The sequence below is a fragment of the Onychomys torridus genome, chromosome 7, assembly GCF_903995425.1.
Source record: "Onychomys torridus chromosome 7, mOncTor1.1, whole genome shotgun sequence".
In the NCBI taxonomy this organism is placed as follows: Eukaryota; Metazoa; Chordata; class Mammalia; order Rodentia; family Cricetidae; genus Onychomys; species Onychomys torridus.
In genome coordinates, this window is record NC_050449.1 from 29,742,999 (window position 1) to 29,885,318 (window position 142,320).

At 44.4% G+C, this 142,320-nt stretch overlaps 5 protein-coding genes across 9 annotated transcripts; 2 read left to right on the top strand and 3 right to left on the bottom strand.

Annotated features, from left to right (window-relative positions):
- Positions 1 to 8,213: 8,213 nt before the first annotated feature.
- On the bottom strand, positions 8,214 to 22,175 carry LOC118586588 (TIR domain containing adaptor protein). Of its 3 annotated transcripts, XM_036191643.1 has the most exons (6): positions 22,105 to 22,175; positions 21,485 to 21,588; positions 12,724 to 12,785; positions 12,435 to 12,581; positions 10,306 to 10,956; positions 8,214 to 9,754 (listed from the first exon to the last, which is right to left on the bottom strand). In XM_036191643.1, the coding sequence occupies exons 4-6, from the start codon at positions 12,499 to 12,501 to the stop codon at positions 9,735 to 9,737; spliced, it is 738 nt and encodes a 245-aa protein (XP_036047536.1). In that variant the 5' UTR covers positions 12,502 to 12,581; positions 12,724 to 12,785; positions 21,485 to 21,588; positions 22,105 to 22,175; the 3' UTR covers positions 8,214 to 9,734. The 3 variants fall into 3 exon arrangements, with proteins under 3 accessions (XP_036047536.1, XP_036047537.1, XP_036047538.1); XM_036191644.1 differs by lacking the exon at positions 21,485 to 21,588; XM_036191645.1 differs by lacking the exons at positions 12,435 to 12,581; positions 12,724 to 12,785; positions 21,485 to 21,588; positions 22,105 to 22,175 and adding an exon at positions 12,618 to 12,704.
- A 4,709-nt stretch (positions 22,176 to 26,884) lies between these two features.
- On the bottom strand, positions 26,885 to 34,405 carry Foxred1 (FAD dependent oxidoreductase domain containing 1). 2 transcript variants are annotated; one of them, XM_036194267.1, is made up of 11 exons: positions 34,249 to 34,405; positions 33,348 to 33,568; positions 32,445 to 32,558; positions 32,073 to 32,191; positions 30,916 to 31,010; positions 30,518 to 30,619; positions 29,339 to 29,415; positions 28,369 to 28,529; positions 28,088 to 28,217; positions 27,801 to 27,905; positions 26,885 to 27,567 (listed from the first exon to the last, which is right to left on the bottom strand). In XM_036194267.1, exons 1-11 carry the CDS (start codon positions 34,331 to 34,333, stop codon positions 27,313 to 27,315), a joined length of 1,464 nt encoding a protein of 487 aa, XP_036050160.1. In that variant the 5' UTR covers positions 34,334 to 34,405; the 3' UTR covers positions 26,885 to 27,312. The 2 variants fall into 2 exon arrangements, with proteins under 2 accessions (XP_036050160.1, XP_036050161.1); XM_036194268.1 differs by lacking the exon at positions 32,445 to 32,558.
- A 190-nt stretch (positions 34,406 to 34,595) lies between these two features.
- Srpra (SRP receptor subunit alpha) lies at positions 34,596 to 40,505 on the top strand. The gene is made up of 14 exons (XM_036192442.1): positions 34,596 to 34,844; positions 35,420 to 35,503; positions 35,773 to 35,936; positions 36,149 to 36,309; positions 36,552 to 36,708; positions 36,834 to 36,987; positions 37,184 to 37,272; positions 37,378 to 37,496; positions 37,624 to 37,710; positions 37,990 to 38,162; positions 38,256 to 38,469; positions 38,947 to 39,110; positions 39,194 to 39,292; positions 39,418 to 40,505. The coding sequence occupies exons 1-14, from the start codon at positions 34,728 to 34,730 to the stop codon at positions 39,544 to 39,546; spliced, it is 1,911 nt and encodes a 636-aa protein (XP_036048335.1). The 5' UTR covers positions 34,596 to 34,727; the 3' UTR covers positions 39,547 to 40,505.
- A 231-nt stretch (positions 40,506 to 40,736) lies between these two features.
- Fam118b (family with sequence similarity 118 member B) lies at positions 40,737 to 91,663 on the bottom strand. Of its 2 annotated transcripts, none has more exons than XM_036192444.1 (8): positions 91,595 to 91,663; positions 67,632 to 67,724; positions 61,368 to 61,620; positions 48,914 to 49,141; positions 47,017 to 47,145; positions 45,010 to 45,286; positions 41,452 to 41,508; positions 40,737 to 41,244 (listed from the first exon to the last, which is right to left on the bottom strand). In XM_036192444.1, the coding sequence occupies exons 2-8, from the start codon at positions 67,715 to 67,717 to the stop codon at positions 41,231 to 41,233; spliced, it is 1,044 nt and encodes a 347-aa protein (XP_036048337.1). In that variant the 5' UTR covers positions 67,718 to 67,724; positions 91,595 to 91,663; the 3' UTR covers positions 40,737 to 41,230. The 2 variants fall into 2 exon arrangements, with proteins under 2 accessions (XP_036048337.1, XP_036048336.1); XM_036192443.1 differs by having other exon boundaries at positions 41,452 to 41,511.
- Positions 91,664 to 91,745: 82 nt separating this feature from the next.
- Positions 91,746 to 100,538, top strand: Rpusd4 (RNA pseudouridine synthase D4). Its single transcript, XM_036192999.1, has 7 exons — positions 91,746 to 91,969; positions 92,351 to 92,516; positions 93,713 to 93,914; positions 96,283 to 96,376; positions 96,452 to 96,596; positions 97,831 to 97,928; positions 99,676 to 100,538. Exons 1-7 carry the CDS (start codon positions 91,781 to 91,783, stop codon positions 99,913 to 99,915), a joined length of 1,134 nt encoding a protein of 377 aa, XP_036048892.1. The 5' UTR covers positions 91,746 to 91,780; the 3' UTR covers positions 99,916 to 100,538.
- The last annotated feature ends 41,782 nt before the right edge of the window (positions 100,539 to 142,320 follow it).

Genomic DNA, 142,320 nt, shown 5'->3' on the forward strand with positions numbered 1-142,320 from the left:
AGAAAAAGTAAGCTAACAAGGTGGATCGTACGGGTCTTTCCATCACTTCTTTCTACCCTAAAGGCTTCGTCTCTCTAAATCCAGTTGGCCTGTAATTCTGCCCTGCTACCCTGGGGTGTGATTTGTATTATTCTTTTATTGCAGCTGGAGGAGTGGTAATAAAACTTGTATTTTCTGGGTTTTGTAGGTGTCTTGTGTGGTCATTCGTTCTGGTTAGCCCATTTTTCCTTCTCTTTAATTTGGCAACTCCAAATATTGTCAAGAACTGATAGTCTGCCAAACGTTATTTTTGTCAATATTTCTGAGTTTTTAGACAAATGTAATGGATGTGGCAAACTTTTTTCAGTTTTTAATATTAACAAGATGTAATTTTCAGTCTGCTTTTGAGTTAGTAACAAAGTGTACCATGTTTTAATAATAGATTGAGCTTTGAATAGTATCCCATAGGAACATGAGTTGGATATGACTGTTTTAGAAGTAGAGGGACTTATCAGGGGACCTGAAATTATTATTATTATTATTATTATTATTATTATTATTAGCAAGTTGTTGCTCATCCATAGGCTTCCTCACCTTTTACGAATCTACAATCTGAGGTTATTAGTTATATGGAAGACCAGAAAGAAATGTCCCACAAGGCCAATGGCAGTAAAAAAAAATCTACTCAGTTCTAGGACATTATTTTTATGAAAAATCTGAACATTTTTTCAACTCAGAAAAATGAGGGGTTGGGGATTTAGCTCTGTGGGTTTGGTCCTCAGCTCTGGAAAAAAAAGAAAGAAAGAAAGAAAGAAAGAAAGAAAGAAAGAAAGAAAGAAAGAAAGGAAGAAGGAAGGAAGGAAGGAAGGAAGGAAGGAAGAAAGAAAGCAAGGAAGGAAGGAAGGAAGGAAGGAAGGAAGGAAGGAAGGAAGGAAGGAAGAAAGAAAGAAAGAAAGAAAGAAAGAAAGAAAATGGCGGAGCATGATGTGTTTAATACCAGTGTTGTACCCAGAGTCCCCCAAAGACCACCAAGAGACCGGATCTGATACAAAAGCAAAGAGTCTTTGTATTGCTACAAGTTAACTCTGGACTCTGTTCATCTGATGCAGCAGCAAGCAGGAGAGACCCAGAGTAGCAATGGGGCAGGGTTTTTAAAACAAGGTGGGTTGGGGGGGTCTATAGACTGCATAGGAACAGACTCAGGACTGATTTATTTGAGTGGCAATCACGTTAGTAACTTTTAATTGGCTAGTGTTAGTTGGGGGTTACAGTTACCATTTTTTGGGCAGGCCTGGAAAAGTCCCAGGCTTTGTCCTTGAGCTGCCATGGAAGCTGGCTGGCCTACCACATACTGATTGTGGGTCTGTTCTTGGCTCATACACGTAGTTCTAAGTTGGTGAGGGGTCCCAGACAATAAACAACTGGCTGAACCTTGAGCAGTCAGAGTATGCGCAGAAAGGGAGCTACTGCAAGGACTGTCTTTTGTTCATGGCCTTTTGTTCATGGCCCTCCCAGAAACGGCTTGCTCAAGCCTCAGGAAACTGAAATTGAGGCCTGATCTCTGAGACAAGAGTGAGCATCCTGTTATGGCGTCTGCTGGGTCCTTTCACCAGCACGTCACAAGCAGAGACAGGTGGACTGCTGAGGTCTATCCAGAGCTGCACAGTGAAACCCTGATCCTGAAACCTTAGCTTGGATATTTGTAGCCAAATGAGGGAAGAAACTAAATTCAGAATCGAATGCAGATTGTAGATACATATGTCAAAAACAATGAGTTAGCACTTTAGTAACAGATACAGTGCTCTCTCTCTCTGACTGTGGCCTGGAATTTGCTATGTATACTAGACTGCCTTGAACTCACAGAGATTTGCCTGCCTCTGCCTCCCCAGTGTTTAAGATTAAAGGTGTGTGCCACCATACCACATCCACATATTGTAAAATAAGTTTGTTATTTTTCAAATTAAACTTGGAATGGTAGTTTGCATAAATTCAAGAATAGTGATTAGTTATATAGACTCCTTTTCTCTTTCTAAATCTACTTTGCTGGACTCTCTGATGAGGGACTTTCTGTTACATGTGTGTGCACACATGCCTTAAAGGGGATTGGACCTTGAGCAGTTAAGCATGTGCTCTGCCACAGAAATACACCCTCAGTCAAGTGCTCAGCAAACTTCATTAGTCCTGCCTGTGTGAATTCCTATCTTGCTGCCCCTGGGCCTGGCAGAAAGCAACATTCTCTACTCACCACATCCTAGGTTTTACCCATGCACTGGCCAGAGTAGGAGTCCTAAGTAGAGGGTTTTTTAAGAGCTGGTTTGGGGCAACTGTTGTGTCCTAATGTTTGACAGCAGCAGGCTGTGACAGTGCCCTCTAGTGAATTTAGCTTTTTTTAGTTTGCTTCTCCTAAACTAACATGGAGTGATAGACTCAGGAAACAAAAAACAAAAAAACAAAACAACTTGCTGTTTCTTAAATTATTTCAGAGACAATTCTAAATCTGGAACAATGTGGGGATTTTGTTTTATTTGTGTCTTGGTTCTTTGAGACAGGCTGGCTTCGAACTGAACCCAATATGATGAGAACAGGCGTGCACTAAAATAATTTGTATTTGAGGTATTTATTCATTCATTTATTGTATGTGTGCAGGGGTGCAAAAATAATGATAAAACATTCTTTTACAACTCTTAATGGGTGCAAAAGGTATGTGGAGAAAAATGGTTTTATACATGTGATGAAACACTATAAATTCAAAACTTACAGATAAAAATTAGCTCTACCAACCCATCTCTTTAACTTTTGTTTTTATTAATTTCTAGTAAAAACCAACAAGCTATCTCTCTTGAAATTTTATTTATATAGATTCAAGCCAAAAAGAAAAGAGAGCTATGCTATCCAGTAAGGGGGTATAACCCACATTATTGGCCACATTCATAAGGGTCGTAGCCCATCGGTTGGCCACCTGCACACTAGACAGAAAACTGAAAGAACACACTGGGTAAGACAATACGGAGAAGTGAAAGCTGCCCAGCCAGTTCCTGGAAGTCAAGCGGGGTTATTAATAATTCAAACAAGCCGGGCAGTGGTGGCGCACGCCTTTAGTCCCAGCACTTGGAAGGCAGAGGCAGGCAAATCTCTGTGAGTTCGAGGCCAGCCTGGTCTACAGAGTGAGTTCCAGGAAAGGTGCAAAGCTACACAGAGAAACCCTGTCTTGAAAACAAACAAACAAACAAAACAAAAAATCAGCAAGTCGAAGTTCTGGGCACAGTGGTATATGCCTGTAATTCCAGCACATGGGAGGCAGAGGCAGGGGAATCACGAGTTGACCATCAGCCTGGGATACATAGAGTGGTCCTGTCTCAGACAAAAAACAAAACAAAACAAAAAGCCAAAAGACAGAAAACATACAAACACCAAAAGGTGGAGCTGACTTGTCTTAGGGTTTCTATTGCTGTGATGAGGCGCCATGACCAAAAGCAGTTTGGAGAAGAAAAGGTTTGTTTCATCTTACACTTCCAGGTAAATCCATCACCCACTGAGAGAAGTCAGGGTAGGAACTCAAGCAGGGTAGGAACCTAAAGACAGGAGCTGATGCAGAGGCCATGGAGGAGTGCTACTTACTGTCTTGGTCCCCATGGCTTTCTCAGCCTGCTTTCTTGTAGAACTCAGAACCACCAGCCCGGGGTTGGCACCACCCATAATGGGCTAGCCCTCTCACATCATGCTGCGGGCCGCAGGAATATATCATAAGAACTCAGCTGGTTATGGCAAAGTCACTACCTGGAGGAATCCCAAGGAGTTTTTGGTGTTACTTGGCTTGTTATATATCAGCTGTATTCTGTTATGAAAATCATGTGTGCCCTCAGAGTTTTCCCAATTGACTTTTCCCCTAGAAGGGCTAACAGTGTGGACTGATCACTCTATGGACATACACTTTGCAGGAATTTGGAGCACAGCCTCAGGAAAGGCTTTCTCTGGAATCAGATCTCTCCCTTAGCCACTCTCAAGGACTACAGGAAACAGTACTCAGGTGGGCGCCCAACTTCCGAGGACTAACAATGATAACAGCCCACATGCAAGTCTCCTGACTTAATATAAATTCCACAAGGAGACACGCCAGGTGGGCGCCCAACTTTCAAAGACTAACAGTGATAGCAGCCCATATACAAGTCTCCTGACTTAAGGTAAATTGCACAAGGGGACACCACCTAGGTCAGGTGGACATTAAGTAATAGCTTTACACAATTTAGCTCGGACCCTCCCTTCTTATACCGGGACTTCCAGGGTATGGGATGGAGAAGGGAAAAGAGAATGGAAGAACTAGATGGGTAAGAACTTGAGAGGAACAAACTGAGATGGGGAAGAACTAGAGGAATGAGATGGAAGATGAGGAAGAGCCAGATGGGGAAGTCCTAGCTGGGTAAGAACAAGCTGAAAAGGCCCTATATATACATTGACATTATACATCTCAGGGGCTCAGGAGAGAGAACTACTAACGACGAGGACTATTTTCGGGAAATAGAATCTCAGCACACCAAGTTCCATAGTCCACTTGCTTTAATTCCTCTGGCATAAAATCCTATATACACAGCTTCAGTTCTGTTCTCATGTCTAGTTCCTTTCTTGCCTGATTTCTCTCTATACTTATCTACTGCTCCCTCTAAGTTCTATCTTAATTCTCTTGTCTTAATTCTGCCTTACCTAGGGCCTTTTTAGACCTCTCTGGTTTAAATGATAAATATATATAAATGTATATATATATATATATATATATATATATATATATATATACATACATATATAAAATGTATATATTAATGTATTTTCTGGCATTTAAATACTTGACTCCTGGTTGATGGAGCTGTTTGGGAAGGATTAGGAGGTGTAGCCTTGCTTGAGGAAGGCCTCCAGGGGCAGGCTTTGAGAGCTTAAGACCTCAACCTACTCCCAGTTGCTCTCTGCTACCTGCCTGTGGTTCAAGGTGTGAGCCTTCAGCATCCTGCCCCCTGCCTCCTGGTTGCCACCAGCTTCCCTGCTGTGATGACCCCTCTGCAGCAGTATGCCCAAATAAACCCTTCCTTCTATAAGTTGCTTTGGTCATGGTGTTTTATCACAGCAATAGGAAGTGACTAATATAATCTCACAAACACTTCAAAGGTCTATAGAATATGGCATTTAAAATATTTTTAAAATTTAGACTTTCTGGACAGTGAGACATGTCTGCTCCTGGAAGTACCAATTCACTTCAGAGAGGAGGATGGGCATTAAAGACACTTCATATGGAGTTTATCTTCACCTTGGCAAAAATAGCCATTTGGGTAAGAAACTGTTCTTGCCTGGACTGCTTGATCGACCGGACATGCAGGACCCATAGAAAGGTGACCACTAAACTTTGCTTGACAAAATGGTCCTTCAGGTTCCTGCTTCGCAGAGGAAACTGCCAGAAATTCTACAGGACACTGAGAGAAGTGACTGAGAGACTCTAGCCCTGTGGGCTGAAGACAAATGCCCCAACTTTACAAAGGAACATTAGGTGACTGTCCAGGCTGCCAGCTGTCTCTGTCTACCCTGCAAGACTCCCAAAAGTTGCTTGCATCCTTCTCCCGGTTCTCAGATAATATTATATCCTTCTGAGTTCTTTGATGTGGTTGAAGACTAGATAGTTATAATTTCCTCAGTTATGATACAAGATAAGGTAGATATAAAACTTTGGACTCACAAATATAAGATAGATAGGACATCTTTAATATTGTAACTATAATTCTTGCTTGATAATTGTTTTGTTATTTGTAATTTTACTATGTAAAAGTTAACCCTCCTTTTTTTAACAAAAAAGAAAGGGGGAAGTGCCGTGGATATCACTCTGTATAAATAAAGTGCTGATTGGCTAGTAGCCAGGCAGGAAGGATAGGGTAGGCGGGACAAGGAAGAGGAGAAGGTGGGGAACAGGAAGGCTGGGAGGAGACACTGCCAGCCGCTGCCATGAGAAGCAACATGTAAAGACACCGGTAAGCCACAAGCCATGTGGCAAAGTATAGACTAACAGAAATGGGCTAAATATAAGAGTAAGAGCTAGACAATGGTAGGCCTGAGCTAATGGCCAAGCAGTTTAAATAATGTAAGTGTCTGTATGATTATTTTATACATGGGTTGTGCGACCACGGGGGCTTGGTGGAACCTGGAGAGAAGCTCTCCAACTACACATAATTGGGAATATATCTGTAAGAAATAACAGATTAAACCTATAATCCCAGCCTTTGGAAGTTGAGGTAGGAGGATCACCATGTGTTTGAGTCCAGAAAGTCTCTGAACTCTCCATCTCATGGAGTGGGACTTAAGTCCAATCAGGTAGTGGTTGGTTACTCCCACAAGCTTTGCGCTACTATTGCAGTAGCAGAGCTGGTCCCCTTTAAACCTCACCTTGGGTAACTTTGGCATTACCAGCATCAAAGTCCGTGAGAATTTTCTCTTGTGCAGTTTCGATTCACCAGAATAGTCCTCTAGTCTTCTGCTTAGCAGACAGAAGCACCTAAGTGCCACTCAAATATAGAACAGTTCTGTTAGGGCCAGGAGGGCAGTTGCAGCACTTGAGCCTGCCCTAAGAAGAGAAAGTGGAGAAACTGATGGCCCCACAGACACTCATTCAACCTGTCCCTCATGACTTTAATTGTAGACACTTGGAACTGGAAGGGTCCTTGTCCACTGACATGATTTGGCTACCACTTGATTTTGAAAGCAATAGTTACTCAACAAAAGGGTAGTACAATTTTTTTATTTTTATTATTTATTTATTTATTTATAGTTTCTTGAGAGAGGGTCTCTCTGTGTAACCCCCATGGATGTCCTGGAACTCGCTTTGTAGACCAGGCTGGTCTCAAACTCATGGAGATCCACCTGCCTCTGCCACAAAGCTGGGATTAAAGGCATGTGCCACCGCCGCCACCACCTCCCAGTTCAATCTACTTTGTAATGCTTTTAGTAACAAAGAACTCACAGCCCAGATTGTCCTAATTTTTGTTAAATAGCCTGTAGAATCTTTAGAATAAATAAAACATAAAATTTTAAAAAATAAATAAGTTTTATTTATTTCATTTGAGCTATGGAGTGAGACCTTGTTTCAGAAAACAAAAAGCAGGGCTGGACACATGGCTTGGAGGTTGAGAGTGCTTTCTGCTCTTCCAGAAGACCCATCTTCAGTTCCATCACTCAAGTGGCAAGTCCAGCTCCAGGGGACCTGGGGAGTCTCTTCTGGATTCCAAGGCCACTTGCACTCATGTCATACTGCCCGCCCCTCATGTGGAAACCCATAGCAGGCACAGTTGGGTGGCGAAATGATTGACCCATTCCCTTTAAGCAGTATGACATCAGTGCCTGAATGGCTGCTCTTGTTAATTCCTTCAAACTGCACGGGAGGTGCACAGAAACCAAAGAAAACCTATAGTCATTTAAAATCAATGTAGTGTGGTACTTAATGTTAAACTAACATATCTATGCTATTGATAGTCATATGTATGTATAATTTTAAGTCACTCTTTATAGTAGCAGCAGAAAATGAAGTGAGAAAGAATAAACCTAATAAAACATGAGATTATTAATATGAAAAATATTATACAACTTTATTGAAACACATTTAAAGACATAAGTGGAGATTCTCCTTTATGGATAGTACCTGCTTTTCCTAGCCAAATTCATAAACTCATTGTAACTCCAATAAAAATATAGACTTTTCCCGGGCACCTGACAGTATGAATACACAATGCAGAGAAGTAGGAATTAAGAAATGATAGAGTGATTTAGAAGGACAGGAAGAGTGGGAAGAACTGACCCACAGGGTACTAAGGCTTTTTCAGAGACGCTGTGGCACTAGCACAGGGTCTACTTGAAGGAGACTAGAGAACCAGCCTGGGTCTGATGGCGCACACCTTTAATCCCAGCACTGCACTGGGGAGGCAGAGGTAAACGGATCTCTATGAGTTCGAGGCCAGCCTGGTCTACAGAGTGAATTCTTAGCCAGCCAGGGCCACATAGAGACAGACAGACAGACAGAAACCAACAAATAGCTATCAGAGGGGATAGGATGGACTACCGAGTAACTGATAGAAACTGAGAGAAAAGAATTGGATTTCTGACTTGAAAACCAAGAACAAGCCAGGCATAGTAACTTATCATGCCTGAAATCCTGACATTTGGGAGGCTGAGCTAGGGGGATCTCAAGTTGGTGGTCAGTCTGGGCTACAGACCATTTCAAAAAGCCCAAAACAAACAACAGACAAACAAAAACAACCCCAAGTGGAGTAAAGATCTAAATATGAATAGAAATACTGTGAAAGAAAATATAACCAACTTTTTTTTTTTTTTACAAGATTGAATGTAGAAAGTAGGAATAACCACACAGGAAGAATTTTGTAAGACAAAAAAGGCACCGACTACAGCTTCATAGACAGCGTTTTACATTAAGGTGAAAATGTGACTTTATCATGCTTTAAAAAAAAAAGCCCTCACGATTTAGAGGTATGGAATTCAATGTTTAGGGGGAAAGCACCTGGAATTTGTTTTAAAGTGATCTTAGAGCCGAGGTTCTCAACCTTCCTAATGTTGCAACCCTTTAATACAGTTCCTCATGTTGTGGCGACGGCTAACCATAACATTGTTCTCATTGCCACTTCATAACTGTCATTTTTCTACTGTTATGAATCATCAATATGTGACATGCAGAATATCTGACATGTGACCCCAGTGAAAGGACTGTTTGACCCACAGGGTGAGAACGCTGACCTAAAACAAGAGGAAACTCATGAGAGACACAACTATGTGGACATAGCTCACAAACATGTCACACAAGGGAACGTACATCGTCATGCAATTGCATAAAAGACAAAGTCATAAAAATAAATAACGTTTTGCTGGGATGCATAAATCTACAGAAATTTCATACAGAAAAGCTCAAGACAACTTCAAAATTCAGAATATTGGTTATTTTTGTTAGGAAACATGAGGGGCCTGGAATTCAGAACATAAAGAAAACAAGCATGTTAGGAATAAGGTTTTCTTATTGTATTTTATATATTAAGGTGGTAGGTGCATGAGTATGGTATCATATCCTTTAGAATATTTTTTATGTAACCCCAAAAATCATAATTTAAAATGACATTTGTTCAGTTGTTCAGTAAGTAAAATCCAGTGTGGGGCTAGATGTGCCTCTCTTCCAGCTTTTTGAAGTGGGCTGACAACTCTGGGAAGGAGTGTGAGTGTGTGTGAAGGACCTGATACCTGCCACCTCTTCCCGGCTTCCCTAGGCAACTGGGAAGAACATTGATTTCTAGCTCATCAATCAGGCTCTTCCCTCTTGAAGAATAGTACCTATTTACCCCAGTGCTTGATTCTGGGGGGAAGAAGGCAGCTAGCTATGTGTCAGCTTCCTGTCCAGTTAAGCAGCAGACAAGATACTGCTGACCCTGCTGATATCACAATCTCTTGACAACCCATTGACTTCCTCGTTGCCTTCCTAGGGGGGAGTCCCTGGCTTTCTCCTGCCCTTCTTGGGGAGTCCCCATCTTCCTCCTGGTCTCCTTGGGGGAGGTCCCCATCTTCTGCCTGGCCTTCTTTTGGAGCCCACAGTAATGGAAGCTGGTGGCAATCTGATCCTGTGTCTTGTACAGAGTGCAGCTGGCTCTGGCTCCTGATACCTCCTGCCATAGCTACTGGAACCCAGCATCTGGTGTGAGCTATTTCCGGCTTTTCTCGTGACAACTTGAGTGTCAACTTAGTGTTTCCAGATCTGAAAGAGACCAAAGAGCATCACAAGGCTTGTCGCTCTCCCCAAACCCAGCATCTGTTTCTCCCCATCGGGTCCCCCCATCTTGTTTCCATCATGGTTTTGCCCCACCCCTGCAGCATGTCCCTCCTCCGATACACTACGGGCTGCAATTGGGTTCTTTTACCGTTTTGCAGTGCTGAACTGATGTCTCTCCTGGCATCTGCCCAGCTGCTGGCACACAACTCTAATCCAGTTTCAGAGAGAAACCTATCACTAATACCATTTGCTAGTTAATATGAATTGTGGACTCCGTTTGTCTAGGTCCTGTTATGAATACTTGACATGTGCTCATCCTACAGTTAGGAAGTCCTAATGAACAATGAAAAATTCAAGGTTCAGAGGGGCTAAGTAACATGCCCAAGTAACTCAAGTGCTAATGGGTGACAGTGCCAGGATACAAATCCAGTCTTCTCCAGCTCTTTCAATTCCTGGAGCTACAGAGACTATCTCCTAAGGTCCTTCTATAGACACTGGATGACTCTTCACCCCCTCCAGGCCCTCCTATATCTTACAGCGTATGACAGCCTCCTTGACTTGGTAAAAGCCACCATCCTGGCCTCTGCCATCCACATAGTACATGAATCGAAGTTCCGGCGGGTAGGCGGCTCTGGTCAGGCCGGATAGCAGGGGGATGGTGCAACCCTCCGCCCCCGGGGCCTCTGTCAGGGCCTGCAGCATCTGGTACTTGCACCAGGGGTCCCGAAGGAAGCCTGGGGTGATGAGTAGCACGCGGCAGTGACTACTACTCAGTGCCTGGCATAGCTCAGAAACAATGGCGCCGCCTGGAGTTGCATCCCGAAGCTGCAGGAAGCAGCGCAGGCTGGCCTTGCTACTCTCCAAGTAGGAGACCAGCTCCTGGGCGGCCTCTAGGTCCTCCTCACTGTGGCACACGCAGACATCATAATCTTTGCTCCAGCGGCCACTGCTGCTGCCGCTGCCGCTGCTGGGGTCCATGTGTGTTGGTTGCAGGGCAAGCGACAGTCCTGAGCTTCGGCTCGGGGGTGAGCTGCAGCTAGGGGGTGAGCAGCTGCAGCTAGGGGGTGAGCTGCGGCTTGCGGGCGGGAGACAGTCCTGTGTGGCTGTCTGTGAACCATCACTGAGGTGGCCTTCCTGGGAGACCGGCATCTTCTTGGGCTTCTTCAACAGAGTCTGCCTGAGCCAGTCTACAGGGAGGAAACACAGAGCTGAGACTTGCTGCCAGCAAGCTGAAGCCCTTCCCTCAAAGAAAATGGGTGGGACTCTGCCAGCCACACTTCTGTCCTACTACCCTGCTGTTAGGCACAGCCCTCAGGTCTTGCCTAAGAGTTCCTGCTATCTTTAAAGGTTCCCCAATAATGGGGGAACCCGAATCCTGTCCAAGTGTTTTACCAGCCCAATTAAGAAACGTGGCCTTAATGGGGTCACCGTGGTGAAGTAGTGTTTGTTGTGGTCTAGCTACCCAGGAGGGGGTAGTTCAAGGCCAGGCTGAAAAAAAAAAAAAGTGAGATTTTTAAAAAATAAAGTAAAATTTGCTGTTCATGGTGGCCCATGCCTTTAATCCCAGCACCTGGGAGGCAGAGTTCGAGGCCAGCCTGGTCTACATAGTTGAGTTTCAGGCCAGCCAGAACTACATAGTGAGACCCTCTCTGAAAAATAAAGTAAAAATTTAAATTAGAATAAAACAATTTATTTAATTATAAATTGATAATTCAATTATAAAATGAAATATAGATAGCCTTGTTCTGTTGTAGATCATGTGATATCCACTACCCAGAGCCCACTTTGATCAGAAGGCTCTGCTACCAGAGTAGTCAACTGCCTGTGTGAGTGGGCATCTACAGATAAGGATTAATCAGGCCCAAGGCCTAGCTGCAGCCCTGAGAGGACATGAATTTAGATAAGGTAAGAATGGAAAGGGCCAGGGAAGATGGGTACAGTGATATATGCCTGTAATCCCATAACTTGGGACATAGGTTCAGAGGATCAGAGGTTTAGGGTCAACCTCAACTACAATGGCAAGTTCAAGGCAGCCTGGGTTAATACAAATGAGTAACCAAAAAAGAAGAAAACGGGCCAGGGCACTGGAATCTGTCCTGTTGTTCAGAGGCCAAGGGCTATTAGAGCTCCCAGGCAAAACAGAGCTTGGTACTTCAGAAGCCCCATGTGCCAGGCCCAGATTTGACTGTTGGCCTGCCATACTGCTTGCTCTATGACCTTATGCAAATTGGCCTAGGTCTCCATTGCCTCATCTATAAAATGAGTTTGTTTAGTTCCTGAAGATATATTGTAAGTACTCCATAATATTAAAATACAGATGTACTGGGGATTGTTTCATTTTTTCCCTTCCTGTTTCCTTTCTTTGAACAGTTCTGGGAAAGGATTCAGATGACAAGATACACTATGTTTAGCATTTAGCACAATGTTTTTCAGGCCAAGCAGGCCAGAAAACATGGGGAACAAAGGCCTGCCGAGTCCATCACCATCCCTTATTCCCCTCTCCATGACGCTCTGGGTCATCTCACCAGCAGCTCTGTCCCTAACACCAGCCTTTCTGCATCTCTTCTCTGTGTGTGTTGGACAAGTCAGTCTTCTCACCTCACCAGCAGACTGGGGATTATTCTCTCCGGAACCAGAGCATAATTAGGAGACAGGCTCCACTCACCAGCTATCTTGTCTCGAGGCTTCTTAGACTGAGCGGGAGAGGCTGGGACAGAGGATGATGAGGCCATAGCTCAGGCCTCCAAACTAACCCTGGGAGAGCAGGCATCGGGGGAGCGGCAGGAGGGGACAGAGCCATGGAACGGCCATCCTGCAAGGGACAGAGAATCACAAAAATCATGCTTACCTACTTGGAGGTTCTGCTTTTCTCCTAGTCCCCAGTGCCGCAGTTTCTACATAGGTTCATGGGACCAGGGAAATGACCCAGATCTGTGGTGAGTGACCAGACTTACAAGGTCCCAACTTGGTAGAGTGACTGTTCTCTGCTTCACTTGGCCAGGCGTGCATCTGGGATCTGGGAAAACAGAGAGAAGACAGGCAGCTCTTTAGAAGGACTTCCTGTGTCCGTGCTGAAATGGGAGAAGCACTGGCCATTTGGATGGGTGGCTGAGTGCTAAGCAGTAGGAGTACTTGAAGCAAGTCTTACATTTTCTGCCTGTCTTCCCCTAACCCCATCCACCCACTCACCTAGCCCTTACCCGTCAGCTAGGGAAACAATGTCATCAAATGGTGATGACTGCTGGCTACACACAGATTTCATGGATTTGCACCTCATGTTGACCATGGCCTTCCACAGTCTTTCCAGGCTTTGGTGTCTCCATCTGTGATGCTGGAAACTGCAACTCAGCATTACCATGTGATTAACATGAAGGAATTTATGTAATGTACTAACAGTACCTCGTGAATAAAAAATTGTTAAGAAAGTATTGTGGATTAGTATGTTCTTATCCAGATGTGGTAGCATACACCTGTGGTCTCAGGTACACAGGAGGCTGAGGCAGGTGGATTACTTTTATCTATGAGTTTAGATCAGCTTCAGAAATCTATTGAGGCCCTAATCTTTTTGTTTGTTTGGTTGGTTGGTTCATTGGTTTTTATAATTTGTTTTTTGGGTTTAGCTTTGGTGCATGTCCTGGAACTTGATCTGTAGATCAGGTTGGCCTCGAACTCACAGAGATCCACCTGCCTCTTCCTTCCGAGTGCTGGGATTACAGGTGTGCACCAGCAGCGGTTTTGAGATCCTATCTTAAAAGGAAACAAACAGAAGAGTATGGTAGTACAATACATGTGTAATCCCAGCACTCACAGGAGGACTGCTTGCTGCAAATTTCAGGCCAGCTTGGGCTAGCTACACAGTGAGTTCCAGGCTACCTATAGATATATAGTGAGGCCTTGTCTTAAATAATCTAGCTATGGGAGGGAATTTGGTCCTTAGTACTTTTATTTTTTAACTTATTTTTATTTAGTTTTTGTTTTTTTGTTGTTGTTTTTTTTTTGAGACAAGGTTTCTCTGTGTAGTCCTGGCTATCCCTGGGACTCACTCTGTAGACCAGACTAGCCTAGAACTCACAGAGATCTGCCTGCCTCTGCCTCCTAAGTGCTGGGATTAAGGGTGGCACTGCCTGGCGGTCCTTAGTACTTTTAAAACCCAATCCTTTTACGAGTTTATCCCTTAGTCCTAAATTCTTTTAAAGTGTGTGTGTGTGTGTGTGTGTGTGTGTGTGTGTGTGTGTGTGTGATATGTGCAGGTTTTGGAAGCTGGTTCCCTCCTTCCACCACAGCAAGCACAGTTATTGATGGACCCATTGCTCTAGGCATGGGAGGGATATATTTTGTTTATAAGACTCAATAGTACAATATTAATCTTCCCAGAACTGGTCTTTAGTTCAGTGCTATCTCTGATTCCAGAAGGTTATTTTTTTTAAACTTTGGAGTAGGCTATGAAATTGCTTCAGAATTTGTATGAACACCTGAAGGACCAAGGATGCCCTGCTATGCTCTCTTCACACTACAAGGACAGAGTGGTTCTGATGCTGGAGGCTCTTTGAGCTTTGGTTTTAGGGAGAAGACTCTGTGGGGGCAGTGCCTGTTCCAATGCAGGGGAGCCCTGCTTTCTAGAGGAAATTCTCCAGCTGAAGGACTGGTCAAGAGCTGGGTTTGGGAGCTGGAGTAATGACCACAGGGTTGCTTTCTGGCTTTTTGCTGGATCTGTAGAAGTCATAACGAAAGTTCCCTCCAGGAATTCATAGAGAAGCAAATCTGGTAATTAGACACACTGTCAGGGGCTTCAAAATTTTAAAAATGTAAGTTGGGTGGTGGCGGCGGCAGAGGCGGAGGCACACGCCTTTAATTCCAGCACTTGGGAGGCAGAGGCAGGGGGATCTCTGAGTTCAAGACCAGCTCTGGTCTACAAAGCAAGCTACATAGAGAAATCCTGTCATAAAAAAAACAAAACAAAATAAATACATTTAAAAAAATGTTTAAGTCGCCGGGTGGTGGTGGCGCAGGCCTTTAATCCCAGCACTTGGGAGGCAGAGCCAGGCGGATCTTTGTGAGTTCGAGGCCAGCCTGGTCTACAGAGCGAGATCCAGAAAAGGTGTAAAGCTACACAGAGAAACCCTGTTTTGAAAAAACAAAAAACAAACAAACAAAAAAAGTTTAAGTCTGTGTTGGACATTAATGAACAAGTACCAGAGTTTAAGAAACGCACACTGCTACAGCAATGGAGGCAATGTGGTGACTGATCTTAACTGCTGGCCTAGTTAGAATGAGAAATGCCTAGAGACTAGGAAGGCATGCCCATGGGGGTATTTGTGAGGGGGTTCCCCGACATGATCACAACACAGAGCGCTAGTGTAATGAATTCGTCAATCCCTTGATGGGTTCATAATTTGATGACATGGCTGGGAGGTGGACAGGCGGAAGTGTAGCAAGGTTGGGAAAAGCAGGTCACTGGAGGTGTGTATTGTGGGTTAGATCTTGCCCTGTCTCCTTCCTGCTTTCTCTTTGCTTCAGAGCTACCATGACCCAAACTGTTTTGCTCTACCACACCCTTCGGCTACAATGAGTTAGTTCAATGCTCTGAGGCCATGAGTGGAATGTACTAACTCCTCCTGTAAGTCACTCTTGAAGGTAAGTAACTCTGACTAACACAGACCAAAAAGGAGAGGAATGAGTTCTGCAGTCGGAGTGCTGAAAGAGAGAAGCAGTCAGACCACAGAGGAGGACACTCAGTGGGCTGTCCCTCAGTGGACTGTTTGTGTTGATGGGATCCTTTCCTTCCTAATGTGCTCTGGGTTTCTGACAAGCTAAGAGAGGTGGTGGTTCTGCAGTGCCTCAGACCATTGGCAGGTTTTGAAAGCCTGCTCCTGGTCAGGGGCTGCCATCTCTCTACACCTTCAGGAAACCACTCAAGATATCTTCCAGGGGCTGGAGAGATGGCTCAGTGCTTAAGAGAGCTTGCTGCTCCTTCAAGACAAACCCTGTTTGGTTCCCAGCTGCCTTGTGGGTCACAACTGCCTGTCATGCCAGCTGTCCTCCAAGGGCACCTCCCCATACATAGCATACACTTACACAGACATGTGCACACAAATAAAACCAAAATAAATATGAAAAATAATAAATAAAAAGATGTCTCTCTCTGGCAGTACACAGAAGATGACTCAACTCTGATGCTCTCTAAAGATTTTCTCAATTTTTGTTTTAATAGAAAATGTATTGTTTGCCTTTGATACAAACTGGAGAATCACTTATTTTTTTAAAAATAATATTCTGAAGTTTAAAACAACATAAAAAATAATATGGGAACACAGAAAACCACATAAGATGATATTCAACTTGAATATATAGATGTAAAAGTTTTGTGAAGCTGGACTGGGGGTGTAGCTAAGGGATAGACCATTCACTTAACATATACAGCGCCCGGCATCAATCCTTAGTACTGAAAGGGAAAAGAAGAAGGGGAAGGAGAGTGAAGAGGAGAGTAGGAGGTGAGCCGGGCGGTGGTGGCGCACGCCTGTAACCCCAGCACTCGGGAGGCAGAGGCAGGTGGATATCTGTGAGTTCAAGGCCAGCCTGGACTACAGAGCTAGTTTAGGACAGGCTCCAAAGCTACAGAGAAACCCTGTCTCGAAAAACAAAACAAAACAAAACAAAACATAACAACAACAACAACAACAACAACAAAAAAAAAACAAAACAAAACAAAAGAAGAAGAGGAGTAGGAGGAAGGAAGGGAGTTTTTTGAAATAACCTACCCTTTCACATCCTGATTTTGGGCAACTGCCTTTTTTACTGTTTCTGAAAAAACAAACTAGGGCTGGAGATGTAGCACTGAGGTAGAGTGCTTGCTCAGCATGCACAGATGAGGCCAGCACTGTGGAGGTAAGGGGAGGAAGGGTGGGAGAGAGGAAGAGGAGGAGAAGAAGGAGCAGGAGGAGCATCAAGTCAATTGTTTAATAGCATACCTACTGGAAGCAGGGGTGGGTGGGTGTGGGTACAATACGCCCTTTAACTGCCATTATGGAAAAGTGTAAGCACAGGAAATATCAGCATCTCTGAGGATAATTGTGCAAGAAGGCAGATACGTTCCAGTAATCATGCACTTCCTGGATAAAATCTCACGTACCTTCCTTTTTCACTGTGAGTTCTTTTGCAGCTAAGGCTGGGGCGCAATCAGACATGACTTAACTTTTCCAAGACGCAGAGTGACAGTCACCACATAGCAAGCCACACACGTCAGGCAGATAAGATAGTGAACCCAAACTTACAGCGGGAAAGTCTACTCACCAGCTTTGTCTAATCTCGGATTCACTGGGACTCAGAAGAAGTCACGTTTTCTTTTAAAAACACACATCAAGCAGAATGACATGTACATCAAAGACTCACTTTATAGAGAATGACATAGATTACATAGAAAATTAGCAAGGAACTCCCTCAAAAAAGAACCAGCATGAGAAATGGGCCTGGTGGCACATGCCCATAATGCTATTAGGGATTTAGGAAGCTCAGGCAGGAGGATTATTTCTAGTTCAAGGTCAGCCTGGGCTACATAGTGAACCTCAGGCTTGCTTGGGCTAGAAATTGAAACTCCTCCTCAACAAAACAAAACAGATATTATTTATTATTATTTATACACATGAAACAATCTCCTTAGGGAAAAGCAAAGCAAAATACAAAGACACTCCTGGAGATTCTTATTGGGTAGTTTAGAAAGCCTAAGTTTTATGAGTTTTTCTAGAAAATTCTGATACATGAAAGCATTAGTCTAGACGGTGAACTATACATACATACCTACATACATATATATACACACACACACATATATATATACTTGATGTGATTTTTATGTGTATATGCATATATAATATGCATATATAAACACACAAAATACACACGTATATGTATATATATATACATATATGTATATACACATAAATATTTAAGACAGGTTCTTGCTATGTAGTCTATGCTGGTTTTAAATTTGCAATCATGGAACTAGAGAGAGAGCTCCAGGGTTAACAGCACTGGCTGTTTTTTCCAGAAAACCCTGGTTTGATTTCTAGCACCCACATAGTAACTCACAACCATCTATAACTCCAGTTCCAGGGGATCCAAAACCCTCCTCTAGACTCTTCCAATACATATGTGGTATACAGACATACATGTAGGCAAAACACCCAATGCACAAAAATAAAAAATAAACTTTAAAAACCATAAAAATAAAGTTGTGATCCTGCCTCAGTTTCCCAGGTGCTAGAGTTATTGGTGTGTGACACCACAGCAGGTCGTATTTATATGAGCAGTGAAAGGCTGGAAGTGAAACTCAGTGAGTGATACAGTGCTTCCCTGGCATGCATGAAGCTCGAGGTTCAATCCCAAGTGCAAAAAACAACAAAAAACTCAAAAGCCAATAACAGTGGTGTATGCTTATAATCCCAGCACTAGGAAAACTGAGGCAGGGAGATCATGAGTTTGAGGCTAGCCTGGGCTACACAGAGATTTTGAGGCAAGTCTGGATATACACTGAGATCCTATCTAAAAAAAAAGTGTGTGTGTGGGGTTGTCAGCAAGATGGCTCAGGTGATAAAGCTTTCTGCACAAACCTGGTGACCTGAGTTCTATCCTCGGAATCCACATTAAAGAGAACTGATTCCACAAAGTTGTCCTCTGGTCTCTATACATACACTGTGGCATGTGCACACACCCTCATCCCTCCCTCCCTCCTCTCTCTCTCTCTCTCTCTCTCTCTCTCTCTCTCTCTCTCTCTCACTCACACACACACACACACACACACACACACACTACTACCATACACACACTGTGGCATGTGCACACATCTCTCCCTCTCTCTCTCATACACACACACACACACACACACACACACACACACACACACTACTAATACATTTTCTAATTTAAAAGCAAACAAATTGCTGATATTTATAATCAGTGAAATTATTTACTTCTTTATTTTTATTTTGTAGGAGGAGTTAAGGTGGGGTCTCTTATAGCGCAGGTTGGCCTCCAACTCACTCTGTAGCCCGGAGTGACTTTGAACTCCAGATCTCCCTGCCTTCACACCCCATGTGCTGGTATTACATGAATGTGCCTCCTTTTCCTGGCTGGCAGTGAATAAATTAAAAGTACCCATCAAATTTCATGATTGTTTCTGAGAAATAAACTCGAACTACTTTCCATACTACAATTTGTAAGTTCTGAAGAATAAAAATGTCAAAAGTATGTGTCCATATGAATAAAAGCAGCCACTATTTTTTATCTTAGTTATAAGTTTAAAGGTTTTTCTGAGTACTGTGACACACGCCTGTAATCTCAGCATTTGGAAGACTAAGGAAGGAGGATTGTGACTTCCTCAAAGGCAGGAAAATATAAACGCTTAGCTATATTTAGTCATATAGAAACATACCCTACCAGCCAAGCAGGAGTCACAGCATACTTAATATTTCCATATTTTTCAAACTGACCCTTGGCATGCTTTAGTTTCTGAGTTCAAAAATACTGCCTTTGTTCTGCAAATATGTATGATATATATATATATATATAAATGGTGTGTTTGTCTTGTTTTTATTTTGCTGTGGATTTTGTATAAATATGCAGGCACTCAACATAGATTGTGTCAGTAGCATTCAGGAGGCAGAGGCAGAGGCAGAGGCAGAGGCAGAGGCAGAGGCAGGAAGATCTCTGTGTGTGTTTGTGTGTTAAGGCCAGTGTGGTCTACATAGTGAGTTCCAGACTGCAGAATGGAAAACCTGTCTTAAAACACCAAACCAGCTGGGAGGTGGTGGTACACACCCTTGATCCCAGCACTTAGGAGGCAGAGGCAGGCAGATCTCTGAGTTCAAGGCCAGCCTGGTCTACAAAGCGAGTTCCAGGACAGCCAAGACTACACAGAGAAACCCTGTCTCTAAAAACAAAACAAAATGAATAAACAAACAAAACAAAACATGTCTTCAGACATTAGTTACCCCTTGAACTTAAAAATGGTTCTCCCCTCTGCCCCTCTTTTTTAAGTAGTGCTGGAGATATGGAATCCAGCACATGCTAAGCACTCTACCACTAAGCTACATCTCAAATCCCCAAATGAGCACTTTGAATACACGTTTAAAAAGACTTTGTGGGTAAAGGTTATGAAAAGTACCTAAGATTTTAAAGACAACTGCTGACTTGTGTACTACCAGAGTTGTCAGGGTTTCCTGTAAAGCAACAGCAGCTAAGGCAGACTGACTGTCGGGGAAAGGAAAAATATAAATATATATAAAACCAGAGTATCACTGAACAGACTTGCATCTCAACAGTCTCCAACTTACAACCACAGTGACACTGAGGTTCCGTAGAGAAAGATGATGGCCTTCTCTCCTCTTCCTCCTTATTTGGAGACAAGGTTTGTTTGACCCCCAGGCTGGCCTCAACTTGTTATGTGGCTGAGGATGGATGACATTGAGCTTCTGAGCCTCTGGCCTCCACTTCTGAAGTGCTGGTTATTGGCAAGGGCTACCAAGCCCAGTTTTATGCCATGCTGGAGGTCCAACCCAAGGACCATGGGTTGTGCATGCCAGGGAAGAATTCTACCAACTGAGCTACACCACCAGCCCCAGAAAGGTGTTCTTTAAAATCCATGGTATTAGGTCTACTTAGTATTAATTAATGTGGGGAATATTAATCTCAATCTACATCTCAAGACACACAAACTAAATTCTAAATGGGTATTCGAGATAGCTGTGACTAGCAAGGCAATAAAGATCTTATAGGAAAACATAACATGATTTCTGACTTTGGAGAAGACAAAGCAAAAAAAAAATTTTTTTTTTTCCCAGACATGGTCTCACTCTGTAGAGGTTGGCCTAGAACTCAGAACGTAGGCCAGGTTGGTCTCAAACTCACAGCAATCCTCCTGAGTGTTGAGAGTACAGGTGAGAACCATTATGTCTGGATTTAAAAAAAAAATCAAATTGATACAGTCTGTATACAGGGAAAATGACAAATTGGAAAGCATTAAGACTTTTGCTCCAAAGATATCATTAGGAAAGTGAGGAGGGCAGTCCACTGAGACGGAGGAAATGTTTAAAAATACGTCTCTAACCAGTGCCTTAAATCCCAACTATTTCAAGAACTCACATAAACTGCTGAAACACACACGGGGAGAGGACTTGAACGGTCATTTTACAGGAAGGACATTCAAATGACCAGCAGACAGAAAGATGCTCGGTTTACCAGTCCTCACAGAAATGCAAATTGAAACCTCTGGCATCAAAGCTGTGCGGTCAGCAGAACAGGGAGGGCACTGCCTGATAAGGCCAGAAGAGAGAGCACACACCCTCTGCTGGGAGTGTGGGGCTAACCCGGCCGGCCTTAACTTACCTCCTCCCTTCTCCATCACGGAGTGCTGAGATTACAGGTGTCTGCAGTGGTACCCGGGAAGCACAACTAAAAAAAGATGGAGCCAGGGTCCTCTGGAAGAGCACCCAAGTGCTCTTAATCACTGAGCCTTTGCTCTAGCCCCAAGCACAATTATTTTGGAAAGCTGCTGCACACTACATAATCAAACCGAGCAAACACACAAAAGTCTCACTACTCAAAATAGGCCAAAGATGAAAACAAGCATGTCCATCAGGCTGTGTTCAGTAAACCGGATAAACAACACACAGTCCATCTTTTTGCAGAATATTATACATCAACGAGCATACATAGACTTACTGCTCTGAATGCAGGTTACACAAGCAAGCCCGTGAGAAGCGCTTTGGCGGGACTCCGGATCTGTGCACTTTTCCATAGGTCTGTTATGTATTGTTTCTTAAAGTCTGAAAACAAAGCAGCCAAGGTTTCCTCGGAGTCATTCCGGAGTAGGTCTGTCAGCTGGAGTACTCCCTACTTCCCTCTCTAGTTGGCACTTCCCCGGGTGTCTAGATTACCTGCCACCCAGTGGACCTACTCCCCGCGTCCCTTTGGCTCTTGGCACGGTAGTCGTCCCTGGTAGACGCCCATTAAGTGACCGTGGTAGCAACGCCCAGTAGGTTCTTAACCCTAAATAAGGTGACATTCTTACAGAACCCTGCCACGGAGTCAAACCCAAGAGCGGGGGTCAAGTTGGGACCAGAGCAGAGATTGCCAGCAGCCCGAGAGAGCCACCTGACGCGGCCAGGCTGCTGAAGCCCTGCCGTACCAACAGCCCCGCGCCCGCTCGGGTGCCACAGGAAGGTGGCGGCTTTCCGGGGAGTGAGGGACCGCGGGTTGGGAGGCGCGGGGCAGGGAAGCGGTGTCCGGGGAAAGGGCCTGACCCCCGGGGCCGGCCGCCCACCGCCCCGCCGCCCGCTCACCTGCGCGACCCCGCGCTGCGGGCTGCAGGCTCGCCCGGGAAGTGCCCGCTCCCCGGCTTCCGGAAGCTGCTAGGTCGCCGCCCTCCTGCCCGCGCCCGCCCGCCCTCCTGCCCGCGCCCGCCCGCTCTCCTGCACGACCCTAGGGGGCGCTCGCCCGCCCGCCCGCCCGCGACGCTCAGCTGCCCGGCTGCCTCCACGCTTCGGCCAAAGCTTCTCACTGTGAAGCCCTGAGCCCCTGTTTGTCCCGTCTGAGGGCAAGGGAACCAGAAAACTCCTCCAGCAAGGGAGGAGCAGGAAAATGAGGCATTTTCCCGAAGGTCTCTCAAGGTAGGTTAAGTGGTACAAATGATTCAGGCCAGCCCCCGGGAGGGGGGTTCTCATTAATGTTGACGCCCATAGGCTGGAATCGGTCTTGCCAAAAGTGTTTGCCCTCAAAGCAGGGATTCCCGGATGGGCATTCAACTGCTGTTCCGAGGGTACCAAAATAACTGCAAAAAGGGTGTTTAGGCAAGATGTTGACAAGTCCTGATGAAATACTTAAGTAAGTCCTTTGTCCCCCACTTCCTAGAGTTCTTGCTGCGAGCTTTGTGAAGCTCCAAGGGAAAGTGTTACTAAAATGCAAAATGCCAACCTGAGGCCAGGCAATGGGGGCATACAGCTTTAGTCCCAGCACTGGAGAGGCAGAGACAGGAGGATCTCTTGACTTCCTGGACAGCCAGGGCTGTTACACAAAGAAACCTTGTCTCGAAAAACAAAAACAAACAAAGAAACAAAGCCATCCTGAAAGCACATGAAATCTGGCAGGTGGGAGGAGTTTAATGGACTGGTGTAAGGTCTTGTCTCTGCTCTGGTCTGATTACTTTTTCTCTCCAGCCAGCCTAACAGATAACAGAGGGAGGCAGTTTATGCCGTGTGTGTGTGTGGGGGGGGGGGGGGGTGGGGGGTGTTGGGTTGGTTCATGCATGATCTTTCTAGGTTTACTCAGCAAGATTACATCCTCAGGCTGCTGGTGTTGTAAGAGATGACTATTCGTAAGGAGAGGACTGTCAACAAGAATTCCTGGAAAGAAGCTGTGTCTGCAAAGATCGATTGATGAGGAGAGGTTGGCATGTTGCCTGTCCAGAGGCTAACCATCTTATCTCGGCTCACTTTAGCCCCCTGAATAGCCATTCCTTGAGCAGACCTCTAGCTCCCCACCCCCAAAGCTAAGGTTGTCATCAGATAACATCTGAGGCACACTTCCCCCTTGCTGTAACCACCTCTCTGATGTACCCACCAATATATTTTAAACTTGGCTTGGTTTATGAATTTGTTGTGCAAGTTTAAAACTTTGTGAAGCACTGGGTGGTGGTGCATGACTTTAATTCCAGCACTCGGGAGGCAGAGCCAGGCAGATCTCTGTAAGTTTGAGACCAGCCTGGTCTACAGAGCAAAATCCAGGACAGGCACCAAAACTACACAAAAACATCAAAAACCAAAAACCAAAAACACAAAAACAAAAAACAAAAACCCCAACTTTGTGAAGCAATTTCCACATTGGAATATATAATTTGGGGTAACCTAAATCTGTGTTTCTGGGCCATGGTCACTCAAATATGGCTCAAGAATAGACCATCTCTTATTCTCTTTACGGAAAGAGCTGTCCTGTGTCATCATTGTCTATGTGTCCCAGAAGTTGCCCACACTTGGTGAATGCTTTTGCTCCTTGGTGAGGACATCTCTACTCTCCCTTCTATCCCTGCCCAGCCATGCTTGTAAAAAAAAAAAAAAAAGCTTCTAGCCAGGTTCACTTCTGCATCATGTTAGGAAAGCCTTTCTTCCTCCTCTTTTGTTTGTTTTTGAAGATAGGGTTTCCCATACCTAGGCTAACCTCCCACTTGCTACGCAATTTAAAGGACTTTGAACTTTTCTGATCTTCTGCCTTTACCCCCAAGTTCTGGGATTACAGGCTTGGGCCACTCTGCCCGGCCAGGAAAGCCTTTTAATAAATTGAGACTGAAGAGTGGTTAAGAGCATTGTCTGCTCTTCCAGAGGACCTGAGTTGAGTCCCAGCATCTATATCAGGTGGCTCACAATTACCTGTAACTCCAGCTTTCCAACTCCCTCTTCTGGCCTACACTCCCCTGCCTCCACAGCATAAATGCACAGACAAAATAAAAATCTTAAACATTATTACTATTGCATATGTATAGGTGAGAGGACAGCTTTTGGGAGTTGGTTCTCTGCCACCTTGTTGAGGCAGGATCTCTCATTTCCACCATGCTATATACTTATAGCTGGGCAGGCTCTTTAGCTCCCAGGTAATTCTCTCTCTCTTTTTGTTTTAGATTTATTTATTATGTATACCTACAGACCAGAAGAGGGTGCCAGATCTCACTACAGATGATTATGAGCCACCATGTGGTTGCTGGGATTGAACTCAGGACCTCTGGAAGAATAGTCAGTGCTCTTAACCACTGAGTCATCTCTCCAGCCCCATTCCTAGGCAATTCTTGTGTTCACTTCCCTTCTCGACAGATTGACTCCTGGGATTACTGACATGCAACCATACCATCCTTTTTTTACTTGGGTCCTTGGGATTGAAATTAAGTTGTCAGGCCTGAACGGCATTTGGAGCCCATGGAAAGCTTTTTGAATTCTGCCCTCCCCAGTCCTTCCCAGAAATCCCTTTGCCTTGCCCCTGCCTCTCATTGCAGTATAGACTCCCTGGGGTCAGGGAAGGACCTTTGGGGTCCAGCAGAAATGCTTAGATGGGCACTCAGAGTACAGGACAAGCTCTGGGATGGCTGGGTTTGGGGACAAAGATAAGGGCTTGGTCCAGCTCCTCACATCATTTAAAGGGCAAGACAGATGTAATCCCATGCCCATAAAGGCTTTCCCATGGGATCAAATGAAAGTCCTGCAGGAGCAGAGGATTCCTTAGGCATTAATGACTATAGCACCTATTTCTTTGGACCCTTAGACTGTGATGACTGTACTGAAATCACTATGGGGTACCTAAAGAGCCACCATCCGGGGCTACCCAATTGTCTGGCTTGACTGGTCCCATTAGAGCTAAAGCCTGTCCACCATGTTCCTGACAAGCCCCTTCTAATACTTCAGCACTGCCTGCCGATGGCTTTTACACTTTATACTCCCAGCAGGCCCGTCTCTCCTGTGCCCGCCCTATGTGATGTCTACCTCTACTTTTCACTCTCTCCAGAGGACTGTGGATGGAGCCTTTTCCCAGGAAGCTCTACGCTAGCTCACTCTTCTGCAACCATCTGCCCCTTAAACTGCATCCCTGGTCACCACTGGCCTGGTGGGTGCCGAGCCCAGCTGGCATGTGGCATTTCACTCTGGTGCCTACTTCTTGGTTTTCATGATTCTACACTCCTGGATTTCCTCCTGCCTCACAGGTCACTTCAGTGTTCATCCACTGTTCTCTAAATGCCAGTGGAGTTCTCCAGCTTTTGTGTGTTGTCCCAGACTCTCCACTCTCCTTTGATGATGCTGGTCATCATCTGTCTGCAGCCCAGACTGCCCACCCCGATAGTCCAGTCACCCATTGCATCTCTCACAGGCACTTTCCTTTTGGCATGTCCCTCACCAGTGTCATCATTTCTGTAAGAAACATGGAACCCATCTGGCTGTTTAGGCAGCAACTTGGGAAATATTGACTCCATTTCATGTTGTCAATGTCACTACATTGCTCTATGTGTTGCCCATCATGCTGTTATCTGCTATACAGACTGAAACCGCCTTCATCTAGAACCTGTTCTCTACAAGTGTCCAACAGTGACTTCCCCCACATCCCTTCTTGCATTGGTGCTGAGGATCAAACCCAGGGCCATCCACATGCTAAGTACTCTACCACCAGGCTGCACCGTTTAGCCAGAGGGAGGTTTTTTTTGTTGTTGTTGTTGTTTTTTTCAGTTTTTCGAGACAGGGTTTCTCTGTGAAGTTTTGCGTGTTTCCTGGAACTCACTTTGTAGACCAGGCTGGCCTCGAACTCAGAGATTCTCCTGGCTCTTCCTCCCAAGTGCTGGGATTAAAGATTAAAGGCGTGCACCACCACCGCCCGGCGAGGTTTTTTTTTTTTTTTTGAGACAGGGTTTCTCTGTGTAGCCCTGGCTGTCCTCAAAGTCACATATATCCTCCTGCCTCTGTCTCCTGAATGTCGGGATCAAAGGCATATGCCACCACCACCCTTAGCCAGGAGGCAATTCCCCTCCACCCCCAGACTGGGTTTCTCTGTGTAGCTTTGCACTTTTCCTGGAACTCACTCTGTAGCCCAGGCGGGCCTCGAAATCACAGAGATCTGCTTGCCTCTGCCTCCTGAGTGCTGGGATTAAAGGCATGTGCCACTACTGCCCGGCAGCCTGAGGGTGATTTTTAAAAGGAAAAAAATTTGATCATGTTTCTTCCCTATTTAAAACTCTTCTGTTGAGCTTCTGCTGAGATGAAATCCAAGCTTCTTAGCATGACTTTTCAGACCCTGGCTCCTCTTCTCTCCCTCCATGATCCAGTCAGAATGCCACTTTGAATCCTGCAATAGACTGAATGTTGGGAGCCAGAAGCTGGGGATTTATAAGTTGACAAGATGAATGATCCCATTTCTCCCATCTAGAACCATTTTTTCCTGTAGAACTCAGGAACAGGGGATACTAGCTTGAAAACAAGATGCCTCCTACAGGGGATCTAAGAAATACTCCCAAGAGGACAAGGCTGCCTTTGTAATGGCAGTCCTTCAAAAGCTTCTACCTTGAGAAGAGAAGCAGAAAGAACACAGAGCAGAGGGAAAGGGCTAATCACATATATTGATCGGAGACTAGGTTAACAGATGAGTCGATAAATTTGGTCCAGGCAGTCCTAGAATGCTGTGTGCCTGAGCTCTGGCCAGAGGGTCAGAGACCAATTTCCTGTATCAGGAAGGAGGCCAGTCCTGGGCCCCATACCCAGGATGCCAGCCAAACACTTTTGGATGGTAGCATCAGCCTGGGCTGCTGCCGGTCCTAGGGTCCCATTCATCAATCTCCATTGGCCTGGGTCTCTGTGCCTGTGCGTGTTCCATGTCCAGAGACACTGGGGCAGGGTGGCCCGGCTTAGAGGATGGTGAGGGAAGGGATGGAGCCCTGGCACCATCCTGGGGAGACTCGGGCAGTGACCACAGCCAGTGTGAGGCAAGGACAACGCCTGGGCTGGTGAGGCCCAGAGAAGTTTTCATGCTCAGAGGATACTGTACTCCTGTAACTTCTCTCCTACGTAAAAGCGGGTGAAGAGGAAGGGGCTCATGTCGATGGTCTTGAACTGGCCCTCCAGTACCACTTCGGCCACAGCTCGACCGATGCCAGGTGCATGCTGCAGTCCACGACCACTGAAGCCCGTAGCAAAGTACATGTTGACAACTAGTGGGTGGGGGCCCACCACGCCATTCTGGTCAAAAGTGTTATAGTCATAATAGCCAGCCCAGGCACTCTGTACCTGCAGATGCAAAAGATGCTGAGGTTTTTGGCAAAGCCAGAGCCATGCTCAACCCACAGCCTTGCTCAGAGATCAGCTGCTAAAGGGGTCATGGGATGGGACCCACACACTCCTTAGTGATTGTTAGGTGGAGGGAACACGAGAGGGAGAGGTCAAAGGAACTAAGATGCCCTAGTATCATCCAACCTGCTTGATTCCCAAACCCACAGGAGCAATTATTCTCTGTTAGTTACCTCCAGAGTCTTAAAAGATGGCACCCTCTGGACCAAATGGGGCCATACTTTGTTCTGGAAGAAATCATGGTCCACTTCCAGATTTGTTGGGTCTGGTTCTTCCTCCTAAGTGAGAGGTAGAGGCAAGGCTTATATACTGCTTGTAATATGAGGGAAAACTCAGATCTGATTCCTATAATCAGTTTCCTCAGTGGATCCCAATTCTAACCTCAATGACAACATAGGGCCCCCAAAAGGCTTCCCTCTTTAATGGCATCTTATCTATGTCTCCTTGCAACTTAATTTACCTCAGTGGGGCTACAGCCACCTAGGTATTTGCTGCCCAATCCTTCCCGTCGAAAATAGACTCCATTGATGTCAGCAACCAACGGTGTCTCCAGACCTGGTCCCTGGGGGCAGTGCCATAAGTGCACATACCTGCCATGATCAGGGGAGTTAAGACATTGCAGAGCTAACACCAACCCTCTGTCCAGACTACACACATACCACACACATATACAAATGAACACACCCTAAACTTTTCTATCATTTCTTTCTCATCCTCCTTAGTTGCCCTGAGGGTAGCTACCTTTTCCTTGGTTCCACAGGTAGCTTGGTGCCCTGCAGGGTACCAGGCAGTCCCTTCCCAATACCAGCCAGCTCTGCAATTTTCCCAGACCAGGCTCCTGCGGCATTGATCACAACAGCACATTCCACTGGCTGATACTCCAGGCTCATGTCCATTTTTACCTATAGGCAACAGAGGGTAAGAGGAAGGAGGCTGGGGTGCGTGTGCGTGCGTGCGTGCGTGTGTGTGGTGGGGGCATGACAGGTGACACAACCTAATGGACTCTTGAGATGTTTATTTCCTCCTAAGCCTAACTTTATCAGTACTGGTGTGGTGATATATTGTGTACCCTAATAAAATTTGCCTGAAGATCAGAGAACAGAACATAGATGCCAGGCAGTGGTAGCACACACCTTCAATCCTAGCACTCAGGAGGCAGAGATCCATCTGGATCTGTGTGAGTTCAAAGCCACCCTGGACTATGTGAGATTGACTCAATCTAGGAGAGGAAAAAGAGCAAGGCAGTGGTGGCACACACCCTTAATCTCAGTATTTGGGAGTCACCCACCTTTAATCTCAGCATCTCATGCCTTTGCTACCAGTATTTGGGAAGCACACACACCTTTAATCCCAGCACTAGGAAGGAAGTGATGGCTGGGCAGAGAAAGGTATATAAGGCGTGAGGAGAAAGGAACTCAAGCTTTTCAGCTGAGGAGCCTTTTTGGCTGAAGCCCTTTTTCTGCTGGAAGCCTTCCGGCTAAGGACTCAGAGGATTCGTGGAGTTGGTGAGGTGAGACGTGGCAGTGGTTTGTTCCTTTGTCTCTCTGATCTTTCAGCATTTATCCCAATATTTGGCTCCAGGTTTTTACTGTAAGACCATTTAGGATTCATGTTGTAACTAGGAAGCAGATAGAAGACCTACATCTGGGCAGATTATCACCCTTCTTGCCCCTCTACTATAGTAAGGAGCACAATGGAGCTTGGGACTCACATGGACTTTGTGAATTCTTCTCATGACTACCTGTTCCCCACTTGAGGTCTCTGCTTGGTTAGATGAAGTGATAAAACCTGCAGGAAAGAAAATAAAAATAATCCTTCCAGGAAAGGTTAGCTCAGCGGTAGAGCATATTTAGCATGCATAAGACCCTGGATTCTATCCCCAGTGCTCCCATCAACACACACACACACACACACACACACACACACACACACACACACACACACAGTGGGGGTTTGATGAGAATGGTCCCCATAGGCTATATATTTACATAATTAGTCCTCAGTTGATGAACAGTTTGGGAAGGATTAGGAGGTGTGACTTTGTTGGAGGAGGTGTGTCACCAGGGATAGGCATCGAAGTTTCAAAAGTCCACAGTCGGCCCAGTGTCTATCTATCTGTTTCTTTGTCTCTGTCTCTGTCTCTGTCTCTGTCTCTCTGCATCAGGATATAGCTCTCAGCTACTTCTCCAGCACCATGCCTGCCTGCCTGTTACCATATTCCCCACCATATTGATAATGAAGCTATAAGCAAGCCCTTAATTAAATTCTTTCTTTTATAAAAGTTGCCTTGGTCATGGTGTTTCTTCAAAGCAATAGAACAGTAAATAAAGACACATGCACACACACACACAAAGCCCTTGAAGGAAATGGGGGGGGGTCACACTGGTTTCTTTTTGAGAAAGGGTCTCAGTATCACAGACTGGCCTCAGACTTGCTATGTAGTGGAGGATGACACTAAACTTCTGATTCTCCTGCCTGTACCTCCAGAGTTCTGAGATTACAGGAATGTATGACTATGCCTGGTTTCTATGATGCTGGGGACAGAACATAGGGAGATGGATTATAGTGCTTCATGCATGCTAGGCAAGCATCCCACTAACAGCTACATTCTGAGCTCCATGACGAACACTGGTTTCTCAAGGAAAGAAGATGAGAAGGATAAGTGCTTTCCCATAGACACTCAAGTGAACAGACATCAAGAAACCAGAATGAACTTGGCCACACAGGAACAGGGCAGTGTAGTGAGGAGAAAGCAGTTTAGCAGTATCCCTCTCACGGAAGACAGCCTCTTACACCAACCCAGTGAGCCTGTGAGCAAACAGGCAGGGCCTGGTCTAGGCCTTGTCTTGGCTGCAAGACATAAGCTGAAGGAATGAGACTTTGGACTCACGTGTCACCTCTCCCTGGCAGAGTGAGACTCCCATTGATTGGACCTTTCGACGAAGACCCTGGAGCAGAGACCGGGCATCAAACCAACCTTCATCCTCCATCCCTGTCAAAAGGACAAAGAAAATTCATGCAGCACTGGAACCCTCCTTTGCTTACTGTATACCCGACACACTTTTTTAGGGCTTTAGAAGCAGGGAAAGTCATCTTGACCAACTCTACTGGAGTCTTAGTCATGCTGAAGGCCAGAGAAGTAGCATGGTCTGGGGCAGGCTATGTCACTCAGGGGTAAAGTGGTCCTCCTTCAGTGTGGAGAAGGCACACTGAAACTTCCAACCCCAGGAGCTCTTCAATCCCCATCTTCGTGGAAAGAAAGCCATGTGCTTGGCAGGCGAACCTCACCATAAGAGGCCACAGCCACTCCTTCTATGTTTATCCAGGGAAACTTGTTCTGTAGCTGCTCAGGAGACATCAGACAAACTTTGGCTCCTTCCTGCCTAAGAGAAGTATGTGCATCTCAGTTAATGTGTTAGGGAGACTATTCATAGGGGAGGAACATGGCCCCCACTCCATGAGATGGAAGTCCAGCTCACTGATAGCCCTCTCTACCCCAAATGGCCCCATTTCTCCTAACTGCTGAATGCAACAGCTTATCTTTCCTTCTCTACACTCCTGTCTCCCTGCAGAAGTCTCAACTTCTTCTTGCCCCAACCTACTCCATCTCCTTTCACAACATGGTGAGGAACCATGTTCCATCCGCTCCTGTAAACACTTTCTTCTCTACTGCTTAGTACAATGCTGTCCCTCAGAATGAATGTCTCCTCTGGAACACTTACTGGCTGGGGAATGAAAATACACTCCTATAAGCCAGTGTCTAGTTTAAACTGAATCACAGTGCCAGCTTTACTAGGTCTTCTTGCCTCAGTTTCCCCACATGTAAAACGAGATGTTCTGATTAAATGAGTTAGCATCTGCAAACATTTATCTTTTGTCACTAGTGAGATTTATAGCAGCATATCAAAAGAGAGCCTGTATATAACGTATCACAAAGATGCCCAATCCTTAACTGATGTGAGGCTCACATGCTAAAGCCAACCTGCTGCACACTTTTATATATGGACCACATTCAATTATTTGTATTTTTTTTGTCTGTGGCTGCTTTTGTGCTATAATGGCAGAGCAGACAGGCTGTAACATAGACAAAATGATAAGCAAAACCTGACCTTTATAAAAAGAATTTTGCTGACCCCTAAATTAGGATTCTTGTTAGAAGCCCAGTCCCCAGGCCACTCCTTAGAGATTCTGGTTTGTTAGGTTTGGGATGTATCTTACATAGGTGTTATGATCTGGTAAATGTAGGAACCACATTCAGTCCATAACTGGGTCCTAGCACTCCTCATGGGCCTTGAAGGTCTGAACAGGTCCATCTTTACTGATAATATGAGCTAGTAGAGAGGAGGTTCCTGTGACATAACCTTTAGCTTCCCCATTTCTAGCTTGGCACAGCTCATTAAGTATGCAAAGTCAAGCAGCTCAGGGCAGTGCTATTATGTACCTACCTTTGCATTTTCACATTGTTTTCCAAGGTGGCAGCATCTTTTTCTGAAGCTAGCAAGAGACAGCCTGAGGGGTTGAACTGGAGGTCCACAAGAGGGGCATCCACTACAGCCAGGTATTCCTGTGTACAAAGAAAAGCTGCTCTCCAAAGAGGCTGGCATAAAGGGGAGTCTCCTGGCCTTCTCACTATAGCTTCCAGGGTCAATGCGCCAGATCAGGATCTCTAGGCACCAACACTGGAAGACCATCAAGGATCACAATGTCTTGCTGCTTCTAACACTATTTCTCCTTGGTTCCCTTTGCCAGCTAGGCTTCTGTTCTTTATGCTAAAGAAGGGCTCCCTACCACAACCCCTCAAATCTCATGGTACATACATTTATGTTCCGTAGAAAGTTGATTGAAAAGAGGGAGAGTTGGACATTCTCAGGCACAGAAAACTGCTGCCAAATCCCACCCACAGAAGGCCCTGTGGAGGAAGCCCGTGAATACTGTGAAAAGAAAAACTGAGGTAGACTGTCATGATGTCATATGTAGTGTAATCCTGCAATGGAAGCTCTCAGTTACATACCTAAGCTTAAAGGAGAATCCTTTCTCAAGGAGCAAGGAAGTGTAAACCTGTATGCCAGTCAACCAACCCACAGCTCAAAGATAAATCATCTAAATCATCAATGACAGATGAACTGAGCAGAAGTCAATTGTCTTACAGTGCTGGACATAACAGAACAAATAGTAATGGCTTGGAAGTCCAAGGGTAGGAGGTTAACCTTGCAACACGTTTACAAAACTGGAAGGATATAATGAAGACAGACATGAGATTTGCAGCTAACGGCCAATCGCAAACAAGAACAACAAGACTTCAGAAATAATGGAGCCTAAAAGAAGGCAGAGGAAGTTGTTTGCACTAATAAGTAGCCCAAATACAAGCTATCTTGGACAGACCTTCACATACTAAAGTACAATCACTGTAGAATCTGCTTTTACAAGCAAAAGTCTAGGCAAAGGTGCTGGAGTGCACTTGTAATCCCAGCACTTGGGAGACTGAGACAGGAAGATGTTGAGTTCAAGGCTGGCCTAGGCTATATATTGAGACCCTGTCTCCAAAGAGATTAAACAACCGTGACAACGCCTCCTCCCCTCCCCCAACAAAACAATCTTATTGCTAAGGGTCTTCTTGGAGGAAGAACCTGGGACTATTTCTCAAGATCCAAAGCACAATCCCTGCCCTTTGAATTTCGACAGGTTGTGTCCTCGATGACTACCCTACTCCCTGACCTCACCGTGTGGTCTTGTTCCACCACCAGTACCCGAATGGCACCTCGTCTACTTTCCAGCTTCTTCAGCCAAAAGGCCACAGACAGTCCAAGGATCCCACCTCCTACGATGACCACATCCGACTGTTTTGGGGGCAGGTAGCTGGTGTCGTACAGCAATTCGCTTTGCTTTCCAGGCAGGATGCACTCAATCTTCTTCTTAAACTCAGACACCTTTGCATCCCAGTCTGCAGGACATAGTTACTGTTAGAGGGACTTAGGTTTCCTTCCCACGTGCTGTGGGGTTGGAGGATGGGCACAGGAAAGGGTGGCCTGAATAGACATGTGGGTTGGCACGTCTCCAATGTCATCCTTCCTCACAAGATCAATTCACACGCAGCAGTACTGTAACAACTTTGCCCCATCAGTCCTCACTATTATGCACCTCCTCTAGCACTGAAAGATTCGACTTCCTAAAATTACACTTTCTACTTCCCTGGACATGCTAGGTGACTCACATATTTAGCTCCTGCAGACCTCTCTCCCTCCAGAACTCATTCTCAGATAATCAACTGCAGTCAGCCCACTCAGGTATCCCAGGCGCAGGGAACATGAGTTCCTAGTATACTCCATTACCGCACAGCCTTCTAAAGCTGGTCAACTTTATATGGTCTCTTATCCTTAATATCCATTACCACCAGCAAGCTTCCATTTATATGGAACTGTCCTCTGGAAAGTGCCTCCTTGAGATCCATATACTTGCCTTGGGTCTTTAATCTCTAGCAGGCAAGCCTACCCCATTCCCCAGCTAACTCGCTGTTCCGCCAGCATGAGGCAGGGTGTCAAACCTTGAAGGTCACATATGTGGAGGTTATGGGTACCCCAGAACCACTCTGTATAATATACTCTCTGCTGCCCTCAGCTTTACCCAGAGTAAAGCCTCCTCTGCGTGTGCGTAGCCCCCGCTTTGGGAGGCCCGGGCCTAAGCCAAGACGCAATAATCTGCGAAACATGGCTTTACAGAGCCCGGCTTCTTCCAGCTTGAAGTGCCGCTCAGCCCCTCTCCCGTCCCTCTAGTCATCGCTCCGCGCCACCGGGCATTGACGCGAATGTGCCGATTAGCCAGCAGTGCCTTTCAGGCCCCACCCCTCCAACGCTATAGGGAGCCAGCTTCCCGGGTGCCCCGCCCACACCTACTATTGGTCAGCCTTGCTTCTACGTCAGTCCCGCGCGCCCTGGGCGGGGAGGGGGCGGGACCCCGGCGGCTCGTAGCGGAAGTGCGGCTGAGCCGGTTTCCGGGGACTGCTGGTGTGACGTGTCCCGCGCTTGGCGCAGCAGGAAGCGGCGGCGGACGCGGCCCGAGTTCCCGGCGCCGTCTTCGGCCCCAAGTCTTCTCCCGCTTCCGTCATGCTCGACTTCTTCACCATCTTCTCGAAGGGCGGGCTTGTGCTCTGGTGTTTCCAGGGCGTGAGCGACTCGTGCACTGGGCCCGTGAACGCGTTGATTCGTTCCGTACTGCTGCAGGTACCACCCCCGCTGGGCAAAACTCTGGGCTGTCCCTCAGATCCAATCTTTAGTTCCCCCTTCCAGTAATCGTCCTGCGCCTTCCGCCCTGCCCTCCTTAAACTGACCACTTACTGGCCACCTAGACTCGACTTCCTTGCCTGGCATCACAGTATCCCGAAACTTTACGACGCCCCCCCACACCTCCCATATCTGGGGCTGTATCCGTATTCCGGCTTCTGATGGGACTTTATTACTCTCTCCATCCAACTGGGGCAGCTTGGTTTTCTGTTGTTTTGAGGCTGGGTGAGACTGGATGAGAGAACACCTTTTAGGAACATTAAATGGCTCACAGCTGCTAGAATATCGATCTGCTTGTTTGTGTATGATTGTTTATCTTCTGGCTCCCACGTGTCTTCTCTCCCAGTTTTACCCTTTTCCTCAACTTGGTGTCTCTCTCCGTGGTGGGAGGCTAGAGAGAAATTGTCTCAGTACTCCCTTGCTGAGGCCAGGATTATTCCTGGTTATTGCCCAAACGTCGTTCAAAGCCTGGTTTTGTTATGGATAGCCTGAACACTGAAACACTCTTTTTCCAGGAACGGGGAGGTAACAACTCTTTCACTCATGAGGCCCTCACACTCAAGTATAAACTGGACAACCAGTTTGAGCTGGTGTTTGTGGTAAGTGGAGGGTGTGCTAGAAAGACAAATTATGTTCTCAACAGAATCCCCATTGAACCCAATTAACTGTATTGTGTATGTGATAAATAGATTAAAAGAAAATTTGGAATGTGGAGGGGAGAAAGAAAGCAACTTCTGGGCAAGGTGGGAAGCTTGGCTACCTCTCAGGATAGGAAACCTATCTCTGGAGGCCTGGGTTGAGTTGGCCTCCTTCCATTCTGGGCTGACATGTAAGGAGATCTGTTGGCCCTCTTTCCTTCCATAAACAGGTTGGCTTTCAGAAGATCCTCACACTGACCTATGTAGACAAATTGATAGACGATGTACATCGGCTGTTTCGGGATAAATACCGCACAGAGATCCAACAACAAAGTGCTTTAAGTCTATTGAATGGCACTTTTGATTTCCAGAATGACTTCCTGCGGCTTCTTCGGTGAGAGGCTTCCCAACTTTCAGTGTTCGTGGTTTGTTAAGTGCCCTGCCTGCAGGTGGCTCAACAATATTAACTTACGGGTTCACAGTAGTCACATTTTGTAGCTCATCTCTGATTGTCCCTTTAGTATATGAGACCTTTTTCTGGAGTCAGTTTTTTTTTTCCTCCCCCTTATGTGGGTAGAAAGACCAACCATTCTCTTTTCTCTTTAGTGAAGCAGAGGAGAGCAGTAAGATCCGTGCTCCCACCACCATGAAGAAATTTGAAGATTCTGAAAAAGCTAAGAAACCTGTGAGGTCTATGATTGAAACACGGGGGGAAAAGACCAAGGAAAAAGCAAAAAACAACAAAAAAAAGGGGGCCAAAAAGGAAGGTGTGTTTGAGCATGAACATGCTAGGCCATGGAGGTTAGGGTGGTGCTCAAGGGCTGCAGTGTTCCTTTTGTAACTGTCTGCCTCCCTCAGTGTAAATGCTCACCACTCTGTCATCCCCTTGTGGCCTTGTGGTCACCAAGGTGTTTGGTCCAAGTTTGCTCTTAAGGATCTAGAAGGATTGTCAGTATCTGGGTGTTTGGGGCTTTGGTTTTTTTCTCTCCAGTGAGGTTTCTCTTAACAGGTTCTGATGGCCCTTTGGCTACCAGCAAAACAGCCCCTGCAGAAAAGTCAGGTCTCCCAGTGGGACCTGAGAATGGAGAACTTTCCAAAGAGGAGCTGATACGCAGGAAGAGAGAGGAGTTCATTCAGAAGCATGGGAAGGGTCTGGACAAATCCAGGTGAGCAGTCGGTTAGTCAGTCTCTCTGGTGACTTACCCAGCTGTGTCAGAGGTGAGGGAACTGCCTTGTCTTATGTTCTTTTCTGCTTTTCTACCATAACTCTTTCTCACATGGTCCTTTGCAGCAAGTCTACAAAGTCAGATATTCCAAAGGAGAAGGGCAAGAAAGCACCTCGGGTTTGGGAACTAGGTGGCTGTGCTAACAAGGAAGTCTTGGATTACAGTGCTCCCACCACCAATGGAACCCCAGAGGCTGCCCTGTCTGAAGATATCAACTTGGTAAGAAGCATAATGATCAGAGCAAAGGACACTGTTAACCAGAAAGAAAGAGTTGGAAGGTATACCTGGATTTGAGAGGAATGAACTGTATTTGGAGTTTCTTCAAGGTCTCAGGCAGTGTTGACAGGGTATGGGATTTTTCCCTCAGCTGTTAGTGTTCCTGATCCCATCTCCTTCCTTTGCCCATGTCCTCCAGATTCGAGGAACTGGGCCTGGGGGGCAGCTTCAAGATCTGGATTGCAGCAGCTCAGATGATGAAGGGGCCACTCAAAACACCAAACCTAGGTAGAAGGATTTCACGTGGGAGGTGGGCTGGATGGCTGCAGTATTGATGAGCCATACTTCCTGTCTGCTGGCCTTATGCACGTTTCTGACCTTCTGTGTTTGTAGTGCTACCAAGGGAACTCTGGGTGGCATGTTTGGGATGCTGAAGGGCCTTGTGGGTTCCAAGAGCTTAAGTCGTGAAGACATGGAGTCTGTGCTAGACAAGATGCGTGATCATCTCATTGGTGAGTTTGGAGGACTGGGCTGACTTATGTGGCATAGAGTTGATTATGGGTAGAACCATTTTCTAAGCTGTACTCTGAGAGTTGATGATTGCTAACACACAACTCATAGTTGTCCCTCTTTTCTCAGCTAAGAACGTGGCTGCAGATATTGCTGTCCAGCTCTGTGAATCTGTCGCCAACAAGCTGGAAGGGAAAGTAATGGGGACATTCAGCAGTAAGTATCTACACACGTCATAAAGTGCACATGCATTTCAGAGGTGATAGTCAGACCTCTTGGGTATGTACCTTTTGGCAAACACATTCATTTCTAAATCGCCGTAACAGCCTTTAGAACTTAATAGGTCAGTTAAATGAACTAATACAGTACTTAGAACAGTATGATCTGAATTTGTGGAAAAAACTACATGGTCTTAAATCTATTAGATCAGAAAGATGTTGGATATCAAGTATGATACTTGGTTTTCTGACTGAATCCCTTCATCTCCCTTTTAAGCCGTGACTTCCACAGTCAAGCAAGCTCTACAGGAGTCTCTGGTACAGATTCTGCAGCCGCAGCGTCGAGTAGACATGCTTCGGGATATCATGGATGCCCAACGTCGCCAGCGCCCTTATGTTGTCACCTTCTGTGGTGTTAATGGAGTGGGGAAGTCTACTAATCTTGCCAAGGTCAGTTCAGCTCCCCAGCCTGCTGCTTTTACTTTTTCACCCTGTGCTTTAGAGCCTTGGCTCTATGTGACAGTATTCTTAACTATTTTGCAGATTTCCTTCTGGCTCTTAGAGAATGGCTTCAGTGTCCTCATTGCTGCCTGTGATACATTTCGGGCTGGGGCTGTTGAGCAGCTTCGTACACACACCCGGCGTCTGACTGCCCTGCATCCCCCTGAGAAGCATGGTGGTCGTACGATGGTGCAGTTGTTTGAAAAAGGCTATGGCAAGGATGCTGCTGGCATTGCCATGGAAGCCATTGCTTTTGGTACAGTGTGGGGGGACCAGGGAGTCTTATAGTGTCTTTTTTGTATTCCCTGAGAATTTGCAGACTTAGGCTACTATAAACTTTTACCACAAGGTTACCAGAGAAGTCAGGGTAAGTTACTTGTGTGGGTGATGTTTTTGGGTGGTAATGTGTATAATTGAAGGGAAAAAAAGCTAGTGTATCTTAACTACAGACCTGAATGTGGTCACCTTTATCCTACTTATATCCTTTCCCTGAACGGTTTTGGTGGTGGCCAAGAATAGGACAGGTTTTTTATTACATTACTTTGTAACTAAATCCAGAGTCTGAGTAAGTAAACAGGATAGGATTTTCAAATAGCTAGATTGGGACATCTCAAGAAGCTGGCAGTGACAGTTGAGTGGCTTTTCACATAGCCAGAATAGGAAATCTTTACAAGTTGGCTGTGAGTATGAGTGACAGTTGTGTGCTTGGAGTTGATTGTTTTTCTCTCTCTAGCACGTAACCAAGGATTTGATGTGGTGCTGGTGGATACAGCTGGCCGCATGCAAGACAATGCCCCCCTGATGACTGCCTTGGCCAAACTCATTACTGTCAATACACCTGACTTGGTGCTGTTTGTGGGGGAGGCCTTAGTAGGCAATGAAGCCGTGGATCAGCTGGTGAGGGGCTTGGGCCTAGTTCCCTTCATAACTTAAACTTTGGCAAATTAGATGGGTTCTTATGTTACTTTTCCTCTTTTCAGGTCAAGTTCAACAGAGCTTTGGCTGACCATTCTATGGCTCAAACACCTCGGCTCATTGATGGTATTGTTCTTACCAAATTTGACACCATTGATGACAAGGTAAAGGTGGTTGACACTGGATGAGACTGGAAGGAGAAATGGGCTTCTTTACAAAAAAAAAAAAGATGAGGCATTTAGTGTAAACAGGGCTTGAGTTGATTGGCCATCCTCTTTTTCTTCTTCAGGTGGGAGCTGCTATTTCTATGACATACATTACAAGCAAACCCATCGTCTTTGTGGGCACTGGCCAGACCTACTGTGACCTACGCAGTCTCAACGCCAAGGCTGTGGTGGCTGCCCTCATGAAGGCTTAATGTGGCTCTTGCCTAATACCAAATCGCCGCTTACCCCAAGTCCCCATTCCTCTATCAAGAATGTGCTTTAGAGTATGTGAGCACCTTGTTTTCAGTGTAGTACAAAGGCAGAGTGAGGGGAGCTTTGGAGACTTGCAGCTCTAACCCTACTCCATGTTCAGCCCTACCTCCTGCAAGGAGGGCCTAATCATGTTACAATCACTGCCCGATGACCCTTATCACCACAAGCCTCCCTCTTGCTACTCAGGCATCTCCTTCACTCTGCCTACAGATTCAGTATCATAGCTTTGACCAATGGTTGGAAAACCCAACACCTGGAGTATTGCTAACTAGTGTGATCACAGAGCCATCTGAGATAAGGAGCAGTTTGAAGTCCCAGCTCTATTGGGTTACTTCCAGAGCCAGCTCTGGGTCTTAATGGCACCTCTCTCTAGAATATAGCTTTTGGGTCCCTGGTGCCAGGGTAACAGCCACTTCACTGTGGCAGTGATGGTGGTCCATTCTTAATTGCTGCTAATTCTAAATCTGATGATGAACTCTATACCTGATTGTTGTCCCAAAGCATCAGTTAGGCCTTGTTACAAATGAGTGAAAGGTGAGTGCCCACTTCTCAGAAACAAAGGGAGCCGAGTTGCCTTCCAACTTGTCCCTGCTCCCAGAATCCTGATGTAAGCTTTGCATGTTTACCTTCCTGGGAGAAAAGCAGTTGTCAGAAGGGTTATCGTTGTCCTATACCCCACCCTACTCAACCCTTGGCCTACTGAACAGGTCCTGGCTTTTCCTCATCCTCTTCTACAGTGCCTGGTAGACAAGTGCTACGTTGAAGAACACAAACCTCTTGTTAAGACTTGTCCTGTAGTTTGGTATTACAGATGTGCTACTAGTGCAATAAGGTGAAGGCTGTCTGCCCAGAGAAATACATAATTTATATAAGAAAATAAATTTCATAAAGAAATTGCCTCTTAGGTCTATATTATTTTATATAGGATTTAAAACTAAAGTGCTAACTCATACTAGCTATAGTTCTTGGGCTTCTTTTTGGCAAGAAGGGCATGATAGGAACGGACAGTACTCTGAAGAATTGGACAAGTGCTTGCCCTAAGAAAGACCTCTTTGCCTAAGATGAAAATAGATTGCATGTTTCAAGTTTGACAGTTAACTCTTTGAAGTAGAGCCAGGGCCCTGGCAAGTAAATGAACAGGCTTTTAATACAGCTCAGTTATGTAAAATACTGTACACTGTAAAAGATCTAGAAAACTAGAGCTTCAAGTCATGTTTTAAAAAAGCCATAAGCTCAATTGAAAAAACCAAGTAGAGTACAAAACTGCAACAAGAGCCCACTGACTCCATGACTTCTTGCTCCCCAAGTCCTGCAGAGCTGCAGCCATAGTTGGGAGCCAGCACATTGGTCTGCTGTGTAGACAAGCATGTCCAGCCTTGGGGTAGGTAGGGGCTACATTGGGTCCTGATGTCATTGGGTATTAAATTGGACCAGGCAGCAGAGTATCAAGAAACAGCCAGCATGAAGGGAAGGTGCAACACTGCCGCCCCTATTCTGCCCGAGCTTCAACTTCTGGGTATTGGTACTTCCTGGGAGCGGTGCTGAGTTCTTGTATGTTTGCATGTTTAACACATCCACAGGAAGGCCCCACAGTGTGGTCTAATGGTGATTTCTCCAGCTTGCTCATGTACTACAGCCTATAGGGAAACAAAAAGAAGAGAATGAAGTCCTACAAAGCAAGTCTATACATCTAAAGCTACAGATGCTTGCTTAAATCAGTCTTCAGTTTTCAGAAAGCAGATTCAGAGAATCTCAAACAGGTAGGAAAGGCAAATTTTGATTCTCCACAATCTAAAAGTTCTAGGAAATTTTTCTGCTGACAGATTGAATAGGAAGTAGTATACCTCTCATTTCACCGTGTGCTGCAGATGAGCCATTAAGCTGGCCTTCTCTTGCCATCCCTGCTAAAAACAGAAGAACATTGGTAGAGGCATTAGGTGAAGAAGCAGAAACTTTTTTTACATTTTTATTTTGTGTGTTGTGTGCTCTTTGTGTGTTTGTTCTCTTCACTGTGTGGATTTCAAGAAACTCAGGTTGTCAAACTTGGCAGCAAATGCCATTACCCACAGCCATCTTGGCTGTTTCTGGGAAAACTAAAACTATTAATGGCAAAAATGAAAACTAAGGGGAGCTAAGGGCACAGGTATAACTAAAGATGACATTTAGGAATGACATAAGATAAGGAAGAGTAACCTTCAGACTATCAATACAGAAGCAGTGGGTTCCTTACTGCACTAAGATTGGTTTTTGTCTGAATGGATCTCCTGTTACCACATTAGGATTACAGCTCCAGATTTTCTAAGCTCTGGCCTCCCTGGTAGTTAGAATTCTAGCTGTGCATTACTTTGAAAGACTTTGCAACACTGCTTGTAAACAATTATTTTTATTTTAATTTTTTAGATTACATATTTTCCCTGCATATATGTTTCTGCACCACGTGCATAGATGGTGCCTGAGGAGGTCAGAAGAAGGTGTCAGAACCCTTAGAACTGGAGTTACAGATGGTTGTGAACCATCATATGGGTGCTGGGAGTTGAACCCAGGTCCTCTGGAGTAGTCAAAGCTCTTACCCAATTGAGCTGTGTCTCCAGCCCACAGAACATTTTACATAGACAAAATATGGCTGCTTACTCTATTCCCAGCAAGTACACACATGCAGCTAATTTGAATTAAAAATTTTGTACCTCAGTCTCACTATATTTCATGTGTCAGTATGTATGTACTAATAAATACAAAGGGCATGGTGATGTAGACTTTAGGAGGGTGAGGGATCATTAGTTCAAGGCCAGCCTGGACTGCACAGCTACTTTCAGGCAAATACAGAGCATAAAGTGAAACCTCTGATTTTATTTATTTTTATTTTTAAGGTGTCCAAGACTAAGCTTTGTTTAAAACTATGAAGAAATGTATTGGTTAAATCAGAATTCAGTTTGGTTAAATTGGTTACTGGTTAAATCAGTTACCAGTTAAGTAGCTGAATAACACTGTACTAAAATATTTGCTGGTATAGTAATGCTTTACACTCTGCTGTTCCCCTTGATGACTTCTCAGCAGCATGTACCTACTGAGACTTAAAGCACAGTAGATGGAAGACAGGCTTGATTCCATACAAAGTGAAGAAAAACTGCTCTGGGAGACTGGAAGTTACCTGACAGACAATTTCAGTGGTGAGCCCCATGATCATATGGAAAACCCTTGATTTAAAAATAAACAGACCAGGCGGTGGTGGTGCATGCCTTTAATCCCAGCACTTGGAAGAAAGAGGCAGGCCCATCTCTGAGTTTGAGGACAGCTAGGGCTACAAAGAGAAATCCTGTCTTCAAAAAACAAAACAAATTAAAAACAAACAGAATGGCTTCTTGACTGGTAAATGGAAAGGTACTCTAGAGAGCCTGGCAGCTAGTATCTATCTGTTCCACTCTACAATATTCAGGATGTTAACATAAAATTGAGTGCAACAGAAGGGACGGTTGTTCAGATTGTAGTTTTACACACCACTTTTTCCTGGTAGAGGATCCAGTATAGACCAAATTAACTGTGTAGAGCTTGAGTGTGTGTCTCCAGTTTATATAACCAGAGCACAAGAAAGAGAAAAATTCAACCCGATGTTGCAAACAGCCTAAAGGTTTGTCACACTGAGGGATACCAGAAAAACTGTCCTCAAGAAAAAGATGCAGCGCATTTCACAAAAGAGACGAGTTCAAAGCTTTGCCTTTCTAAGTGTTTTCTAAGCCAATGGAGAGAGAGGGGAAGAGTACATGAAGCCTTTGGTGTTCAGTTATAGTAACAGCGTTTTAAATAAAAGACAAGTCTCCTACTTTAGCCCAGAACTCTCAACAGACCTGCTTCAGCCTACCAAGCACTGCCATGACAGAACTCAAATTAGAATTCTACCTGCAATTAGATTTGGGACATATACTAGATTACCTGTATTTTAACATGTTATCTAAGATACATTCAAATTAGTATCAGAAATACTCATTAAAAAGTTACAACTATCTGTAACTCCAGTTCCAGAGCTTGATACCCTCACACAGACACACATGCAGGCAAAAACAAGTGAACATAAAGTAAAAAACAAAACAAAACCAAACATACACACACACAAATATTTGAAGCAGGGTAGGCATAGTGGGTGTGTGTATAGTTGTGAAGTTGAGACAGGAGGATTCAGAGTTTGAGGCCAACCTGGACTACATAGTGACTTCAAGGCAAGCATTGAGGGGACAGAGGCAGGTAGGTCTCTGAGTTTGATGTCAGTCTAGTCTACATAGCAAGTTCTTGTCTCAAACAAAACTAAAAACAAGACAAAAACACCCAAAATTTAAAAAAAAAAAAAAAATCAACTAACCAATAAACCCAGGTTCTTTAACAACAATCTGTAACAAACAGCAAGAGAATTCCTTCAGAATTGGGTGGGTGAGTGAATGACCATATCCTGGCCTTATTCCTCCCCCAAGTCCCACAGGTTTCCCCACCTCAAGCTGGGCTCTTGCTATGTTACCCAGGCTGGCCTTGACCTTTTGATCCTCCAGCCTTTTGAGTGCAGAGATGATAGGTGGGTGCCACCATGGTTCCTCACACTTTCATCTTTAATTCGACAGTGTGTGCAATCACATTTCTTTAGGGAAACTTTCTTACAGGATAAATAATATCAGTAGAATTTATGAAAAAAAAAAAAAAGGGTCCTGAAATTTTTGATATATACATAAAAGAAATTTCCTCATAAACTTAGCCAAGTTTCAACAGTGAGTTATCTCCATTATGAAACCTGAATTTCAATTGCATCTCACTTGAACTAAGCATCTTCAAAAATGGTTTTTTCTTTAGGATTTTGTGTGTGTGCCCATGGAGACTAGGAGAGGGGGTTAGATCTCCTAGAACTGGAGTTACAGGAAGTTGTGAGCTTCCTAACATGGTTTTGCTGGCATTGACTGAACTTGGGTCCTCTGGAACAAGAGCAAGTGCTCTTAAGCTATCTCTCCAGCTCCTCAAAGATTTTGTATTATATGTATGTGTGATACTTGTGTATGGCATGCATGTGCCACAGTACATATGTGGAGGTCAAAGGACCATTTTCAGGAGTAGGTTCCTTTCCACAGTAAGTTAAGAGACTGAGTCAGGTAGTCAGGCTTGAGTGGCTAGTGCTTTTTCCTGTTGAGGAAAGCTGGCCTGAAGCTAAGAATCTTTACATGTTTTTCTTACTCTATGTATATGATGACTTGCAAGGGTATATATTTCGATTATTTCCCCATTATGAAAATGGCACTTTGATGTGACCTGAAGACACTTTCTCCTCTTCCCAAACTGGTCAGACACTACACATTCCCTATCTTGGTAGCGATTTTATTCATCTCACACACAAAAAGCCAAAGGGTTGCTGCTCTTTGACCTTCCCTTACCTCTTGTGGAGATCTCACATGTCAGTCGCTTGAAATATTCCGGAAGATCAGCATAGTCATTTCCATAGGAGATGACCTTAATCCCCTTATCCAGCATGTTTTCTCGAAGCTTCTTGAACTCATCTACATCTCCTCTTCGAACCAGCATGAAATGTTCTAGGTCAGATTTGTGCTTGACAGCCTCTAGGAACAGGGCCTGGAAAGTGGTGTCATCCACCGTCCAGCCACAACCCAAGAAAAGAAATGACTTGTTTTCATAGAGTTTCTGAATCTCTCTCTTCAAGGAAAAGAAAACAACATATTAGTGACACAGAAGACAGACATAAGACATAATACAGCTGAAGCAAAAAAGTCAATAGACCATAACTTCTACAGTTAGTGAACTGCAATGACCCACTGAGGAAGATTTAAGAGGGAAAGACATTACAAGATCTGATTTCCTAGTTATTATTATAATGTGATGCTTAATCTAAAATTGTACTTCTTAACTGACATTCTTCTGAAGGTTCTCATTTCTTTAAAAAAATATATATTATTTTGTGGATATGATGTATGTACATGAGTGTGCATGCCATAGAATGCATGTGGAAATCAGAGGACAACCATCAAGTCATCTTTCTCTGTCCCATCTTTAGATGGGTTTCAGGGATTGAAGTCAGACTGCAAGGCTTGTACAGCAAGGGTTTAACCCACTGAGCTGTTTCATTAGTCCTTCTGTTTTGTTTTGAAAGTTTCACGCATTGGCACTAGTCTACTTGTCATGCAGGATTAACTTTTTAGAGTTATGTTCTTGGTTAAGTATACAACCCATGGGGCTTTGATGTATCTTACCCCTTTCTACTTTCTGGAAAAATCTGACAATTTTAAATTTTTATTTATTTTTTGAATGAGTATGTGTACATGCATGTTACATGTAATATGTAGAGGCTAGAAGCTGATGTTGGGCTTCTGTTGCTCTCCATTTTATATATTGAGGCAGGTCTCTTCTTTGAACCCTAACTTGTAGATTCAGCTAGTCTTAACTAGACAGCTGACCCAGAGGGTCTCCTCCCGCCTCCACCTTTCAAATGTTGGGATTACAGACACATGGCACTGTCCTTGGCATTTATGTCAGTGCTAGCACTAGAACTAAGGTCCTCACGTTGTGGAGCAAGTGCTTTTTACCTACTGGGCCATCTTGTCAGCCCTCAAATGATTTTTGCCTTACAAACTCATCATCATAAAACATAATTCTATCATTAGATATGGTCAAAGAAACCTGACTACTTAAGACATTGCTGTGTGTGTCCATATAATTTGTGTCTGTGCATATAGCACACACACACAAATTAGAAATGATTTTGCTTCAGTATCAATGATGGATATACTTATAGTAAATATCAGGGAAGGATAAGGCCCGTACACTTGAGAAAGCATTACATTTCCTGGTCTTTCTCTGGCCCTGTCCTGTAAAGATTCCATGTGACCCTGTCCTGAAAACTTCTAGCACTGAGCTAGACCCAAGAAGCATTTCCAGTTTAAACATGTATATGTGAACAAGTCCAAAACTTGATCAATAGACCCAAAGAAGAAAACCTTCATTTTGTCATTCTAATCAATTTGTTTTTCAATTTTTCCAAGTAAACAGTCAAGTGTGAATAAATGGACAGTCTTTTAATAATTGATGCCCCAATGTAACTGTTTCTTAAAAAGCTGACTAAGAAACCAAATGATGAAGGAGGAGATGAATATATTCTTGGTATGTGAAGGTGATGCCAACAAGGTAGTGCCTCTGCTGGCTGTTCACCAAGCACAGGTAAATACCTGCCCTATGACCTTACACCTGAAGGAAAATTTCTGCACTTCCCAGGATGGCATGCACACCCAGGGCTAAGAGACAAGGGAGTCAGGTCTGACTTTCTAGTTGTCTTGATTAATGAGAAGTAAATGCTCCCCTGTTAATAATACTTAGAATATGCTTAGAAACATCTTCAGGAGCGAGAGACCAGCTAGATCAGCACCACTTACCATAACTTCAGTGTTCCTGAGCACGTTCTGATATCCAGCTGGGTGGAGGACAATGCCACTAGGATTGGTATAGACCCCATGGATGTGTAACACACTTAGCTTCCGCTTCTCCTGAGCCCACTCCAGGACCTGCACAATACATACACAGCTCGACCAGGATGGCAAGGCGAGCGAGCACCTGCTTCAAAGTCACAAGGTGTAAGAGGCTGCCCGAGGATTAGACTTCTGATATACCTGTCCAGCTTCACGGTATCATAAGGACAAGAATTCGAAAACCTGATGTGCCCAAGTTCGTATGTTATGACTGTCAGGAATGATGGCAGCAAATCTAGTGACTTCTCTTTGAAAGTCACTATCAGCAATTAGAATTTGTCACCATTTGCAGAACACTAAGGACAGTTTCCTCTGGTGATGGCTCTGGTATCATCCTCCCATCCATCCTTCCTCCCTCCCTCCCTCCCTCTGCCATGGGATCACTCTGTGAAGCCCTTGCTGTCCTGAAACTCTATGTAGATGAGGCTGGCCTCAAAACTCAGAGATTGACCTGCTTCTGCCTCCTGAGTGCTGGTATTAAAGGTATGTACCACTATACCCAGCTTATTTTATTTTCACTCTCTTTTGCTCATTATTTAGCCCAGGCTGGCCTTCAACTTAAAATCCTCTCACCTCAGCATTCTAAGTACTGGGATTACAGGAATACACCACCACACCTGGCTCAATTCCCAATCTGAGTCCCAGGTCAGCAAAACCAAAGTAGTATTCCAGCTACTACCCTAGCAGAGGCAGGCCTGCGGCACTGGGGGAGTCATTTATCTCTTTAGACTATTCAGCTGGGCCCTAACTAACCTGGACACAAAGGCAGGTTCCAAGGAGGAAAAAAAAACATGAAAATGACAAACTCACAGAGCAGGGCAAATGACCTTAAAGGAATCATCTCTTCATCAACATCTTTCAAATTTATTTATTTATGTGGCGTGTGTGTGTTTGGGGTGGGGTGGGGGTGGGCAGTGTACCATGGTGCACATGTAGAGGTCAGAGGACAACTTGCAAAAGTCAGTTCTCTCCTTCCACCATGTAGGTCCTGGCAATTGAACTGAGGTCATTGGGCTTGATGGTCAAGTGCCCACTGAACCACGTCACAGCTCACTCCCATGTTTCTTTTTAAAAATTTGAGTTGGGATTTCTCTCTTTTTTGCCTTACTGGCTGGAAAGTCCCAAAGTGTGGTTGGATAACCAACCTGCTGAATCACTGCTCCAGTCTTCAAATGACTAATCTCACCCTTATGATTGGGCAAAACTGCCAATACTCATAACTTTAAAGCCTTTGTATTTTATTGGACACTGATTTTACCTAAAAAAAAAAAAAAAAAAAAAAAAAAAAAAAAAAAAAAAAACAACCAACCCCCAAAATACAATCAGGGAAAGCAGCTTTCTTTCTCATTGTTACAGTCTGAGCTGGAGATACCCATCACAGTCTCATACCATCACAGTGCTGGTCCCCAATTCATGATGCTATTTTGGGAGGTGGGACCTTGCCAGTAAAACAGACCACTTGGGGAGAGATTTATGAAGATTATAACCTGGTCCTGATTCTGGTCCACTCTCTTGCTCTTTGTTATGCTATGATGTAAACAGTCTCTACCACATGCTCTCACCACCACAAAAAGCCCCTCCCCTGTGCTCTTCTTACCGTGAGGCCTAAAGCTCCTGAAATAGTGAGCAACACGCCCTTCCTCTTTAGCTTGTTTCTGATGGATATTTTGGTCACAACAACATGAAAAGTAACTAATACACTTCTGCTACAGAAATAAATACTAACGTGCTGGCCAGAAGGCAGCTTTTCTGAGGAAGACAAAACCCACCTACCCTAAGAGAAGACTACTGGTTAACATTTTACCTTTTTCTCATCAGTAAGATCAAGGGATTCAAGCTGTTTTCCCTGGTCGGCTGCATATAGTTCTAGGAGATTATCAAAATTTGTAGTTAATACTAGGGCTCCATTTTCCATCAGATGGAGAACAGACTGAAGGAGCTGTTTCCCAGAATCTTCCATCTTTGACTCCAGGTCATCAAATACTTCATATAAACAGTCTTTGAAAAATGTGGATCGAACATTACTGGTGCGCTGCATGTGTGGGAGATTTGAAAGACAAAAAAAAATTTCGTAAGTGCTTTGCTAACTTGTTTCATGCACAGAAATTTCAAATTTTGAGTACTTTGTAAACGTCATCACTCTCACTATAATAAGGCAACTAGGATGGTCCATGCCAAACACAATGCCTAGTGAGCGGCCAATACTACACTCAGATACAAATGAGCACAGTAAGCCTTTTAAATAGACATTTTAAAACTGAGGAAATGGTCATGCTGTGGATTGCTGGCCTCACATCCTCAATGATCTTCCTGTCTCTGCCTCCCAAGTGTTGGGATAACATGTGTCATCATGCCCACCTTTTTTTAATTTACTTATTTGTATTTTATGTACATTGGTGTTTTATATACATGTATGTCTGTGTGAGGGTATCAGATCCCCTAGATCAGGAGTTACAGACAGCTGTGAGCTGCGATGTGGGTGCTGGGAATTGAACCTGGGTCCTCTAGAAGAGTAGCCAGTGCTCTTAACTGCTGAGCCATCTCTCCAGCCCCCATGCCCGCCTTCTAAATTGTTATTTTATAAAAGGAAGAAAATGGATAATAAGACTAAGAGATCAGGACTAAAGGATGAGGGTAGACAGCGAAGTGCCAACTACCCTCAAATTAGGCCTCTGATAAGAAGGCAACACTCAGACCCAAGATGGTGTAGTATTATCTCCCCACTGCCCTTCTTTTATTCTTTTAAAAGTCTGCTTTTTTTGGCAACTTGACAAGAGCTACTTATTTGGGAATAGGGACAACTGAATAAAAAGCCTTCATCAGAATGCCCACAGGCAAGTCTGTAGGGCACTTTTTTTTTTTTTTTAAAGGTTTTTCGAGACAAGGTTTCTCTGTGTAACAGTCCTGGCTGTCCTGGAACTCACTTTGTAGACCAGGCTGGCCTCGAACTCACAGAGATCCACCAGCCTCTGCCTCCAGAGTGCTGGGACTAAAGGTATGTGCCACCACTGCACGGCGGCACTTTCTTGTTTAATGATTGATATGGGAGGGCCCAGCCCACAATGTGTGTGGTGGGTGGTGATGACATCCTGGGGCAGGTGGTCTTGAGTGGTATAAGAAAGCAGGCTAGGGCATAGTGGTGCATGCCTTTAATCTCAGCACTCAGGAGGACCTCTGAATTCAAGGCCAGCCTGGTTTTCTACACAGAGATTTCCAGGACAGCCAAGACTATATTGAGAGACTATCTCAAAAACAAAAAAACAAAACAAAACAAAAAAACCCACCAGGAAAAAAAAAAGGCACCAAACCAACTAAAACCAGCAAGCAAGTGAGCAGGCTGATAAAGCCACGAGGAATAATCCAGTAAGCAGCACTCCTCCATTTCTCTGCTGCAGTTCCTGCCCTGTTTGAGTTTTTGCCGACTTAACCTTGACAGTGGACTACAAGCTGTAAGCTGAAATAAACCTTTTCTTCCCAAGTTACTTTTGGTCATGGTGTAAGGGTTCTGTCCTTAATTACATCATCAGCCTAGGACGCGGCCCAGCCTAAAAAGGCAGGTGGGCCCTCTGTGTCCCCACCTTTTCTCTTTCCACTCTCTTTCCTCTGCGCAGTCTCTCTGTCTCTCTTTCCCTTTCTCCCTCTCCCCCACTTCTCTCTCAATAAAGCTCTAAAATCTAACTATGTTGTACTGACTCTTCTGTCCAGCACTCTCCGCCAGCCACAAGCACCGGCCAGCCATCAGTGCTTTAACCAACTTATGGCTCGTGACTCCAGTACTCTTGCTCTGTCGGCATGGCCGCATGACCAGCCATGAGCAGCGCCGATTTAACCAACACATGGTGCTTTAATTATAGCAAGAGAAACCCCAACTAAGACAGGGAAAACGGAACATGGGAACAACATGCAGCCCATGCTAGCTTTGAACTCGTTAGTAGTTGACCGACACTGGTCTCCAACTCATGATCCTTCTAGCCTCAGCCTCCCAAGTGCTAGGTTACACGTATGTACTGCCACATCCAATTTAGCATCTCTTTTTCTAATTACAGGAACTTGGCTGCTTATGGAGTTATGAAAACCATTTATTACTTTCTTGCATTGTTTTGCCCTGACCTAATTCAGTGATCTGTTTATAGGATTGCTATGAAGAGTATCTATTATAAGACAAAATTACAAAGAGATTTAAAATAAGTTTCATGATTAAAAACTTGCGTTTTGCAATTATTTGTTTTTACAGTGCTAGGGATGAAACCTAGAGCTTTGGACGTGTACAACTGTACTATATCCACAGCTATCAATTATTGCAAATACTAAACTCAGGAACTGAAGAGATGCCTCCAAAGTTAAGCTTGTGCACAACTCATGCAGAGGACCCAAGTTTGGTTCCTAGTACCCAGGCCAGGTGGCTCACAGCTACCTGGAGCTCTAGCTCCATAGGATTTGGCACCTTCTCCTGGACTCCACAGGCATTTGCATCCACCTATACACACACCCACATAAACACAATCAAAAATAAAGTTTACCGGGCTAGAGAGATAGTGAAATGGTTCAGGGTTCAGTTCCCAGCAGCCCATCAGGTAGATGACAACTACCTGTAACTCTATCTCGGGGTCCAATCCCCTCTTCTGGCCTTTGCTGACGCCAGAAACATATGTGGTGCATATACATTTAAGCAAGCAAAACACACATATAAAAACAAAAACAAATAAAACTTGAAAAAAAAAAAGAAAAAGAAAAAGAACCAGGTGTGGTGACACATACTTTTAATCCCACTACTCAAGAATCAGAAGCAGGTAGTTAAACCATATGTTAAGTAGCTTATTTCAAATTGATTAGTGGTTAGTAATTATTATTATTGTCCTTTTTTTTTTTTTTTTTTTTTTTTGAGATAGGGCCTAGAACTCACTATGTAGTAACCCCCTAGCTTCATTTGGGATACATGTGTAAATAAATTTTGTGCTGCGTAACAATGGCACATTTACAGCTGGTCCTGTACAACTGTATCATCTAAGTAATGTCATAGTAATCTTGATTTGTAGAAGTACACTCTATAAGTTTGCACAGCAGTAAACAGCCTAATAATATGTTTTTCAGAATATATCCACTGTTAAGCAATGAATGAATAATATCTGCGAGGACTGAGGAAATACAATGCCAACTTCAGATGAGAAGTTGGTTTTATAACCAAGGGCACAACGACCCCCCGGCACAAAAGAAATTTGAAATGAGAAAGTAAACAGGTGAAGTATTTTAACAAACACCTGACCACTAACCGGTCTATCCTTGATGTTATTCCTCTAATAAGCTCCAAGGAAGAACGGCTACATTTGTCAAGCTGCCCTTGAACTTCTATACTCCAATGATCCTCCTCCCTCAGCATCCGGAGAGGCTAGGGCTATCGTGCAAGTCAGCAAGTCTGGCTCCCTCCCATTCAAGCTATGAGTTACTGCATCTAGCTACCAGGGCATAAGTTTCAAGCTCCTTGGAATACAGAGATCCCTTTAGGTTCCCTCAAAACAGCCCCCTATACCTCCCAGGTTTCCTTCTCTCAGGAGTGAAATACTTAGGTTTCCATGGAACCTCTTAAGCAGATACACACAATACATTTCAGTGTTCCTTTCCTAACGTGACACAGTGTTTTATAAAATAACCAATTTTTTGGCCATACTTACCAAATAAGTGCTATTTCCTCAGTGCAAACATTAGAACACAGTTAAAACTGTCGCTCAGCCTGCTGGATACAAGCCATGGTTTATCTGGGCTCTGTCCATCATGGTTCTATGCTGCACTACAGCACAGCACAGAGTTCTTACTGCCCCCTGCTGTCGGCAGCTGCAAAGATTCTTTCCTGGTGTGTAAATAGATCTGTAACTCATTTGGCTAAGAATGCAAGTCCTAGTCTTCGAAGTTTATCTAGTTTCATTACACAATCACATAATTATATCACACTAATGGCACACAGGCAGTCAACAGGAGACTCTTGTGCTACTTAATTAGATGCATAACCCAATCAAAAATGGTGGAAGGGGCTGCAGAGATGGCTCAATTATTAAAAGCACTTGCTGTTCTTTCAGAGGATGCAGGTTAGGTTTCCAGCATCCAAATGGCTGACAGTCATCTCTAACTCCAGGTCCAAGGGATCTGATCCCTCTTCTGGCCTCCACAGGCCCCAGGCACATACAAAGTATATATACACACATGCAAGCAAAACTCATATAAAATTAAAAATAAAAATCTACTCCCTACCAAAACAGTGATGAGTATTAATTCTAGTTACTGAGTCCATGACACACAGCAGTCAACTACTACTATAAATGCTAGTACCAGATTTACTATTAAAGAAACATGATGCTCCCTTACTTTATCAAACTCACAAGTCTATTCAGCCAACCCAACACGCCACAATTATTCCATTTCTAGGATGGAATCCTGCAGATATAACTGCAATTGGATAAAATGAAATATACAAGGCTATCACTGCTTTGTTATCTCCAATAGTAATAGATTACATACCCATATATGAAAGACTGGTATGGCCCAGGACCATATCTTATCATTTGGATCTTGAATGTACCTCCAATGTATTAAAGGTGTGAGAACATTATGGTGATATTTTATTTGTGCTGAAATGTGATTTTATTTGTATGCTAATGAAGTTGCCTGGGGGTCAGAGCTAATGGCAAGCCTTTTGGCAGAAGTCTGGCAGTGGTAGCACATGCCCTTAATCCCAATCACATGACAGGCAGAATCTGTGTTCAAGGACACAGCCAGCATGGAGACACATACCTTTAATCTCAATACCAACCATAGAGACCTAGAGGTCTGTATAGACAGGAAGTGATGAGGAAGTCATGTGGTTGGGTTTACAACCAATGAGGAGGCAGAACAGAAAGTCAATAAAAAGACACACAGGAAGTAGGTCTCTTTTGGAGGGGAAGGACAGCAGCGGCTGGTAAGCTAAAAGCTATTTGCTAGTGCTCTGACCATCTTGGGCTTTTAACTTTGCATTTGGCTCTGTGTTTCTTATTTAATAAGACTGTTCAGAATTACATCTACAGAACATGGTCTGTGCCATTAAGAAACTGTAGAACCAAGTGAAAAGTCTTTGAGTCATCGGGGGGCATATTCTAGAAGGTGGCTCTGGGGCCCTGGCCCTTTCCTTTAGCTTTTTAATCTCTGTCTTGTAAAGTGTACCCCCCCCCCCAGCTGAGGGCCTTGCGTTACCACTGAGCTAAATCCCCAACCCCATAAAGTATTTTTGTTATATGACATGTTCCTGTCATGATGCATTGCCTCACCACAAGAACAAAGCAATTGGAATAACTGACCAGAGTGGAACTTCCTCCCACCCCCTCTTCTTTTTATAAGCCAATTAGGTTATTTTGTTATAGACAACACTGACTTACATTCTATACAGGAGAACAATACACTGCTGGGTGAGACAAACTAGAGGATATTAGTTTTGATTTTGGAGATGGCCACAGTGAGGGAAGGATAGATATATTTCTGCTTACATTTGCAAAGCTGGAAGGCTGCATAAAAAATATGTGAAGGTGACTTAGGGCAGAGAGGCGATAAGACAAATACACCAAGAGGAGCAAGATATCTCAGTAGATATAAATAGCTATGTACTTTTGATTTTTGCAATGTATGCACCAATACTTTTTCAAAATAGCAGAATTAGCCGGGCAGTGGTGGCACATGCCTTTAATTCTAGCACTCAGGAGGCAGAGGCAGGTGGATCTCTGAGTTCAAGGCCAGCCTTGTCTACATAGTGAGTTTCAGGACAGTCAGGGCTACACAGGGAAAGCCTGTCTCCAAAAGGAAAAAAAAAAAAAGGCAGAACTAAGTTTCAGATTTAATAAACATAGTGACTTCTTATAAAGAAGTTCTTTGTTGCTTTTGTAACTCCAACTGTACTTAGCTCATTGGTATTTACAATCCTACACGCTGTATTCCTATACCAGCCTGCTTACTATGAGCACAAGTAGAAGGGCCTAGGTAGACCATGTTAGTAGTCATGGATGAAGAACATGAGGGTTTTGTTTTTGGTTTGTTTTTTTCTATGAAAAGACTAAAACTTGGTAATTCCTTGAGTCACTTGTTTTAGCTAAATATCTTTTAGTTCCAGTTCTGTGATTTACCAAATTTTCTATAGCAATATTAAAAATTGAGGATTTCTGCTTGTTGGTTCTGTTTTGAGATGTGGCCTCACTACCTAGCCCAGGCTAGCATTGGGCCTGTGATCCACTAGCTTCTCAATGCTGGGATTACAGGTGTCAGCCAGCACTCTGGGCTTGGAAAGATGCTTTTGTCACTGTTGATTTCCTTAGATTTGAAATCAAAGTTTTTGTCTTAGAACTAAATTTCCCACCAGTAGCCTCTCTGAGACAAAGGAATGAAAACATAAACAGGGAGTTCAGAAGTCGAAAGGAAATGCCAAACTCCCACACAACCTCTAAGAATTTTCCTCCTCCACTTCAAACAGTGCCGCAAATCCCATGCTACTTCATTTATTTTATGCTGCAACTCATCTCTCTAGTCCCACATCAAATCAAGCACTCCTGATCTCGTCCCTCCAAGGTCATTAACATTCCTGCTGCATTTACTTTGAGCACTCGCTGCACTCTTTCAAGGGAAATGGATGTCTGATGGAGAAGGTGGCTAGTGCCATTCAGTCCTCACAAAACCCCATGAAGTAATACAACAGGCTCTTTCTTACTTTCTCTTCGGTGCTGGGGATCCAACCACCCAATCAAGCTCTAGACAGTGCGATGACCCCAGGCGCCCTGGTCCCAGGTCTACTGTGCAAAAGCAAATGGTGGGAAGTCAGTTGATTTGCCCAGGATTCCAGGGCACTGAAATGGCATGGTTTTGTTGATTTGGGCAGCTAAGCTCTCTGCCTTGAATTTACAATGTTACTTCTCTATTATATGAAACTGGATCAATAATTGGGACCAATTAACTATGTTGTGTTACTATTGAATAATCTAACAATTTTATTTTCCCAAACATACAAAAGTAAAAACAGAGCACCTGCCTAGATTGTGAAAAGTTCAATCCACAGCACTGCAATAAAAGGCAAATACATAAATAAATGAACACCCCATACCAATCACCCAATCTTAATAATCATGACACATGGCCAATATTGTTTAACCTAAACTCCCAGGCATCATGACTTTTTCTTAACTTCACTGAGCTGTTGAGTGCTGATATCAAAGTATTACATAATTTCACTCATAGATACTTCATTATGTTTCCTAAAAGATAAAGACCCTTGGGCTGGAAAGATAGCTCAGTGGTTGAGAGCACATGTTGCTTTTCCAGAGGACCCAGGTTTGATGGTTTACAAGCATCTGTAACTCCAGTTCCAGGGGAATCAATGCCCTCTTCTGGCCTCTGCAGGCACTAGGCACACATACACGGTACACAGATATACATGCAGGCAACACATTCATGTACATAAAAATAATAATTTTTTTTAAAAAAGATACAGACCCCTTTGATATATAAACCTGACTTCTTACTGGCTGGCTATAGACATTCTTTGTACATTATACTGACATTCACATGTTAAATCAATTTTGCATTCCTAGGAAAGTTCACCCTTGCTCATGTAAATTCTTTTTTATATGCTGCATTAAGTTTAGCTATATATTTTTGAAGATCCTTGCATCAATGTTCATAAGAGATGATGGCAAGTAATGTACAATACTGGTAAATTGTCATGTGTTGTTGGAACTCAACTGAGCAGCTCGTTCTGGGAGGTGGGGTCTCCCCTATTTCAGACCCAAGCATGCTTGTTTCCAACTGTCCTTCAAGATCTGAGCTAGGCAGGCTAACTTCCATAACTCTGTGACAGGGAAGAGAACAGTAAAAGAGCCCTTGAGATTAGCTAGGCCATAAGCCACTTCTAACAGAAGTTTTTACTGTTTATCCCATGATAGAAGAGCATCTGCAGTGGGAAAGAGAAGCTGGAAGTCCAGCCAATGGAAGCTCAACCATGGAAGGAATGCTCCCTCAACTTCCTCAGTCAGTGTCTTCAGGATGTCATGAGCTGATGTCTTCAGGATGTGCCTGACCTGATGATGCTCTTTCTATCTACTGCCACATGTCCTTTTATTTGGAAGCCGCATCTGAGGAGATACTCTGCTCTGCCCAGGACTCCCTCTGTTGGAAACTCCAGCTGGCTGCATTAAAAGGGGTTTCCCTCACCCAGTTTTTGCTGGATGTTCTAAGGACTTGATTTGACATTTTGCCCTCCACTTCCCTCCCTGTCTCTTGTCTATCTGTCTTCCTATTCTCTCTCTAGCATGCCCCCCCCCCCCACATATACTCTGGTTATCTGGATAATATTTGTCTTACAAATTAAATTGGAAGGATTCCCTAATTTTTGGGGGGGGGGTGTGTTGAGACAGGGTTTCTGTCTATAACAGCTCTGGCTGTTCTGCTTGCCTCTGCCTCCTGAGTGCTGAGATTAAAGGCATGCACCACCACTGCCCAGCTCTCTCCTAATTTATTAAAGATTTATTTTTGTTTATTTGTGGTACATGCATCTATGTATGTATGTATGTATGCATGTATGTGAGGGCCTGAGAAATCAAGAAGAGGGCATAGATCCCTTGGAACTGGAGTTGCAGGCTGTCTAACAAGTGTTCTAGAAACTGAACTGTGGTTTTTGCAAGAGCAGCAAGCATTTTTAACTACTGAACCATCTCTCCAGCCTCCTTTCTATTTTTTGAAGTAGTGTGGAAAGCATTTAAAATTTAAGAAGTCTAAAATTTCATTATACCTTCAACTTAAATGTTTACATACATATGAATTTTTGGTTATAATTTACCATAAAATTCACTTTCAAAGTGTACATCTCACTAGTTTTCAGTATATCCATATATAAGGTACCACCATTATTACCTAATTCTAGGACAGTTCATCACCCCAAAAGGAGACATTCTGCACATCACATTTGCAACACATTTTTTCCAAGCCCTGGAATCCACTAATCTATTTCCTATCTCTGTGGATTTGCTTATTCTGAACACTTTTTATGAATTAATCATATAATGTCCTTTGTGTATGGCTCCTTTCACTTAGAGCTGTTTTCAATGTTCACCGATGTGTAGCATTGCTAGGACTCTTTCTGGCTAAATAACAGTATATGAATACAGCGTATTGATCTAGCCATGAGTTGACAGATTTGAGATGTTTCCACTTTTAGGATATTATGAATAACACTGCTGTCAGCACCTATGAGCAGGAGTACACAACATGCTTTTAAGAAGCTTTCATTATTGTGTGCATGATTTGTGTAGGTGGGCACGTATGCTACAGTGCTCGTGTAGAGGTCAGAGGGCAACTTTGTGGGTTTTGTTCCCTCCTTCCACTGTTAACATGTTTTCCGGGAATCAAACCCAGGTTGCTAGGCTTGCACAATAAGTACCTTTACCCACCTAACCATCTTGTCCACACCATGCTTTCAGGTCTCTTGAATATATATCTAAGGTGATGAAGCTATAGATTAGTTTTGTTTGTATGTTTTAGTATCCCCTGCCCTCTGCCCCTTGGTGAAAAAGTCTTACTATATAACCTTGTCTAACCTATGTAGACCATACTGGCCTAGAACTCACAGAAATCTGCATGCCTCTGCTTCACAATGCATGCCAAGAAGTGATAAAGCTATTATCTAAAGTGGCTGAGCCACTTTAAATTGCCTCAAACAATGAGAATTCCAATTTCTCTACAGCCTCATCAATACCTGTTATTGTTTTCTTGATACTAGCCATGTCTATGGGTATAAAGTGGTTATGGTTTTGGTAGCCAGAGATGGCCTTGAACTCACAGTACACTTGCCTCACTCTCCATAATGCTGGAATTATAGGCATATACCATCATATTTGGATCCCTTAAAAAAAATGAACGTAGGTAGTATTTTTCTTGAGATTTTAATTTAATTTTATGTGCATGGGTGTTTTGTCTGCATATATGTCTGTGTACCATGTGAATGCAGTATAGTGTCCTTAGAAGAGGGCATCATAACCCCTAGAGCTGGAGTTACAAATGGTATGGGTGCTGGGAACTGAACCTGGATCCTCTGAAACAGCAGCCAATGCTTTTAACTGCTGAGCTAGCTTTCCACCCCCCATACCTGGATTCTTATTAGCCCTTTGTATCTTTCTATTATTTCTTGGGAGAAATGTCTATTGAAGTCTATTATCCTCTAAAAAGCAGATTATTCAGTTTATGACTAATCACTGCCAAACTCTGTTCTGTTTTCTTCTAAGAATCTTAAAATTGTAGCTCTGATAACTAGGTTTGGAGTTCATTTTGAATTAATTTTACCTACTGAACAAAAATCTCATGGGCTGGAGAGATGGTCCAATGGTTAAAAACACTGGCTATTCTTCCTGAGGACCTGGGTTCAATCCCCAGCAACCAGATAGTGGCTCACAACCATCTATAACTCCAGTCCCAGGGGATCCAACTCCCTCTTCTGACCTCTGAGGACACTGAACATACACGGTACACATATACATATGTAGACAAAACACTCCCCCCCACAAAATAATAAAGGTGCCATGAACTCTTTTTTGTTTGTGGTCCTTTGTTTTGGTTTTTTTGAGACAGGGTTTCTCTGTGTAGCCGTGGCTGTCCTGGAACTCACTTCATGGATCAGGCTGGCCTCAAACTCACAGAGATCCATCTGCCTCCCAAGTGCTGGGATTAAAGGCATGGGCCACCACCACCTGGCATGTGTGTTTTTTTGTTTGTTTGTTTTTGTTTTTTAAGTTGGGGCCTCACTATGTAGTCCAAGCTGGTCTCAAACTCTCCATTACTCCAAGCTGGCCTCTCAAACATGTAGTAATTCTCCTGCCTCAGTCTCCTAGTGTGGGAAGTATGGCAGGCACTACTTATATCTAGTTTCTTATGATTTCTTTAAAACTCCTTAAGGGCAGGAATTGAAAGGAAGAGTAAGAAACCTTAAGATCTATGATAAGTTTTAGGAACATTTCTTTCTATAGTCTTGGGAGAAGGGATACAAATTACTGATAGCTAATTTTTAAGGAGTAAGTGCCCTATTTCTTTTTCACAGTGCATTTAAATTATTAAAATGTGGAACATGTGGGCATGGGTACAGGCTTGTGGTTCCATCCAAAGCAACACATAGCCTGTAAGCCTAACATTTGAGAAGTGGCGACTGTAGGATCAGGCATTCTAAGCCATCCTTGGCTTCACAGGTGAGCTTTAGGCTGACCTTAGCTACATGAGACTGTTTCAAATAATAAACCAAATCAGGATTTATTGAAGATGTATTTGGAAGTAATACAGTAGCCAAAACATGTTCTAAGCTTTCAGTGGGATGATGCTGGGGATCAACCTAGGGCCCTTGACATATACCCCTTAGGTAAGTGTCTAGCAACTGAGCCACATCCACTGCCTGTGTTTTGGGGGGTTTTGTTGTTGCTGTTGTTGGTTGGTTGGGGTGTGTGTGTGTGTGTGTGTGTGTGTGTGTGTGTGTGTGTGATAGAATTGTTATTCATTACAGGCTGTCCTGGAAATCACAATTCCCCTGCTTTCATTGATGTAATATTTTACACATGTACCACTAATCCTAGCATAACTGAATCCTAAATTTTTTTCTTTTTTTTTTTTTTGGTGCTGAGGATTGAACCCCAGGCCTTGTACTTACTAGGCAAGCGCTCTACCACTGAGCTAAATCCCCAACCCTGAATCCTAAATTTTCAAATAATTTTTCAGGTGAAGCAAGAAAGACAATTAGGTTCTTTATCCAACTTAATTTGATAAAATTCCTTGTGAATATTTAAAGAATTATCTCCAGTTAGGCAAGGGGAACATGCCTATACTCTTAGCATTCAGGAAGCTGAGGCAGGAGGACTTCAAGTTTGTGGCCAGTATGATATGCACAAGATGCTTTCTCAAAACACAAAAACAAAATCCCAACTTAAATCTTTCTAATATTTCCTTAAAGTCATGGGAATCATGGCACCTTTTATAGTGAGCATAGAAAAAGTAAATTCAGAACACAGCCAAAGTATATCAGTAGCCTTGTCCTCATACACACAAAGTTCTCAGCATATCACAAACAGAATGAAATGGGGCCAGGATAACTACCCTGAAAAGGCACTAAGAGCCAAATGTTATAAACACACAAGCAATAAACAAATATTCCTGCTAGAGTCAGCACACCAATCATGTTTTCAGAAACTTTTACATGCCATGGCATACAGCAGACTACTCACAGGGGAGAGTTTCTGAATGAGGTCATGGGCAACATGGACGAGGTTCTTGTCTTCATGGAGACACTTCTGAAACTTTTTGCTTTCCTCGTCTTCTAGAAGATCAAAATCAATAGCAGCATCCAGCAAGGCCTGAATTAACCCCTTCCAGGACTTCAGGGCTGGGACCTGTGGTGCAACTGCAGCACTAATGCCTGTTCCAATCACTAGCACAAGTTCTCGAGGTTTCTTGGTTTTCAAGCTTGGAAGCAGCTTCCTGAAAAGGAAAAGGCACAAGAGGATTGGAGCATGCAGCAGACACCAGGTTCATTCAAAGACATCTGACAAACATGTAGTGGGCTCTCACTATTCAACAGCTGGGACTTGTTGTTTGCTTTGTCTTATGAGACAGGGTCCCACTGTGTAATCTTAGCTGGCCTAGAACTCACTATGTAGACCAGGCTGGCCTTGAACTCACAGAGATGTTTGCCTTGCTCCCCAGTGCTGGGATTAAAAGTGTGCACTTTATAATTTTTAGTTGTAAAAACGAGAATTCCAGTTTCTGACAGTTTTCCAAAGTAGATTAAATGAAAGACCACAATATTATTCCAGTTCTTGCAGGAAGACAAAGTAATAACTATTTCAGGCATCCTGAAAAACAATCGTAAAATCAACTTTCTCCTCCATTGTCCTCTCCAACTAAGAAAACCACTAATATTACAACAGATTCAAATGTATTACAGCTGAAGTTCTGCCAACTAAATTATTCTTTAAGCCAATGGTAATTTCAAAAGGACATGTTTGTTTTCAAAAAGAAAATATTTTCATACAAACTCATATCGTTTGTTGAGATATGAATGTAAAATAAGGAAGACAATAAAAAACTTGATTCCAGATTTTATAAGCAAAGATAAAACTCAGCATGAAAGCCAAATCCAAGGGGCAAATCTGTACATGGTTTTATTCTAGATATCATTGAGCTGCCTTCCCCCCCCCCCCCAAAAAAAAAAAAGAAGTGCTCAGCAGGCTTCTGAGAACGTGAGAGCCTGGTGTTTTTTCTCACAACAAACAGCCCTTCCTCATGGCAGAGTCCTGCTGGGAGACTGCCGAGGACAAGCATGTTTCAGCTTCCCTTCTCTCTCACTCTACGACTACATTGCAATCATTACTTGCCTTACCCTTCTTTTTCCAATAGTACAATGAATAGAAACAGAATCAACACTTAGACAAAACCCAAGACCAAGAGAACACTTTGACAACCTCTACAACTGCCTGTCCTACTCACATCTCTACATTCAGTCATTTAACAAATAAGAAAACCCTGAACTACGCAGAAACTAGAGATGGGCCCGTATATAAAATAGCTTGTCTATTGGGGAGAAAATTGTTGACAGCTATGAGAAGCATATAATTGAGTGTGTTTTAAAAAGAAGAATCATTAATAAATAAATATATTTTTAAAAAAAAGTAAAGTAAAAAAAAAAGAAGAAGAAAAATCAAGATGGTGAATGAAAATTGACTGTGAAGGCTGAAGTCCATAATCCCAGAATTTGGGAGGTAGACAGGAGGATTGGAAATTTAAGGCCAGTTACAGAAAAGCCTGTCTCCAAAAAAAAGGTAGTGAATGACATATAAACACACATGCATATATACACAACCATTGAATACTTTCACAAAAGGGCTTTCAGTAAAAAAAAAAAAAGAAAAAAATGCAATTATGATCTCTACTTAAATCACTAAATAACCTAAAAAACCCCAAACACACAGTTATTTTTTAGTGTGTCTATGTGTGGAATCAGAGGACAATTTTGGGAATTGTTTCTCTCTTCTCACCATGTTGGTCCCAGGGACTGGACTCAGGACATCAGGCTTAGCATTACCTGTGGATCCATCCTGATGGCCCTAGTAGTTATTTTTAAAGACAGTATTAAGGCAAGATAGAAAGGGAAAATGAGGGGGTCATGGGGAGGGAAAAGAGCCTTTCACTGAAGAATATGGCTGGGTGTCAGAAACCTGATCACAAGTGACAAAGCCAAGATTCTCTATAGACCCTTTTTTCTAAGAGATATGTCAAATAAGGATATTAAAAACAAATGAAACTACATACTTACTTAAGATTAGGAGGTTTGTTGTCTTGACTTTAGATAGTAATAATATGCCTCTTCCATACCCAAATCTAGACAAAACACCTCATAAACTACCTCACAAGTTCATTTATAAAAGGAAGCTCAATAGGAAGAAAAGTAAGTAAAATTAGCTCATTTGAATGTGTGTGTGTGTGTGTGTGTGTGTGTGTGTGTGTGTGCGCACGCACGCACGTGCGCACGCGCGCTCGAGGTGTATGCTCAAGAGAATGCTTTTAAGATAGTGTCTCAGATAGCCCAAGAGTCCTTAAACTCCTGATCCTCCTGCCTCCATCTCACAAGTATGAGAATTATAGGCATGCACCACCTTACTCAGCTCAAACTTTACTAATTTTTAAGTTGTATGTAATCTTTAACCCCTGTGGTAAATTATACTCTGAGAAATATAACATAAAAAGCCATAGACTCATATGAACAGCCACTGTAACGACACCTAAGTACAGTTCTCAAGGAGCTTACATTGAGTGAGTACTGTCTTTTCCCTAAAAGCAGCCCCCTCCCACAAGTCCCCATACTAAATTAAAATGGTGTACCCGAAATTCTTCTCTGCAGCTCTTCCTGTACGGAGGTCTATAAAGTGTAACTCCTCGGGCTATGGTAGCAGTGCTGAGCTGTAACATCCCGCTACAGCATGTATAAAAAGTAGGGTAGGCCGGGCGGTGGTGGTGCACGCCTTTAATCCCAGCACTCGGGAGGAAGAGGCAGGTGGATCTTTGTGAGTTCGAGGCCAGCCTGGTCTACAGAGTGAGATCCAAGAAAGGCGCAAAGCTACACAGAGAAACCCTGTCTTGAAAAACCAAAAAAAAAAAAAAAAAAAAAGTAGGGTAGGACAAGATGAATGACAGTAGCGTGCAGACAACAGACATCAGAAGGCAACATCATTTTAGAAGTTCAGGATAAAACCCAATTCCCTCTGTAGAAACTCAGGAATGTTCAGGCACATGTTCAGGTAGGCAGGCAGGTGGCACTAAAACTCAGCTATAAGTCTGCAGAAAGTCATCCAGAGGACGGTGCATTTGAGAACACTGTGCACAGTGCCAAGTGGGAGGGATTAAGGAAGAATCTCTGTATGAAATCTAAGACTTCTCCAACCAGTCTCCCTTGGGGCAAGTCTCCTAGACACTAGGCTTTAACCTTTTCCTTGCACCCAGTCTCCATGAATTCAAGAGATGGAAGGATTTCTCTGGGGAAATAGGGGCAGAAAAGACCCAGCTTTAGACAGGCTAGAGGTCCTCAACTGCTGAACAAGTTCCAGGCTTAATATTCAGAGGGAAGCTCATTAGCATAGTGTGATGATGAATATTGGTTACCAATTTGACAGAACCTGGAATCAAGTAAAAGAAAAGCTCCTGGGCAAACCTGTAAGGAATCTTCCTGATCAGATTATTCAAAGTGGGAAGATCCACCCTAAACGTTGGTGGCAGCCAGATTTAAAAAAGGAGGTCAGCATTGCCTTCCCATCCTGCTGACAAGTTCATCTACCTGTCCAGGCTTCAGTTCTTCACTGACATTATCATCTCCTTCTGCCCTCCAGTGTGGACTGAAGACTGGTGGTTTTCCAGGGATCTATCCCTTAGGCCTTCAACACCACACTGGGACTGCTCAGAAGCTACTGGCTTCTCTGCCTCTCCAATGTGGCTTGAACCACTGTTGGACAACCCAGACCACACCATGTAAGCCAACCTAATAACCCCCTTTTAAAATATGTATTCATTCTATCAGTTCTGTTCCTCTAGAACAGTGGTTCTCAACCTGTAGAACGTGACTCCTATGGCGTTGTAGGACCCTTTCACATGGGTCACATATCAGATATTCTCTATATCAGATATTCACATCATAATTCAGAACAGTAGCAAAATTACAATTATGAAGTAACAATGAAAATAACTTTATAGTGGGGGTCCCCAGAACATGAGGAACTGTAAAAAGGGTCCTAGTATTAGGAAGGTTGAGAACCACTGATCTAGAGAACTCTGACTAATATCTACACTCACATAGACTCCTGCTTTTCCATAGCTTAAATATGAATAGACAAACTATATGGTCACTTTATATTTGCAAAAGGCCCACAATAAGCAGTACATACAAACAAGCTAGCAGGTACAAAGGAATCACTCAGGAGGCTAAGGCAAGAAGATCATACTTGTAAGCCAGCCTGTCTTCAAAAAGACAAAACAGTAACAATAACAAAATTGAAGAAAATTAAAAATGTAACAGCAATTTTTAAAAATCTGTAAGAAAAACTGAGAAAACCTTTAAGAAAGTAGAACTGAAACAAATAACACATACAAAAACCCAGAGCCAGACACATAGATACATGCCTGTAATCCAAGAACTCAGGAGGCTGAAACAGGAGGACAGAGCTGGAGCTCAGGATAGGTTACATACAAAGACCTTGTCATAAAGTAGTGAGAGATAGGGTGGGGGGTGGACAGAAGGTTCGACATCTGAACAAAAGACAGAGAAATGTTTAATGAGAGTTTAATATCAGCTTAACACAGGATAATTACTTCAAAATGAAGTTATCAGGAAGTAGCTTGAAGGCATCATAGTATTTAGTTTCACAAGATACGGTAGTGTACAATTTTTTTGTGTTACTGAGAATAATGTGATTTTTGTAAGATTTTAGTGAGCAAAGACAAAAGATATCACAAAATACAAAAACTGGTGTTTTGATTTGGGTCTGGAACACCCCCTGGCATGGTTCAAGCACCAAAGGTTTGGTTCCCAAGACAGCAGTCAGTGTTTTCAGAGCTGGGGTTTTTGGAAGGTAACTGGACCAACTTATCATTGGGTTAATCCACTGATGGGTTTGTAATGTGAAGGCATTACTGAGACTGGCAGAGACTGAGTCACAGGGCCTACTTGGAGGTACTCACTAGAGATGAGACCTGAAAGAACGGTATCTTGCTTCTGGACCCTTCTTCCCTGGCTCTCTGATTCCAGCAGGCAAAAGATGGGTAACTCTGTTCTACACGTCCTTGAATGACATTCCACCTCACAATACTCTCAAGAGAAATGGAGCCAACAGACTATAAGCCAAAATCTCTGAAATTGTGACCAAATCACCATTTCCTCTTTTAAATTCATTTCTAAAACAACTGCTAATCACAACAGACTATCTTTTAGTATCTCCAACAATTATTCACTATGTATTCTTACTAAGAAAGGCATCTGAGAGTGTGCTTCAGCAAAATGGAGCACAGTAAAATAAACGCAGGAGACTAAGGAGCTGACTGTCCCAGGGTTGAGTTCAGAGGTAAGAATCCATGGAATCAATTAAACTTTAAAATTTCCAACATTTTTCAGCATATGACAGATTAATTCTCCTGTCAGTATCTGAAGAGGAAAGGAACACAGAAAATTAAAAAAACCCAAGATGCTCTTCAGTAATATGGAGGTTAAAAAAATGCACAAAAGGAAATGTAATCATAACACTTTAATACTATTCATGGTTTGTTTGGTTTTTCGAAACAGGGCCTCACTACATAGCTCTGGCTGTCCTGGAACTTGCTATGTAGACCAGGATGGCCTTGAACTCACAGAGATCTGCCTGCCTCTGCTTCTGTCTCCTGAGTGCTGGAATTAAAAGCATCATGCCCAGCTTATGAATACCATGTATAAAGACATAATAATGTAAATCTTGAGAACTGGTTGATCAAATGCAGATAAACATATGGGGAGATAAGGGTGAAACCTGTGGGGCACCAGCACAGAGGGAGGATGCAGGAAAGCAAATGGAGTCCTTATTCTCTGTTACTAGAGAGCATGCAGTAGAACACAGCATCTAAAGTATGTGCTGTCAGCTGCATGCCTGCAATCTCAGCATCTGGGAGGCTGAGGCAAGAGTTCTAGACCAGCTTGGACTATGCAGTAAGACCCTGTTTCACATCAAAAACAAAACAGATGTCAAGATTAGAAAAAACAGAAAATTAATATCTGATGAGTAGCATATGAGCTTTAAAGTAACAAATTTTAAAAGTATGTACATATATTACTTTAATAAAAAATTAAATCCAAAGTAAAAATAATTTAATCTTTTAAATGAAGGCCATATTAATCAGTGAAAACACCTATAATTTGGGGTAAGTATCTCCCACTAATGGTAATTTTCTGTTCCTCTGATTCCCTTTCTCTTGTTTACCTGGGCTTTTTGGTGGGGGGTTCGCCATCATTGAAGAATCCAAAAATCTTGTCTATATCAGAGGCCTGGCTCCCTGTAGAAGCCATCCAGTTTCTAAAATAGATTAAACATCACGTACCATGATTAGATCTGTAAAGTACACCATTTACAACAGCACATACATTAAGCACTTTCATAAGTCATAGACCCATTAAGGTATTATAGGGTGTCCTCTGCTTAACAGAAATCCATTAATTAATGAGCAACCAAGCTTAAGGAATGAAATTAGTGTAAGGCAAGTGGTCTTGAGATTACAACTCTCACTGTATCAGTGCTCCATATTGGCATACTGCTTCTGTTCCTGAGAATCCTTTGCCCCCATCTCCCACCAACACCCAGCTATGACAACTCATTTGAGTCACTGGCCATCACTCTATGGTACTTACATAAGACGACTTGGGAATCACTGAGATCATTAAACAACCCACAGATCAGTGTGCTAACAGTGTTTAATTATCCACCCACACTTGGCAATACAATGAGTAACACCACTTGTTCACTGTTAGACATTCTTTGTTGTTAATTGTCCCCACAGGCTGAAGACATGTCTCTCTCACTAAACATGGAGAGGATTTTAGTCAAGTCACTGTGGTAAGTGGTAGAGGTATTAAGCAAATGTGAAAGACAATGAATATCAGTTGCTGGGATACCCAGCACAAGAGTCACTACAGACAAAGGAACTACAATGGATTTTAATTGCTTAAAACTTTAGTATACTGGTGACATTTAAAGACTGATATTAGCAACTTTTGTTTTGTTTTTTTAAAACAGGGTTTCTCTGTGCAACATTCCTAACTGTCCTGGACTCGTAGACCAGGCTGGCCTTGAACTCACAGAGATCCACCTACCTATGCCTTCCAAGTGCTAGGATTAAAGGTGTGCGACACCACCGCTTGGCTTTTTTATTTTATTTTTATAGTTGTGTGCTTGTGTGTGTGAGTATGCATATGTTGGTGTGTCTCAGCATGTGTGTGGAGGTCAGAGGGTAGCTTTCAGGGTCTGGTCTCTTCTCTACCATCTGTGTCCCAGGATCAAACTCAGATTGTCAGATTTGGCAGCAAGTGCCTATACCTGCTGAGCATTTCACTGACAATGTAGAAGATAATAGAGTTCTGGATATGTTATTATGCCCCACTGTTATATCAGGACTTTACTATTAGAAAGCTCATTATTTATTAAAGCCATGTGTAGAATTTTCTCTTGTAAACAGAAGGCTCAGCTCCTTCTCCCATATTTCATCTCACATAATAACATTTCTTTGATATTATAGTCATCAGGGAACTAGGGGACAGAAAAACCACAAAAGTTAGGACATAGATCACCTTTCTGGTAAAATCTTTGATTCTGATCATGAGAAAGCAAGGCCCTGGGAAAACAGGTCAGCCACCAAAGCTGGAAATCTTGCCTTAACTTAATCATCTGGTATGACTGTTAAAAGGATATTGTAAATTCTTAAAAATACAGTCAGTCTTAAACAAAAGTACATATTTTCTAAGAACAGAATCTCTGGGGGCTTCTTCTAGTATTTCAAGTAGGAAACAGCTAAAGAAAGTCTAATTTAACTTTCCTAGACACTCTGTGAATGCTGGGCGCTCAGCAAATACACCACTGTAACGATATGTAAAGACACCTTTATGTGTCTGGCTTTGAGCAGAATGTTTCAGAAAGCCTTTCTTACGTTTGGGTTAATCAGTAGAGGCTGAGAAATAGTTTTCAGACTGTTTAAATCTTGAAGAACTATTGTCTTTCTGGAGACTCTGCATTGGGTGCTGCTATATGAGAGCTTTCAGCTACACCGACCTTGGTCCTAAGACACTCCTGGCAGACCTGGAGTTCTTACTTTTGATTATGTCTTGCCATAGTCAAAAGAGACTAAGATTTGTGTGGGTTGTCTGCTCTCACGGGCAGCAAGAGCAACATGACTTTGATAGCTGGAGCCTTTCCTAGACCCTATTAGCCTTGTATATGTTTGAATACAGTAACTGGAGTGAGCTAGTTGGGTGTCAGTCTTTTCTAAGAAGGCTGAAGCCTTCTGCTCCTTCGGAAGATGAAGGCTTAGCATTTGGGTGAGCTTCTCTCTCTACTGCGGCATCTATGAGCAACATCAAAGAATACACTGTCAGACTTCCTTCTCTTAAGTGTGTATTTCACTTCTTAGAGGCTAAAAAGCTTTCTATTTCCTGACAGTCAGGTCTTGACCATCACTAAAATATTTTCATCAAGTTCTAACCAGTGATAAAAAAAGTGGTTAATTCTTTCATACATACCACAATCTCTCAGTTTGGAGATACAATTTAAAGTAATACTAAGGGAAGGCAAGCATATTTATGACCCTTCACCCTCGTAAACATGGTTCTGTAAACCCATCACTTAAACAAATTAAACCCAGCCGGGCGCAGTGGCACACACCTTTAATCTCAGCACTTGGGAGGCAGATCTCTGAGACCAGGCGGCCTGGTTTTCAAAGCAAGGTCCAAGACAGCTAGGGCTACACAGATAAACCCTGTCTTGAACTCCCTCCCCAACACCCCCCTCAAAAAAAAACCAATAAAAACCAAATTAAACCTAATTATTGAACACCGAGAAACGTAAAGTAAATGGAACTTAATGTAAGTTTTGAAGCCTAGAATATTCAGAACTTAGTGCTCAATTCAAATACTAATCCAGTTTTGTTTAAAAATTAAAAAAAAAAAAAAAAAAGGCCAGGTGGTGGCGGTGCATACCTTTAATCCCAGTAGTGGAGAGGCAGAGAGGTAAGCAGAGTTCGAGGCCACCTGGTCTACAGAGTGAGTTCCAGGACAGTCAGGGCTACACAGAGAAACCTTGTCTCAAAAAACCTAAAGCAAAATTAAAAATTGTTGAGCAGTGCTGGCATAGAATTCAAGAGCCAGAGGCAGGCAGATCTCCGAGTTTGAGGCCAGCCTGGTTTACAGAAAGAGTCCCAGGGCAGTCAGAGCTGCACAGAGAAACCCTATCTTGAAAAACCAAAACAACAAAACCAGATTTAAAAAATATCACTACTAGGGTTGGGGATTTAGCTCAGTGGTAGAGCTTGCCTAGCAAGCACAAGGCCCTGGATTCGATCCTCAGCTCAGGGGAAAAAAAAAATCACTACTTATCACAGGCCATGTAAAATCTATAAATATTAGCTCACTTAATTCCTACCACCTTATTATTAGGTATTACAGATTGAATATCTTTTACCTAAAAATCCAAAATCCAAAATGTTCTAAAGTCTAAAACATTTGGACTGCTGACAAGATGCCATCAAGTACAAAATTTCACACTTGACATTATGTTATAGTAAAAATGCAGGTACACTAAGAAATTATACACAACACCATCAGGCTATATGTATATAAAGAATAAATTAATACTGTGTTTTAGACTTGTGTCTCATCTCTAAGATACCTCATTATGTGATAAAAAATAAAACAAACAAAAACCAAAAAGCTCAAACAAACTATTTCTGGTCTCAAATATTTCATTTAAAGGAGTCTTAGCCTGCATCATTAGCTACTTCATGGATGAGAAAACTGTGACACAAGGTTGGTACTTAGTCCCAGAATTCAAACCATAGCCATTCTGCCTTGCAATGCCTGCCATGCTCTCAGTAACACTACTACCAACTAAAACGTTCTCCAACTACTAGTTTCTCAGCCTTACAATATTTTTTGAAGTCCAAAACTAATTTTTTAAGTGCTAAAATCGTAGCAAGCAAATTTACTTAAAATAACTCTGTGTAGAGCTCAATGGGCATGTCCTAATTAGTCATGGTGGAGGCATGCACTCATACAGCCTGCTCAGAAGTTGGAAGAACTATTTGTTACACACCTCTCACTGCTGATGATCACCAACAGAACTCTAGACTAGTTCTGCCATTTCTCTGGGAAAATGCATCATCAGCTTTGCTGTATTCTCATCCAGACCACTGGTTAACTTCTGATGCTTTTCTTTACAGAACCTTTCTGCAAGCTCATTTCAGCTGCTAGAGTTTAAGAAAGTTAAACATGCACAACAGGATCTGACTGGAATGTTTTAGGTTCTATCACTAAATAGAAGCTAAATGAAAAGTAATTCTATATGCTCTTACCACAGCTGGTCATCCACTCATCTTGTTTTCCAATGCACTTATATTTTGTCCTCAGCCAAAGGATGTCTCATATGAGATTATCTCCCAAGTGTATATCCCAGTGCATATGTTACAAAAATCATATCTTATTCATTCTAGAGCATTGTTTTCAGGGGGGGAATCCCTTTCGTCACTTATTCTAAACAGTATGCAGTGCTGCTAAAAAGCCTCAAAGGTAAGTATGGAAATCTGGTACAGCATTCCTAACATATATCAACTAGTTAGTTCACACATGAATTTCTCTATGAGATTAGCTTCTGTTTCAGTGGAATTTGCTATGTATAAGGAGTGAAGGAAGTCCTGATTGAATGTATGTTGTTGACATGGGTACAGTCATGCCAAGGGTCTGTCAGGGACCCCAACAGGAGTAGAAAAGCCTTCCCCAGGTGAGGCTCAGTGGCAAAGCCTTCCTCTGGTCTAAGTGTCGAAGTTAATAGGATTTGCAGAAAATGTCCACTATAGCTTTCCACCTCCAGATATTTAAGGCCTGAAGACTTCTCTCCCACCACAGAGATGGCTCCTACTGAGATGAACTAACCCTGCCTCCTTGTTCAGCTGTATGAGTAACCCTTCCTCCCTGTTTAGCTATATAATAGTAAACACACTGAGCTTGGGGGTGAGGAGTTGGCTTTGGCTTCTCCATTAGAGAGCCTAGATCAGCCAACCCCAGCTTTTCTTTGTGTGTCTGTCTTTTCTTGATTTCCTTGCTGCCCTAGTCAGGTCATGGAGTCACGAAGAATACAGGAGCTATGTATAGTTGAAGTGGAAACACTTTCGTGACACAAGTAAACAGTGGCATTACCTGTGGCAGTGTCCTCAATACTCCAATGACTGCTAAGTCACTGACTCCTTCAAGGCTAACAGAGATAGCAAAGTCAGTAGATGCCCACTGAACACTGAAAAAAGGTGACAGTGATGTTATTAACAAAACTTTCAGGCCAAAATCTTCAAACGAGATAGAACACTTAGCAGTCTGGTAAACCCCGATCTTGAGTGGTAGAGACAAAGACAGAAGGATCATGAGTTCAGGCCGGCTTCAGCTACATAATGAGTTCAAGGCCAACCTGGGCCACACGAGACCTTCCCAATTAAAAATCAAAGAAAGAGCAAAAAAAAAAAAAAAAAAAAAAAAAAAGACAGAGCACTTATAATTTGCAACCTGTCATCTTGGTAGAACAGAGCTGGAGGTGGTGGATTCAAGATAACCTAAGAAAAACCCTGAAGGAAATGGGGAAAAGAGAGTAGAGAGAAACTATCAGAACCCTAGCAGCTCTTCTTTCCCAGCATCTTGGAAGCAGCATAAAGGGCAAACCCTGGCTCTTCTCTGCACTCAGCATTCAGCTGGGTCTCCTAGCTGCTTCCTCATTCTCACAGGCTCCCAGGATATGCATAGTATTCAACTGAGCCAAGCCCCATGCTACAACAGAATAATACTATGTGATAGATGGGCAGATGGAGTAAGTCAAGTGGAAGGAAAGTCCAATATTTTTTGGGGGGGATTGCCAGAAAGCAAAGGATTTACAAATAACTAGTATAAAATACTGGTCCATTCCTTGCAGCAAGCTTCTCTATCTTTGTTTATGAAAAATAAAACATTAACTTTAAAAAAGAACATGTTTACCTCTGCAGCAAAAAAGCCTAACTTTTTTTTTTTTTTTTTAAGGGAAACAATAGTCATCCTATGTCTTGAGAAAAACCCAAAACCCCTCTGATTGTGGCTATTGGACTAATCCCAACACATCTGTGTTTTAGCAGCTGTCAGGGAAGGGAGGAAGGAAAAGATGCCCAGTACAAGTAAGGCACCACAAAGGAGCATTCTACAAGCTTGTTGAATAGAACATATTCAATAAAATATTTGCCTGGATAGTTGATAAATTCAGCCCACAATGTGCAGTGCAGTTTTTCCTATCAGTGTAAAAGAGCAAGCTTGCTGTGTCTTCCTAAGACTCATACAGAGATAGAAATAACGTCCAGTGAACAGGCATTTGATTGATCTCTGTAACTCAGACTTGAAATATTTCCTCTTCCCATGGTTATCTTAGCTCCTATCATTATTCTTAAGCAGCACGCTAGAAACCTCTGACTTTTATCAGATAATCTCTGTATCAAACTCATTTCTTGAAAACTTGCCGCTGGTAACATGATAGCTTGATGTTATTCTTTTACAAACACTCACTCACATTAAATATGAAAAGAGCCTCATTAATGGCAAGGCTTCTGAAAGACCCCAAATTCCAGTAAGTCATTTCACTCAAGCCCCAAATAAATCATATTGATATTTCAGGATCATGACCTTGGATGTTCTTTTTATCAGTCATATTTTAGGTATGTAGGTGTTTTGCCTGCATGTATATACGTGCTTACTCTCAGAAGCCAGAGGGTGTCAGATCTCCTGGGACTGGAGTTACAGATAGTTGTGAGCTGCCATGTGAGTGCAGGTCCTCTATAAGAGAAAGGCAGTGCTCTTAACTAATGAGCCATCTTTCTAGCTCCTTTATCAATTATTTTTAATTATAAAGCCAAATTGATAGCTCAGTTAATAAAGTGCTTGCCTTGCAAGCACAAGGACCTTAGTTCAACCCTTCAGAACCTACTATTTTAAAAAGCAGCTACAGTGGTACACACGTGTAATCCCATTACCAGGGAGGCAGAAACAGGTGATCCTGGGCTTGCTAGTCAGCAAACCTAGCTTATTCAGCCAACTGAGGAAGGCCAATGGGAGATCCTATCTCAACAAACTAGGTGGATGGCTCCTGAGGTTGACCTCTGGCTTTCATATGTATGGGCAAATGTGCATGTGCACCTAAGCACACATGGACATGGGGGCGGGGGGAGATGCATATATACAATCAAGTCCAATTTACTCATTACAATACTACCTACATTTGAGTTCACATATATATTAAACATGATATAACAGATAAGTTAGAAACATCATAGGCTTGCTCTGTATAAAAATCAATTTCTGGGTTGGGGATTTAGCTCAGTGGTAGAGCGTTTGCTTAGCAAGCGCAAGGCCCTGGGTTCAATCCTCAGCTCAAAAAAAAAAAAAAAAAAAAAAAAAAAATCAATGTCTAGAACAAAGGGTTTTACTAATAAGCTTATTTGAGTACAATTTTTTGTTTTCATTTAGCAGCTTTAAATGTCTATTACATGCTAGGCTCTTGAATTCTCTCCTTCAAACGGAAATAGAACTGGAAGTTAAAGAGGTTGTTACATGTCCTTTTAAGGGTAGTCAGGCATGGTGGCACAGACCTGGAACCCCAGCATTCCAAAGATGGAAGCAAGAGGATCTTGAGGTGGCAGCCAGCTGGGCTTTGTAGAGAGACCCTAGCTCCAAGAAAGTCAAGTGGGAGAACTATAGAGCTGGAGGTGGTATCTGTCACAGTTCTGTCTGGGGGAGAGATAAGGTATGCTGACTTCCAAGAGTCCTTCTAATTTTTATTTAGATGAACATGTGCCACCTTCCTTGTGTGTGTGTGTGTGTGTGTGTGTGTGTGTGTGTGTGTGTGTATGTGTGTGTGCGCTATTAGCAGAAAGAATGTTTTGCTTCAGACCCACATTTCTGAACACTCTCTAGTAATTTTATTTAAGCTCCAACTCCCAGCAAACTAACCTAGAAACAATGAATGGCAATTTGAAGAATAGGATTCCAATAGAAAACAGTGATAAATGGAGAAAGCATGTAGAAGTTTTACAAAGGACAAAAGGCCACTATAATCATGACGCAAAATTCAGAACATTAAGAAAAGATGAGCTGTGCACATGATGGCTAGAGTAGCCCCAGGATCACTTTGAGCAGATTACAGGGCATGGTTCTTTATAAAGAGCATGGACATTTGAAACAAGGCACTTCAATGCACAGAACACGCTTGATACACACAGCTCTGCTGATTTTCTACTATGGCCACTGATGACAGTGTGACCAATTCAAGACTTAAGAATTAAGAAGCCAAGGCCAGCCTGGTCTCCAAAGTGAGTTCCAGGAAAGGCGCAAAGCTACACAGAGAAACCCTGTCTCGGAAAACAAAAAACAAAAACAAAACAAAACAAAACAAAATTAAGAAGCACATAGAAAATTTCACTGTATGAAAACAGAAAATATTTATCATCATATAAAAACATTTAAGAGATTTGGTACTACTGGGCTAGAAAGAACAGGGAACATGATAAAACCTGATTATGCATATTAGGTAAATGCTCTACTAATAAGGTATATGCCCAACCATCTTTAATCCCAACACCTGGGAGACAGAAACAGGCAGATCTCTAAATTCGAGGACAGCCTAATCTATAGAGTGAGTTCCAGGACAGCCAGGGCTCCACAGAGAAACCCTGTCTTGGAAACAGAAACAAACAAAAGGCAGTTTCCCCCTTCACTAAACCCAGTCTTAACTCTCTCACTGTTTGTCTTATCAACAACTGTCCTTAGCATCTTTGCCATAAAACAGACCTTAGCCTTATAACCTGGCAATCTGTAAGTGGAAATGATCATATCCACTCTTCCCTCTCTGAATTCTGAGAGAAGAAAAACAGTACCTTGGGCACACCAGGCACCTATTCTACCACTGAACTACATCCCCATTCTAGAATGGTAGAGTTTTTAGTTTTGGGGCTTTTTTGTTTTGTTCAGTTTTTAAAAATGCTGGGTCTATAAGCATGTAATCCAATTCCACTGATTTACTTACAGAGACACCTGTTTGTTCAGCTGTACGATGAAGTGAACTTAAACTGCATTACTTTGTTAAGATTTCAAGTTAAGACATGAGTGTAGGTATTTAAAGATTGCATCTGTAGAATTTGTGGACTGGAAGTTCCACCCCTAACTACTGATTTACTTTGACTTATGAATTTCTTGAAGCTCAAGAGAAACTCATTTCTAGAAAGCTGACACATCCAGTCCCTCCCTAAAGCCTCTACAAAATTCCTCAAATAGGCTTGTGCACTCTAGCCTTGAGGTCTGTCTTTACTCAGAATGTTCTTCCTCATCTATATGCATAGGCCACCCAACTTTTATTCAAATCGTACCTGATGATCTGAACTATCCTCCTGTGTCTGACTTAAAAGGGCTCTGAGGAGCTTAATACTGGTCCTCACGCTTACACAGCAAACACTTTGTGCTCTGAGTTATCACCACAGCCAAGAGAGATTTTTTTTTTAAGATTTATTTATTTATTTATTATGCATACAGTATTCTGCCTGCACGCTAGAAGAGGGCATCGGATCTCATTATAGATGGTTGTGAGCCACCATGTGTTTGCTGGTAACTGAGCTCAGGACCTCTGGAAGAGCAGCCAGTGCCCTTAACCTCTAAGCCATTTTTCTAGTGGCAAAGGTGGATTCTTAAAAGTAGAATTCTTTCTGTCAAGTGATTCAGGGGTATTAGTATTTGGGGACAAGAAATTAGAGTTTCTTTCTTTCCTTCTTTCTTTCTTTCCTTCTTTCCTTCCAAGAAACTAGAGTTTCTTTCTTTCCTTCCTTCCTTCCTTCCTTCCTTCCTTCCTTTCTTTTTGAGACAGGGTTTCTCTGTAGCTCTGGAGGCTGTCCGGGAACTCGCTTTGAAGACTAGGCTGGCCTTGAATTCACAGAGATCCGCCTACCTCTGCCTCTGCCTCCCAAGTGCTGGGGTTACAGGCGTGCGCCACCATCGCCTGGCTGAAACTAGTGTTTCTTATCTCAAAACAAACTGGGTTAAATAAAGCATTCCATGACTTCTCATTTGTGATTAATAAAATTAAATTCCTCATCATGGTTACCAAGCCCTAGCTCCACCCACTGTCAGCACTTCATTCAGCCCCTCTCCTCTTTCGGAGCCCCTCTAGTTTCAACACTACCAGTAGGCTGCCTGTGCACCCTTCTCCTCTAAGTGCCTCTGCGATACTTTGACCCCTTATTTCTATTTTTTTAATTATTTTTTTGCAATTATTGGCCTCTCCCACAAGAATAACAAGGAGAAGTTCTATCATCTGTTCCTAGGCTCATTTCTATTACACAGTGTTTTAAGCAACAGAGTAAATGTTCAAATATTTGCTGATTCAACAATTGTGTACCTACTATGACAGTCTAGAAGATAAACTGATGAAGAGAGAATAAGGTCACATAGACTTTGTTGACAGTCTACCAATGTGTTTGATAAAACAGAGCTATATGCACTCAACTCAGTCTATTTCTAGTTTGTAGCTGCCTCTGATTATATTCTGCATATCCTGTAGGATTCAAAACAATCATTTTATTAGTCATAAGTTGTTGAATTTTCATGTTCAAATATATAGTAAATGGCAAACATAGTGTTAAAATTACCATTATTGCATCCAGCTTACCTCCCCCAAACACTACATAGCATTTACACTTAGCTCAATACTATTCCTCTCTGAAGAAGATTCTGTTATCACTATGTATGACAAATACCCTAGATAATGAAACTGATTACAAAGCTTGCTAAATAAAAGTCACCTAACTATTATGCAGAGTCGACTTTGTTAAGACACAGTGCAATAATGCCTCAGCACAGTGGACATAGTACACTGACTTCAAAGTCAGCCCACATGACACAATGACATGTGATAGTATCTCAACTGATGAATAAGACATAGGCTATTTCCTTGGAAAGTCTAGCCTCTAGGGACAGAACACCGTAGCCAGACTTGTAACATGTTCATGCAGGTTGAATACACACACATTAACACTGAGGAGGAACATGTGCTCACTGAACCCTTTACAGGAAACGAAATCCAAAAGACAAAATTCACCGAGACTGTGTTGCTGTTCCTCTTCCTTTCCCTCCTGAAGCACCTAGTGCTTAATTCCATTCTCATCTTTTCCTAGCTTCCCTTCCATCCCCCAGTGAGAGAGCAGTCACCCTCACTTTAGCTTCCAAGGTACAAGGTCTGAAGGAACCCCCTCCAACTCCACACATTGCTTTCCCTCCCCACCACAGTATTCTTACGGTCTAAAGTACCAATTAACCAGGAGAGATTCCTGGACTATGTCTCTACTGTGCTTCAGGCCCATGAGATACAACTTTCAAGTTCAGTGAGACTGTACTTAGACACATGTCGTTCTCTGAGACAGACAGTATGTCAAACTAAAAGTCAAAATAGTTTAAAAATTATTCTGTGCCACAGACCTCTGAATGACAGAGATAATCTCTACATCTTAAAATTATGGGCAATTGCCTCTTTCTTTTGGTCTGAAATACCAACCTAAGTGCATACTGATTTTGTAAAAACCATTTTAACAATCCTTTAAGAACAAAAGAATGATATGACTAAAAATGCCATCTTCAACTACCATGATAATCTCTGTAGGACTTTTGTCCTAATAAGAATCAACTTTAGCTGGGTGGTGGTGGCGCAGACCTTTAATCCCAGAACTTGGGAGGCAGAGGCAGGCGGATCGCTGTTGAGTTGGAGGCCTGATCTCTGTGAGCTGGAGGCCAGTCTGTTCTACAAAGTGAGTACCAGGACACCCAGAACTGTTGAACAGAGAAATCCTAACCCCCAAAACCAAAACCAAACAAACAAAAAAATCAACTTAAAAAACAAAACAACATAGTATTTTATGTGATATGTAAATAAGCTGAGAGTCTAAAGTATTGTTTAGATTAGAAAAAAGAATCTGAAAGCGCCACACACAAATAAAGAGAGATTATCATCTCCATAGAGCCCATCAAGTTTTAGCGTGGAAGAAATAGATCCAAAGCATTGCTTTGCCCAGCAGGCAATAGCAGTCTCAAAGTGGCCTGTGAAAATAACCAAAGGGGGAAAAATTATGAGAGAAAAGCAGGCTAGGGAAACCTACAAACACACTGTATAATAAAGAGCTTAGGAGGCCAGTGAAGACAAGGGAGGGACTCCCAGGCAGTGAGCAGCCAGAGGGTAGTTGGCACCTCTCCTGTACCTCGGAGAACAGATCCTGTGTAGACATTAAAGAAAAAATATAAAATTATAATGAAGCAGTTATGTAGAAAAGGCAAGAGGGCTGGCTCACTGGCAAGAGTCCTTACTGCTCTGTAGAAGACCCAGGTTCACTTCCCAGCACTCACATGGTGCTTCATAACCATCCATAACTCCAAGTCTAGGAGGTCTGATGTCTTCTTTTGATTCTGAGGGCATCTGGCATGAACATGGTACAAACACACAGGCAAAACACTCACACACATACAATGTTTTCAAAAAGGAGTGCAAAGCACCTAATAATCTTGGCTCTATCAATTCAAAACTTCCTTCCTTAGAGTGCCTTTGCTCCAGGCTATCATATTCTTACAACCCCTTTCATACTACTTTCCTGCTTTCCTCCACTGACCTCAGTATCTTAGCAAAATTAACTTTTAAAAACATTCAGTGCTGGGCATAGTTGTGTACACCTTAACCTCAGTACTCGGGAAGCCAAGGCGGAATATCAAAAGCTGGGGTTGTGGCTAGAGAGATGGCTCAGCAGTCAAGAACACTGGCTGCTCTTCCAGAGGACCCAGATCGACTCCTAGCACACACGTGGCAGCTCACAGATGTCTGTAACTCCAGTTCCAGGAGATCTGATACCTTCTTCTGGCCTCCTCTGGCACTGCATGTATGTAGCGGACAGATGTCCACAGGTGCAAGCAAAACACTCATACAGATAAAAGTAAGTAATGGTTTGGGGTTTTTGTTGTTGTTGTTGTTGTTTTTTTTTTTTGGTGGGTGGGCGAGGTTTCAAGACAGTTTCTCAGTGTAACAGCTCTGGCAGTCTTGGAACTCGCTTTGTGGACCTGGCTGGCCTTGAACTCACAGATATCTGCCTGCCTCTGCCTCCTAAGTGCTGGGATTAAAGACATGCACCACCACTGCGCAGCTGTAAATAATGTTTTTAAGGGTGGAGGCCAGTTTTTTTTTTTTTTTTAATACAAGACCCTGGCTTAAATGAGCAAACAAATACAATTTAAACAGAGCAAGATGTGGTAGGGCCTACTTATAATCCCAGCTACAGAGGTAGAAGCAAGCAGGTTCAAGGCCAGCCTGGCAATTTAGCAAGAATCTTGTTTCCATAAGATAATGGAGGGAAAGTTTGTATGGATCAGCAATAGAGAACTCATCTAGAATGTGTAAGGTCTAGGGTTTGCTCTCCATAGCTACAGGAACAAGCCACGCAGTGTCAGGACAGGGCAGCAGTATTCTGCTCCAGCTGGCTAGGGCTGTGAGGCACCAGGATGAGCTGCCCATTGAGAAGGCAGCTCTCTAGCTCCATCCCATGGGTGAGACACACCTATGGATTCTGGAACACTATGAAGCATTTACCGGTGACTTCTAATCTCAAGCTTTTTGGGCAGTGTTAAAAAGGCTGTGCTGACTGGCCTTCTGAAAACAGTTAAGGAAATTTATGGGTAATTTGTGTTTTCCTTTGCTATGTACAGATATCATTGTGCCCACTCCCCTGACGTTAGTCCTTAAGCAATTAATGCTTTCTTTTCAAGTATTATCTTTAAAATGATAAGAATTTTGTAAACTACAAAACCAAGACTGAGACAGAGGGGAGAGAACTGCACCAGCTAAGGACTTTCAATCAATTTTTGGAGATGGGAAACAGAAACTTTAATGCAGATCTAAAGATATATATGGATTATCATAAAGTCTACTCACTGCAATTTGCTTCACCCACTGCTAAGTCAGAAAATGATTTCATTTTCTCCACTTCCCAAATCAAAGGTTTAGAGAAAAACAAAATGAAATTTGAAATAACTTGAGTCAAATACAACCAGGATCATTAGACCTGCAAAGAAATCACAAGATAAAGGAGTTCATTTGTTTCTCAAATTACTAAGTGCCTACTAAGTGCAAGGTCCTTCTCTACAATGGTAACAGAAGAGAACAAAACCAAACCCCATGTCCTGGTGAAGCCCATAGTCGTAGTGAGGGTAAGCCAGGTAAGAAATGCTCCAGGAAACAGGGAAGGAAAAGGGAGGCAGGGTCTGACATTAAACAGAGAGGGCACCTCAATCAGGTGCTCTGAGGCCAGCCTGGAGAAGGAGCATGTCATTGCCTATGAGAGGCAGGATACAATCAGGCAGAGAATTTCCAGTGAAAACCCTCCAATCACTTGTAGGAAATGGAGCTAATGCAAAGATCTAAAGAACTATAATGGACCCACCTGCAGCCTATCCCATCCATATAACAAGAGTAGACTAAAACCCTGGCATGGTAGCACACGCTTTAATTCCCAGCCCTTAGGAGGGAAAGGAGGATCAAAAGTTCAAGATCAGACTCAGTTACTTAGTGAGTTCAAGGCCAGCTTAGGCTACAGAGAGAAGGGAGTGGGTAAGGGGAGGAAAGAAAGGGAGGAAAGAGGATAGGAAAGTGGGGTAGAGAGAGAAGAAAGAGGAGAGAGGGGAGAGAGATGTGAGGGACAGGAGGATAAGGGGAGAGGGGAGGAGAAGGGAGGGAGAGAAGAGCAACAAAAGAATCAAAGAAAGGATGGGAGAAGAGTCTGCCAAATGCCTCAGAACTCAAGGATATGAATGGACCAACTATAACATGACGAGAACGCTGGGGCAGCCTCACCCATTGTACACCGCCATGAAACTATGTAATATAGGGGATAGAGGACATCCACATATGTGCTGATATTTTGTTGTACTCCAATAAAACTTGTCTCAGAGCTAGTCACAGAGTTAAACACAGAGGTCAGGCAGTGGTGGCACACACCTTTAATCCTAGCACCAGGAAGGTTGAGATAGGAAGTGAAATGGCTAGACAGGAAGTAGAGAGCTTTCAACTGAGGACTAGGGCATTCAGTCAGAGGATTAGTGGAGTTGGCGAGGTGAGACGTGGCTGTGACTTGTTCCTTTGTCTCTCTGATCTTTCAGCATTTACCCCAATATCTGGCTCTGGGTTTTCACTGTAAGGCCATTTAGGATTCATGCAACACTCATAACTTTCAAGGAAGGAGAAAGGCGAGAAACAAGATTATGTGGAAAGGATGTGAATGCCGTCTCTAGAGCAATAGCCAATTCCTGAAGACAGTACAGCAATGTCTCAACATTCTATGGGAGAATTACTTCAAACTTTCATTTCTATATGCTGCTGAACCAAATGGGCAGGCAAAATCAAGCCATCCAAATACTTCTCAGGAAATTCCTGGAGTGTATGCTTCAATAAAACAAGGAAACAAGCCAGAAAAGGACATGGTTCCTTCCACACAGGAAGAAGATGAGAGAAAAGCAGGTCCAGGACAGCAGCTGGGCAGCGTTCCTAAAAAACAGTGAAGGTAGGAGGAAGAGGCAGGGCGCCAACAGACAGGGTGATACAGCTGAGCTCACAATGTTACTGATAAGTATGTGAGAAGCATGCTGGCACACTTTGGGGGAACTAACAGCAGGCAGGTGAGAACTGAAGTGTGGGCCAACCTAAACAGTGAGGAGTACAGGTGAAAGAGATTGTATGTCTCTACAGCCAACACTGTTTGGCAGAGAGGCGAAGTAGCAATATTTAACATTGGCCATGACTTTTTTTTACTTTTTTTTTTTAGGAGCCTGACCTTCATCTGGTATATCCATAAACAAAATATTAGCTTGGAGAAGCAGAAAGAAACCATTTCCTGGACTCCAAGTCACCAAATCAGAATCTCTACAGCAGAGATCTAATGACTGATTTCTTGCTTGAAACAGTCTCACTATGTAGCTGGCCATGAACTCAAAGCAATCCTCTTGCCTCAACCTCCCATGTGCTAGAATAGCAGGCATGAGCCATTATGCTCAGTGTTCCCCGTAACTCTGACCAAGTTGGGACCAATATATTGGGATCGGTAAACTGAGTGGATCAATTTCTTTAAACTAGTTAATAGTTTAACTCCGCGAACACCAACTAGTGAGATATATAGTACATATAACAATGATATCGGGTCCAACTTACCAGTATGTGCCAGCCATTAACAACTAAAGCATACACAATGAGCCACATCTTTAATTGTTCTTACTCAAATCTCCTACTCAAATAGGAAAGTCCTGCTGAAAATACATGTTATTTTCTTAGGGTCTTAACATCTGGCTTTTATCCAACCAAGTAGTTTTAAAAATCCGTAATTTTTTTTCTGTTGATAGTCTAGAAACTATGTTTTATGTTCATTTCCCAATAAGATTACTTTGATTTTTACATAATACCTTAAAATACATAGCTCTTTACAGTTTTGAAAATACTGCAAATACTGGGCTAGGGATGTAGCTCCATGGGGGAACGCTTGCCTAGCACATGCCAGGCCCTGCATGAGAAGTGATGCATGATTATTAATCCTGAGTATCAGCTTAATTGGTTTAACAAAGGCCCAAGAAATAAGTACACTTTTGAATATGTGTATGAGGGGTTTCCAGACACAACTAGATCGTAAGTGTTCTGATCTAATCAATGAGTCCATCCCTTGATACATTTACAGTGCAACAGAATTAATGGGAGATGGAGAAAAGAAAGAAGCAAGACCTACTTAGAAGTCATCACGGTGGATGCCCTTGGGAGCTATATCTTGCTCTAGCCCCTTCCTTCTTATTTCTTGGTCAACATAATAGCTCCACCAAGCTCCCTACACCACGATGGACTCACCCCTGGAACTATGAGACAAAATAAGTCTTTTCACCTTTAAGCTACTGTATTTAGGTATTTGGTCATAGTCACAAAAGTCTAATACAATTTCAGACTAATAATTTGAGTACCTATTGCATGCTGGACACTCCATATCTTTATCTTGCTTATCAACCTTATTAGGCAGGTATTATTAATTCATTTTACAAATGAAGAATGAAGGTATGGAGCTTAAATGCTGTCAATGTCCCCAATCCCCAATCTATTTTCTTTTTTTGTGTATGAGTGGTTGATAGAATGGATATATGTGTACCACCTGAGTGCCTGGTGTTGTGCAGAGGTCAGAAGGTGGTGCTGGATACCTGTGAACTGGGGTTACGGATGATTATGAACCACCAGGTGGGTGCTAGGGACTGAACCCAGGCCCACTGCAAAAGCAACAAGTTCTCTACATCACCGAGTCCTCCCAATCTATTTTCAAATCTCCTCACTTTTCTAAATATCCATCTGTTACTTCAAGTAAGCACAGGAATTTCAGTATCATATAGTTGTTTACACTACCCTCTTCTATGGATGAGAAATTGAAGGCAGAAAACTTTGAAGTAAATAACCCCAGAGACAAAATTAGACTGAATTCTGTATTTCTTGATTCCTAGCTCATTTACAAACTATCTGACAAGTATTTATGCACCTGGTCCTATACTATGTGCTGAGACTAGCTGATAGTCTTTATATACTGGCAATGTGCTAGGCTTTACAAGAGTGCTTTAATATGCATTAATTTAAACTTCAAGTAGCCCTAAAGCAGTTAACACTTAAGAGTTTAAAACACACACTAAAGAAGGCTGCAGATCAGCTTAATGGATAGAACAGGTTTAACTTGTGTAAAGACCAAATGTTATAAAATACTCATCTAGGCATGATGGCTCAAACTTGTACTCTTGGCATTGGGGAGGCTAAGGCACTGAGTTTGAGAACAGTCTGGACTATGCAGTAAGACCTAGTCTAAAACAACAACAAAAACCAGCTGGGCATGGGTAATCCTAGCACTCAGGAAGCTAAAGCAAGGGAACTATCTCAAAACTGAGGATAGCCTGTTACATAGTGACTACGAGGCCCAGACATGGCTAACTGCAAGCCCCTGATATCAACATACAAATAAATTACCCCCAAACCAAAAAAGTGAAAGATTTAATTATATAGCCACCATGCACTCTATCATCTGCAAGACTTACAGGCCACAAGTCTCTTCTGGATCAACATTCTGTGATCTAATGAAAAGTATATTGTTTCCCTAGTTAAAAGCAGATGACTTGGGCTTGAGAAATGGCTTAGTGGTTCAGAGCACTGGCTGCTCTTCCAGGGGACATGAGTTCAATACTAGTACTCACACGGGCACCTCACAACTATCTGTAACTCCAGTTCCAGGGCATCTGACACACAGGCAAAATACCAATGCATAAAAATAAAAATAAATTATTTTTTAAAAAGCATATGACTTAAGGTGCTTGCTAACATTCATAAAGCACTGAATTTGATCCCCATCAGCAACAAAACAAGTGTTTGCAAGATATGTAGCTTCTTCTTGGATGCATCTTGGGTCTCTTCAACTGCTAAAAGGAGCAAGTTTCTTGCTTGCCAACATTAACAAATTCTTCTTTTTTAAAAAATATGATAACGAGCCGGGTGGTGGCGTACACCTTTAATCCCAGCACTCAGAAGGCAGAGGTAGAGTTCCAGGACAGGCTCCAAAGCTACAGAGAAACCCTGTCTCAAAAAAAAAAAAAAAAAGGATAATGGATTGTGGTTGTACTAAAAACAAATAGACAACAAAATTTCAGATGAAATATGTGTGGGATTTGAGCCAGAGCCATCTGGGGATGGGAGGGCAATGGTCCCATGTTGGTTAACTGTCAAACTGGTTGATCATAGATGGGAGTTTAGCGCTTTTTCCCCTGCTCCTGCCCTTTTTTTTCTGTGTAGCTAAAGATGACCTTTAACCTCTTAAACCCTCCTACCGCTGGTGTTCTGAGATGACAAACATGGCAGGCCATGTACCACACCCACTTTACTTCTATTTGCTCATTTAAATTTTCACAGTCCATAAAATACTGGAGACAAGCCATGATATTAACATGGCTTGAAAAGAGAACTATGAATGCTTCCCTGTTCTAACTTTTGTACTTTTCATGTTAAACTATTACTTTTATAACAGAAAGCATAAAATAAAATTATTTAAAGAAACATCCATTCTTTGTAGTCATCTTTGATTTTAGGTAGTCTTTACTTTTTCTAAATGGGCAGACCAAGACCACACCCACAGTCTCACAAGGTCTAACCCACTCTTCATCTCTTTATCCGTTACTGCTATGGGTACACTTTTAGAAAGCCACTGTACTAGAACAAGTACAATCTGCAAAGAGAAACTAACCAAGAGTAACTAATAGGGGCACACGCATGACAAACAAGACCAAGTTGAGAAAAACAATCCATGGCACAACTCCTCTTCAGAGTCAGACAGTTTTCAGTAAGGACCTTGAATGTGCAAAGTAGTCAGGCGTCAGGGTAGGGTGTATTTTATCTCCTCAGCATTGGTGCTACCTATCAGGTTGGTAACTGTGGACAGACAGAACGAGGCTAGTAGCCTCACATGGCCCATCTCCAGCATTCTCTTGTGACATAGCTACTATCCATGCTTCAAGAAACACCAAAGTCCAGGAAACACTAATTTAAGCTACACCTTCTGGACCACTGGTCAAAAGGTAGATAAAAGTATGAGGCAACAGAACAAGGGAATTTCCTGGAACTGCCTGTCTGAGGTTGGGTGTGGCAGCAGGTTTATAATCCTGGCATTCAGGAGAAGACTGGTTCAGGAAGACAAGAGTTGAAGGCTAGTCTGGGAGGTACAGTGATTTCTAGGATAGCATGGGTTTCATAGTGGTAAATATCCTGTCTCAAAAATTTAAAAACAGTAAGGTGGTTTGGAAAAAATAATTACTATCCATAACCTACATTATAAGGTTATAGGATTCTCTTTTCAAAAAAAAAACCAGGGTCCCACAAGGCAGCCCTGGCTAGCCTGGAGTTTACTGTGTAGACCAACTAGGCTGGCCTCAAATGCACAGAAATTCACCTGCCTCTGCCTCCTGAGTGCTGGGATTAAAGGTGTGTGTCATCACACCTGAGCCAGGAAAGCTTTTCTTTTTTTAAAAAATTTATTTATTTGGGGTGGAGGGGGCATATGTACCATAGCAAGCATATGGAGGTCAAAAGGCAACTTCATGGTGTAGGTTTTCTCCTTCTACCTTTATGGGGTTCCACATTTTTTAGGCAAACACCATTACATGCTGTGCCATCTCACCAATCCTCACTTGGGAAATCTTAAGTATCACCCCAATACCATTCAGTTAGGTAAACTCTAAGTACAAACATCAGCTCAGTAGAGTGCTATTGATGAAATTATTAAGGCCACTCCACGTAGTTAAAAGGGAGGTTTATTTTGTGGGATAGCTTACAAATGAAGGGATAGGTTGCAGGGTCTGGGAAAGGTATGGCGCAGTCCGGTGGTGTTCTCTGGAGAACTCTGCTCGGTCTACCTCCAGCGTCCAGGGTCCCAGAACCAAGAGAAACCTCTCCTCTCGATCCTGGGTCTTCAGCTTCCTCCCTCAGCACCGCCTTGTAGGCGTGACCATTACCAAAGCCTCAATGGGGGTTGGAACTTCCAGGCCAAGGCTGGAATGGCTACCCACCAGAGAGTGCACTTGGGGTGGGGCATTTGGGAGGAATCTAGATTCTTTGTGCTGGCGCTACACACATTCAAGGTAAGTCTGAAATAAGTTTCACTTGTTAAGGTCAAAAGAGAGGCTCTGAAGTACCATTTGAAAACCTTCACAGAACAGCTACTGAGAGCTGTAGAAAAAAGATCAGCGGTTAAGTGATGAAAAATCAAAACCCAAATTACCGGTTAATTTCATAGCAACTAGACTGGGACCAGTCCCCAGATCGCCTGGCTCCCCAGACCACACTTTCCAGGAAACCACCAGTGAGTTCTTGCTAATTGCTTCTCTTAATCTCCCTAAAACCATAAAATAGTGTCCAAGTACTTCCTGGTCTTCAGGCAAGCGGGATCCCTGGTTAATCTGCAACTGGCAAATCTTTGTTTCAGGAAGCACAACTTAGCCTTCTGTGAACTAGTCAATCTTCCATGTATGCTGCTTAAGATTCCTTATTAATTAGTTATCATCTATATTTATGAAATACTAAGGGAGCATTTTTGCTTTTCTATAGAATAGACATCTTTAAAAGGTTCCTTTAAAAGATTATGTACTTTTTTTTTTTTTTTTTTTTTTTTCTCGAGACAGGGTTTCTCTGGGTAGCTTTGCACCTTTCCTGGATCTTGCTCTGTAGACCAGGCTGGTCTCCAACTCACAAAGATCCGCCTGCCTCTGCTGGGATTAAAGGCGTGTGCCACGACCGCCCGGCTAAGATTATGTACTTTTAAAAATTATTATATTTGTGTGTGTGTGTGTGTGTGTGTGTGTGTGTGTGTGTGTGTCTGAATGTGCTCAAGTGCATACAAACTCAGGAGGAGAAAGGACAACCTGGGAGAAAGGACAACCTGGGAGAAGTCAGTTCTCCTTCTTCTATGTGGGACTCAGGTCGTCAGTACAAGTTGAGCCAACAATCAAGTTCTTTATGTAGTTATACAAATAAGCCATGTTTGAACAGATCTGTACTCTGTAAAAATGGTGACCCAGTAACAGAATGTCCTTCTAGTTCCTCCCTTGGACTGGGAAAATCTTTGGACAAGAGGTGTCTCTAATCAAAAGTCAGCATGAAGTTGGTGAGGAAGTAGTACAGAGAAGGCCTGAAAATAGCTCTGACTGGATAAGGAAGAGGAAGAAGATAATACAGATTTGAAGGAAAGAGGATGTATGCACATCAACTGTTTATGAACAGTAACTCTACTTGTTTTGTTGTTTGAGACAGGACTCTCTATGTAGACCAGGCTGGATTTGAATTCTGAGATCCTCCTGCCTCTGCCTCCTCAGGGCTGGGACTAACGGCATGCACCACCATGTCCAGCTGTAACTCTATTTTAAATTGTGAAATGCCAAGATTCATGGGAGAGGCATTAAGGAAATGTAACTTTTGTAACCACATGTAGAGATAAACAGAAAAACTAAATTCTTTAAATTCTTCTTAGAAATTTTCAGCAAAAAACAAAACAAAACTTAAAAGCCTCTTCTTTAATACAGTGAGTGGCAAAGCATCTTTATTTTCAGGCATTATAGACTGTGCCTTGCATTACCCTGAAAGCAAGAACACAGCTTTGTGTCACTAGCAATGACATCTATCTGAGTTGCTTCTTTGCTTTGTTTCCTGCCACAGGTCAATTCTATACAAACAAGCATTAATCTTGAACATATACAGGTTTTTCCACCCCTTCCCCCAAACCTGGAACAGGTGTGTAATTAAATTCACTTAAAGGTGTGAATTTAAGGCCTGATGCCCATGTCTTAGGAAGGGAGCCTTATATGATTAACAAGGGATGCTCAATAGTTCAGTGACATTAGAACCTGCAACTGCAGCTTATCAGAAAGGGTAATAATTCTTATAGGGTGGGGTTTCTCAACTTTTATAGGTGCTCTACTTGTGAATTTCTTGTTCAGATGGAACAGAGCCACTAACAGACGAAACAGTGTTTCCCAAACTGCTCCCAGGGAACTCTGTATCCGGACCACTTATCTTATTACAGACACACAGACAAGTCTTCTTTCCACCATTCTCTGCTTTCCTTCTTCATGTCAAAAACCGACAAATAAAAAGCTCAGAAACAGTCTTTAATCCTAGCACTGGGGAAGCAGACACAAAATTCTGTGAATTCAAGGCAAGCCTGGTCTACAATGTGAGACCCTCAAAACAAATGACAGACAAAAAAAATCCAACTCAACTCAGAAACACTGCAGCCACACAGATATTTGTGAGCTTACTGTATCAACAGGCTTGGGGATTAGAAAAAAGAAAAAAGTCCTCAAGTAACTCTCATCAACAATGGTACAACTTGACTGCATAAACTGTAATTCACATTCCAAGGACGGTACTGAGCAGAGGGAAAAAGACCATGGGATGGGACATGACCTCATTAGTGATCACCAACATTGCAATAGCCTAAATGGTTTTCCAGCTACAAACCCTTTTCTTTTCGATCTGTCCTGCACTGCATTATCAGATTCCTATCTACAATGCTACTTACAAGGAACTTCTCAAGAAGTTTCAAAGACTCTCGACTACCTAACACATAAAGTTGAAACTCTTCAGCTTTTAGTCTTCTGTAGGCTATCCACCTGTTCAACTGTTTCACACGTAATGTGGTCTCCCTCTGCTAATCCTTTTTGGAGGGAGAAGGACCCAAACCTAATTCAACTACTTAGTCTCCAACTGAAACGCAATCCCTCTCTCTCTCATCAGAGAAGAGTCACTAGTTCTCATGACATCCTTTTAGCATCAGCTTCCCCAGCAAATGGCATGCGCATCCCAAGGTGTTTTCAAAATTACCATTCCAAACAGCTGTTCAAATTCCCAGCTGCTCTTTGGTGATAGGAAAGCTGTGGTTTGCAGTTCCGACCCGGGAGCCCCTTGTAGGAAAGGGGGAGAGGGTTGGACAGTTTCGAGCTATGGAAGGAAAAACTAAAGGAGGCAAAAGGGGGAAGGTCTGTGTTCTGTTCTTTCTGCCCTTTCTTTGGGAAGAGTAGAGCAGGGACAGGAGACCCCAAGAAACGAGCTCCCGAGGAAGGTCAGGAAAAAAACGTGGTGCTCTCGAGGTAGGTCATATGGGGTAGGGGTCCTCCGTCATCCTCGGGAGAAGGGACTGGTTACAAACAACGCGAAACAAAGGGGTTGGCAGCCGCCAAGTGAGAGGCTGGAACACGAGAGATCCGGGAATCTCCGGGAGGGCGACCGGCAAGGAAATAAAAGGGGACACGACACGTCCCTCTGAGGACCCGCTGCCGAGGACCCGGTTGCTAAGAGGGACCAGACAGGTGCCGATGAAGGCGGAGGAGCCAGCGTCTCTCCGGCTTCGCTTCTAAAGGGCGCGGGGGCGGGGAAGTGTTTTGGAGTGGGGTCGCGTCCCCAAGCGAGACACGGTTCCCAGGGCAGTGCTCTCCAAGAACGGAGAGCTGGGCCACGCGGAAACCGTTGAGGCACCGGCATTTCCCAGCCCCAGCCTGGCTTTCCCACACACTCACCGCGTCTGCTCCAAACGCCACCGCTCCAGCTGCAGCTACCGGCCGGCGCAGCCGCACTGAGCGCGCACTGCCCACGTGACCTGCAGGCTGCCCGCCCACGTGACCAACAGAGCCCGCCCCTCACTCCCCCCTCCCCCCCGGGTCGCTCTTCTTCGTGCGGTGCTGTCTGGCCCCGCCCTCGGCAAGATGGCGGCGCCCAGGTTGGGTGCGCCTGGTCTCCGGGTCCTGAGTAGGAGCTCGCGTCCCGGGAGACTGTTCATTCCCAGGTCCAAGCCGTTTTGTTCCGGTGCTACTACCTCTAGGCCCCTGAATGCTCAGAGGTTGGCAGAGAAGCTCCGAGCCCAGAAACAAGAGCAAAAGACGAAGAAAATCCCGGTGAGCCTGGAAAGACCACAACTCCCAAGAGGCAATGCTCTCACGGCTTTCCCAGGTGTAGGGTGCCGTGGGCAGGTTCTGTAACTGCGAGTAAGTCAGTGTTGAGGGTATACAGTGTGATAGTCAATGCCACTGAGAGAAAAGGACAATGCTGGCACAGTGTCTTTGTGGGCACTTTTGCTACTGCCAGGCTCAGACCCAAACACCGCGTGGGTATGTAGGTGAGATAGATACCGAGGTATGGTCCCAAAGGAAGGCATGAGCCTAATCCTACAACACAGTCATCCCCCCCCACCCCCGCACGAAACCTAAATCTCACTTAAGGCCATCCCCAGCGCTTCACTTCCTCGTTAAGCTTTTGCCGCCCTTCTCTCTCCTTAGGTCCCTACAAACCCTGTTCAGCGGAGGGTGCAGGAACTAGTGCGGTTCACACAGCAGCTACAGCGGGTTCACCCCAATGTGCTTGCTAAGGAACTGAGCCGAGGCATTCTCCACCAGGACAAGGACCTCGTGGTCATTAATAAACCCTATGGTCTCCCTGTGCACGGTAAGAACCACGTGGGCAAGGGGAAGGGACCTGCTGCTGCTTCCTTCCACAACTAGGGCCACCTCTGAAGCCGTACCTGTGAGGCACTCTTGAGTTCAATTAATTTAGCCTTTGTATACTAGTCTCCCATGTATACGACTCCTGCTAACACAAACCAGTGCCAAGTCCCCACTTCCAAATACCTGACAGTGGGCTTTATGCAGCCGTCCCCGGGGATTATTGCAGAGGAATACAAAAGCTGAATTCTGACTGGGTTGTGGGCAGCCTCCCACACAGACTGTTGCAGAAGAATACAAAAAGCTGTGTGCTGACAGTCTTAATGATTATTCTCCATCAAAACAGGGGGTGGAGGGAAGAGCTGGGTGCCAGGTCTAGGAGAGGCTGAGGCAGGAGGATCAGGCGTTCAGACCAGTCTCAGGAACCGCAAAACCTCATTTCAAAATGAGAGAGGTAGGGAAACAAGAACAAAAACCCCAGGGAAGAGGAAGTTAATATGTAAGAGGGGGAGGGATGTGTCTGGAACTTAGTGTATGTCCTGGTCCTGCTAAATGTAGTGATAATGGACAGCTGAAGTGAATCAGAATTAAAAAAAAAAAGAAGAAAGAGAAGTAAAAAGGAGAATAAAAGGAATGTATTTGTCAAGACTTCAGGGGAATCTAAGTATTTTAGTTGGAGTAAATAGCTCCTTTGGTGGGTAGTACAGAGAAGTACAGTAGGCATTGTTAAATGCGTCTGATTTTTACCCCCTCTTGAGTTCTTGCCTTACTATTCTCTGATGAGGTTTTGGCTGTTGGGTTACTTTTTGTGGCTATCTATATCTTTTAGATAACAAAGCACAGTTGGAAAGATAGTGAGCTAAGGTCAAATGGAGAGTGCAAAGAGTAAAGTCTGATCTCAGAGCCCCTCTTCACTCTCTTTGTAATGCCTCAGTAGAGCTTCTCCATCCCTCAGAATCAGAAGAGAAAGCCACAATGTTTACAGACACTAGTTACTGTTAAAATATGAGTTCTGGACTGGGGACCTGCAGTTCATTTTATAGCTAATGAGAGCTCTGGATCTATTAATATTAGTAATCTCTGCCATGTGTTCATAGCACAACTATAGGAAATGGGGATAACCTATGCAATAAGGATTGTTCTCTCAAGAAGAGTTCCTCAGTGAAAACTCCTGCCTGCTCCTGGCTCTTTCTGTCATAGGTGGCCCTGGAGTCCAGCTCTGTATCACTGATGTACTGCCCATTCTGGCAAAGATGCTTCGTGGCCACAAGGCAGAGCCTTTGCATCTGTGCCACCGTCTGGACAAAGAAACCACGGGTGTAATGGTGTTGGCCTGGGAGAAGGATGTGGCACATCAAGTCCAGGAGTTATTTAGAACCCGTCAGGTGGAAAAGAAGTACTGGTAGGAAGCCTGTTAATGGGATAAATGAAGACATCTCTTTTATCTGTCCATTGTACTACAGGAACTGTTAATAGAAGGCATTGTACTAGGACTCAAGAGGATATAAAGAGAATATGAAACAGCTTAAATACTTAGAATATTGAGTGATAAAATAGCGGTTCATATTGTGTGTGTGTGTGTGTGTGTATCTGTGAATGTGTGTGCATGCTCACTTGTGTGTTCATGTGGATAAAATAGTGATTTGTGTGTTTGTGTGTGATTGTGTGTACATATGGAAATCAGAGCAGGATGGTCAGACTTGTTTATCACTCTTTATTTTATTTTATTGAGATGGGTGTTTCACTGAACCTAGAACTCACTGATTGGTTAGACTAGCTGAAAAGCTAGACTCCAGGCTGTGCCTGTCTCTGTCCCCTTGAACACTGAGGTCACAGATGTGCACTGCTGTACTGAACTTAGCATGGCTGCTAGGATTCCGAGCTCATCATCACGCATGTGAAGCCCTCATCCGCTGTTGTTTGTATGTTTGTTTGATTTTGTTTGATGGGTTTTGAGGCAAAGTTTTACTTCATAACTTTGGCTGGCCGGGAACTTGCTACATAGACAGAGATACCTGCTTCTGCTTCCCAAATGTTGGGTAGAAAGGACTGTAACCACTATACCCAGTGTTTTTTTTTTTTCTTTTAAGGATTATTTATTTATTATGTATACAGTGTCTGTCTGCATGAATGCCTGCATGACAGAAGAGGGCATCACATCCCATTATAGATGGTTGTGAGTCACCATGTGGTTGCTGGGAATTGAGCTCAGGACCTCTGTAAGAGCAGCCAGTGCTCTTAACCTCTGAGCCATCTCTCCAGCCCCATGTTGTTTTTTAAACGTGTGTTCGTGTTTCTGTGTGTTTGTACATGCACATCTGTGGAGGTCAGAGGACAACTTGGAGTCAGTTCTCTACTTCCATTATGTGGTGCCAGGCGTCAAACTGAGATTGTCAAGGTTAGCAGCAAGCATCTTTTCTGCTATGCCATCTCAATGGCCACTGATCCCAGTACCCATAATTGGCAGCTCACAACTACTTGTAACTTAAGCTTCAGGGGATCCATCACCTGCCTCTGGCTTCTATGGGCACCTGCACTTGTTTGACAGATACAGACATACAGAAATAAAAATATTTTTTTGTTTTTGAGAAGCTATATGTCTATGACCCACCCACAGTCTGGTGGCTGTGGGTTTAGTATCTGTGTCTTTTAAAGTTTCTAAAAGCTTAGCTGCAGAGCTAGGGCATCTAGTATGCATGAAGCCCTGAATTGGTTCTCATACTAAAGTATAACAAGTTCCACAAATAACTGGAATATACAGTCAAATTTAAGAGCTACTAGAATAGTTGGTGGTGGTCCCGTATGATTTTCATGATGTAGCACCTAGCCTGAGAGCTAGATACTCCTCTTTGTTTGTTTTGTTTTTCTAGACAGCGTTTCTATGGAGCCAGGGCTGTTCTGGAGCTTTGTAGACCAGGCTGGCCTCAAACTCACTGAGATCTGCCTGCCTCTGCCTCCCAAGTGCTGGGATTAAAGGTGGGCATCACTACCGCTCAATGAGCTAGATATTTCTTTTCTTTCTTTCTTTTTTTTTTTTTTTAAGATTTATTCATTTATTATGTATAGTGTTCTGTCTGCATGTATCCCTACACACCAGAAGAGGGCACCAGATCTCATTACAGATGGTTGTGAGCCACCATGTGGGTGCTGGGAATTGAACTCAGGACCTCTGGAAGAGCAGTCAGTGCTCTTAACCTCTGAGGCAACTCTCCAGCCCCCAGAGCTAGATATTTCTAAACTGAAATCTTCTAAGCTAAAGTCATGCGTATTGATTGTAGGATACTTTGGGAAAAAATTAAATGATCTTTCATGGATATGTACAATTAAAAGAAAATCAAGATAATAGGATTTTGTTTACCATTTCTCTTTTGATTATAAATAGTAGTGGGGGGGTTGTAAGGGTGGATGGGGGCTGGGGAGATGGGTGGGATTGGGATGCATGATGTGAAAATCACAAAGAATCAATAAAAGTTAGTCAAATAAATAAATAGTAGTGGGTTCTAATCTCATACTGAGTGAACAAACATGTGACTGAGTGACAGAATGATAATAGTAAAAATTCATAGGACTGTCCCTGCCTATTTGCTAGTCAAAGAAATCATGACATCACAGCCATAATTCAGTGACCCATTCTAAATCTCCTTTACATAGACAAGAAGCTGCAAAAATGGTAGTAAAGATGGTCCATGGTGAGGTCTTAAGCCCCCAACTCCCAGAAGCCCCTTCCTGATTTTTGCGGCTCAAGCAGCAATCTGTATTGTCACCCCCAGGGCCATCACTGTGCGTGCCCCCTTGCCCTCGGCAGGAGTCGTGGACATCCCCATCGTGGAGAAGGAAGTGCAAGGCCAGCAGCAGCACCACAAGGTAGGTGAGCTGCCTCCCTGAGGCATGGGTTTCTGTCTTGTCTTGGGAATCATGTCTTGATTTCTCTGGCTTCAGATGACGCTGGCCCCGGGTTACCGTATGGACAATGGGAAGATGGTCAAGGTGCGGGCCAACCGGAATGCCCATGTTGCTGTAACTCAGTACCAGGTGCTCAGCAGCACTCCCTCTTCTGCCCTCGTGGAGCTGCAGCCTATTACTGGTGAGGACGCCCCATCCCACTGTGCGGTGACCGGCATGCTTTGCCCAGGGCCTTGTGCTGGATTCTCCCCTTTCTGAGCCACTGTATGTAGGCTGTGGGTACAGCTGACTTGTATGACCTTGTCTGTGCTTCTGGTGCAGATCTGAAACAAGGGTCTCCATGGGGATGATTGTGGGGAGTAGAAGAATACATGAAATAATACACTATGTATCCTATGCTGCCTGGAACTGGTGATCCTCCTGCCTCAGCCTCCCAAGTGCTAGAATTATAGGCATGTGCCACTGTGCCCAGCTTCAGGAGAACACAGCTTAATTAGCTTTATTTTAAAACATACAAAGCATTTCTTAAAAAAAATAAAAAAAAAAAAAAAAAAAAAAAGCATCTGATCCAGCAATTCTCTTATTTAGTTAAAAAAAAATCTAAAGTCAGACATTGCATCCCTGTGTTCATAGCAGTAACCCAGGATGGATGAATGGAGAAATAACATGGGAATGTTATTTTTAGCCTTAGAAGAATTATGAAATTCTGACATGGATGAACCTTGAAAACATTATGCTAAGTGAAGTAAACTAGATATAAAGGATATAGTCTGTATGATTTGTCTCACATGATATACTTAGAGTAGTAGATTCATAGAGAAAATAGAATGGTGCTTGCCAAAAGCTAGAGGTGGAGGGAGCCAGAGGGGAGGAATGGGAAGCTGTTGTTCAGTCAGTGGGTTTTATTGGGGAGGATAGGAAGTTGAAGATGGACAGTGCTGATGGTCGTGACACAGTGTAATGTAACTGGTGCCACTGAGCTGTGTACTGTGTACTGCAAGGGGCTCAAGTGAGAAATGCATATATAGCATAATTAAGAAATGTGCATCTGGGGATTTAGCTCAGTAGCAGAGCACTTGTCTAGCACACACAAGACCCTTACTTAGTTCAATCCCCAGTACTGAAAAGAAAAAAAGAAAGAAATACACAAAATAATAGTTTACTACCATATAGTAAAATTATAAAGAGTTAGGGTAATCGTAGACGTAAAGGCCATGATAATGGCTGTCCAGAATATGTATGTTTATTTCCTAAGCTGGCTGGTACTGCATAGCTTAGGGTTTCCTCCCTTATTCCTTATTGCATTTGGTGCTGCTAGTTTACTGTGCTTTGATTTAATAGGATTTGAAGCAGATGTCAGCAGTAGCATCATTTCTATTGCTCCTCATAAATGTTTCTTTCCTTTTTCTCCTAAGGAATAAAACATCAGCTTCGAGTTCACCTGTCTTTTGGGTTGGATTGCCCAATCCTTGGTGATCACAAGTACTCAGACTGGAGTAGGTTGGCCCCTCAGGTAATACTGGATGTATTAGTTTTCTGTTACTATGATAAAACACCATGACCGAGGCAACTTATATATAAAAGAGTTTATTTATTTTGGCTACTGTTCTAGGGGAGCCCATTTTCAGATTTCCTAGTGGCTTTACCCAGCAGGTCTGCATAGAGAGGGTGATAGGACCATGGACCTGAGTGCAGTTGTCTGAGATGGTCTGCTCTTAGCTGTTCAGGGGGGAGGCCTTTTGCTCCACCCCTTGGCATTTCTATAAATACCATAGGGCAGAGACAATCAGGGCCCACTGGAATAGGCTCCAGGCCCTCTTGAAGCTATCCTGTATTTTCTATCTGTTTATCTCCTCACTCTAAATCCTTCTATCTAATATTTCCTTCTATTCTCACTCAAGAACACTCTGGGGAAATGTGGGGGTGGTGGGTAGCACACACACACACACACACACACACACACACACACACACACACACCCCACACACTGTTCCAGAGGGATAAGAGCCCATGATGGTGGGGAAGCATGGCAGCAAGCAGCCAGCATGGTGGCAGGAACTAGGTGCTCAGAGCTCATATCTCAAATGCAAGCAACAAGCAGAAAGAGCGAACTGGGAGTAAGGCAAAGCCTTAAGTTCCCAAAGTCTGCCCTCAGTGACACACTTCCTCTCGTACCACCTAAAGCTCCCCAAATAGCACCACCAACTATGGATCAACTGTTCAAATGCCCAACACTGTGGGGGACACTTTCAGACCCCCATTGGTTTAACTCTACACTGTTTAACAGACAAGAGAGAGCGCCACCCCTCCCCTTGGCTTTGTGGTATTGGTTTTGGAGGTAATATTTATTGAGATAAACAATGAATGGGCTTGCCCTTGGTGTGTCAGTGCTGAATCCCCTTGGTCTTTTTGAGACAGGGTCTCACTGTGTAGCCTGGAAACCCTTTGTAGGTCATGCTGGTCTTGAACTCAGAGATCTACCTGCTTGTACCTCCCAAGTGCTGTGATTAAAGGCGTGGGCCACCGTGCCCAGCAAGCACTTCTTTCTTTACTTTGTTTGTTTTGAAGCAACAGTGGAGTTTATCTATAAATGGTTTTATGATAGATACAAACCTGGGCATCAAGAGACAGGGAGAGAGATTAACACACTGGGGAAGAGGACATCCCCTAGAGTAAGTGAAGGTTCTCAAGAAATGTGACATTTAAGTGTCTTAACACTAGCAATATATGTGATTTGGAGTGCTTCTGAAATTACATTGTTCAAAGCATTTAGAAGAAAAAAAAAGATGTTTTGGTAAACTTACTTTTTATTCTTTTCTTTTGTTAAAATCCTGAAGTAGGTCATGACAAAGTATTGTCTGCAGACACGGGAACATGCTTCTAGCTTTTAGAGGCATCAGAGTAGTTGCTGTCTTCATGGAGCCATTGGATATGCTGTCAGAATCTTAGTGGTTCACTTGTTTACTTTCGGATATTGTTGGGAGGCTATGATAACAGCTGCCTTTCATGCTATCTAAAGAACCATGGGGGAGTCTTTTTTATTAGTTGATATTAGCACCCATTCTCTTAAAGGGCCAGAAAATGGACCAATAAGAGTTTCTCTGGTATGATTGTATTTTTCTTACCCAGGTTCTGAGCCTTTCCTAGACATGCCCCTGTAGCAAGCTAGCCATTACTGGGTCTTGCAGAGGTTAGTGCGGGTAGTTAAAGACAGGCAGTAGCTGGCTGTGCTCTTAAGGATTTGTCTTTGCTTTATGTAGAAGCTTTCTGCTGGCACACTGAAGAAGCTGGGGCTGCAGCAGGCAAAGGCCCGCTATATCCCTCTTCACCTGCATGCTAGGCAGCTCATCCTGCCTGCCCTGGGCTCCAGAACAGAGGAACTCCTCCTGGCCTGCAAGCTGCCTCGCTTCTTTGCGTGTTCTCTGCACCGTCTGGGTTTAGAGATGCCAAATCAGGATCAAAGCAGAGACAAGGAGACCAAACGTGTAGAAGCACAGTGAAGACTGTTGGGCAGTTTGGCCCCGAAGCTCTGCTGTAGTCCATGGATTCTGCTACCTTCTCATTTGGAACAAACTACAGAAGAGCCAGGTGGGATAAGGTGAAGAAACTTGGCCACTTTAGGACTTTAATGGAGAATGAAGTCGTATTTCCTATCAGTTTGGCTGTAATGTGGGAAAGCCTGCTAGAAGTCTCTCCTCGATAGGTCTCTTTGCCAAGATGGAAGAGAGCCTAGGACCAGACAGATTGGACCAGTAAAGGAGAACCAAAGGATGGAATCTGTGGCCAGGACCTGTGTTCATCCAACAGGAAGAAAAGTGTCTGAGCATTCAGGTGTGCTCCCTTGGAAAAAATGTCTTGGATAAATGTGGGTGCCATACTGTGAACCTATGAACGGGTTGTTTAGGTGAGGTAATGGTGGGCAACTAACCTAAGTGAGTGAAGCGGGAAGAGTGGAAGGCGGTGACTGGGACAAAGACCAAGCACACAAACTGTCTAACGATTATTAGCTCCAGCTGATGGTTGCCCCGTGGGCAGATTTTCTATTTTCTTGTAGACAACCAGGAAATCCAGATATTTCTGTGAAATCTCCCAACCTGTTGCCAACTAAATAAAAACATTCTAAAAAAAAAAATTTTTTTTTTTTTTGAGATTACAATTCCATCATTTCCCTCCCCTCTTAGGCTTCCAGACCTTACATGTACCCCCCCCACACACATTGTCTTTCACATTTATGGCCTCTTTTTCTTTAATTGTTATTGCATGAGAGAGAGAGTGAGTGTGTGTGTGTGTTTGTGCACGCGTGCGCGCACGCACATTTCTAAATACATAAATACAACTTGCTAAGTCTGTATAATGCTACTTGTATATATGTTTTCAGGGCTGACCATTTGGTATTGGATAGCTCTGTGGTGATATATTGTGTTCCCTAGTAAATTTGCCTGAAGATCAGAGAATAGAACAAGCCACTAGATTAAACATAGAAACCAGACATTGGTGGCACACACCTTTAATTCTAGCACTCAGGAGGCAGAGGTCTGTCTGGATCTCTGTGAGTTCAAAGCCACCCTGGACTACATGAGATTGACTCAGTCTAAGAAACAGAGCCAGGCAGTGGTAGCACACACCTTAATCCCAATTACTGGGAGTCACACGCCTTTAATTCCAGCACCGGGAAAGTTGAGACAAGAGATCATATGGGTGGACAGAGAAAGGTATGTAAGGCTGAGGAGACAGGAACTAAAGTCTTTTGGCTGAGGAGGTTTTTTCAGGCTGAGGAGTCCTGGAGGTAAGAGGTGGCTTGTTCCTTTGTCTCTCTGATCTTTCAGCATTTACATCAATATCTGGTACGAGGTTTTTTATTAAAAGACCATTTTAAGATTCGAGCTACATGCTCTTCCCACTGTTTCTCCCAATCTCAGGGTTCCTTAGTTGCTTATAGTCTTTGTGTAGGGTTAAAGCCTTGTGGGCTTTCTCTCTTCCACATTAGCATGTCCACTGGTGTCTTGTTTAGGTCATGCTAAGGCAACCATGGTGGTAAGACTTCATGGATGTGGTTTCTGTCATTTCTAAGAGACATGATCTCATAACACACCCCCTGACCCTCTTGCCTTTAGAGTCTTTCCTCGACCTGTTCCACAGTAATCCCTGAACCTTAGGAGTAGGAGTTGTGTTGTAGATGTATCCACTGGGACTCGCTCCACAACTCTATTTCTGATTGGTTGTGGTTTTCTGTAATGAGTTTCATCTGTTGGAAAGAGAAGTTTCCTTGGTGAGGGGAAAGAATACTTATCTCTGGGTATAAGGACAAATATTTAGAATGTAGTTAGGGATTATGCTGGTTGAGTAAAGTGGCTAAGGAAAAATGGAAGACACCCAGTGAGGCAGGGAAAAGGCCCAAGTGAAGTGCTTACTGTGCAAACAAGGGGCCCTGAGTTTGAGCCCCAGCACCTATGTAAATGCCAGGCGCAGTAACACTGTCACAGTAACACTCAACTAGTGCTGAGGAGGATCCCTGGGGCTAGTGCTGATGGATCCCTGGGGCTTGCTGGCCAGGCAGTTCAGTCAAATTGTCAAGTTCCAGATTCAGTGAGAAACCCTGTCTCAAAATGTAGAGCATGATTGAGGAAGACTATGTCATCCTCTGGCCTTCACATGATCATGCACCTGGATGTACATACATATGCATAGACACACAGATAGACACATTGACTTGCACACACACTCTTAGGCAGCTAAGCACATATTTGCAGGTTGAATTTGGTCTTTGGATTACTAGTTTGAATCTGTTTAAATGAGTGATTTGGAAGTTTAGGGAGAGACATCTTGAAAGTTATGATTGATGTTTCTGCTGCATGCTACCCTTGGCTTTCTAAAGTAGGGACAGCTCTGGTTAATTCATGACTGTGTTTATAAGGGTGCTGCCATTTAATACATCCTTGGTTTGGAAAGTCTCCTGTTCTTGTTTCTCAGAAAGGAAATGGCCATGCTGAGCACCCTAGAGATAGAATGTGACATTTAGGAACTGTTGATGACTGCTTTGAGGAACTAGTTGAACAGGAATGTCCTTAAAATGGGGACCTGTAGGGAAGAGCAGACGATAGAAATACAAGTTCATTGGGAAGAGAAGAGGGAGTGAAGCAGTTGGGGCTCGAGAGAGTAAACAATGACTGGATCTGTGTCCTCATTTGCCCTGTCAGTGCCTCCTAAATGGGGACCCCCCTCTTTTATTTGGCAAACTGAATAATTAGCAGGCTGAGAGTACCCAAGACTGTTCATAGTTCTCAGCAACTTTCTCAAGAAATGGGAAAATGTGACTAGCTCCCCGATATTTAAACAATGGAGGGGCCAGGAAGATTGTCCCCTGGGCTGGTACAACCTCAGAGCGGGGGAGCTAGCTGCACTGTCTATCCTGCTCAGTATCACCATGAAATTGCCACACTGCTATTCTCTGTTCACTTTTGAAAATTAAGTTTTAATTTCTTGTTTTGTTATTTGAGAGAGGGTTTCTCTGTGTAGCCCTAAAAGTCATGGAACTTGCTCTGTTTACCAGTCTGGCCTCGAACTCACAGGTATCTACCTGCCTCGGCCTCTCGAGTGCTGAGATTAAAGGTGTGAGCAATTTTTGATTTTTTGATACAGGGTCTCACTATATAGCCAAGGCTGGTGTTAAACTCATGGTCCTCCTGCCGCAGCCTCCTGAGTGCTGGTGTTACAGGTGTGCATCACCATGTCTGATGTCTTTAGTTCTTCAGTGTTGGATAACAAGCTAGTAAAGTCGATAGTTGGAGAGTTGTTAAACTCCCCTAGAAAACTGGGTGTCCACACTGAAGACAGGCAGATGTCCACTCCACATGAAGCCATGTTAGTTAACATCATGATGCTCTCTATCAAATGGCTGTCTTGTTCCTTATTGCCTGAATCACAGGGGTGCCTTAATGACCAGAGACCCTGAACAGCCTGGTAGAAGTGCAGCTTTTGAGTGGAGGGATGACAAAGACCGGGTGATTTCTGTCTACTGTGTCATTTGTCAACTATAAAAAGCATGGATTTTAAAATAGTTATATTTAAGATATAATGTCTTACAATATTTAAGGTATAATATCAAGAAATATCCTTTAAGATTAACATTTAAATATACCATAAGAAGTACCAAACATTGGATGATGCAGTCCATCTGCAATTATTGCCATCCACGCATTAGCAGAAAGGAAACCATTGCTGACTAGCACCCCACACAGGAAAAGACTGTTCTTTTAGGGTTTCTATTGTTGCAATGAACACAATGACAAAAGAGCAAGTTGGGGAGGAATGGGTTGATTTCACTCAAAGTTCAACATAGCAGTTCATTATCAAAAGCAGTGAGGGCAGGAACTCAAGCAGGGCAGGTAGCAGGAGCTGATGCAGAGACCATGGAGGAGTGCTGCTTACTGCCTTATTTTCCATGGTTTGCTCAGCCTGCTTTCTTAGAGAACCCATGACCACCAGCCCAGGAGTGGTCCCATCCACAGTAGGCTGGGCCCTTCCCCACTGATCACGAATTAAGAAAATGCTTTGCAGCCAGATCTTACGGAGGCGTTTTCTCAATTGACGTTCCCTCCTTTCAGATGACTCTAGTTTGTGTCAAGTTGACATAAGACCAGGCAGCACAGCTGTGTTCAAGGTGTGGCAGTGAGTTACAGGTCAGGGTGTAGTTTCAGGAATTCCAGGGGCAATCTGGTGTGAGGGTGTACTCTGCTCTGTTTGTGTGGAGAAGATAAGATGTTGAGTCTTATCTGCTTATCAAGCCATTAAGCAAGGAACATGTTCTATAGTGGTGAATCCCAGAGAACTTGGACTTGGAGCCTGGTGGAGTAGTTTGAAGGGACCACTGGGTGCCAAATGCTGCAAGTTGACAAAGTGAGTGAGATACTAAGAGGAGTCAACAGACATTCTCTGCAAATGACTAGGTAGCAAATACTTTAGACTTGGCAGGCTATACAAGTCCTTGTACTAACTGCTTGATTGCTCTGTCAAGGAAACTAACAGCAGACAAAATGTAAATAAATAGGTGAGGCTGTGCTCTAATAAAATTTTATTAGCGGACTCTGGAACATGAAAGGCGTATGTAATTTTCATGGGTCAGTAAGTGTACTAGCTTAAGTGGCCATTGCAGAATACCACAGATGGGTGGATTCAGTAGTCCACATTTAATTCTCACAGCTCTAGAGGCTACAAGTCCAAGATCCAAGCGTGGGCAGGTATGTTTTCCCCTCAGTCTTCTCTCATTGCCTTTTAGATGGCTGACTGTCCATGTATGTTGCTGACATCTCTTTCTACACAAACACCAGTCACATTAATCAAGGTATGGCATCTTTGACCATAATTATCCTTTTAAAGATCCTTTCTACAAATATAGTTACAATTTGGCTTAGGGCTTGTATTAGTAATTTTTCTGTTCCTGGGATACAACATCATGGCCAAAAGCAGACTATGGAAGAAAGATTTTATTTAGCTTACTGTTTAAGAGGCTTAGAATTCCTAATTGTATAAATTGATGACATGACCACTCCACGGTAGGGTTGAAGGAAAGGTGGTTACTGTAGGTATGAGGGAGAGAACTGCCAGAGACATCTGGAAGATTCTGGCACAGAGAAAGAAAACTGTAGACTGAATATGGCCCACAGACCTGGGCTTGGCCAGGAAAAGAAACAGGAACAGAGTAGAGCAAGAGATGACAATGAAAAGAGGGCAGGAAAAAGAGAAGACCAAGGAGAGGGAAAATACCAAGAGAAGGTATAAGAAAGAGCCAAGAGTGAGCACAGTTGAAATAGCAGGGTTATAAGGAGAGTGAACCTGGGAAAGGAGGGAAGCTCCTGAGCTGGGGGATGTCTGGGGAAGGTGGGAGGTGAGAAGAGCCAGGATGGCAGCAGGACTCTGAAATGTGTAACAGGTACCTGACCTACTGAGGGATCCTGGAGGCCAGTGTGTACTTTGGAATGCTAATAGGCACTGCACATGGCATTTGTCACTTCTGCCGGTGACAAGGGAAATGGCTCCTTTGGTAGAGGGGAACCAGCTTCACAAGTTCTGAGGAATGCTGGCTTTTGTCTAACCACCAGAATTTGAGGAAATGGAGTTTCCTTTGGACAATACTGGCAGGGACAGCATTGCAGCAGGCAGCTGGAGCAGGAAGCAGAGAAAGAAATTGGAACATTCAAAATCTCCCAGAGATGTACTTTCCTACAACAAAGCTGCACCAACTCCCCAAACAGTGCCATCAACTAGGAAACACATGTTTAGATACACAAACCTCTCCTATTGGGGACATTTCTCATTTGGACCACCACAGGGTTTAACACATGAAGCTGGAGGCAGAGAGCATGATTCTGTTGTATAACATTAAGTGTTATTCTTTTATTTTTTTTAAAAAACTATTTAAAAATCTAATGTCTTCACTCACAGTATGTTCTAGTTTGCTCTTTTTTTTTTTTTTTTTTTTTTTAAATCCCAGGGATGGGTTTCTCTTCTTCTTTTTTTTAAATTAATTTATTTTTATTTCATGTGCATTGGTGTTTTGCCATGGCTGCTGGGTTCCCCGGAACAGGAGTCACTGACAGTTGTGAGCTGCCGTGTGGGTTCTGGGAATTGAACTCAGGACCTCTGGAAGAGCAGTCAGTGCTATTAACCACTCAGCCATCTCTCCAGCTCCTCTAGTTGCTTTTTGTTGTTATGATAAACATTGTGACTCAAAGCAACTTGAGGAGGAAAGGATTTATTTCATCCTATAGCTTACAATCCATCAGTGAGAGAAGCTAAGACAAGAACCTGGAGGCAGAAACAGAGCAGAGAAAGGATTCTTAGAGGCTTCCTTTCCATGACTTGTTCATCTTGCTCTCTTGTGTGAACCAGGACCACCTGCCCAGCAGTGACACAGCCTGCAGTGGGCTGAGGCCCCCACCCCCCACCCATCACTAATCAAGAAAATGTCCTTTAGTCTTGCTTTCAGTTGATTGTAAGTTTGGTGGTCACGTGGCTGAGCAATGTGTTGTTAGTCTCCCACTAGCCTAGATGTAGGTGTCAGTGTGCTGTGGGTTATGATGACAATGATTGCCTAAGTTACCTTTTAGGGATGAGAAGGCTTTCTGGCCGATAGCGATGCCCATTTAGACACATAGCTACTAGATGATTAGGGTGGTTAAAAGCTTGGCATTTCTACATTCTTACTGAATCTGCTTGCTTTGCTGCCTTCATTGCTGGGCCAGATGATGCTCGTCTCAGCATGCGGACATGTTGGTCATTAAAGGAAATGTCTGTCCAGGACCGGGAGTCCTAATTTTTCTAGTCTCTTTTCTGCCCCTTAAAGGGTAGGAAAGTTTTTGCCTCCTAAGGTCAATGGATTAAGTCTATCCTATCTAAAATAAGGGTAATTAAGATGCTTTCGGTATTCATGGAGGCAGCATAAGCTTGTGACAACATGCATAGCAACCATCAGGATAGTCCCATTGGAAACAACAGAAGTCTCCAATAACTGAGTGTATCTTAAGCCTCAGTGTTTACCTAAGGATAAAAGGGCCACAAAACACACTGAGCTGAGATGATCTTTATCGGTAATAACATCTTTATGATCTTTATTTAACCCTGGTATCTTCTCTTTTTGCTGGCATTCTGGATAAGTCTTTTTTCTTGCCCCTTGTCCTCAGTTAATTAGACACCTTTTTAGTAACAACAACAACAGCAACAACAACAACAAAAAAAGATTCAGTAACTCTGGGTCTTCTAAAAGCATGGTGTCTCTTCATCTGAGGGTTATAGATGTTTGTGGCAGGGAAAGCTGTGGGTCTCTCTGTTGGTCTGTCTGTCTGTCGCTTTCTCTCTCCCTCCCTCCCTCCCTCCCTCCCTCCCTCCCTCCCTCCCTCCCTCCCCGTGTTTTATGACTAACAAAGGAATTAAGTATTTCTCTTATCCTCACTGGGTCCGCCTGCTAAGCAGTGGGTCTGTCTGCATAAAGCGGCATCTGTAATTGTTGCAGATGCAGTGAGAGGACCTGTTAGTGTGGTTTGAGAAACTGGTGTTATACAGCACAGGAACTTGTGACATGCCTAAGATGAACTTCACCTGCTTAGAATGTTGATCAGTGGCAGTTAAATCATGTAATTAGTGTGTGGAGGTGTTGTTTCATTCCTTTTTCCCCTTAAAGTTCTACATGCACATAATTAAAAGTAAGAATGAAAGGCTTATGATGAGAAATGGCAGTTCATTGCCCAGGGAGCTTTTGTCTTTAGCACTCTATGAAGTGTGTGTTTGTGCCTCCGAGAAGTTCTTGCTCTCAAGATGCTGGAGATGGGGGTGGCTCACCCCACACCCACTCTGAGAGCAGTACCTTGCCTCCTGGGTATTTAGGATTTTTGCAACCTGAGCACGCTCCAACCTAAGCTCACAAATCACTTTTCAGACTTCAAACCACATGTGCCTTTACATTTGATAAGTGGATCTCCTGCTCAGGGGCTCCTGCCTGGCTTTAATTCAAGAATGTGTGCTGTGCCTTCTCATTTGATTTGCATTTAGGATCCTTGACCGGTTCTAGGTGGATACCCCACTGAGCTCCACTTTTACATCCTGCCTTTTCCCAAGAGTTGCAGATACACACAAGCTTGGAGACCTCCACCTGTGTGCTGATGATGGAGAGTCTGTCTCTTTCTTTGGCCTCTCTTTGAGCTCTAGATCTCCACAGCCATCTGCCCTGTCCCTTAGGGAGCTTCCCATTGGCTTCCTCACATCATGAAGCCTGCTTATCACTTCACCTCAGTCATGCTCCTCCTCTGCTATCACCTGCCATGGTTAAACAATGTCACTAGAGTCCTGGGGATAACTCTCTTCTCTTACACCTGTCCCTAGATCCATTTGGATATGCAGTGTATTCTCTTCCCCAAAAGCTCGTGTCTTGAAAACTTGGTCTCAACTGGTAGTTACTGAGAGAAGATCAGCTCGGGAAGAGATCTGATTTCATCAGTGGGTTAATCCACTGATGAGTCCATAGCCAAATGGGCTATTAGGTGTGGGCGAGGAACCAACAACCAGGTTGCCAGCATGGGATCAGCCTAGGCCCTCTGCATATATGAGACAGTTGTGTAGTTTAGTTTATTTGTGGGACTCCTGACAATGGAGTAGGACCGTCCTGGTGCTTTGGCTGGTTCTTGGGAACCTAGTCCTCATGTGGGATTGCCTTACCCAGCCTGAATACACAGGGGAGGTGCTTGATCTTACTGAAGGTTGATAAACCATGCCTTGCTGATGCCCATGGGAGGCCTGCCCCTTTCTGACTGAATACAGATGAAGTGGGTGAATGGGGGGGGGGGGGTGTAAGAGGGGATGGAGTGGGAGGAGAGTAGGGCAGGGATGCTTGGTCAGGGTGTAAAACAAATAAGATTTTTAAAAATATTAAAAAAGGAGGGGGTGGGGTCTTGATGGGGGAAGTAGGTCACTGGGCATGATTTTGAAGGCTGTACATTGTACCTAGACCCTCACTGTACTCTATTATTTTTTTCTGTCTGCCATGAAGTATAGTGGGTAGCCATTCCAGCTTTGACCTGGAAGTTCCAACCCCCATTGAGGCTTCGGTAATGGTCACGCCTACAAGGCAGGGCCGAGGGAGGACTCTGAAGACCTGAGATCTGGACGAGCCGGCTCTCTTGGTTCCTGGACCCTGGACGCTAGAGGTAGACTGAGCAGAGTTCTCCAAAGAACACCGCCAGACTGTGCTACACCTTTTCCAGACCCTGTTACCTATCCCTTCACTTGTAAGTTACCCCACAAGATAAACCTCCCTTTTAACAGGAGGTTTTATCATTGCAAGAAAAACCAACACAATGACCAACCTCACACTGGTTCAGTCTAATTTCTTAATTAAAATGAACTTCTATCTTTCCCTCTATAACCCCCGAAGAGCACCTCCTTCACTGCCCCCACTCTTCACCTGTGACAGGCTAGTTCTGGAAGATTGAGGGGCATAATGGCCTAGAAATAACATCGGTGATGGTTAGTTTTTAGTTATCAACTTGCCACGACCTAACCCACCCAAGAGGAGAGCTTCTTCCATTCAGGGGTTGCCTGGATCAGGTTGGCCTGTGGGCATGTCTGTGGGGAATGGTCTTGATGGTTGGTGGATGTGGGAAGGGGCAGCCCACTGTGGGGAGCACCATTCCCTAGGTAGGGTGTCCTGAACTATACAGGACAGGAGAAGCTAAGTGAAACAGGCAGGCAGCGTGGCTGCATTTGTTCCTCTCTGCTCTTGGGTGTGATGTGACTAGCTGCTTGAGCTTCTGCTGTCAAACCCACAGATATTCACTCTTACAGTTTTAAGACTTTTCTAGTTTCTGCACCTTTAGGCCTATAATGCCCAGCAGTCTGAACAGGCAGCTGATCATCCTAAAACCACTTGTTGAAAGAATCTCATTGCCCCGTGGCATTGTTTTGGTAAAATTTGATTTGTTTTATTTGAAAGTTATGGTGGATTGAATATAAACATTGTCATGGGGCAAGATTTCTTTTTCTTTTTTTTGTTTTGTTTTTGCTTTTTAACTTTGGCATTGCGAGCAAGTGACGCGAATTGTCCAGTATTACCACCAGATGGCAGCAGCGCGCCACATTTTGCCTATGTCTTCTTTCTACAACACCCCTGCCCCTCCAAAAAGTAGAACTAGGTTTTAACCAAATACCAAATACCCTCACAAGTCATTCTTTGTCTTTCTCACCCTCCTGATGAACTTGGCTTTGGCTACTCCAGTGTTGGGAATCTTGTTCCTTTATTGTGTTTTAGCTAGCTTGAACCTGATTTTTCTGTTCCATGGTGAAGAGGTGAAATTCATAGGGAGAGGCCAAGCTTTGGATTCTGGAGAGGATGTGAAATAAAATTTGATTCAGACTCAGTGCTAAGAGGCTCATGAAATGAAAACATGGAGAGTTTGATCCAGCTGTTCTCAACTAACAAAAGGCCTAGCAGGCGTGTGCACTCTCCGCGCGGCTATGCAGCTTAGATCAGACATTGTGTAGGCAGTAGCTCTTGGCTAGTTAACCAGGGCTTACTGTCTAAAGGTTGCCTTCTCTGCGGATCAGATGTACTAGTTGACAGGTAAGTATGACTTTGACTAATGCTGTGTAGATAAGTGATTAGTTTATCAGTTAGAGTTAGTAAACAGCAGAGGGAAATGCAGGTGAGGAGTTTGGAAGCTCCCAATCCAAGGATGGGTTTTGAGAGAGGAAGTGAGCGTGAGAGGTGCCTCTTCCCTCCTCTTTGCATTGCTTGCTGGGTGAGGAACTCCTCCGGGCAGGCTTCACCGTGTTTCTCTCCACAGGATCTTTGTTGCTCCAAATGCCAGTCTGACATGGACTTAGGAATCCTTGGCTCTTCAGGCCTCTCTCCACCTCTCCACTTCTGCATCTGTGGCCTTTGACCTACAGGTTCAGGGTTACCTATGCACTCCCTTCCTCAGCACCAGTGAGCCAGATTGGCCCAGGGCCCCCTGGGAGTGCACAGAAGACTCAGCAGTGGAGCCAGCAGCTTCCCCAGCCCAGAGCCAGGCAGGGGCTGTCCCTGACCTGAAGTCTGCATCCTTCAGCACTCTGGGAGCTATTACCATCTGTCCGTCAGCAGCGTCAAGGAGCCAGGAGTGATGACCTGGACAGTTCAGGCTGTGGGAAGAGGTCCCGACTTTGATGTGAGCCACAAGGTCAGGGAGGGAGCAGGAGGTGAGGGAGGATTCTGAACACAATCTTCTCTTCCATCCTGGGCTTCTGGGGAAGACGCCAGTCTGTCTTCATCACCTCTTTCATCTTTTGATTCTTTGTGACCAGCTTCCTCCTCCCCGACCTCGGGATTGGACTAGGCAGTAGTGTGAGACTCTTGGTTCTAAATCTCCAACCTGTGCATGGTGGCTAGACCCACCTGCCTATTTCATGTACAGTGGACACTAAGATCACTTAATGGTGAACCTTTCATGCAGGAAACACCCAAGTTTTAGAACCAGAGAAGATGATTTTCTCTGGGAAGTGGAGAATCCTGGTGCATGGAGGGGCTGCAGGGACCAGTGCATGGAGGGGCTACAGGGGACCAGTGCATGGAGGGGCTACAGGGGACCAGTGCATGGAGGGGCTACAGGGGACCAGTGCATGGAGGGGCTGCAGGGGACCAGTGCATGGAGGGGCTGCAGGGGACTGGGCACTTTCTTGCCTTGGATGCTGGGATCCTTTACTTCTGCTTTTAACTGGCACTAACTAGGCCTGATGTCACACCAGCAGTTGTAAGAAACTCACCAACTAGAGAGGACCCCCACCCTCACTGGTAGATAGAGGAGAGTAGGGAGAGAGATGGAAAGACAGGGAGGGGACTACCACAGGGATTGGCTCTTTCTCTAAGGTTACAGACATTTTCAGAAGTTTCTCTGATTTTTTTTAAGATTTATTTTTTATTTTTTGTTCATTTTAAAATATATTATTTGTGTGTGTGTGTGTGTGTGTGTGTGTGTGTGTGTGTGTGTGTTCAAGTATATGTCACACGTGTGGGGGTACCCATGGAGGCCAGAGAGGATGTAAAATCCCCTGGAGCTGGAGTTAATAGGCTACCTGACTACATACCTAATTTGAGTCTTCTGGAAAAGCAGAAAGCGCTCTTAACCGCTAACTCTCCAGTACCCCTCACACCCCATTTAAGCCAAGCTTCTCCTGTCCACCTACTTCTATGATCTAGGAAGAAAAGCCAAGAAAGGAAGGAAGCTTGCTAATAGGGCCTGTGATCACAGTGGAGCCTGGCCTTCCCCACTCACCAAGACCTGAAAAATTAATAGAAATGGGATTTCAATATTTGGCACCCCTTACCTGTCAGAACATCGTAAATGTATTAGCTTGCTTAAAGTTCTCAATAGTAACTATGCAAAGAAATTACTATTCCTTTAAAATTTCACTGCAGGAAGACACAGAGCCAAAAAGGGACCAATGACATCTTAAAGCCATAGCTGTATGTAGCAGAACTGGGTCTGGATTCACTTGGGAATCCTTCCTCTCAGCCTGTGCTACTCTGATGAGCCCAACTTAGGAACCCAAAAAGATTTCTTCTTTCTCACCTTTCTAGATCCCAGCCTGGGACTGAATAGACAGAGCCCCGAGCAAAGATCGAGATGTGTGGCTAGAGCAGAAGGGAGCATCATACTCATCATGGAGACAAGCCAGCTGGGTCTCTATGTCCATTCTGCTGCTAGCTGGCTGTGCCACAGTGTCTCTTGGCTTCAAGATCCTTGCCCGTCAAGTAAGAGGATGAGATGGAGGCTAGGATCTGTGTCTCTAGATACTATGATCTCTTAGGTCCCTTCTATTTCCAGGACCTTGAGTTTGGTAGCTGAGATGATTTATTTGGGAGAAGGAATGATACCCTCAACCATTGCCTGGACTTCATAATTCCATCATCTCAGAGAACAGAGCTGGACTTGATATTTAGGCTCGGCTACATTCAGATTTTAGGCTCTGTGTACATTCAGTTTCCAGAGAGGGCCCCATATACATGGTCCTGACTATTCCTGTGCGGTTCCTGGATGCCCCTCCATTTTCTCAGGGCTGTGGGTTCACACTGTGGATGACACCCAGGGCTGCTACATCAGGTGGTGTGTGCCTTACCTGTGAGAGCTCACTGAATCTTCACCACAGTTCGGGAAGGAGACATTTTGGAGATGGGGGGAAAAGCTGCACAATTTGTCTTCTGCCTTGCAGCTAGGAAAGGAGAAAGATGAGATGGGAGCTTGTGCACTAAGGCACTGTATTGTTACCCATCTGGAGAAGTGGTTCACCAACTTTCCTAGAAAGAACAGGCGTCTCAGGGCTAGCTTCTTTGGGGTGGGATGGGTCTTCTGTCTTTTAGAGTTCTGGGAAGAATGCAGAGCAGCTCTACCAGTTTGGGGGAGAAGCAGAGGAAACACAAAGGAAAGGAAGGGGCTCCGCACCCCACCTCCAGTGTGTGTGTGATCTGGGATTCAAGCTGGCATGCAGTATCCTTGATTTGGGACCATATGTGATGAGCACCCAAGCTAGTTTGGGAGATAGCCCTGAGAAGAGGAATCACCCACCAAAGATGGAGCTGAGGAGGCGGGGAGCCCGGGTGACCCCCACTCTGGAAGCAGATGATGTAATGAAGTACACACTGTCACCAACTGTCCCGGAGTTCCTTGAGATGTATATCTGGGGCCAGGGAGGTAGTTTGAAACCACTACACAAAACAAGCACTTTGGTTCTGTCTTTATGTTCAGAGCCCAAAATATTGGGGCTAAGGGAACCCCTACTCGAAGACTTGACATCAGTCTCTCCCCTTTTCTCTGCATGGTGGGATGGGGGAGGGCTGAGGTTGCTGTGTCAAACATGTCGTGTTTTTCTTCCATCCTCCTAAGGACCTAGCATCACTCATCCCTGGACAATTTAGCTGTTATCAGTGCTTATTTGGAAGAGGAAAGAGAGAGCCACAGTAAGAAGGAGAGCAGAGGGGACACCAGAGCCTTTGTTCTCCATGCGGAGGAGGGGCAGAGGTCAGTTTGGCCTCACCATATCTGGCAGGCATCCCTGTGTCTAAGCCACAGAATTAAGCTGTCCTCCCCTTTCTAATATGGACGAAGCAGGGGTGGACTGTGACAAGAACTGTCAGTGCTGGTATCTTGTCCCAGTAGTCACTGAAAAGGCCATACATACAGCTTGACAGGCCTGGGAAGGACCACTGCAGGAGGGATGGAGAGGAACACAGCCACCTTTGTGCACCTCTTCAACAAGGGCATTCCATTCCTGTCCTGTGTGGATGCTTTGAGACCCCAGGCCTGGGACCACACTTGACTGCACATAGAGTGTACCCCCAATGCTCACCGGAGCCAGAGTCTGAGCTTTTATGGAAAGCTTGCTCACCCTGGAGAAGACGTTGAGGTCTTCTTGCCATTGAGGGCTGCTAACAGAGACGACAGAGACAAGCTTCAAGGTTAAACAGATGACAACAAATGTCTGAGACTTGGAGCCAGTGAGATGGCTCACTGGGTGAAACTGCTTGATACTGAGCCTGATGACTTGATATACACACACACACACACACACACACACACACACACACACACACAAACTGCGATAGGTGTTCGAACATTGAGAAGGACACATGCTACCTCTTCATGCTGAGCCCAACCAGCAAGGAACATGGGTCCTGACTCTATGTCCTTCCGGGCCATGTTCCTGGCAGCCCTGATCAAACAGTGGTGTGGTGTGGCTGAGCTTTGGTCAGGGACTCTAGGAGACTCATTTGCTCCACTGACCCCAGCCTGAAGAACACCCTTTGCAGAAAGGACGGTGGGAATGGCACTGTCTTCCTCAGCATGCTGCAGCTCCACTCTGTGGGGTTGTGCGCGCTTTAGCTCCTGATCCATCCCGCCTTCCCCCAAATAAACAGACTCAGAACAGACTGAACCCCCAGCCTTTGATTCAGCAGCCCCTCCGCTGGGGCCTCCTGCATGCAAATGCCCAGTGCCCCTCTCCAGTTTGGCATCAGCCCTGTACTGAGCCCAGGAGGCAGAGCTGAGATGGGGTTCTCCAGCTGTGGGTGAGGGAGGCTTGGAGGAGAGGATATTTCTTTGTGTCTCGATCCCATTTATCTCCCGTCCCTTCACATCTGCCCTCTGCCCCTGCATGCCTGGCCCCCTCCGAATAAAACAAAATTCAAGAGAAAAAAGATGAAGACAGTAAAATGAGCAAAATAAAAAAGAAAGGGGGAAGGAATTAAAAATCCCCACTTTGTGCTTCTCCACGGCTTCCTGTGCTCACTAACTGCAACCCGGAGTTCTTCCTGAGGTTCTGGAGGGGCTGTGTACATCTAACTGTCCCCTCTTGGCTTTCCCCTGGTTCAGATCCAGTCACTCACCTGTCACTCATAGGAGACACCCAGGTATGCTTTCCCCAAGTCCACGCTGGCATGCCAGCCCCTGTCCTGCCCAAGGCCTCACTAATGGCTTCTTTGCACCAACCCTGTCATTGCCTGACCTGGCTAATATCCCTCTTTCTGGTCTCAGTTCAGGCCTCTCTGGTCTTTCTGTGTCGTCCACCAGCCATACGGGCCTTCATGCAGTCCCAGAACTGAAGCCCACTCTGTCATGTTCTGTCCCTGTTGCATGCTCGGGATTCAGGGGAACACCATTCACCCACTAGCTACAGTGTGCCATGCTAATCTGGGTTCTTTCTTGTGAGTTATTCCTTATTATCATCATAGACCAAAAAGGGTCAAAGAAGTCAGCACAGGGCATGTAGCAGGTCGCCAGGATCCAGTCCCCTCCAGATGTATGTGTGTTTTTCTTGCTCTACAGGACTCACCTTGAAGGAGTCTTTGCTGATTCCCAGATCCAGGGTGTACCATGGCTATCACAGTGCCACTTGTATGCATTCATAAATGCTTGAGTTTAACAAACATCTGTTGAGTGCCATCTCTATGCCAGATGTTGTGAAAGTTTGGATGTGGGAGAGAGCTTGCCAAAGGAAATGTGGGCAGGTGTCTCCATGAGTTCTTCTGTCTGCCTCTGGGCCCCAGAATAGCCAATCCAGTTCTGTATTGCTGCCCAGCCAAGCTGAGGAAGGAAGGGCCTGGGTTCGGGGTGTGAGGGGTAGGCCATGGGGTGAGAGTGGGTGGGGTGAAGGGAGACCGGGTTTAATGAGGTGACTGCCACTCATAAACGAAACAGAAGGTGGTGCAGCTTGTGTGAACTTCGACCCCTCCTGTCAGTCTTGCCTTTCATTAAGAGCGGTGGCTCCCTCAGAAGAGACCCACCACAGCCTGGGCCAGGATGCCAGGGCTGGCGTGGAGAGAGTATGGGGAGGGGGCATGGGCTAGCAGTTAGCGGACCTCCTGGGCCTCTCTTGTCCCTCACAGGACTTTCGATAGACAAATGGCTGCTTTGGATCTGAGAGGGTGCACTTGCAGACCACAGATCTGGAGACTTCCAAAAATATAAATTCCCAGGCCTCTTATCAACAGGCTGGAGGTTGAGTGCTGGAAATTCATGTTTATTTTTCTTTTAGTTGTGTGAGGGTGTAATGTGTATGTGTGTGGGTAGGACAGTATGGATAAAAGCATCCACACATGTGCCCGTGGAGACCAGAGGTCGACATGTTAAAATAAGAAGAGCTCTTGACCTAAAATCAGGCAGCCCCATCTTCATCGTATACCTCTTCGGAAAAGAGTGCTTCCTTTCTGGTTGGAGCAGAGGAAACTGGCTTTGCTGAAGGGCACATGGGCAGACAAATAGCCCTGATACAGAAAGTGATGTCTCTTCCCTCTGCCTTGTAAGTTCTTGCCTGGCCCTCAATGGGGGTTTCAGTGAGCACTGTCTTTTAGTCCTTCTGTGGAGAGTGTGGCTTCAGGCTGCCCACACCTGGAGGGAGGTCCAAGCTCTGCAGGGTCCGAGGTCTTGTGCAATAAATTGGCACCTTTAGCATAACCATTCCAGGGCTTCATTCATCCAAAAGTTGCTTACTGAGAATTTTTAGCTGGACATGGTGATGTACCTTAATCTACAACTTGGGAGGCAGAGGCAAGAGGATTATCACAAGTTCAAGGCTAAGCAGGTCTGTGTATCAAGTTCCAGGCCAGCCAAGGCTACATAGCAAGACTCTGTTTTGAAAACATAAGAAAAAACAAACCAAATGCAAGGCCACCCACTTTTTACCAGGCACTAGAAATATAAAATAGATTTTTTATTTTCCTTTGTGTGTGTGTGTGTGTGTGTGTGTGTGTGTGTGTGTGTGTGTGTGTGAGAGAGAGAGAGAGAGAGAGAGAGAGAGAGAGAGAGAGAGAGAGAGAGAGAAAGTTGTATTCTGTGGCCCAAACTGGAGAGCTTGCATTGATCCTCCTGCCTCAACCTCCTCAGTGTTGGAATTACCGGTGTGTGTTACCATGCCTGGCTTACATCACAAAATGTTAAAGATGTGGTTTGTCATCTTTAGGAGAAGAGAGGCGTTTTGGAGGGTGGAGGAAAAAAAGAGTTAAGAATCTGGGCAGGACTCTTCAGCCCAGGGCAGAGAAGGCTAAGTGGTGCCAGGACTGTTGAGAAACGTTAGCCTTGTCTTTAAGTAGTGGGAGGTTGAGGCCGAGGACTCCCTCCATGAGGATCTTTGATGAGGTGGGGGTGAGGCCTGCAGAGAAGCACAGGACTCCTGATGCTAATGAAGCCTGCTGCTGAGGAAGTGAGCGAATCCAGCTAGGGCCAGCTGAGCGCTGCTTGCTCCCGGGCAGCCATGGCCGGTCCCCTTTTGTGGAGGAGACAGTTAAGAGAACCTTAACACCATGGTGGTTTTGAGGATGAGGGTTGAATTCCTCAGTCGTGCTAAGATGGCAGCTTTAAAAGCAAGACTGTCTGCAGCTGACCAGATCTGTGATCCTACTCGTGGGTCTTTCCAGCTCCAACATTGCAGTCCAGAGCCCTAGAGCTAGCTGTTTACTCTCCCCTTTAGAGCTGGAAAGAGAACAGCTATCCACTTCCAGCGAGCCTGGCAGGAAGGTCTATGCAGGCTCATCTGGGAGAAGGCAGAGTGCCACAGAGGGCAAGAGGCTGCTGACTAACCCAACTCCACACAGCCAAGTGGAGATGAAACAAACAGATAGGACACGAAATCTGGCCTTGAAGCCTGCCCCACCTACAGGAAACCAGGAGGGAAATTCAAAGGGCCTTCATCAAGGATGTAGCCCCCAATCACCACCGCTCTTTAGAGTCCCTCCAAGGCCCACTTGAAGGTGGGAATTCTGTATTTGTGGTTTGACTCTCTGGGAAACATGAGGAAAGCTGCAGCCTAAAAAGAAAACAAACAAACAAACAAACAAAACCCCAAACTACACAGATGCCCTTATATGCTGCTTTAGGGAGTTTAGGACCCCAAGCTTAGAGTTGCTGTCCTAGGAAAGTTACCCTGCCTCCGTCTCTTCCTTCTTCCCCTGAAAAAACCCTGTGGACTTTAGGGTAGCCACAGAATTATGCAACCACCACCTTCAACCCTCCCACTTTCTTCAGGTTTTTATGCCTAAAGATCAGCTTGTTTTAGACATTTCATACAAACAGAATCACCTGCTTTCCCTTAGCAGAGTGTTTTCAAAGCCGGTCCATGTCATAGCACCATAAATACGTCATTTCTCTTGAATATCCCCCATTGAATGGCTATGTCCAATTCACTCATTTGGGATGGACAAATGAACAGACATTGGAAAGGCTCTATCGTGGGGCTTTTATGAGCAGTGCTGATTTGGGCACTGGTGCATAGGTTTTTGTGTGGACAGAGGCTTTCAGGTCTTGGGTCTCTGGGTGAATCGATGGGTCACGTGATAAGTTGGATTTTGCCTTTGGAAAACTGCTTGGTTTTTTCCAGAGAAGCTGCACCATTTTATATGTCTGCCAGCAGGTTTAGGCCAGCTCTAATTCTATAGACATCCTCAGAAACACCAACACTTCCTCCTCTTCCTGTACTATTGTTGTTTTGTTTCAGACACTCTTGCAGTGTGAGATACTATTTCATTGTGGATTTAATTTGAATTCTCATGGTTGCCAGTGATGCTGAGAATCTTTGGCTGTGCTTATTAGACATGTGTTCATCCTCTGGAGAAATGTTCATATGATCCTTGACTTATTTCTAAATTGTATCGTTTATCTTTTTATTATTGGCTTATACAAGTTCTTTATATGGAAGTTCTGTAGATACATGAATCACAAACATTATCTCCCATTATGTTGGTTATATTTTCCAGAACCTTCTTGCTGGTATTCTTTGATGCACAAACATGTATTATTACTATTATTATTTATTGTTGTTGTTCTGTTTTATTTTTCAGGCAGAATATTGCTATGTCACCCTGGCCTCAAATTCAAAAATCTTCCTGCTTCAGTCTTCTAAGTACTGGTACTAGAAGCATGTGTTACCAGAGGCAACAAAAGATTTAAATATTTGTGATCATCAATTTATCTGCACTTCTTTTGTTGCTGGTGCTTTCACTGTTTAAGAAAATGTTTAGTTCAAGATCACAAAGAGACTTGGGGATGTTGTCAGAGAGATTCATTCCCTGGCTTCCATCCTATCCATGAGATAAAACCCCACAAAAATTTCTGCTTACTTCTAACTGTTTCATTGAAGAGCCTTGTAGGTTTAGCTGTGGCGTTTAGGACGTTGATGCAGCTTGTGTAGATTTTTGCATGTGGCATGAAATAGGGGGCAGTGTTGTGTGTTTGCTAGCGGGTGTCCAGTTGTTCCAGCACCAGTTGTTGGAAAACACCCTTTCTCTTTACACCTTCTTGCTCTCTTCCACTCTATATCCCCATCCCAGAGCATTGCCTAAGCCATATAACTTTGATCAAGTATGTCTCAGACTCCTCAGTTTTCACTGTACATATAAAATAGAAATATCTACAGCTGCTGTCTGGTATGATGTGAGGAGCACTCCAGATGATGGAGGAGACCACGGATAAACATGTAAGTGCTCCTTGTTTTCATATACCCGGGCCATAGTGGTATGACCTTTTGCTTGGTACGGTCTGTTATTCTTCCCCTCAGAATTTGATGTGCACACCCTTGGAGGTATAAGCCCTTCCACTGGAACTCTTTTGGACCCTTTCTTTGAAAAACAACTCCCTTTTATATTTTGAGCTGCAGGAGAGTAGGCAGCTGTTTGCTATTGTTTCTTAAGCATCTCCAATGTGCTGGGAGCATTCTGGGCTCAGGAGCTCCTTTGGTGGGCTAAGACATACTTTGTGTGAATGAGGGATTTGCGATTGACACTGAGGTTTCTCCCCCCCCCCTCCCAGATAACCCTAGCTTGTGTCAATTTGAAGAGAGAGGGAGGGAGGGAGGGAGAGAGAGAGAGAGAGAGAGAGAGAGAGAGAGAGAGAGAGAAGTGAGAAAAGCAGATGTTTACTTTGGGTCTCAACTCCAGCACACATACCCAACTCAGCCTGGCCTGGGACACTTGTACCCATGGTGCTTGCCTGTGCCATTCTTTGGAGGCTCAATGGGTACTTTCTCTCTCCTTTCTTGTGGCAGACAGCCTCTAGGGTGGCCCTCAAAGTCCCCATCTGCTGGTATTCACATTTACACACTTATCCTCGTGAGGATGAGTGCGGCCCCAGACCTCACTGTTAACAACGAAAACGTCGAAGATGATGGAATGCTATTTCTTTGCTTACCTGAGAGTATGGCTCACCCCTTGCTAGCTGACTTTTTCTGCCCTCTTGGTTTTCACCCTGTGATGAAGGAAGTGAGCATTTTTGGGAGTCACACAGGCATGATGAAGACTGTCTCAGGCTGGCAGTCCCCAGGGATTGAGTCCTGCCAATACTCCTTCCTCACTTGAGCCTTAGATGAGACCCTAACCCTGGCCAAAAACTTGGTTGTATCCTTGTGAGAAGCCGGATCAAAGGGCCTAACAGTGTTGTGCCTAACCTCCGATCAAAATAGGCTGGGACAGGATGAACGAATGTTGCTTTGAGGCACGTGCACAACAGTAGGTAGGCAGTTCCCATATTACTCCATATGGTTTGTGCATGACCCTGAACAATTCGTGTTCACCCTAGTTCCGTGTGTTGATTACTGGGGTAGAGAGTGACATCATTTTGAATCTATAGGCAAGGCAGCCCCATCATGTAGATCTCAGGCCCAGATTCATATAAGACTCAAGCCGTGGTGACATGTTTATTGAAAACAAGAATCATGCCTTCTTGTTTGTTTCTAAGACTAACCCCTCTTTTGCACACCTGTACATTTGTAGTTATGCTCTGTGTGGGACATTCTGTTACAACACAATAAAAACAGTTCATGGAGTGCCTCAAAAAAGAAATAATAAGAAAGTGTATATCCTGGCCTAAGTGGCATCTGTGTGACAAAGTCTTATTGTAGCTGAGCTACTGAGCTGTCCACAGAAATGTGACTGCCTGGGCAGTCCTAGCATGGGAAGACAGGAACTGCCAATCTGATATGGTTTATGGTAATAGGCAAGAGAGAAAAATAGGGCTGGCAAGATGGCTCAGTGGGTAAAGGCACTTGCTGAATTAACCTGTTTTCCTGAGTTTGATTCCCCAGAACCCACCCCTCCAAAACTATTTTCTGACCCCCACATGTGCACCTTGGCACACCAACCTGCCCATAATCATGCACGCAAACAAAATATCAATTGAACATTTTAAAATAGAGAAATAATAATATTCTACATTTCCCTTCATCTTTCTGCACAGTAGAAACCATTCATATTCATTGGTATGTTAGTAATCACTCAGTCAATATTTGCTGACTCATCTGATATAATCACTCCTAAGTTAAGATTGGGGCTAATGAAGGACAGCAGTCTCCATCAAAGGTGACTACCATCATCAAAGGTTTGGCAGAAAGAGCAGATGTCACCTTGTCCCTACAGAGAAAGTTTGTACTGGGAACATCGAAGGAGGAATTCAGACAAGAGACTCCAGCTAGAACACACCCCAACTTGCCATCAAATTGGCAAGGAGACTGCCTCTCACCTTGACTGGATCCAGAGGCAAACATCAGAATGGTTCTGAAGTGACATCTTGCTGCCTTTCCTGGGTGTCCAACAGCCTTAGGAAAAGGAAGCCTTGCTGAGTTAGAGATCTCAGCCATCATACAAGAGCCTGCCCATAGGTAAACTTCTCTTATTTCATTCCATAGAAATCATAATTAGATGCAAAAATCTATCCAGTCTAGGTCATAAACCCAATAATTTCTTACATGGATTAAAAAATAAACCAGGGTGGTGGTGGCGCATGCCTTTAATCCCAGCACTTGGGAGGAAGAGGCAGTCGGATCTCTGAGTTCAAGGCCAGCCTGGTCTACAGAGCAAGTTCCAGGATAGGCTCCAAAGCTGCACAGAGAAATGCTGTCTTAAAAAAAAAAAAAAAAAAAAAAAAAAAAGACAAGCCGAACCATTAAAGGAACAAATGAAAAACCTCAAGATCCACAGCTGAGGGAATTGCATGAGTGGTAGGCTATATGTGAGGACCCGGGTTTATTCTCAAACACCAGGAAAAGGTAAAAATAAAGAGCACCAACAAAGTAACAGCAACAAAAACAAGTCGCAGAAATCTGAGTAGACTCACCGACAGTCACACAGTCGGCTGGTTGCAAGAGAGACTAGAGCAAAGTACTCTCTCCTTACCACTCCCATACTCTGCCCTGGACTGAGATGGTTTGTAGTCACAGGACAGTTTCTAGCTGTGGATGCCATAGCAGTCAGGGACTTCCCACACTCTGGGGGTGAAGCCCAGCTGAGAACAAACATGGGAGTGCCTGGGATACGGGCCCATCTTCTTGCCTTCCCTTGAGGCTCTAAGAGTTGGGAGTTCGTCAACAGCACGAGGCATCTTGTTCCTATTCTCCTCGACTGGGCGGTCCTGGCAGAACTCTTCATTTCCTGGAAAGGAATAAGTTTTTAATCTCTGAGCTCAAATTCACTTTGGATGGGAGCTAAGAAAACTGAATCCCTCCAAAGTAGATTCCATCTTCTTCCTACGTACCTCTGAAGTGTCCAGCAATGGAAAACTAGGGGGCCTGTCCTTATAGCCTTGAGCAGCCTGAGCAGAGATCCAGGGGGCAGCAAGAACCCAGGCAGAGCTAGACTCCTTCCCTGAGCCCTGTCAGCACAGTCTTGAGCTCCCAATGAAGAGCTTGGAGTTCTTTGTGTGGTTTCACTTGGATCTTGAAAATAATTCTTGTTCATTCCCTGCTCCCCATGTAGGGTCTCTTATCAATTCACCTCTTCTATGAAGTCCCATTGCCTCTCTGCTGTGATTTGAATGTGCCCTCCCAAGTTCATGTGTCCAGAACAATAATCCCCAAATTCATATGTTAATATATCTGGAGGTGGAGCCTTTGGAAAGTAATTAAATTAGGTCATAAGGGTCTGGCCTCCACAATGGCATTAGAGGTTTGTAAAACAAAACAAACAAAAAAACCAAAGAGAAACCTATGGTGGCATTCTAGCCCTGTCTTCCATGTATGAAAGCCCTGACTAGAAGCAGCTGAAGCTAACTTTTTTGTACTTCCCTACTTCTAACACACACACACACACACACACACACACACACAATGTGTATGCTTATTTTGTTCTGCATGTGTGTCTGTGCACCATATGCACACTTAGTGTCCACCAAGGCCAGAAGAGGATACCAGATCCCTTGAGATTGCAATCATAGGCAATTGTAAGCCCCTATGTGGGTGCTGGAAATCGAACCCAGGTCCTCTGGAAGAGCAGCCAGTGCTCTCAGCTGTTGGGCCTTCTCTCCAGTTGCCCTAGCTGTGTTTTTTTAAATTATTTTTATTTTATTTTATTTAAATATTTTATTTATTATGTATGCAGTGTTCTGCCTGAAGACTAGAAGAGGGCACAAGATCTTGTTATAGATGGTTGTGAGCCACCATATGGGTGCTAGGACTTGAACTCAGGACCTCTGGAAGAGCAGCCAGTTCTCTTAACCTCTGAGCCATTTCTCCAGCCCTATTTTTATTTTTTAAACAAATTTGTAAATCTGTATAAATTATTCAGTTAGAGGCATTATGTTATAACAACAAGAAGTGGCTTAGATATTCCTCTGGCTCTGGATTAGGTGTCTTTCCTAGCTGCACCTATAACACCCTGTTCTCCCCATTGTTACCAGCTGGGCTGCGATTGCCTGCCTGCTTGTGTGTAGCCCTCTCGCTACTAGCCTGACTGATGATGAGACATCCTTGTAAGAAAATGGAAATGGTGGGATTTGGCAGAGGAGAAAGAATCCACCATGGTTGTAAATATGGCCCCCAAGGCATTCTGAGCTGCGTCTCAGTTTGTGGCTAGGAGATTGGGCCTCTTTTTCTCTTTCATATAGAATGCAGCACCACTTTAGGTCAGGGCATTCCCAGCAAGGCCCAGAATGAGCCACCGACTGAAATTGCCAGCAACTGGGGGATGGGACTATTTCAGGCCAGGTGGATAACCATGGCACCCACCAACACCTTGAAAACAGTTTCTTCTCTTTTGTCTTTATTAATGTTATTATTCTTTCTTTTCTCAGTGCTGAGGAATGAACCCAGGGCCTTGTGCACATTAAGCAAGTAATCTACCTTGGAGTTATAACTCAAGTCAGAGAGTTTCTGGTTGTTGAGGCAACACATCAAATATGACCTGACACGGAGTTGGCGTTTCATGAGTGTTTCATTGTAATGAAGGACAACGTTCTCAGGGCTGCAAATACCAGAGCCTCCAGCCTCCCTTGTGCAGCCTGCTTTTTCTTTGCTGGACTCCTCCTGCCCTAGCTGCTCCAAGTCTCTCCCTCTTAAAACATGACACCAGAACTCAATGCAGTTTTCCAGGGCGGTTTGAGTCATGGGTCACAGAGGCCACTTCCTGTACATACAGCAACCTGAGGGTTCAGCAGCTAAGGAAAACTAGTACCCTCTTGTGCTTATAACTTAATAAAAATCCAGGTCTTTCTCCCAGAAACACCCTCCTGTCTTTCTTCACTCTCTTTTAAAACTCTGCACGTGTACACACATGTATGTGTATGAGTGTGTGTGTGTGTGTGTGTGTGTGTGTGTGTGTGCACCTGTGTGCGAACACATGCTCACGTGTGTGAGATAATGAAAGATACGTACAGGGCCTAGCACATACTACCTAACCCACCAAGAACAGCCAACCAATGAGTTTGCAGTTACTGTCAGCTTCTCTGTCAATGGGGCTCCAAAATCACCAGCCTGTGTGCTCTACATACTCAGCACCTGCCAGTGCTGACCTCACCACTCCACACCCATCCAGCTGAGGTTAGGCTCCCAGTAGTCTGGGCACAGACTCTGAGAGCACTAGGTAGAGGCAGCAATCCCCATCCTTTTCTTAAGAAAGGCAGTGAGCGGCCAAGTGCCATACTGAAGTCACTCATCTATTTGTGCTAACTTTCCCCACCCCATCCTCACGTTCTTCCTCAATGTTTATTCATCATAAAAATTTTATATTATTTATATGTTACATTAATCTATATTAAATGTATACTAAATATATATTACATTTTCCCAAGACCAGCCCTCACTTTAAAAGTCATTACTGGATGGTTGAGAGTTTGGATGACATCTTTAAATTTTTTACTACATTCATTTAGTGTGTGTGTGTGTGTGTGTGTGTGTGTGTGTGTGTGTGTGTTCACACATGCCACAGCATGTATGCATAAGTCGGAGAACAACCCACAGGTTGGCTCTCTTCTTCCATCATATGGGTTCCAGGGATTGAACTTGGGTTGTCAGGCTTGGCAGCAGTTTCCTGTGACTGCTGAGCCATCTTGCCAGCCCCGTTCATCACAAAGAAATGTTAATGGGGGAAGCTGGACCCACAGTGGTCAGGTGTGTGTCCACCGGGCCTGGTTCTGCCACAGAAACTCAGACAGACTTTACCCGATGCTCCCTCGGGTGGGCACTTCCTGTCCCAGGACTTGCCTGCATGGTCCTGCTGGGACTCTGAGGCATCTCTATCTGCCAAAACAAGTGGGTGTTGGAAAGGCTTTAAAGATGTCATCCTGGGCCTTTAGCTAGGCAGGTAAAGGTCCTTGCTGCCAAGCCTGATGACCTGAGTTTGAACCCAGAATTGTCATGGTAGAAGAAGAGCAGAGGGATAACTCCTTCAAGTTCTCCTCTGCCCTCCACACATGTACTGTAGCACCCGTGTCCCATGGCACACCTGTGCTTACACAGTACATGTGTGTACTCGCACGCGAACAAAGAAATAGATAATAAGCCATTGTAAAGATGTCACCCAACTCTCAATGACGTTGAAAGTGAGGGCTGGCCTTGAGAAAGTAGGGGACTGCCACTGCATTGAGAATAGATGTGTCAAACTTTGTTCCTAGGGCACCAAAACCAAGGAGCAAGCATGCTGGATTCTCCTGCCATCATCACACTGGAACAGTCCCAACTACCCCACCCAGGAGGAGCAAAAGGAGCCAGCTGTTGCTTTGTTCCTCAGAGTGTGAAGTGTCCGGCTGTGTCCTGTTTCTGTCCCTTTCAGGGCCAAGGAATATGGGCTGAGTGTCTTGTGCTGGATGCTGTATAGTGCCCATCTCATTGATCTGCACATTTTTTAGCAGAGACCAAGCTAGTAAAGAAACTAAAGCTTGTATGGCTTTGTCAGTGGGAAAACTTGGACTAGACCCTGGCCTAGGAACTTTGCCTACTCTCAAGTTCCTTTTGCTCACCCCCTGCCAGCCCCAGAAAGACAGGGCCTACCTCCTCAGGCCTCCAGGCTGCTGGCTATGGAATTTCTGCTTGACCCGGATGAGATACGGAGGGCAGCGAAAGAGCCACCAGGCATGAGACTGACTTGAGGAGCTGGCAGTTTTCTTCCTGTGCCACGTGAAATTTTCCAAGTATGGGGAGCCATCTGTTGATGATGTGAGAATTGGGCAACTTCCACCCTCATCATTAACTTGGCAGCAATGGAAAGTGAGTCCAGAAAGAGCCCTTGTGTATCATAGAGGAAATTCAAGCCGTATGTTTCTCATTCATATACTCTTAAGTCATCAAAATGTTGGTTTTAAAGAGGCTTTTGATGTCCAACTTGCTTTCTGTTTTTGTGTTTTTTTAATGGGGGCAGGGAGGGAAAGTCACGATTCTTTGGCTGTAAATTATCCAGTTTGGGGAAAGCTGGGGATAGTTCTAATACCTCAGATCCCAGAAGTCTAGCGGGAACTCCAGGCGGGGGTCTACCTTCAGAACAGAGGTAGAGACATTTGTTTTCTTTCCACAGAATATACCCTGAGCACCTCACAAGTGCTGAGCATAGTAGCAGGCACCAGGGACAAACAGTCACCTCTGAAGCTGAACCCTAAGTAGCAACCCCACGTGAAGAAACTTCAGCTTAGAGCAGTTAATAGACTCAGAGCCACCTATGCTGCAGCTACAGTCATGTGGTTGGGATCAGATTATGGGCCGTTTTGCTCTGTATTGTGTATTCTTCACCTTTCCTGCCTGGAAGAGGAAGAGGAGGAGGAGGTATGGAAGGAGAACTTGCCTAGGCAGAGAGAAAGGGAAGAAATCTGTATAGAGGGAAAGACACCTGAGAAGGTTCAAAGAAAGGAAGAAGGCATGGAACATTCATTTTCTGTTGCTATAACAGGATACCTGATGCTGGGCACTTTATAAAGAAAAGAGATTTATTTAGTTCACAGTTTTGGAGGCTTTGGTAGTTGAATAAGGATAATCCCTAAAAGCTCATATATTTGAATGTTTGGTTCCCAGTTGGTGAAATTGTTTTAGAAGGACTAGGAGGTGTGGACTAATTGGAGGTGGTGTGGTCTTGTTGGAAGAGGCATGTCACTGGGGTGGGCTTTGAGGTTTCAAAAGCCCAAACCACTTTCTCTTCCTCCTTCTTTGCCTTGTTGTTGTCTCAAGATGTAAGTCCTCAGTTACTGCTCCAGCATCATGCCTGCCTGCCTGCCTGCCACCACACTTCCTGCCATCATGGTCATGAATTAACCCTCTGAAACTATAAACAAGCCCCCGATGAACTCTTCCTTCCTCCCTCCCTCCCTCCCTTCCTCCCTCCCTTCCTCCCTCCCTTCCTTCCTTCCTTCCTTTCTTTCTTTCTATTTTTTTGAGACCGGGTTTCTCTGTGTAGTTAGCTGGCTGTCCTAAAACTCACTCTGTAGACCAGGCTGGCCTCGAACTCACAGAGGTTACCTGCCTCTGCCTTCCAAGTGCTGGGATTAAAGGTGTGTGCCTCCACTGTAAGTTACCTTGGTCATGGTGTCTCTTCACAGCAATAGAAAAGTAACTAATACAGAACCTAAGTCCAAGATTAGCCCTATGTGCTTGGCCTCTAGTGAGCATCTTCTGGCTGTATTACAACATGATAGGTGATACCATGATGAAACAGTGAAATCTCAATCTCTCTCTCTCTCTCTCTCTCTCTCTCTCTCTCTCTCTCTCTCTCTCGTCTCACTGTGTATCTTAGGCTGGCACAGGATTCAAGATCCTCCATTTTAGCCTCCAGTATGCTGGGATTACAGGTGTATGATGCCAACACTCCCAGCTACAACCTGTCTCTTAAAGATTCTGTCTATAGCCTCCCAATATCTCCACCCAAGTCCATGAGTTTCCAATGTGTGAACTTTTAGAGGACAAATTCAAACCATATCCGAATCATGGCAGGGACACAAAGTCAGTGTGGTGGAGGATGAAAAATGAAGCCAGAGCTAAGACTGGAGAGGTGATGAGGACCAGACTGCCATGGCCTTGGCCCCAAAGTAGAGAGGTGGCCTGAACCCAAGAAGAGAGAAGACATGGTTTAGCAACTCTCTAGGTGAATCTGCTATAGAGCCAGAGCTAGGAACCACAGAGTAGGTGGTGGTAGTCAAAACAGTGGGAAACCTTAGGTTTTAGTTTGTAGCTTTTGTTTGTTTGTTTGTTTTTCGAGACAGGGTTTCTCTGTGTAGCTTTGCGCCTTTCCTGGAACTCACTTGGCAGCTCAGGCTGGCCTCGAACTCACAGAAATCCGCCTCGCTCTGCCTCCCAAGTGCTGGGATTAAAGGCGTGCGCCACCGCCGCCGCCGCCGCCGCCGCCGCCGCCGCCGCCGCCGCCGCCAGCAGTTTGTAGTTTTTTGGTGCCATTGATTGCAGAGTGGATGGGACAGGGGGGGGGGGGTGGGGTGGGAAGAGATGGTTAGGATACAAGGACCCAAAGTGAAGGATGTCAGTGGAGAAGCCCAGGGGAGGCGTCCAGCCATGGGCTGCCAGGAGGGCTTGCTATGTAGGTGTTCGTATTGTACTTCCATCTGCTATATGAGCTCAGCTGGGCCCTGAAGATCTTCCAGGATTTTAAAATCTAGGCTTTTCTTCTTATTACCCACACAGCTTAATTAGTGTGTTTGCGATGCAAGCTGGCTAGTGTGACTACACTGATAGAAATGGAACGCAGAGTTGCCAATAGGACCACATGCCTGGATCTACTGGAGAACGCTGAGACACTTTATTGCAGTGAGCTGGGACTTAGAAGATGGACATCAGTTCTCAGATGAAGAGGGACGGGCATCTAAAAACGTATGTGGAGGTGGAGGTTAAGTCTAGGTAATGGTGGGATGTTCAGAATGGCCACAACTGAGATATGCCTAGTGGTGGGGATGAGGCTGCGGGAGTGGAGAGCAGGGACTAGCTGACAAGAGCTTTAAAGCCAAGCCAAGGACCCAGGTCTAAAGGGGAGCACGCCTTAAGCCTACGATCTTCTTCTCACAGCATCTGGGCATTGCCTTCTAATCTCTTGTCCTTATAGACCTATAGTGGATAGCCATCCCAGCATTGGCCACCATGTCTTAATTATCCTAGATACAGGAAAGACTTTGCTATGCTTGAAGCTTTCATTTATTTATTCCTTTTGAGACAGGAGCTTATGTAGCCACGACTAGTTTCAATGTGCTATGTAGCCAATGATAACTTTTCTATTTTTTGTTATTTATTTGTTGGCTTATTATTTTGAGACAGGGTCCATGTAGTCCAGGCTGGCCTTTAATTCACTGTGTAGCCCAGGATGACCTTGAATTTCTGATCCTTCTACCTTCACTTTGCAGTATTGGCTTATGTGGCTTATGGGTACTGGGTATCGAACCCAGAGCTTTGTGCATCCTGGGTAAGCACTCTAGCAGCTCAGGTATATTCCCAGCCTTGCATGAAGCATTTAAAAGGAGACAGACAGCCTTACTGGTCACTCTCAACTGACTCAGGAGGCATCTTCCTACTTCATTTCCTCCTCAGTTTCAGCCTATTTTTGTGGATTCTTCAAGGAGTGGTCATCATCTGCTGCAATTCCAGATCATTATGTTCTTAGGCAATCACCAATGGCAAAGCATGCACTGGACTCCCAGGATGTGAAGTCTGTAACCGAGAAGAGAAAGAACGCAAAGACACATTCTTAGACCACAACTTGTTCATATATGAGTGCAAGGAAAGGACAGAGGAAGGCCAGTGAAGGATCTGGGGACACATGTTTATAATCCCAGTGCAGGAGAGGCAGAGGTAGGTGCATCCCAAGTTCAAGGGCAGCTTTCTCTTTGGTCTGGGAAGTTCATTGCCTCTCAAGGAGCACTCATCCCAGGACTTTGCACTTGAGGTTTCCATGTTTGTCTCTCTGATAACAGATTAAGCTCCTTAAATAAAATCACAAGGGAAAGGGCCCTTTCCCTCTTTCTGTGAATCCCTGAGCCCTACCTCATGACCTAGCTCATAACAGGTGCTCAGTTAATGTTAGTGAGCTTGAGACATGGAGAGTAAGATAATGAGTTTCCCTTAGACATTCAAAAGACACAGGGATTCCTGGGGGCCAGAAAGTTTGTCAGGGGCAGTGAAACACTTACTAGATGCTTAGTTTCTTGGGGTGGGAAATAGGAACCAAAATAATGAAGTTGGAAAGTGGTAAGTTGGGGAGGAGAAAGGACTCTCATAATCAACCCTAGTTAATGGTTTGCAGGTGGCAGCCCACAGCCCCTGCTCCCCAACATGAAAGCACAATGGATTCTCTGGGACAAATAGACCATGAAATTTTAAATTTTGAGACCAGGTGCTGAGGCATGGGGACCCTGGTTCATTCTGGGTGTTCTCTTAGGCACTGGAGCTCCAGATGATTCTCTGTTGTTTTTTTTTTTCCCGGAGGTTCCTAGGACCCTTCTCTCCGCTGGAGCCTGTGCCCCCTTCTGAGCCAGTCCCTTCCCTCTCGCTCAAATTAAAACAGCTAATTTTAGACACTTCCTGATTACTTCTAGCTGGGTCTCATTAGCAGATTGAAAACGGGTTGGAGCCTCAGCTGGAGAAGGAACAACTTTCATTGGTCCTGGTCTGTTTTCCATCTCTACATTGCTGTTGATGTTGGCTGCCTTGGAACAAAGCAAAATGAACTCCTTCCAAAGAGAGTGGACCACAGGCTCCTGGCTGAGAGCCTGAAGCAGTGTAAGGGGTGAAGGAACACATGTCCGAGGGAACATGACCACGCTGGTGGCAGGCACATGTATTGTTCATACTCCATCTCGAAAGTGCATAGGCATTCATTTTTCATTTATATATTCAGTCAACATTTCAACTTAGCATGTTCTAGGCTCTGAACTGCCCCTCTACTTCACTTACCATATCGGGGTGTAAGTACACGGGTGTTCAATGGATATTTGCTGCTAAACAGGTTAGTGAGTGCAATAGACTAGCACATGACCACCAACTCATGTAATCCATGTGGAAGCTCCAAAGGGAATGCATGATAAATCAGCAACAATAGCATGGTATAACAGCAACTGACTGTTGCTTATGTGTCCTTATGTCCCAGGTTCCATCTCAGGAGCTCGCATTTGCTAACTTACTCAAGAACCCGATGAATATAGCAGAGGGCCTCCCAACTCAGTAGGGAGTGGGAAGCAGGGAACAGATAGATCAAGATGAGAGGGTCTTCCAGGCAGATGGGATGCATGTGTGTACTGGTTAGTCTTTATTATCAACTTGACACAACCAAGAGTCACCCGTGAAGACAGAGCCTCAACTGAGGAGTTGCCCAGATCAGCTTGGGCTGTGGACAAGCCTGTGAGGAACTGTCTTAACTGATTATTGATGGGGAAGGGCTCAGTCCACTGTAGGTGGTGCCATCTCTGGGCAGGGAGTCCTGGGCTGTATAAGAAAGCTAACTGAGCAGAAGCTGAAGGGCAAGCCAGTAAGGTGCGTGTGTGCGTTCCTCCATGATCTCTGCTTCAAGTTCCTCCATTGAGTTTCTGCCTTGGCTTGCTTCACTGATGGATTTGGGGCCTGGAAGTGAAGCTAAGAAAGCCTTTTCCTTTCCCAAGCTGCTTTTGGTAAGTGTTCAATAAGATAACAGAATACAAACTAGAACAATGTGCAAAGATGAGATATCAAGAGCAGAATTTGGGCATTGATACACCTCGCCTCACAACTTGAAAGATTCTTGTAAATATTTTGTAGTTGGCCATGCCTTTTGATTAGAAGGTAAATTTCCAACATCTCTTGGGCATTTTAATTGCATTGAAAATGATCTCCAGTAATAACTCTCATGCCCTGATGGATTTGCATTTCTATTCAATAGAATCATGGTGAGGGACCTTAAGGCCTTTCCTCTTACTGCCACACTCTCTCTCTCTTTCTTGCTTCTTTCCCCTTTTCCACAAATGGCAATGTTTAGTCTGCTCTAGATTCTCCTGGCATTGTTCTTCCTCCACTAACAGCTTGTTTCCTGGTGGAATAGACCATCCATGTCTTTCTCTGTTCTTCTCTTCAGCCCCAGTCATCATGTGACTATTTTCAGTAAAGATGTGTAGTAGAGGGCATCTCCAACAAATACAAGATAAACTACCAACCATCATCCTCAGTAGCAGCAGCAGCAGCAGCCATCATCATTATCACCATCATCATCCTCAGCACAGTAGGTACTGCAGCATCACCATCATCATCACCATCACCATCCTCAGTAGCAGCAGCAGCACCCACTGGCACACGACTGGACATCACATAGAGTTCAGCACTCCCATGTTCCCTTCTGTCTGACAATCTGGCGTCAGAGTCAGGATTAATGAAATATATTAATGGAAGACCTAAATGATAGTGTGAGGGCAGATAGAAGAAGAGGAAATGCTAGCCTAATGTGAGTTATGATGGCTACTTCTGGAACAAGAGAGATGTTCAAGTCCCTGAAAAGGACATTAAGGTCATCTGGAGTGACTTTTCCAATCCTAGTCAGATAGCACAAGAACCATGGCACTCCTGGTTTTCACTACTACTTTCCAATGACTTGAAGCTACTTCCTGGGCTCAAGATCAAGGCAACACGGTCCTTTCTCTTTTATACATCTTTCTTCTTTTCTGTATATCTTTTCTCCTACATCAGGAGCATAGGAGTTGGGTAACATGCATGTAGCCAGAGGGGAAAGGACAGTGCCTCTCTGGTGCCTCCTCATGCATTGTATTTTGGGGCTCTAGGATGGTCTCCAGAGCACTTGAGGCCTAGAGCCCTTCTTTTTAAATGGGAACAAGAGACTCATAAATACCAATGCCAGACTCTCTTGGAAGCTCCTGGCTCGGCCTTCGCCTCTGGGCTGCCTGCCACAGGAGTGTCCCCCAAACTGCTCTTCCTCCTAGCAGCCTCCTCAGGATGACCTCTGGTTGTTCTGGGCACCCTGGGTCCTGACCTGCCTGAGTCGTCAGCCTGCTTGGGGTGCTGTGGCTTGCTATCTCTGGGCTGAAACTTGGGTTCAGAGGCGCTAGCCCAGCATTTGGGGGAAGGTCCAATCGATGAGATTGTGGAACACTCCCAGGCAGCCAAGGTTTTGGCCTGTGAGGTTATGTGAGGAGGAAAACTATATGTTCAGCTGGTATCCCCCCCATGTCACCTTTCCTGAAGTGGATGCTCTAACATCCTTGTGGGGGCCTCTCAGGATGCCAGCCCCATGAGTTCCCACCAGCTTTCCAGGAGGTTCTCTCCCTCCAGCTCTAAGTGAGGAGGCTCCTGACCCCTCTTCTCATACATTCCGTTTTCGTCAGCCTTCTCCTGTGTCTAGAGGTCATGAACAGAGACCTCCAGGGGAAGTCCATTTTGGGCTCAAGGAATCTACCCCACACTACCAGGAAGATCTGTCAAGAGAGCTTTTGGGCTTTTAATTAGGAAGGCCAGCTGGCCTCTTGCCTTGGTCTCCTGCCCCACCCGCAGGCTGACTGACAAGCTGACTTCTTGAAGATGGAAGCGAAGGGAGAATGTGAGGAGGAAGGAATTGCTAGCCTTGTCCTTCACCGCACCCTCTCCTTCCTCCAGGTTTGTAGGAGAAGGTCTCTGATGGAGCCACGTGACTCCTGGGAGTTAGTTGGATGAGGAGCAGTCTCTTTCCCCTGTGTTTCGGCAGGCCAGTCTTCGAGTTGAGCCTGGAGGCCAGACAGCCCCATTCCCCACCTTTGATTTGAAGCAATGGAGTGGGAATAATTGGGAGGCCACTGAGAGCCCTGGGGGCTGATCATGCTCAGGTTGTCCCTTTTTTTTTTGTTTTTTTGTTTTTTGGTTTTTCGAGACAGGATTTCTCTGTGTAGCTTTGCGCCTTTTCCTGGAACTCACTTGGTAGCTCAGGCTGGCCTCAAACTCACAGAGATCCGCGTGGCTCTGCCTCCAAGTGCTGGGATTAAAGGTGTGTGCCACCACCACCTGGCTTCAGGTTGTCTCTTACAGGGAGGGCACCTGGACAAGATTGTCTTCCTCCTGGCCTTCCCACAGGAACAGGACAGTACTGCTTTTCTGGCTGCTCTGAAAAGAGGTGCATGATGCTCAGCAGCACTTCACATTGAGACTGGAGGGGTCCAGCAGGGTTTGGTGTCTCAGTGCCTGGGAGGTGGGGAGATGCTGCCCTCAGTGAACCAAGCCAGTTCAGAGGAAGCCAGAGTTGGTGGGTACACAGATATTGGGGAGTGTCTCCACATTCTTATGGCTGATCTGAAGATCCTCTGGGGGTGCCCTTCTGCATTCTCTCTCTCTCTCTCTCTCTCTCTCTCTCTCTCTCTCTCTCTCTCTCTCTCTGCCTGATGCTCTCTTCAGATTCACCTGCACATTTTGGGCCTCACTGTCTTGAGGATTATTGGGCCCTCCAAGAAATTTTAATTGAGTATCTATATTAAAAGTAGGAGCCCTTATATTTTTGGTTGTGAGCCTATCCTCAGCTCAAAAAAAAAAAAAAAAAAAAAAAAAAGTAGGAGCCAGAGCCACCAGGGCCCTGATTAGGGGATGGTGTGTGTGTGTGTGTGTGTGTGTGTGTGTACAAGGGAGAGCTCATGTTTACTTTTCAGTAGGGATTAGAAACCTCTAATTGTGCAGAGAGCAGAGATCCTTGGGAGGTGGGGGAGATAATGAATCCATAGTTTTGTTCTTCCACCAGGCTACCCTTTTATGCTTCTGTTCCCTTGCAGGGAAAAGGTTAGGATGAAAGGGCTTAGAGACCTGCCCAGCCATAGCCCACTGTAGACATACCTAGAGGTAGACATGGTGGTACTGTGTGTTTGTGTGTTTGTGTGTGTGTATGTGTGTGCATGTGTGTGAGTGCATTGTGTTCACATGTGTGTGCAGTGTTTGTGTGCGTGTACACATGCCTCTGTGCCTGTATGCATGCAGTATGTGCAGTGTATATGTGTGTGTGTGTGTGTGTGTGTGTGTGTGTATGTGTGTATGCATGTGTGTATATATGTGTGTAGATCAGGCCATGAGAGCTTGATCATAAGGATCTTTGTGGAAGGCCCTTGGCCAACTGTGTACCTGGGAGAATGCTGTCCTCTGGAGAGCCAGTGATTGCTGAGTTAGCCATATGCTGATTTTCTGAAGCTGAAAGTGCTGTCAGACTCTCTCCCTGAAGGGCATCATCTGTACCACCCCACTCTCTGAGGCAGGGCCCTGGCCTTCTCTTAGGAGAGTGAACAAGGGATTTCTGGGTTCCAGGTCCATCCAGAGTAAAAGCTGAAACACTCTTGCCCATTAACCTGAGGCCTCATGGAAATTATTGCTTTTGCGTTTTTTTTCTCTCTTGATTCTTTTCTTTCTTTCTTTCTTTCTTTTTTATTTGAAAGTTGTTGAGACAGGATCCTGCTATATAGCCCAGGTTGGTCTTGAATCTGCCATCTTTCTGCTGCCTCCTTGAGTGCTGAAACTATATACATATACCACTATGCCTGGCTAGTCTCACCCTCAATCTAAGCAGGATACACAGAAGCCCTAGCTCCCCTGTCTTGTCCTGAGTCACCCAGAGTGGGGAAAGTCACCCTGATACTTGAGGGTCTGCTGGCTGTCAGGTCCTACTAGGAGGAAGAGGTGTTTAACCAAGGATTTTAAAGTTCAGGACAATTAGGACCTATGAGTCAGTTCAGGACAACTGGTTTTGAAGCCAGGTTTGTTTGCCTCCAAAGCTTTTCCCCATGAGCTGGGAATGAGAGAGTGGAGTAAAGGATGGGCAGCAGTGAGGAGCTGATTCATCTGGAGTACAGTTCTGAAGAAAGGCTGAAGAGGGCTGTGAAGTCACCCTGGCGAGTCACAGCGGTATGCAGACTGTGTGTCCCCCTCATGCCTCTGCTCCCCTTCTCATGTCCAGCTCCACTCTGTTGAGGTTTCAAAAGTTGCCATTTTTGAGACACCTAATGTGTGTGGTCAGACCATTCAAACTGCTTCACATGGGTTAAAATACTTGAAAGGATTGAGTACTTTTAAACTGTTATTTTTCAGATTCATGGCCTTTTAAAAATTGTTATCGTGTAATATATAAGTATATGTATTGATATATATGTATATGCATGTATATGTACATACATCTGTGTTCCTAAATGTAACCTGCTCAGTCTGTTTAATGTTACAGGGAGGGGCATATGGAAATGTTTGGAGAGAAGAAAGGGAAGGGAAAAAAGATGTAATTATATTATAACCTCAGAATAAAAGAAAAAATACTTTAAAATAAAATTGTAATTTTTGAGTGTGTGCGTAAGTGCCTTGGCACTCATGTGGAGGTCAGAGGTCACTTCTCTCCTGTCAGCTTATGGGACCCAGGGATGAACTCGGGTTGATAGGCCCATGTGCTAGCACCTCTGTCAGCTGAGTCATTCCAGTACTCAAGAATTGAATTCTTTATCCCAACTGCATGAGGAGACACTAACATACAGTGGTACTAACTGACTTGTTCACAGATAGTCAGATAGCGGCCTCCATTTCCTGACACTTTCCTCTGGTCAGTGCATCCCTGAGGGGTCTGCTACCAGCCACCCTCCTGCCTCTCTTTCTCAAGGAACCTAACAAGGAGTAGGAGATTTGAAAGGGGTAAGGAATAAGAGCACATGTAGTCGGATTTTTCTTTGGGCCTCCAGCTCACAAATAACAACATGGGGATTTATTATTAATTATAGAAGCTCAGCCTTAGCTTAGGCTTGTTCCTAAATAGTTTGTTTGTTTGTTTTTGTTTTGTTTTTTCAAGACAGGGTTTCTCTGTGTAGCTTTGTGCCTTTCCTGGAACTTGCTTTGGATACCAGGCTGGCCTCGAACTCACAGAGATCCTCCTGGCTCTGCCTCCTGAGTGCTGGGATTAAAGGCATGCGCCACCACCACCCGACTCCTAAGTAGTTCTTATAACTTAATTGACCCATATTATTTAATCTACCCTATTTCCATACTGCTTCCCCTGCTTCTTCTGCATCTGTCTAGCGACTCTGCCTTTCTTCTTGTATATCTTCTCTATCCAAATTGCTGGCTTTTCTATGGCTAATTCAGCTAGTCACTGGCTCTGCCCCCTGGCTCAAAGGTAAACTTTATTGATAGTCTGGAGTGTCACAGTATGATCAAAATATCCCACAACAATCACATCCTCTGGTCCCACAGACCCTAAGCTTAGTTCTACTGTGTTTGAGAGTCACTTCCTCTTTGGGCTACCTTGGAACCTGATGGCAGCCAGGTGAGCAGGGCGGGGCATTTCCTTAGCCCTTCAGAACAAGGCCTTAGCCTGGCCCATCCTACATGAGCAGGGCTGGGATTTTGCCTTTCTGGCTTGGGCTAAGTCATAGCCTGGTGGTCTACTGAGGTCCCTGTCACAATTGTCTGGGTTGAGTTCCTGTTCTCTATCCCCCTCCCTCTCTCATGGGCCACTCTTCTCTGGGCTCCTTCCCTAAACAGGGGCTTTGTTTCAGTCCATCTGCCTTGAAAGAGGTCCCCCGAAAGCAGAGCTAGGGAGGTGGCCTAGATGGGACAAGGGAAGGACAGGAATGTGCCTAGTTTCAGTATATCACTTTTGGTCACCGAGGCCCTAGGGAGCCTCAGCTGCAAGTGACTCATCTCTGGCCTGGCCATTCTCAAACTCTGGGTCCCTCTGTGTTTATAATCAGTCTGATGAGGGATAGTAGAGAGAGGAGACCATTCAGTCCAAAGGAGTGAGGACACCCTGTGGGGTACTGAGTGACAGACTCAGAAGGTCAGGGCCTGCTTGTTCTCACTATCTGTGTAGACACTCTCTCTCTCTCCAGCTCTCCCAGGAATCCAGCTTGAACCTGATGCTGAGGCCATGCAGGCAGGGAGGATGCTGGGCGGGCTCCCTTTGTGCAAACAGTAGTAGGAAAATGCAGCTGGTTGTGTATAAACTAAAGCTTGTTACCATCCTGGAAGCTTCTGACTCAGGGGCCCACAAGCTGGGAGTAGAGAACACTGTGGAGAGAAGAAATCATGTGTAAGCTGTTACCGCTGGGCCCCAAGCGTTCTGCCCTCAGGCCACCCTCCCTCCACTCTCCAGACCTATCCTACTGACCTCCCTTCACCCTTGCTGGAGCCCAGACACAGCCAGCTGCAGCCACATGGGCCTCTCATTATGTCCTCTGGGGTTCTGTACAAACACAGCAGGTTTGGGGGCAGGAAGGGGGAGTAGGCTAGGGGTTGGCTCTTCTCAGGGTGATGTGAAAACACATTAAGGAGACCAGAGGCCACTGGCAGATGTGCCTCTGTGCTGTTCTCCACAGGCCGTGCCATGGCAGGGATAGATCTGTGCCACCTTAGCCCCGAAGCAGCCCTGTGCTCTGCAGGGCCTGGAGAAGATGGAGCAGCCTTGGGAAGGACCACTGCAGTGGGATGCAGGGGATTCATCTCATCTCAGTACTGAGTAGCTATGTAAACAACATGCAGATTGGCCGGTGATTGTGTCTTAGTCAATAGCCCAGCATTTGTCATCTTTGACCTGAAGCTTTGGTCTGCCTGAATCCCAGCAGGTCACCAGGTGGGAGGGGGAGGCTGTTAGCCTTAGAACCAGGGTGGGGAGGGGGTCATCACTTTCTCACTTCGGAGATGTCACAGAGAGGGCCAGCCAAGGGGGAGTGGCGGCAGATAGACCATGGGGGTCCCTTCCAGTGGACCCAGACATTGACTCTGTGTGGTGGGGGCAGCCGAGCAGGGAGGCTGTGCTGGGCCTGATGGATAGGCCCTGGCAGTAGCTTCATTTGCCCTGTGGGAGTCCTGGGCTTAGCTCCGCACCATGAGGTCAGGCAAGGGCCAAACAGCTACTGGGAGCTTGGGAGGGGCTTGTGATCGGACAAGGGTGTCAGCATCTTTCCTGCTGATGAGCTGGGGGAGGGGAAGGGAGAAGAGGCTCCAGGTAGGAGGCACATACAGTCATCTAGGCTGATTCCTTCTTGCTGAAGCGTCCTGTTCCTGTAGTATGGGGTGCAAGTTGGGAGTGGGGACAGGATGATGGGGTGTGAAGGCAATATTGCCTATCATACTACCAGCCTGTATCCTCGCCTAAAATAATCATGCACACTAAGTCTCCCATCCCTCACTTACATACTCACCCACCACACTTGTACACTCTCATGTACACACACACACTATTTCAGACACACACCACACTCAAATACACTCAAACACATAAATCTTCCTTTCAAATGTCCAAAAAAAAAAAAAAAAAGTGTGGGGGGGAAGGAAGTGGTATGTGGGGAATATACCTTTTCATTCATGATCTCCCGGTCACAAATTGGGACCTAACTTCCTGTCTTTGGAGGCCATTCGCCCATCGAAGTGGGTGTGCAGTCCTGGGTAACATCTGCATATGACCGACCCGGAATGTGTGGTAGATGATTTGGACTGTAGGACAAAGCTGTCACGGTCCCCTCCTTTTCCGGCCAGTGCTGTGACCCGTGTTGCGGGTCTGTGTGCATCATTTCCCAGAAGCCCCTTGAAAACCTTGCTCCACCGAGGCGAATGCTTCAACTAGAGAGGAAGAAGGCTGGGCAGCAGCTCTGGGGCAGGGGCCAGCTGAGCGCCTGTCAAATGCGCTGCCTCCTCACTTCATAAATTCCTGGGTCCTTCCCCTGGATACCTGGAGTCTGACCTCGGTGCAGGGTGCAGAATTCTTTCTTTGTCTCCCGATCAACAGCCTGGGCCATTGCTAGCTTCCAGTGGATCTGTCTCCCCTGCCGCACCCCCACCCCCCCACCAAGAGACACTTTCTTCTGGGGAAGTCTCATTAACCCTAGGCTTGGGGCCAAGGCAGGGCTCTGCTTGTCACCTCTGCCCTTATTAGAGCAATCATCTCTGTCTGGCATGATGGCCAAGCTTCTCCTTGGAAGCTTGTGTGCACACAGGCCCTCCCCTCCCCTCACACAGGCTGTGGGCATGGGGTGTTTTGCAGGTCTTTATAAGGCGTTGTAATGACAGCTACTGATGGGTCGGATCCAGGATGGCGAGTTTCTCTGTCCTGTCCCCCGAAAGGCAGCTCCAGTCCTCCATGCACAGTGATACCTCAGGCCACCTGCCATTGAGAGACACGGAAACTCAGGCTGTCCTAAGATATTTCTGGGGTACAGAGTTCTGTTCCCTGGTGTAACTCTTTCCCTCTCTCAGACTCAGTGCAAATTCTGAGCTAGTTGGGAAAAATCTCTGAAGAAACTTGGACTGTCCTTCGCTGGCAGATTTCTCAGTGTCGTGAGTGGGAGACTGGGTTTTCTTCTCTTCTTTGTGCGGATCCCCCACTCCTCTGTAAAGCTCAACATGAATTTGGTTTCTTTCTAGAAAACAGTTGTGTGGTGGTTAAGAGTCGGCGATGTGCAGTTAGATAGGCATAGGTTCAAATCCTGGTGTTGCCTCCTCCTACTAGCTGGGTGAGTGTCTGAGCCTGTTTGTACATCTGGAAAATGGGCATGATGGTAGTGACACTGGCCATAAAGTTAGTACAAACATCCCAAGAGGGGGTGCACAGAACTAACCTGAGGACGAGCATGGCAGATTTGTATGAAGAGCCTGAAGAAAGATTCTGCTTTTCAGTATGGGTCAAGAACTATGTACTGGTCTCCTTTGCTCCCTTACAGGGAAGTTGGAAACGGCAAAAAAAAAAAAAAAAAAAAAAAAAAAAAAAAAAAAGTGGGGCAGTGGTAGCACACGCCTTTAATCCCAGCACTTGGGAGGTAGAGGCAGGTAGATCTCTGTGAGTTCAAGGCCAGCCTGATCTACAGAGCGAGATCCAGGAAAGGCACAAAGCTACACGGAGAAAACCTGTCTCGAAAAACCAAAGGGAAAAAAAAAAAAGTAGAAAAAAAAAAGTTGGTTTAAGGTATTATTCTTTAAGAAGACCGGCAGGAGACTAGGGCTACAGCTCAGCTGGTAGCATGCTTGCTAAGCATGCTGGAAACACTGCATTCCAGTCCTCCAGCACTGCAGAATGGGTTGTGGTGGCACATACTTACAATTCCAGTCCTTAGGAAAGGACAGCCAGGGGCTTCTGGTGAGAGGGGGGGCGGTCCAGACTGAACTGGGCCTGGGGGTGGGGTAGGGAGAAGAGAGAGGAGAGAGGGCCAAGGGGAACAAGAGAGAGCCAAGGGAGCCAAGAGAGCATGCGGCTGTAATGGCAGGCTTTTGTAGGACTCTGAAGCTAGGGGAAGGTAAGCAAACCTCCTGGGCTGGAGACATTTAGGGCAGGGAATGGGGTGAGAAGACCTGAGAGATGCCCCAGGTACTGAGGGAGCCTGGCAGCCAGCATGTGCTTTGGTATATTATAGGAACCACAGTTAGTCCTGAGTTTCTTTGGGACCTGACAATTCTCAACTACACAGCAACTTTGAGGCCAGCCTGGGTTACAGGAGTCCTTGTCTCAAAAAACAGGTAAAGTAAAACAAGTAGAAAGTCTCAGAAAAGACATGCAGGACCCTGATAATCACAGAACACGGGAAGAGGGACTAAGCGGCCAGTTGTTGGAATGGATAGAGAGATGAGAAGAATGTTTTTCAGATAGTCTTTGGATTTTTGATCTATGTCTATGTCATACCAAACCAATTTTAAGCTAGGCATGGTAATCCATACCTATATCCCTAGCACTTAGGAGGGAGCCTAAGGCAAGAGAATTACAAGTCAGAGGCCAGTCT

Bases quoted from the DNA above. Each gene is read 5' to 3' on its own strand.
- Srpra (XM_036192442.1), top strand. From the start codon at position 34,728: ATGCTCGACTTCTTCACCATCTTCTCGAAGGGCGGGCTTGTGCTCTGG. The intron at 35,504-35,772 runs GTAAGTGGAGGG...TTCCATAAACAG, and splicing joins AGTTTGAGCTGGTGTTTGTG to GTTGGCTTTCAGAAGATCCT. The intron at 37,273-37,377 runs GTAGAAGGATTT...CTGTGTTTGTAG, and splicing joins ACTCAAAACACCAAACCTAG to TGCTACCAAGGGAACTCTGG.
- Rpusd4 (XM_036192999.1), top strand. From the start codon at position 91,781: ATGGCGGCGCCCAGGTTGGGTGCGCCTGGTCTCCGGGTCCTGAGTAGG. The intron at 93,915-96,282 runs GTAGGAAGCCTG...TGTCACCCCCAG, and splicing joins CAGGTGGAAAAGAAGTACTG to GGCCATCACTGTGCGTGCCC. The intron at 96,377-96,451 runs GTAGGTGAGCTG...CTCTGGCTTCAG, and splicing joins GCCAGCAGCAGCACCACAAG to ATGACGCTGGCCCCGGGTTA.
- Fam118b (XM_036192443.1), bottom strand. From the start codon at position 67,717: ATGGCTTCTACAGGGAGCCAGGCCTCTGATATAGACAAGATTTTTGGA. The intron at 61,621-67,631 runs GTAAACAAGAGA...TTTCCTTTTCAG, and splicing joins CCCCCCACCAAAAAGCCCAG to GAAGCTGCTTCCAAGCTTGA. The intron at 41,512-45,009 runs GTAAGGGAAGGT...TTCTGTTTTTAG, and splicing joins ATGTGAGATCTCCACAAGAG to CAGGGATGGCAAGAGAAGGC.
- Foxred1 (XM_036194267.1), bottom strand. From the start codon at position 34,333: ATGTTTCGCAGATTATTGCGTCTTGGCTTAGGCCCGGGCCTCCCAAAG. The intron at 32,559-33,347 runs GTGAGGTCAGGG...TTCTTTTCACAG, and splicing joins TGGTGGAACAAGACCACACG to TATTCACGGGCTTCCTCCAC. The intron at 29,416-30,517 runs GTGAGTCCAAAG...TCTTTCCTGCAG, and splicing joins CTGCCAGGGAGAGGTGACAC to GTTTTATCACTTCATCTAAC.
- LOC118586588 (XM_036191644.1), bottom strand. From the start codon at position 12,501: ATGGCCTCATCATCCTCTGTCCCAGCCTCTCCCGCTCAGTCTAAGAAG. The intron at 10,957-12,434 runs GTGAGTGGAGCC...TCCTCCCTGTAG, and splicing joins GCCTCGAGACAAGATAGCTG to ACTGGCTCAGGCAGACTCTG. The intron at 9,755-10,305 runs GTAAGATATAGG...GGTCTCTTTCAG, and splicing joins CAAGGAGGCTGTCATACGCT to ATCTGGAAACACTAAGTTGA.